Source organism: Lolium rigidum, chromosome 5 (genome assembly GCF_022539505.1).
Source record: "Lolium rigidum isolate FL_2022 chromosome 5, APGP_CSIRO_Lrig_0.1, whole genome shotgun sequence".
Taxonomy (NCBI): domain Eukaryota; kingdom Viridiplantae; phylum Streptophyta; class Magnoliopsida; order Poales; family Poaceae; genus Lolium; species Lolium rigidum.
In genome coordinates, this window is record NC_061512.1 from 176,534,907 (window position 1) to 176,659,253 (window position 124,347).

At 46.1% G+C, this 124,347-nt stretch overlaps 3 protein-coding genes across 3 annotated transcripts; 1 reads left to right on the forward strand and 2 right to left on the reverse strand.

The window, feature by feature from the left end:
- The first annotated feature begins 38,629 nt into the window (after window positions 1-38,629).
- On the forward strand, window positions 38,630-42,174 carry LOC124654301 (glutathione S-transferase T3-like). Its single transcript, XM_047193316.1, has 4 exons — window positions 38,630-38,771; window positions 39,302-39,485; window positions 39,562-40,349; window positions 42,116-42,174. Exons 1-3 carry the CDS (start codon window positions 38,650-38,652, stop codon window positions 39,937-39,939), a joined length of 684 nt encoding a protein of 227 aa, XP_047049272.1. The 5' UTR covers window positions 38,630-38,649; the 3' UTR covers window positions 39,940-40,349; window positions 42,116-42,174.
- An 838-nt stretch (window positions 42,175-43,012) lies between these two features.
- LOC124656747 (probable leucine-rich repeat receptor-like protein kinase At2g28990) lies at window positions 43,013-49,864 on the reverse strand. Its single transcript, XM_047195437.1, has 12 exons — window positions 49,795-49,864; window positions 49,145-49,682; window positions 47,742-48,205; window positions 46,104-46,242; window positions 45,949-46,020; window positions 45,528-45,605; window positions 45,210-45,367; window positions 44,863-45,125; window positions 44,620-44,746; window positions 44,132-44,200; window positions 43,846-44,035; window positions 43,013-43,406 (listed from the first exon to the last, which is right to left on the reverse strand). The coding sequence occupies exons 1-12, from the start codon at window positions 49,862-49,864 to the stop codon at window positions 43,013-43,015; spliced, it is 2,562 nt and encodes an 853-aa protein (XP_047051393.1).
- Window positions 49,865-77,505: 27,641 nt separating this feature from the next.
- On the reverse strand, window positions 77,506-97,101 carry LOC124656748 (LRR receptor-like serine/threonine-protein kinase IOS1). The gene is made up of 12 exons (XM_047195438.1): window positions 97,032-97,101; window positions 96,327-96,870; window positions 88,708-89,183; window positions 82,794-82,932; window positions 82,633-82,704; window positions 82,178-82,255; window positions 81,873-82,030; window positions 81,504-81,766; window positions 81,258-81,384; window positions 78,361-78,426; window positions 78,070-78,259; window positions 77,506-77,902 (listed from the first exon to the last, which is right to left on the reverse strand). Exons 1-12 carry the CDS (start codon window positions 97,099-97,101, stop codon window positions 77,506-77,508), a joined length of 2,580 nt encoding a protein of 859 aa, XP_047051394.1.
- Window positions 97,102-124,347: the final 27,246 nt, after the last annotated feature.

Below are 124,347 nucleotides of genomic sequence, written 5' to 3' on the forward strand. Positions count from 1 at the left end.
AATCCATGTTTTAAATCAGGAAACAGAAATAGAAGCTCATTCTTGTCCATTATGCCAAACTAGTGTAAACAAGAAACAAAAAGATGCAATTGCAGGATCTAAAGGAAATAGCTTTGAGTACTTACAACAGCGAAAATAGCTTAGTAGCCGGGATCCGTAGTGTGAGTACCTTTTACCTTTCCTCCCCGGCAACGGCGCCAGAAAATAGTAACGTGCCCAACTTTTGCTGGTTAACTGCCGATGGCAAAACAACGTCACCCTACACAGAATCAAGTCCCCGGGGTACTATCTTCGGCAGACCCATTGGGGATGCCTATGTCACCAGGCGTGATCCTGGAGTGCAAAAAAGTTTTATCGGGTGCACATCCAGCGCTCCCGATGGGAGTAGCCCCCGAGTCTGGACACGGGCGCTTGCAACTGGGTGCAGACTCAAGCTGAGCATTCCATCCTTTTCTTCAAACGTTTCTTCTCTGTAATATCTTCGAATCTTCATTTTATCGGGTGCGCGTCCAGCGCTCCCGATGGGAGTAGCCCCCGAGTCTGGACACGGGACCATCCGATGTTTCTTCATTTTTCTTCGACTGCTCACGATAGTCTTTATGACGTCACGTACTGTTGACGTATTGCTACTGTGGTTTGACTGACAAGACTTGACCTGACGGGCCCACCCTAGTTCTGCGCGGGTAGTTTTTAGGAAGTGACCAGTGCACGCGCACCGACCGAGGTGTCTCCTCGATTTTCGCACGTCGTGGGAATAATGGGCCGCCGGTTCCGTTCTTCTCTTAGATGCCACGTGTACAACCAGATCTGATCCACCTCCCACGATGCCTGTGAAGTTATGGCCACGATCTTGCATAAATTTTTACGGCATAAATAGAGGGCCTCCTTGCTTTTACTTTTCACGCCTCCCACTGCTCATCTTCTCGCCCAGCCTTTCCTGTCACCTCTGTTCTTCCTCCAAGAGCTTCACGTGCCATGGGCAAGAAGAAGAGCACCAGCGCCTCGGACGCGGCCAAAGTCAGCCGCGACTGGAGCGCCTCCGCCATTTCCAATCGCGATGTGAACAGGCTGCCAGCCCTCAGCCTCATCTCCTCATCTGACGATGACATTCGTCTTCCAGGTGCCGTTTCTCGCCCAAGGCCTCCGAAGGGCTTCACCGTTATGTTTGCTGCTTTCTTATTCCGTGGTCTCTCTCTTCCTGCCCACGAGTTTCTCCGTTCCCTTCTTTTCTTCTACGGGATTCAGCTCTGGCAGCTGACCCCAAACTCCATTCTCCACCTTTCTATCTTCATCACTGTCTGCGAAGCTTTCCGACCCCCACTGGGGTCTTTGGAGGAAGATCTTCTATGTGAAGCGTCATAACGACAGCAATGGCCCCCCGTCGTCGGTGGCGTTGGCTTTGTTGCCAGGAAGGAGGTCGACTATTTAGACTACCCAATGAAGGAATCCGTCCAGGGCTGGCGCAACAAATGGTTTTATCTGCGAGACCCCTCGGTGCCTGGGCGGCGCTCGAATCTCCCTCCTTTTGAAGATGTCCTGATAGCTCATCCGAAGAAGTCCTGGCGAAACGCCCTTTCTCCCGAAGAGAGGGTGATAACTGACAGGCTGTTCGACCAGGTCGTCGTCCTGAAGAATACGGGAGGCTTGACGATGTGCGGCACTGAGGTAGTTTCAGTGTTCTTACAACGTCGAGTGCAGCCACTAATGTCTCGACCCCACCAATTATGGCTTTATACTGGCAAGGACGACAAGTCAAGGGTCAGCTCTGCCGACCTGTCGGCTGATGAACTCCGAGATGAAGTTCGTCGCTTGACGTGCCTCAGTATGAAGGACAATATTGTCTTGACATCGGCTCGTCCCCCTTATGTTCTAAACCATCTTCCGACTGAGGTAATTCTTGCTGCTTCTTGCTTGCTATTATTGTTTCTTTCTTCGTTGTGCTCTTTCAAACTTTCTTTTCTTGATAGGCCTCCACCGTTGCTCAATGCTATCCTCCTACGCCGGAAAGCAGTGTGGAACTAGAGGATGACGATGATGACTCCGAGGAGACCGAGGACGTCCAACAGGCCCTTGAGGACAGCGATGTCCAAGAGGACAAAGCTGCCGAGGATGATGCCTTCATCAGGAGCAGGCGACATAAGCAGATAGACGAAGATTTTATTACAATGGCTGAATCAAGTCCTAGCGGACGAGATAATGATGCCGTTGGAACTTCTCCGCCTTCCCCCGCTAAAAAAGGTCCGACAGGATTTTTCGCTGCCGAAGATGACCTGGACCTGTGAGCATCTTTATCCCTTTGTGACTTATCCTTCGTTGTTTTGTATGCTAACCATCTACTCTTCTTAAGAAGCTCTGATGTAATGTTCCTCTCGCAAAGAGGGCCAAATTATCCTTTGAAAGAGCGTCATCAGCTAAGGAGCCGAATCCTTCTCCCGCCAAATCGACGCCGCCCCTGCGAACGTCTGTAGAGAAAATTCCGATGTCGAAGGTTATTCCTCCTGGCGATGCTCCCACTTCGTCGACTGCTCACGACCACGTAAGTGTTTTATTTGTCTTGATTTCTTTCTTTCTTCGCTGAGCTTTTTTTATTTCACTGAATCTTCTTGGTTTTCTTCATTGCAGCCAATTTACGCCACAGTCGATGCTGTGGTAGACTTCGCCGAGTAGTTCACCCGACTGGAATCTGAAAACGCTCAGCTTCGGAAGACCGTCAAAACTTCGGCTGATCAGGTGCTGGAGGCCACCAGGCTTGCCACCGATGCAAAAAATGAAAATGTCTTGTTGAAGGAGGAATTGAAGAAGCTGAAGTGGCAGATGAAGGATGAACAAGACGCCAGGCGCGAGGCTGCGGCTACAGCCGATAAGAAGGAAGGCGTCCTCCGTGAATCCATCAAGGATTTATTGGGTAAGGTTCATGGCACATGGCTTCTCTCTTGGTATTTCCTTTCTGGTTGCTGATATGTCCTTTTCCAGAGGTTGCCGATATAACCATCACTCGAGCTCATCAGCTTCGGGAGGACTCTACATTTGATGCCCTCTCGCTCACCGTTGAGTCCAATGTCCAAGTTCTTGGACTTCTGCAGAAGACTAAAGGAGCGTTGTCGAGGCTATACTCGATGATCTTCCCAAAGATGAAGCAGGACAAGACTCTTGGCGAGATGGCAGATGCTTTCCTTATCGACTCTTCCGAGCCTGTAGAGGTATTGAAACACCGCTCCCGCTTGTTTGGGGCGGTTCTTACTTTCCAGCTGCTGATGGGCTATGGGATGGGGTCTGACTTAGAGAAGTTGTCTAAGGCATTGCCTATGGACGACGACAATCATTTAGTCGACCTTGAACCCTTCAAACGATCAGTAGTGACATGTGCTAATCAGCTCCTGAAATTGGTTGATGAAGCAAATACCAAGTCTACTCCTGAAGCTGCCCCTGGCTCATCATCGGCACTTCCTTGAACACTTACTCCATTAATTGTAAATAAGACCTGACGCAATTTGACTTGGCCCTGTTTTATTTCGGCTCTGTTGCCAGTTTGAACAATCTTTTGAATGTAACATACATACTCAGCACTCCCGATGGGAGATTTATGTTAATGTTGTTCTGAACCAAAAGTTGTACTGCAGATTCCTTCATCTTCTTCCCATGCCGAGCTTTTTCCGAATTCTTCAACTAGCGATGAATCTGGCCTTGTTCGTCGTTTACGTGACCAAGTGTCTCATTTGAATAAAGATATCACCTCCCTTCACGCGATGACATCGTTGGTGAAGAAAAAGAGTGAAATAGCAACTGCCATTGAACAACATGCTCTCGATCGTCTTTATATCGCTACCGAAAGTTTGGGCTATAAGTGTTAACCCATATTTTGATTCCTGACGTAGCTTGGATGTTCCTTTAACTGATACTCGTTCCTTTACAGTCGTATCTTCAGATAAATCTGAAGAGAACAGGAAGATCCATGAAAAGGTCGAGGCGATGACTGACGTTGCTCACCCGAAACACGATTTATGGTTGCATCGTCCAAAGGCTGTTATCGTGGCGAAGTTCGAGCATCGGGCAGAGAAGGTGCACTACTACTTTGATAAATTCCACGCTCATCTCACGATGGTTTGGAAGACTTTGTTCCCTCTGGATCAAGCACCCGAAACTTTGTCTACTTTGTTTACCCGATTTAAGTCTCCTGAGAGGATTCGACTGCTGGTGCGGAAAGAACTCCTGGCTGTTGCTGAACTTGCCTTTGCTTCAGTATTGGCATGTCATCCATCTTTAGACTTGAAAGCCATAGCAAACACCGAGATAAGTTTAGACCAATATTATGATATCGCTAGAGGTCCTGCATATACCATCATCTCACGGATGGAGACAGGTATCGAGAGAGATCTGAGGGCCCAAGGGAACCAAGGAGCCTGATACGTCTCCGACGTATCGATAATTTCTTATGTTCCATACCACATTATTGATGTTATCTACATGTTTTATGCACACTTTATGTCATATTCGTGCATTTTCTGGAACTAACCTATTAACAAGATGCCGAAGTGCCGATTCTGTTGTTCTCGCTGTTTTTGGTTTCAGAAATCCTAGTAACGAAATATTCTCGGAATTGGACGAAATCAACGCCCAGGGTCCTATTTTGCCACGAAGCTTCCAGAAGTCCGAAGAGGAGACGAAGTGGGGCCACGAGGCGCCCAAACTACAGGGCGGCGCGGCCTAGGGCTTGGCCGCGCGGCCCTGTCATCTGGGGCCCTCGTGTGGCCCCCTGACCTGCCCTTCCGCCTACAAATAGCCTCCGTGACGAAACCCCCAGTACCGAGAGCCACGATACGGAAAACCTTCCAGAGACGCCGCCGCCGCCGATCCCATCTCGGGGGATCCAGGAGATCGCCTCCGGCACCCTGCCGGAGAGGGGAATCATCTCCCGGAGGACTCTACGCCGCCATGGTCGCCTCCGGTGTGATGTGTGAGTAGTCTACCCCTCGGACTATGGGTCCATAGCAGTAGCTAGATGGTTGTCTTCTCCCCATTGTGCTATCATTGTCGGATCTTGTGAGCTGCCTAACATGATCAAGATCATCTATCCGTAATTCTATATGTTGCGTTTGTTGGGATCCGATGAATAGAGAATACTTGTTATGTTGATTATCAAAGTTATATCTATGTGTTGTTTATGATCTTGCATGCTCTCCGTTACTAGTAGATGCTCTGGCCAAGTAGATGCTTGTAACTCCAAGAGGGAGTATTTATGCTCGATAGTGGGTTCATGCCTGCATTGACACCGGGACGGTGACGAGAAAGTTCTAAGGTTGTGTTGTGCTTGTTGCCACTAGGGATAAAACATTGATGCTATGTCTAAGGATGTAGTTGTTGATTACATTACGCACCATACTTAATGCAATTGTCCGTTGCTTTGCAACTTAATACCGGAGGGGTTCGGATGATAACCTCGAAGGTGGACTTTTAGGCATAGATGCGAGTTGGATGGCGGTCTATGTACTTTGTCGTAATGCCCAATTAAATCTCACTATACTCATCATGATATGTATGTGCATGGTCATGCCCTCTTTATTTGTCAATTGCCCAACTGTAATTTGTTCACCCAACATGCTGTTTATCTTATGGGAGAGACACCTCTAGTGAACTGTGGACCCCGGTCCAATTCTCTTTACTTGAAATACAATCTATCGCAATACTTGTTCTACTGTTTTCTCGCAAACAATCATATTCCACACAATACGGTTAATCCTTTGTTACAGCAAGCCGGTGAGATTGACAACCTCACTCGTTTCGTTGGGGCAAAGTACTTTGGTTGTGTTGTGCGGGTTCCACGTTGGCGCCGGAATCTCTGGTGTTGCGCCGCACTACATCCCGCCGCCATCAACCTTCAACGTGCTTCTTGACTCCTACTGGTTCGATTAAACCTTGGTTTCATACTGAGGGAAACTTGCCGCTGTACGCATCACACCTTCCTCTTGGGGTTCCCAACGGACGCGTGTCGAACGAAAAGACAATATGTCAACAACGCGTATCAAGCAGCTTTTTCTGGCGCCGTTGCCGGGGAGATCAAGACACGCTGCAAGGGGAGTCTCCACTTCTCAATCTCTTTACTTTGTTTTTGTCTTGCTTAGTTTTATTTACTACTTTGTTTGCTGCACTAAATCAAAATACAAAAAAATTAGTTGCTAGTTTTACTTTATTTGCTATCTTGTTTGCTATACCAAAAACACAAAAAAATTAGTTACTTGCATTTACTTTATCTAGGTTGCTTTATTTACTGTTGCTAAAATGGCCAACCCTGAAAATACTAAGTTGTGTGACTTCACAACCACAAATAATAATGATTTCTTATGCACACCTATTGCTCCACCTGCTACTACAGCAGAATTCTTTGAAATTAAACCTGCTTTACTAAATCTTGTTATGCGAGAGCAATTTTCTGGTGTTAGTTTTGATGATGCTGCTGCCCATCTTAATAATTTTGTTGAACTATGTGAAATGCAAAAATATAAAGATGTAGATGGTGATATTATTAAATTAAAATTGTTCCCTTTCTCATTAAGAGGAAGAGCTAAAGATTGGTTGCTATCTACTGCCTAAGAATAGTATTGATTCATGGACTAAATGCAAGGATGCTTTTATTGGTAGATATTATCCCCCTGCTAAAATTATATCTTTGAGGAGTAGCATAATGAATTTTAAACAATTAGATACTGAACATGTTGCACAAGCATGGGAAAGAATGAAATCTCTGGTTAAAAATTGCCCAACCCATGGACTGACTACTTGGATGATCATCCAAACCTTCTATGCAGGACTAAATTTTTCTTCACGGAATTTATTGGATTCAGCTGCTGGAGGTACCATTATGTCCATCACTCTTGGTGAAGCAACAAAGCTTCTTGATAATATGATGATCAACTACTCTGAATGGCACACGGAAAGAGCTCCACAAGGTAAGAAGGTAAATTCTGTCGAAGAAACCTCTTCCTTGAGTGATAAGATTGATGCTATTATGTCTATGCTTGTGAATGATAGGACTAATATTGATCCTAATAATGTTCCATTAGCTTCATTGGTTGCACAAGAAGAACATGTTGATGTAAACTTCATTAAAAACAATAATTTCAACAACAATGCTTACCGGAACAATTCTAGTAACAACTATAGGCCATATCCTTATAATAATGGCAACGGCTATGGTAATTCTTATGGGAATTCTTACAACAATAATAGGAATTCACCCCTGGACTTGAAGCCATGCTTAAAGAATTTATTAGTACACAAACTGCTTTTAACAAATCTGTTGAAGAAAAGCTTGGGAAAATTGATATACTTGCTTCTAAAGTCGATAGTCTTGCTGCTGATGTTGATCTTTTGAAATCAAAAGTGTTGCCTAATGAGAATCATCATAATAAAATTGTTACTACAGCAAATGCCATTCAAGTTAGAATTAATGAGAATATAAGATTAATGGCTGAACTGCGTGCTAGGTGGGATAGAGAAGAAAATGAAAAACTAGCTAAAGAGAAGAATGTAGCTAAAGTTTGGACCATTACCACCACTAATAATGCTAATGCTACACATGTTGCTGCACCTCCTACTAATAATAATAAAAGAATTGGTGTTAGCAATGTTTCCACTTCTAATGCAAAGCGCGAGAAATTGCCTGAAATTGCTAAAACTGCTGAAACTGCTTGTGATAAAGCTGCTGAAATTTTTTCCAACATTGGGGATGATGATCCCATTGCTTTAGATTATAATGGTTTGAATTTTGATGATTGCCACATCTCTGAAGTTATAAAGTTCTTGCAAAAACTTGCTAAAAGTCCTAATGCTAGTGCTATAAATTTGGCTTTCACGCAACATATTACAAATGCTCTCATAAAAGCTAGAGAAGAGAAACTAGAGCGCGAAGCCTCTATTCCTAAAAAGCTAGAGGATGGTTGGGAGCCCATCATTAAGATGAAGGTTAAAGATTTTGATTGTAATGCTTTATGTGATCTTGGTGCAAGTATTTCTGTTATGCCTAAGAAAATTTATAATATGCTTGACTTGCCACCGCTGAAAAATTGTTATTTGGATATTAATCTTGCTGATCATTCTACAAAGAAACCTTTGGGGAAAGTTTATAATGTTCGCATTACCGTTAACAATAACCTTGTCCCCGTTGATTTTGTTGTCTTGGATATTGAATGCAATGCATCTTGTCCCATTATATTGGGAAGACCTTTTCTTCGAACTGTTGGTGCTACTATTGATATGAAGGAAGGTAATATTAAATATCAATTTCCTCTCAAGAAAGGTATGGAACACTTCCCTAGAAAGAGAATGAAGTTACCTTTTGATTCCATTATGAGAACAAATTATGATGTTGACACTTCGTCTCTTGATAATACTTGATACACACTTTCTGCGCCTAGCTGAAAGGCGTTAAAGAAAAGCGCTTATGGGAGACAACCCATGTTTTTACCTACAGTAATTTGTTTTTATTTTGTGTCTTGGAAGTTGTGTACTACTGTAGCAACCTCTCCTTATCTTAGTTTTGTGTTTTGTTGTGCCAAGTTAAGCCGTTGATAGAAAAGTTCATACTAGATTTGGATTACTGCGCAGAAACAGATTTCTTTGCTGTCACGAATCTGGGCTGTTTTCCCGTGTAGCTAACTCAGAAAATTATTCCAATTTACGTGAGTGATCCTCAGATATGTACGCAACTTTCATTCAATTTGAGCATTTTCATTTGAGCAAGTCTGGTGCCATTTTAAAATTCGTCAATACGAACTGTTCTGTTTTGACAGATTCTGCCTTTTATTTTACATTGCCTCTTTTGCTATGTTGGATGAATTTCTTTGATCCATTAATGTCCAGTAGCTTTATGCAATGTCCAGAAGTGTTAAAAATGATTGTGTCACCTCTGAATATGTTAATTTTTATTGTGCACTAACCCTCTAATGAGTTGTTCTAAGTTTGGTGTGGAGGAAGTTTTCAAGGATCAAGAGAGGAGTATGATGCAACATGATCAAGGAGAGTGAAAGCTCTAAGCTTGGGGATGCCCCGGTGGTTCACCCCTGCATATATCAAGAAGACTCAAGCGTCTAAGCTTGGGGATGCCCAAGGCATCCCCTTCTTCATCGACAACATTATCAGGTTCCTCCCCTGAAACTATATTTTTATTCCATCACATCTTATGTGCTTTTCTTGGAGCGTCGGTTTGCTTTTGTTTTTGTTTTGTTTGAATAAAATGGATCCTAGCATTCACTTTATGGGAGAGAGACACGCTCCGCTGTACCATATGGACAAGTATGTCCTTGGTTTCTACTCATAGTATTCATGGCGAAGTTTCTTCTTCGTTAAATTGTTATATGGTTGGAATTGGAAAATGATACATGTAGTAATTGCTATTAATGTCTTGGGTAATGTGATACTTGGCAATTGTTGTGCTCATGATTAATCTCTTGCATCATATGCTTTGCACCCATTAATGAAGAAATACATAGAGCATGCTAAAATTTGGTTTGCATATTTTATTTCTCTAAGGTCTAGATAATTTCTAGTATTGAGTTTGAACAACAAGGAAGACGGTGTAGAGTCTTATAATGTTTTCAATATGTCTTTTATGTGAGTTTTTCTGCACCGGTTCATCCTTGTGTTTGTTTCCAATAAGCCTTGCTAGCCTAAACCTTGTATCGAGAGGGAATACTTCTCATGCATCCAAAATACTTGAGCCAACTACTATGCCATTTGTGTCCACCATACCTACCTACTACATGGTATTTTCCGCCATTCCAAAGTAAATTGCTTGAGTGCTACCTTTAAAATTCCATCATTCACCTTTGCAATATATAGCTCATGGGACAAATAGCTTAAAAACTATTGTGGTATTGAATATGTAATTATGCACTTTATCTCTTATTAAGTTGCTTGTTGTGCGATAACCATGTTCATCGGGGACGCCATCAACTACTCTTTGTTGAATTTCATGTGAGTTGCTATGCATGTCCGTCTTGTCCGAAGTAAGAGCGATCTACCACCTTATGGTTAAGCATGCATATTGTTAGAGAAGAACATTGGGCCGCTAACTAAAGCCATGATCCATGGTGGAAGTTTCAGTTTTGGACATATATCCTCAATCTCAAATGAGAAAATTATTAATTGTTGCTACATGCTTATGCATAAAAGAGGAGTCCATTATCTGTTGTCTATGTTGTCCCGGTATGGATGTCTAAGTTGAAGAATAATCAATAGCGAGAAATCCAATGCGAGCTTTCTCCTTAGACCTTTGTACAGACGGCATAGAGGTACCCCTTTGTGACACTTGGTTAAAACATGTGCATTGTGATGATCCGGTAGTCCAAGCTAATTAGGACAAGGTGCGGGCACTATTAGTATACTATGCATGAGGCTTGCAACTTGTAAGATATAATTTACATGATACATATGCTTTATTACTACCGTTGACAAAATTGTTTCATGCTTTCAAAATCAAAGCTCTAGCACAAATATAGCAATCGATATTTTTCCTCTATGGAGGACAATTCTTTTACTTTCAATGTTGAGTCAGTTCACCTATTTCTCTCCACCTCAAGAAGCAAACACTTGTGTGAACTGTGCATTGATTCCTACATATTTGCTTATTGCATTTGTTATATTACTCTATGTTGACAATTATCCATGAGATATACATGTTACAAGTTGAAAGCAACCACTGAAACTTAATCTTCCTTTGTGTTGCTTCAATACCTTTACTTTGAATTATTGCTTTATGAGTTAACTCTTATGCAAGACTTATTGATGCTTGTCTTGAAGTGCTATTCATGAAAAGTCTTTGCTATATGATTCACTTGTTTACTCATGTCATATACATTGTTTTGATCGCTGCATTCACTACATATGCTTTACAAATAGTATGATCAAGGTTATGATGGCATGTCACTCCAGAAATTATCTGTGTTATCATTTTACCTGCTTAGGACGAGCAGAACTAAGCTTGGGGATGCTGATACGTCTCCGACGTATCGATAATTTCTTATGTTCCATGCCACATTATTGATGTTATCTACATGTTTTATGCACACTTTATGTCATATTCGTGCATTTTCCGGAACTAACCTATTAACAAGATGCCGAAGTGCCGGTTGTCTGTTTTCTCGCTGTTTTTGGTTTCGAAATCCTAGTAACGAAATATTCTCGGAATTGGACGAAATCAACGCCCGGGGTCCTATTTTGCCACGAAGCTTCCGAAGTCCGAAGAGGAGACGAAGTGGGGCCACGAGGCGCCCGGACTACAGGGCGGCGCGGCCTAGGGCTTGGCCGCGCGGCCCTGTCATCTGGGGCCCTCGTGTGGCCCCCTGACTTGCCCTTCCGCCTACAAATAGCCTCCGTGACGAAACCCCCAGTACCGAGAGCCACGATACGGAAAACCTTCCAGAGACGCCGCCGCCGCCGATCCCATCTCGGGCGATCCAGGAGATCGCCTCCGGCACCCTGCCGGAGAGGGGAATCATCTCCCGGAGGACTCTACGCCACCATGGTCGCCTCCGGTGTGATGTGTGAGTAGTCTACCCCTGGACTATGGGTCCATAGCAGTAGCTAGATGGTTGTCTTCTCCCCATTGTGCTATCATTGTCGGATCTTGTGAGCTGCCTAACATGATCAAGATCATCTATCCGTAATTCTATATGTTGCGTTTGTTGGGATCCGATGAATAGAGAATACTTGTTATGTTGATTATCAAAGTTATATCTATGTGTTGTTTATGATCTTGCATGCTCTCCGTTACTAGTAGATGCTCCGGCCAAGTAGATGCTTGTAACTCCAAGAGGGAGTATTTATGCTCGATAGTGGGTTCATGCCCGCATTGACACTCGGGACAGAGTGACGAAAGTTCTAAGGTTGTGTTGTGCTGTTGCCACTAGGGATAAAACATTGATGCTATGTCTAAGGATGTAGTTGTTGATTACATTACGCACCATACTTAATGCAATTGTACTGTTGCTTTGCAACTTAATATCGGAGGGGTTCGGATGATAACTCTGAAGGTGGACTTTTTAGGCATAGATGCGGTTGGATGGCGGTCTATGTACTTTGTCGTAATGCCCAATTAAATCTCACTATACTCATCATGATATGTATGTGCATGGTCATGCCCTCTTTATTTGTCAATTGCCCAACCGTAATTTGTTCACCCAACATGCTGTTTATCTTATGGGAGAGACACCTCTAGTGAACTGTGGACCCCGGTCCAATTCTCTTTACTTGAAATACAATCTACTTGCAATACTTGTTCTACTCGTTTTCTGCAAACAATTATCTTCCACACAATACGGTTAATCCTTTGTTACAGCAAGCCGGTGAGATTGACAACCTCCATCGTTTCGTTGGGGCAAAGTACTTTGGTTGTGTTGTGCAGGTTCCACGTTGGCGCCGGAATCTCTGGTGTTGCGCCGCACTACATCCCGCCGCCATCAACCTTCAACGTGCTTCTTGACTCCTACTGGTTCGATTAAACCTTGGTTTCATACTGAGGGAAACTTGCCGCTGTACGCATCACACCTTCCTCTTGGGGTTCCCAACGGACGCGTGTCGAACGAAAAGACAATACGTCAACAACGCGTATCAGAGCCCAGTCGTGAATGTAATAACCTTGTACCTGCATAAGACTGTTTTGTGTAAATTCAACGTGTGCTTTGCACATCATGTAGTTCCGGCGAATTTGTTAATTCGATTGATAATTTATTGTCGAGGCGGCTGAGTGATCAATTCAACCTGCTCTCCCGACGACTTCGTTGTAATTTGCAAATTTATTGCGAAGTCGATATGTAAGTTTTGTAGGAGCGATACCCGTCGACTTAATCGAGGGAATTAAACGCTTGGCTTCATCACGAGGTGCACCGGTTTGAGCCTTATTTTGTGATAGTATAACCATCGACTGTAGCACTCGCGTATTTTCTCGAGGCTTGGATTGGTTGTTTTTGTGTGTCATTAATCTTAGCTCCCGTTGAGAGTATTTAATTAATGACACTGTGCAAGCGTATTTTTAGGCCAGCGCTCCCGATGGGAGTAAGAGCCAATGGCAGGGGCCCCGAACGATTTGTTCGATGATGAGGCCTGGATCAAGAAAAAAGGTAGAAAACCTGATTAGAATTTTATTCATAATGCAAAAGCAACCTTAAGGGCTGTCGAGTAATAAAAAACAATTGTATCCTATGTATAGAACCGTCGCAACTGTGCGATGTTCCATGGATTCTCAACGTCTTTTCCCGAAGATGGGTTTTTGAGCCGATATGCTCCTCCTGGTATCACTTCAGTGATGATGTATGGCCCTTCCCATGGAGATTCGAGTTTCAAGGGTCTATCTTGCTTCAGTCGCAGTACCATATCTCCAACATTAAAACTTCGACTGCGTATTCGTCGGCTGTGATAATTTCTCAACGCCTGCTGGTATACTGTCATTCTTGCTAAAGCAATATCTCGAGCTTTGTCAAGGAGGTCCACAGCATCCTGCAGCGCGATGTTGGAAGAAGGTTCTGTGTATGCTATCACCCGAGGAGCTTCGAACCGAACGTCGGCTGGTAGAACTGCTTCGGCTCCATGTACCAAGAAGAACGGGGTGTATTGGGTCGACCTGTTAGGTGTAGTACGCAAACTCCAGAGTACAGATGGTAATTCCTCGACCCAGGCTCCAGCCGCACCCGTAAGGCGTTTCTTGAGCTCATCCCCTATTAGACCATTGATCCTTTCCACCTGACCGTTGGTCTGTGGGTGGGCCACTGATGCACATTTCAGTTTGATTCCTCCGCCATCACAAAATTTTCGAAACTCTTTGGAGTCAAAGTTAGATCCGTTGTCTGTGACGATACTGTGAGGCATACCAAATCGACAGGTTATTCCATTGAAGAACTGAACTGCTGTTTCGGCTTTATGGTTTCGAACAGTTACTGCCTCGATCCACTTGGTGAACTTGTCGACTGCGACCAGTAAGTATGTGTGTCCTCCAGGCGACGACCTCGGCAGTGGTCCACCTTGGTCGAGTCCCCATTGAGCAAAGGGCCATGCCAGAGGTATTGTCATCAGATCTGTCGCAGGGGCGTGCGGTTTTGGTGAAAAACGTTGGCAGGGGTCACATTTCATGACCAGATCTCGAGCATCCGATGCCGCTGTTGGCCAGTAAAATCCCGCCCTAAAGGCTTTCGCCACAAGGGCCCTGCTTCCTGCGTGGTGTCCGCAAGTTCCTTCGTGTATCTCGCGTAGCAGCGCTTTTCCATCGTCAATGGCAATACATCTTTGAAAGATACCCGAGATGCTGCGCTTGTAGAGTTCACCATTTACCACAGTGAAGGCTTTTGATCGTATGACGATTCGTCTTGCTTCTACTGCATCCTCCGGCAGCTCCTACTTCGTCAGGTACGCTAGGAATGGTTTGGTCCATAGTGGCTCGAGGAGGAGGACCTGTTCCACTGATGAAGGTGAAGATTCTTCGGCAGTTTGTTGCGGGCTTGCATCCGGTTCGTCGCCCGATGGCTTTTGGGGTGCCGACGCTTTCTCTTTTATCGATCGTTGAGTGATGACTTCGTAGAACACTCCGTCTGGAATGGGGGAGCACATGGACCCGATATTCGCCAGGGTGTCGGCTTCCTCGTTGCTGGCTCTGCCGATATGTTTAAGCTCACATCCTTCGAATTTGGCTTCCATATTTTGGTACAACTGTCGGTAGGCGATCATGTTGACACTGACCGCATCACATAGGTTCATTGACTGCTGTACCACCAAGTTTGAGTGTCCGTAAATTTCCAGGCGAGTTGCCCCACATGCATTTGCCATCTTCATCCCGTGCAGCAGTGCTTCGTATTCTGCTTCGTTATTTGTCGGCAGGGAGAAATTCATGCGTAGTATGTACTTCATCTTGTCTCCCTGTGGAGATATCAGTATCACCCCTGCTCCTGCGCATGTGCTCCATTTTGACCCGTCGAAGTACATCGTCCATGACCCCGACATGTCGGGTGCTGCTGGCGTCTGTGACTGGATCCAATCTACCACGAAATCTGGGAGAATTTGGGATTTTATCGCCATTCGATTGACGTAAGTTATGTCGTGTGGCGCTATTTCAATGGCCCATTGGGACACTCGACCCGTGGCTTCTGGGTTAGTCATTATGTTCTTCAATGGTGCTTCGCTTACGACTTAATCGGGTGCTCCGTGAAATAATGCCGCAACTTGCGAGCTGACCTCCATACTGCGTATGCCAGCTTCTGATGATGAGGGCACCTCTGCTTTGTGGGTGTGAGTACTTCACTGAGGTAGTAAACGGGCCTCTGCACACCGTGAACTCTCCCTGCTTCTTCTCGTTCGACGATCAAAACGCTGCTGAAGACTTGCGCTGTTGCGGCTATGTACATGAGCAGTGTTTCTTTCTCACGTGGGGTTACGAGGACTGGGGATGTCGACAAGATTTTCTTCAGATTGTAAAATGACTCCTGCGCCTCCTTCGTCCACTCGAATTTTTCTGACTTTTTCATCAAGTTATAGAAGGGCAGAGCTTTTTCTCCCAGCTTGGCGATGAATCTGCTAAGCGCTGCCAATCGTCCTGCCAATTGCTGCACTTGGTGCAGATTCTTTGGCGGCTCCATGTCGAGAATAGCTTTGATCTTCAAAGGATTGGCTTCTATTCCTCTAGCTGAGATGAAGTACCCGAGTACTTGTCCCCCTGGCACTCCAAAGAAGCATTTCTTTGGATTCAACTTGATTTTGTATTTGTCTAGGTTGTCGAAGGTTTCCCGCAAATCGTCGATGAGAGTGGCGGCGTGCTTCGTCTTTACCACGATATCGTCGATGTAAACTTCGATGTTCCTCCCAATCTGTTCTCCGAGGCAAGCTTGCATGCACCGTTGGTAAGTTGCCCCTGCATTTTTCAGCCCGAAGGTCATGACGTTGTAACAGAAAACGCCGTGTGGGGTGATGAACGCAGTTAGCTCCTGGTCTTCTTTCTTCAGCTTGATCTGATTATGCCCGGAGTATGCATCGAGGAAGGAGAGGCGATCGCATCCTGCTGTGGAGTCGACTATCTGGTCAATACGAGGCAATGGAAAGTGATCTTTCGGGCAGTGCTTATTAAGACTGGTGTGTAATCGATACACATGCGAAGGGCGGTTGTGTCTTTTTTTGGCACCATGACAGGATTAGCCACCCACTCAGCTTCCTTGAGCTCCCGAATGAATCCTGCCTTGCGGAGTCGACTAACTTCTTCGCCAATTGCTCTTCTCTTCGGTTCGGAAAATCGGCGCATCGACTGTTGTACTGGTTTGGCTGTTGGGTCAACATTAAGGGCGTGCTCAGCGAGTTCCCTGGGGATACCTGGCATGTCGGATGGTTCCCATGCAAATATCTCCTAGCGCTCACAGAGGAACTCGATGAGCGCGGCTTCCTATGCGTCAGTAAGGTCAGCCGACGTATTGGCTGTCTTCTTCGGGTCAGTGGGGTGCACCTGCAGCTTCTTGGCTTCCTTCGCAGTGTCAAACTCGTCGGATCTTACGTTTCGATTGTCGGCTGGTGGCTGCGTGTGATCTGTAACGGCGTCGACTGCGTTGAGTTCTTCCTTGGCTCCGAACTTTGAGGCGATCTTTTGGAAGTCCCTGTTGACGTGGGCATTACCCTTTGAGTAACCGACGTTACCCTATCCTGTATTGACCAATTGGAGGCCCATGAAGACACCCCACTGACCCGAAGAAGACGGCCAATACGTCCGCAGCGTTCTTACTCGAGTCACCGACGCCAGCAAAGTCAAGAGATCCGATCCGCTGCGGATCCTTCGAATTCGTGCCGCGCCGCGAAGAGCTTCACCCGAACTCTATGGCATCGTCTCGCAACACGGAAGCTGTTTTCGGTGGCGTCCATTTCGTCGTCGACTTCGGAGGTTTTCTTCGCCTCCCCGGGGCCGGCGCGTACCACTCAAAGGCCGTGCCTCAGGAGGGTGGCCCTTCGGCAGCAACCCTAAAGGCTTCGCCCAGAAGCATACGAGAGAGCAACCGGGAAAATCTCGACGCCGCAGCTGGGCAAAGAAAGAGACGAAGGAGTTCGCACCGTGAAGAGGAAGGCAGAACAGTAGTCCACTCTCGATGCTATGACATGTCATCAATCAGAGGACGCACCCGTTCTCCACACCTCTCAGCTACAGAGCAACTTGAGGCGCCATGTTATCTCCACTCTTATTTCGATCCTAAGGATGGTCGGGAGAAGTCCAGCCATTCGATAAGGAACCGCCGACACTTCCTAGAGATTCGGCAGTTCCGCGACGATCTTAGAGCTGAAGCCACATCAAGAGTTCGCATAATGGAAGAGAAAGCAAGATCCTATGGTCATCAGCCAGAGCCATATGTACCAGAACCATACGAGCCAATGGAAAAAGACGAATATGAACCAGTCGAGGCATTCCCAGCACTGCGTGGACAGATCAACATGATCCACAAAACCAGCTTTTCGAAAAGAGAAATAAAAAAGTTCTCCCGAGAAGTAAAATACGCAGAAGTTGCCATGGTTGATACGCCGGATTTTATCGATTGGTCAGATCAGAGCATCACCTTCAGTAGGGCGGATCACCCGAAGGCCGTCCCAAGGCCCGGTCACGCGGCCCTTGTCCTGGAAGCACGGATTGGAGGATACAATATGGGCAAAGTATTTATGGACGGTGGAAGCGGCTTGAACCTCGTTATTCGCCAGCGACAATGAGGGCAATGGGTTTAACGATCGACATGCTAAAAGAATCCGACACAGGGTTCCACGGCATTATACCGACTCGACCCGCCTACTCGCTGGGTAAAACATCGTTGGACGTAGTCTTCGGCACGCCCAGTAATTTCAGGAAAGAAAGGGTTGAGTTTGAGGTAGTCGACTGGGAATCTCAGTACCACGCCATCCTCGGCAGACCTGCGTTTGCCAAATTCATGGCCGTGCCTCATTATGCATACCTGAAACTAAAGATGCCAGGCAACAACGGGACCCCAATAACCGTTCACGCCATCTTCGCTCGGTCAGACAACTGCGACAGGGAATTTCAGAAGATCGCCTCGAAGTTTGGAGCCAAGGAAGAACTCAACGCGATCGACGCCATTACAGATCACACACAGCCACCAGCCGACAATCGAAACGCAAGATCCGATGAGTTCGATATCGCGAAGGAAACCAAGAAACCGCAGGTGCACCCTACCGATCCGAAGAAAACTCGTCAACACCTCGGCTGACCTAGCCGTCGCATAGGAAAGCGCGCTCATCGAGTTCCTCCGTGAGCACTCGGGAGATATTTGCATGGGAGCCATCCGACATGCCAGGTATCCCTGTGGAACTCGCTGAGCACGCCCTAAATGTTGACCCGACGGCCAAGCCAGTGCAGCAGTCGATGCGGCGATTCTCCGAACCTAAAAGAAGAGCAATCGGCGAAGAAGTTAATCGACTCCGCAAGGCGGGATTTATCCGAGAGCTTAAGGAATCTGAATGGGTGGCTAATCCAGTCATGGTGCCGAAGAAGGACACAACCGCCCTCCGCATGTGCATCGATTACACTAGCCTTAACAAGCACTGCCCGAAAGATCATTTCCCACTGCCTCGAATAGATCAGATAGTCGATTCTACAGCCGGGTGCGATCGTCTCTCTTTCCTCGATGCGTACTCCGGGTACAACCAGATCAAACTGAAGAAGGAGGACCAGGAGCTAACCGCATTCATCACTCCACACGGCGTTTTATGTTACAACGTCATGACCTTCGGGTTAAAAAATGCAGGAGCTACCTACCAACGCTGCATGCAAGCCTGCCTTGCGGAGCAGATTGGAAGGAACATTGAAGTCTACATCGACGATATCGTGGTGAAAACAAAGCACGCAGCCACACTCATCGATGACTTGCGGGAGACCTTTGACAATCTAGACAGATACAAAATTAAGCTGAATCCGAAGAAATGTTTCTTCGGGGTGCCAGGAGGACAAGTACTCGGGTACTTCATATCAGCCAGAGGAATCGAGGCTAACCCCTTGAAGATCAAAGCTATTCTCGACATGGAGCCGCCAAAGAATCTGCACCAAGTGCAGCAGTTGGCAGGACGATTAGCAGCGCTTAGCAGGTTCATCGCAAAGCTAGGGGAGAAAGCTTTGCCCTTGTACAACCTGATGAAAAAGTCAGAAAAGTTCGAGTGGACAAAGGAGGCACAAGATTCCTTCGACAACTTGAAGAAAATCCTATCGACTTCCCCGGTGCTCGTGACCCCGCGCGAAAAGGAGACACTGCTGGTGTACATAGCCGCCATAGCTCAAGTCTTCAGCATCGTTTTGGTTGTCGAGCGAGAAGAAGCAGGGAGAGTTCATGGCGTGCAGAGACCCGTTTACTACCTCAGTGAAGTACTCACCCCCGCGAGGCAGAGGTATCCTCATCACTAGAAGTTGGCATATGCAGTGTGGAGGTCGGCTCGCAAGCTGAGGCTCTACTTCACGGAGCACCCGATTAAAGTTGTGAGCGAAGCACCCCTGAAGAGCATAATGACCAATCCGGAAGCCACGGGTCGAGTGTCTCAATGGGCCATCGAGTTAGCACCACACGACATAACCTACGTCAACCGAACGGCAGTAAAATCCCAAATTCTCCCAGATTTTGTGGCAGATTGGATCCAGTCACAAACACCAGCAACACCCGACATGTCGGGGTCATGGGTGATGTACTTTGATGGGTCAAAATGGAGTACAGGCGCGGGGTAGGAGTGGTACTGATATCACCACAGGGAGATAAGATGAGGTATATACTACGCATGAACTTCTCCCTGCCGACAAACAACGAAGCAGAATACGAAGCACTGCTACACGGAATGAAAATGGCGAAAGCGTGTGGTGCTACGCGCCTAGAAATCTACGGAGACTCAAACCTGGTGGTCCAGCAGTCGATGAACCTGTGCGATGCAGTCAGTGACAACATGGTTGCTTATCGGCAGCTGTATCAGAATATGGAGGCTAAATTCGAAGGATGTGAGCTTAAGCATATCGGCAGAGCCAGTAACGAGGAAGCCGACACTCTGGCGAACATCGGATCCACATGCTCCCCTATTCCAGATGGAGTTTTTTACGAAGTGATCGCTCAAAGATCAATCAAAGAAAAGCTGTCTGCAAAACCTTCGGTTGAAGAGTTGGAGAAAAGCTCATTACAAAAACTTTCGACTGAAGAATCTCCAGGCCTCCCTGCCGAACAAGTTCTCCTCCTCGAGCCACTATGGACCAAACCATTCCTAGCCTACCTGTCGAAGCAAGAGCTGCCGGAAGACCCTGTGGAAGCTAAACGAATCGTCAGATGATCAAAGGCTTTTACGGTGATAAATGGCGAGCTTTACAAGCGTAGCATCTCAGGGATCTTCCAAAGGTGCATCGCCATTGACGATGGAAAAGCACTGTTACGAGAGATACATGAAGGAACCTGTGGGCATCATGCAGGAAGCAGAGCCCTTGTGGCGAAAGCCTTTAGGGCAGGATTTTACTGGCCAACGGCAGCATCGGATGCCAGGGATCTAGTCATGAAGTGCGATGTGTGCCAACGTTTCTCGTCGAAACCACACGCTCCTGCAACGGATTTAATGACAATACCCTTGGCATGGCCGTTCGCTCAATGGGGACTCGATCAAGTTGGACCGCTGCCAAGATCGTCACCCGGAGGACACACGTACTTACTGGTTGCAGTCGACAAATTCACTAAGTGGATCGAGGCAGTACCAGTGCGAAATCAAAAGGCTGAAACGGCGGTTCAATTCTTCAAAGGAATAACTCGTCGATTTGGTATGCCCCACAGCATCGTCACAGACAACGGTTCCAATTTTGATTCCGAGGAATTCAGGAAATTTTGTGACGATGGGGGAATCAAATTGAAATTCGCATCAGTCTCTCACCCCCAGACCAATGGCCAGGTGGAAAGGATCAATGGTTTAATAGGGGATGGGTTAAAGAAACACCTTAAAGGTGCAGCCGGAGCCTGGGTTGAAGAGTTACCATCTGTGCTATGGAGTTTACGTACCACCCCCAACAGGTCGACTCAATACACTCCATTCTTCTTGGTGTACGGAGCCGAAGCAGTTCTACCAGTCGATGTCCAATTTGAAGCACCTCGAGTAACGGCGTATACAGAGTCCTCCTCCAATATCGCGCTACAAGATGCTGTCGATCTCCTTGACGAAGCACGAGATATCGCCTTGGCAAGAACAACGGTCTACCAACAAGTACTGAGAAATTATCACAGTCGACGGATACGCAGTCGAAGTTTCAGTGTTGGAGATATGGTACTTCGGTTGAAGCAAAAAAGACCTTTGAAGCTAGAATCTCCATGGGAAGGACCATACATCATCACCGAAGTGATACCAGGAGGAGCTTATCGGCTCAAAAATCCAGCCTCGGGAAAAGATGTCGAGAATCCATGGAACATCGCGCAATTGCGACGGTTTTATACATAGGATACGATTGTTTTCATTTAACGGCCTACAAGGTTGCCTTACATTATGAATAAAGATCTAATCAGATTTCTGTTACCCTTTTTCTTGCTTCAGGCTTTGGCACCCGAACGTAATGTTTGGAACCTTTTTCCATCGGCTCTAACTCCCATCGGGAGCACTGGCCCACACGATGACATTAATCAAATACTCTCAGCGAGAGCTAAGATTAATGACACACAAAAACAACCAATCCAAGCCTCGAAAAATACGCGAGTGCTGCAGTCGATGGTTACATTAAGATAAGGCTCAAACCGGTGCACCGTGTGACGAAGCCGAACTTTTGCATAAATTACATATCGACTTCGCAATAACATTGCATAAAATACAACGAAGTCGTCGAGTAAGCAAGTTGAACTGATCACTCAGCCGCACTCGACAACAAATCAATCAAAATAACATAAGCGTATAGCGTACGCAGTAAACAATCTTATGCGAATACAAAGTTATTCCATTTATAATCGGGATCCCCGGTCCCAATGGGCCTTCAGTTCCTTTTCGAGGCATGATTCCATCCGAGAAACAATGGTGTGAGCAGGACCTCGAGCAACATCATAGTATTGGCCTAAATCCCTTTCAGTGTTTGCCACGGCTCTTAAATCCAAAGATGGATGACATGCCAATATTGAAGCAAAGGCAAGCTCAGCACCAGCTAGAAGCTCTTTCCGCACCAGCAACCGAATACTCTCGGGAGACTTGAATCGGGTGAACAAACCAGACAAAGTTTCGGGTGCCTGATCCAGAGGAAACAAGGTGTGCCAAACCATCGTGAGAAGGGCATAGTATTTATCAAAATAGTAATGCGCCTTCATCACCCGGTACTTAAACTTCACCATGATGACGGCCTTCGGACGATGTAGCCACAAACCATGAGTTGGGTGCGCAACGTCGGTCATCGCCTCAACCTCTTCATGAATCTTCTTATCCTCTTCAGCTGCATCCAAAGCTACGACTGGAAAAGGAACGAATGTTAGAACATTCAAGCTATACCCGGAACTAGAAGATAGACTAAACACTCACAGCCTAGGCTTTCGGAAGCAACATGAAGACCATCGAGAGCGTATTGTTCGACGGCAGTCGCTATTTCTCCCTTCTTCTTCACCAAGGCAGCCATTGCACGAAGGGAAGTAATGTCTTTATTCAGACTAGACACCTGGTCACGTAACTGACGAACAAGGCCTGACTCGTCATTTCCCGAAGAATTCGAAAAAAGTTCGGCACGGGAAGAAGATGAAGGAATCTGCAGTACGTCTTCAATTCAGACCAAGCATTAATATATTTCGTGCCCTCGGGTCCTTAGTTGTACTCAGTTTTCCCCAGCTCCTTAGTTTTTCCTCAGTTTTCCCCAAGCCCTTGTCTGAACCCGCAGAAGGAGCTCGGACGGAAGGAATCCGTTAAGTTGACCGTTCCGTGCTGACGAGTGGGGTCGTGTCGTTTGTGGGGTCGCGTCGTGTGGGACCGCGTCGTGTGGGACCGCGTCGTGTGGGGCTGGTAGGAAGGGACCGCGTGGGACAGGACGAGACCATGTTTGTGGGGCCGTAGCGTGTGGAGCCGTGTGGGTCTGGGACGGGAGCACGAGTGGTTTCTGTCTCTTTCGCCCAGATTAGCAGTTTTCAATGTACCTTTTTCCTCTCTCTCGCTCGATTTCATTCATATTTGATAGCCCAAATTGGTAGCAAATCTAGAGCAACTTGTCCTTCTGTTTTTTAACGCCATTCATTTCTTTATGCCTTCGTTTTTACCCAATCAGGTAGGAAATCTAGGGCACAAATCCAGAGAGAAAATATAGGATAAGCTGCATACGGCAACCAACATAGCATAGATATATTCAGGACAGATCCAAAAGTAGTACCGATAGATCCAACATAAGCTACATTTTACATGAATTTAAGCTGCTCTACGGATAGAGCGAGTCACATACGAAGAGTGCGGTAGGCACGTTCAACGCCTCCAAGTAGCGCGTGTGACTCGCTTGGAGGTTGCGCGAGTGAATCCCAAGTGCTTTGTGTTTGGCCATGTACGCATGCACGTTCATGGTCCTTCCAACTCTAGCGCCACATCTGCCAATGGATTCAGCATGGTTCACCGGGGAGTTGAAGTCGGTGGCGCGGAGCTTCTGTTGCGAAGGGGCACTTGTAAATGCCTCGAGCAAAGGGGCCATCGTAATGGCCGGAATGCAGCCTCCGAGGACGTGACGAGTCTTGGTGTGGAAGGACTCGTCGTCGCTCGTCGACGTCGCTGCTCGCACTCTGGCACGTAGCACCAAAGATCGTGCAAAAAAAACGGAGTCAATTGCAACGATGATGGAACAGAGAGTGAACAAAAAATCATGCATGATAATATGGGCTCGAAAAAAGAGGTAGCCTCGGTTACATTGGACACACTTATATCCGGGATTTGAGTCGGCAAACCAAAGATCATGCACAACAAATTTGTACACACCAATTGTTTACCGACCAAACCACTGAATCAATTTATGCCCAAATATTCATCATCATCGGCACAAATCTTAAACAAAAGCAAATCACAAACACTAATAACGCAAGATCTAACACAAAAGGATTGAACTAGGAACAGACGAACGAGTAATAACGCAAGATCTAACACAAAAGGATTGAACTAGGAACAGACGAACCGTAATAACGCTAGATCTAACACAAAATGATTGAAATGAGATAAGAACAAGGGAACAAAGGGTTACCTCCGGCTCGTTGTCGACGATGCTGGTGTCGTAGGGGTTCTCCGGCGCGTCGTATTGCACTGGTTCGTACGGGTCCCAAGCGACGGGGGACTGGACGGTGGCGGCGGCCGATGCGCCGGCTGCTACGTTGGAAGCAGCGACAGGGGCCTGGATGGGGGCGGCGGCCGATCCGCCGGCTGCTACGTTGGAAGCAGGGACGGGGGCCCGGACGGGGGCGGCGGCCGATCCGCCGGCTGCTACGTTGGAAGCGAGCGACGGGGGCCTGGACGGGGCGGCGGCCGATGCGCCGGCTGCTACGTTGGAAGCGGCGACGGGGGCCCGGACGGGGCGGCGGCTGATGTGCCGACAATGGGCATCTCATTCTTCTCCATCGCCGGCGGTTTTCTTCGGGGTTTTTTCTTCGGTTGTGGAGAAGATGATGGGACGGAGAGGCGGTTGCGGTGAGCCGGTGCGAACGTGCGTCGAGGGAGAGAAAGAGGGGCTCTATAAAGACGAAGGTGGCGTGTACCGCAACACGCGTCCGCTATGCACGGCTGCGGCGTGCACCGCTACACGAGTCTAACCCTGGGACGTTTGGTGTACTCGGTTATAACCTCGGGCCTTATACAGAAATTTTATTTGTACTCGGTTTTCCCCTCGAGGACTTAGACCGGCAAGTGCAATATACTCGGTTTTACCCTCAAGTAGGCTGGTCAACGGAGAGTCAACAAATGAGATTAACATAGCTAATTGAGTCATTTCATGCGCAAAAAAATCCAAAAAAATAAAAACATAGTGGCAACTACTCATGGAGTCTTCCTACGCAACTTGCCACCTAGAAAACCTTAACAAACATATATAAATCAAGTTTTACCACAAATTGCCACTTCTCGGAATCACTAGTGTAGCTATGAAGATGATTGGTTTTCCACCCAAACCCCTTTGCAAAACATCTTTCCCAAAACATAGTTTGTCTAAATGATGCCATAATTGTCACACTCATGTATATTTGAATTGCAAATAATTTGATGTAGCCCAATATGAATTATATTGTACAAAACACACATTTTTCATTTTATAATTCTTTTGTTTGAATCCCTTAGTCTATTTACTATTTATGTGCCCTTGGATTCTTAGTACTACTCGAGCTTTTGCCCACAAATGCTCACGAGAAGCCCAAACTTATCCTGATTGGTTGAGCCGTTGTCACACGGATCGACTCCACGAACCGTTGATCCACTGATCTAACGGGCAGTATACCCCTATCCGTCTCTTCGTGGCAACCTCTCTCTCTCTCTCTCTCTCTCTCTCTCTCTCTCTCTCTCTTCGTGGCCACCCCTCTCTCTCTCTGTCGGTGGAGAATGCCCACCCCTCTATTTATGTGCAATAACGAGTTTGCCACTTAATATAGTTTGGGATATAGTATTGGTATAAACATGAGGCATACATATTTGCGGATTTCGGTGATTGCATTATTTGTCACCCCTCTAACAATTATAAACTATCTTTAGCTGTCCTTTTCTTTTAGGGAATATAGTTTGGGATATAGTATTGGTATTTTGAAACGGCCTAAAAGTGGTATAATTTTGTTATAAACATGAGGCATACATATTTGCGGATTTCGGTGATTGCTATCAACTATCTTTAGTCTGTCCTTTTCTTTTAGGGAATATAGTTTGGGATATAGTATTGGTATTTTGAAACGGCCTAAAAGTGGTATAATTTTGTTATAAACATGAGGCATACATATTTGCGGATTTCGGTGATTGCATTATTTGTCACCCCTCTAACAATTATCAACTATCTTTAGCTGTCCTTTTCTTTTAGGGAATATAGTTTGGGATATTGTATTGGTATTTTGAAGGGACCCTATTTTGAAAGGGATCCCATTTTGAAACGGCCTAAAAGTGGTATAATTTTGTTATAAACATGAGGCATACATATTTGCGGATTTCGGTGATTGCATTATTTGTCACCCCTCTAACAATTATCAACTATCTTTAGCTGTCCTTTTCTTTTAGGGAATATAGTTTGGGATATGGTATTGGTATTTTGAAACGGCCTAAAAGTGGTATAATTTTGGTATAAACACGAGGCATACATATTTGCGGATTTCGGTGATTGCATTATTTGTCACCCCTCTAACAATTATCAACTATCTTTAGCTTTCCTTTTCTTTTAGGGAATATAGTTGGTAATTTCGGTGAATGCACACACTAACTTTGAAAACAACTACAAGTACATGTAATCGAATAATGGATTTGTAAGGTATCCCTTGTAACAACTTCTAGCGCCCGGTGAGCAATGATAAGAATCCGATCGTAATTATACAACAAAAAAAAACCAGCCATCGGGTTAGCTTGCTTCTTCAACTCGATCGGTCTGCCTTAATCGCTTGTTCATTTTCTTCAGTTCTCCCTTCACTTCCACCAGTTCGCATTGGGAGCATTAGGCATAATCGGAACGGCTCCTCTCTCCGCCGCATTCTCTACGACAAGTCCCCCCTCCCAAATTGCGCCCCCAATAGCGCCAATTGATTCCTGCAACCGAAGCCTCCGAACGTACACATCGATCCACTCGAAATGCCTGCATTTCTTCAAGATCTGAAAACAACAACGTGAACCCTAAATCCCAAATTCGAGGGAATAACAAGAAAATCGAGAGAAAACAGAGAAATTGGAGCGAGATCTAACCTTATCCCCCTCTCTATATGGCAAGCTCTCGCATGCAATGAACTCACGTCCACGGTTGCCGTTCTCGTCCGTCTTACAGATCGACCGCTTCAGAGGCTCCTAGCGTGGGCGGTCGAGGGCATCTTGTCAAAGGCACGGGTCCATATCTGCGGCCATGAAGAACGGGAGGTCGAAGAGAAACTAGACATCACCCGCCTACCGGAGAAGGGCTGCCGCCGGCGGAGAAGAAGAACAATGGGGCGCGGAGAAAGAAAGGGGAAGCAATGGCACGGGCACGGGCGCGGGGCTGGCTCGGGCTCCCATTTTGCAACGGTCACCTGGGTAAGGCTGTGGGTCCGGCACGCTAACGTGGACAAGTTGTGGGTCCCACGATGATCTGGATAAGTGGAGACGTGTCCACTTGCGGGGCACCAACGGCGGCCCCACTTGCCAGCACCAACCAACATCAACTAAACGGGATTCCTTCCGTCCGAGCTCTTTCTGCGGGTTACAGACAAGGGCTTGGGGAAAACTGAGGAAAAACTAAGGAGCTGGGGAAAACTGAGTACAACTAAGGACCCGAGGGCACGAAAATAGAAATCCCTATAAAAAAAAACTCCCATCGGGAGTATTGAGTGCACATCATACAGGCAAAAGGATGTTTGGCAACAGAGCCGAATTTGAAAGAGTTACGATAATCTTATGTAGAACAAATCAAATAACGGTTCAAGGATTCGCCGACGATGAACCAGGGGCTGACTCAGGGACAGGCTCGGCTTGTGCTTCATCCACCAACTTCAGAAGCCGGTTGGCGCAAGTTATTGCCGATCTCTTGAAAGGCTCAAGGTTGACTAGATGATTTTCATCATCAACAGGCAGCGCCTTAGAGAACTCTTCCAATTCCGATCCCATCCCGTGGCCCATAAGCAACTGGAAAGTAAGAACTGCACCCATCAAGCGGCTGCGACGTTTCAGTACCTCTACAGGCTCGGAAGGATCGACAAGGAAAGCTTCCGCCATCTCGTCGAGAGTTTTGTCCAGCTTCGCCTTTGGGAAGATCATCGAGTATAACTTCGACAGAGCTCCCTTGGACTTCTGCAGTAACCTAAGAACCTGGACATTTGACTCAGCAGCAAGTGACAAGGCGTCGGCTGTGGAATCCTCCCGAAGCTGATGGCGTCGGCTGACAGTTAAGTTGGCGGCCTCTGAAAAAGAGATGTATCAGTAATCAATGGAAAAAGCATTAAGAAAGGAGCGGAACACCATAAGGATTTTTACCCAGTAAATCCTTGATGGATTCACGGAGGACACCCTCTTTCTCGTCAATTGCAGCCGCCGCTGCACGCCTGGCATCTTGATCATCCTTCATCTGACGCTTCAGCCTCTTTACCTCCTCCTTCAACAAGGCGTTCTCACTCTTGGCATCGGCAGCGATCCTGTTGGCTTCGACCGCTTGATCAGCCGAAGACTTGACGGCCTTCCGAAGTTGGGCGTTTTCGGCCTCTAGGCAAGTAAATTGTTCAGCAAAATCCGCTACAACATCGACTATAGCGTAAATTGGCTGCAGCCAGGAAAAATCAAGAGGAGTCAGATGATGGAAATTCGACAAAGCCAGACAGATTAAGTACTTACGTGATCGCGGCCAGCCGGCGGGGTGGGAGCATCATCAGGAGGAATAACTCTCGATAATGGGACCTTCTCTACACCCGTTCGGGATGGAGGTGTCGACTTGGCAGGAGAAGGGTTCGATTCCTTAGCCGATGCTGCTCTCTCAGAAGCTAGTTTAGCCCTCTTTGCGAGAGGAACATCGTCATCGTCATCGACAGAGCTGTTTAAGTACAGCGTGCAGTTAGCATACAAGGTGACAAGAAATAAAAGTAACAAGAGTATAAATGCTCACAGGTCCAGATCATCTTCGTCCACGAAGAAACTTGTTGAACCCTTCTTAGCAGGAGGAGGCGAAGCAGCTTCGTCGGCATCATTATCTCCTCCTTTAGGACTTGATTCAGCCGAAGTGATAAGATCATCATGTACCTGCTTGCGACGTCTGCTCTTGAGAAAGGCGTCATCTTCAGCAGTTTCCTCCTCTTGGACATCGTTGTCCTCAAGGGCGTGCTGAGCATCCTCGGTTCCCTCAGAATCCTCATCATCATCCTCTAATACCACTCCGCTCTCGGGTGAGGGAGGATAACATTGGGCGACAGCAGGAACCTGCAGAAGGATAGAAAATGTGTAAGGCACAAACAGAAAGAAGAAGTAATGACAATAAACGAAGAACGATAAGGTTACCTCAGACGGAAGATGCTTGAAATCATAAGGAGGGCGCGCCGATGTCAAGACAATGGTGTCCTTAGTGCTGAGGCATGTTAGGCGACGAACTTCGTTCTGGAGCTCATCTGCCGATAGGTCGGCAGAATTGACCCTCGACTTGTCGTTTTTGCCAGTGAAAAGCCACAGCTGGTGAGGGCGAGACATCAGCGGCTGCACTCGACGTTGTAGGAACACTAAAACTACTTCAGTACCGCACATCGTCATGCCTCCTGAATTCTTAAAAGTGACAATTTGCTTGAATAGCTCATCGGCTGTCGCCTTTTCTTCGGGAGAAAGGGCGTTGTTCCAAGACTTCTTCTTGTGAGCTACCAAGACATCGTCAAAAAGAGGGAGATTCGAACGCCGCCCAGGAACAGCAGGGTCCCGAAGGTAGAACCACTTGTTGCGCCAGCCCTGGACGGATTCCTTCATCTAATAGTCGAAGTATTCGACCTCCTTCCTGACAACGAAGCCGAGGCCGCCGACAACGGGGGGGGGGGGTGTTGCTATCATTATGACGCTTCACATAGAAGATCTTCCTCCAAAGGCCCCAGTGAGGCTCAATGCCGAGGAAGGCTTCACAGACAGTGATAAAAATGGAAAGGTGGAGGATGGAATTTGGGTTCAGCTGCCAGAGCTGAATCCCGTAGAAGAAAAGGAGGGAACGAAGGAACTCATGCGCCGGAAGAGAGAGGCCACGGAACAGAAACGCGACAAACAAGACGGTGAAGCCCTTTGGGGGACTTGGGCGAGAAACCAAACCTGGGAGACGAATGTCATCCTCAGATGCGGAGATGAAGCCAAGGGCGCGAAGTTTGTTGATGTCGCGGTTGGTAATGGCAGAGGCGTTCCAGTCGCGGCTAACTTTAGCCGCCTCCGATGCGCTGCCACTCTTCTTTTTGCCCATGGTGAACGGAGCTTCTGATGGAGAGGCGGAAGAACAGGAGGCTTGAAGGAGAAGATGAGCAGTGAACGGGGTAAAAGGTAAAAAAGAAAGGGGGCCTCTTATTTATCCCATAAGAATTTGAGCTCAGACGTGGCCATAACTCCACAATACATCGTGGGGGGAGGAGCAGATCTGACTGCACACGTGGCGCTTGAAGGAGTGGAACCGGCGGCCCATTATTCCCACGTCGCGCGAAAATTGAGGAGACGCCTCGATCGCCGCGCGTGCACTAGTCAGGCCCTAAAAACTGCCTGCGCAGAACTAGGGTGGGCCCGTCAGGTCAAGTCCTATCAATTGGCCCACAGCAGTTACACGTCAAGTCAAATCCCGTCAATCGGTCCACAACTGTGATGTCATAAAAAAAACTAGAAGCACTCGAAGGAAACATGAAAAGTTATTGGGTAAAAGACTTGAGTCTACGCACGGATTACAAGCATCCGTACCTAGACTCGGGGGCTACTCCCATCGGGAGCACTAACGCGCACCCGATAAAAGGAAGACTCGGCAGAATGAGCAGTCGAAAGAAAAAGGGTATGCACTCGGTTACAAGCGATTGCACCCAAACACTCCCCATCGGGAGTGCATGATGCACACCCAACGAAAGTTCTTTGCACTCCAGGATCATGCCCGGGGTCTTGATTCTGTGTAGGGTAACGTTGTTTTGCCATCGGCAGTTAACCAACAAAAGTTGGGCACGTTATTCATTATCCTTTGAGTAAAGAAAATGTATCGGATGACCCATGAAGACCTGCGAGAAAACTCGGCAGAGGAAAGTATTCGAGTAGTACAACTTGAGTCTACGCACGGATTGCAAGCATCCGTACCTAGACTCGGGGGCTACTCCCATCGGGAGCGCTGACGCGCACCCGATAAAAAGAAGATGAAGCAGAATCAAGATGAACAAGAACAATGAATGAAAAGAATATCATGAGAAGACATGTATTAGTCTCTACCCGAATTATCTTCGGCTAGACACTCGGAGGCTACTGACGTGGGCATTACCCTTCGAGTAACCGACGTTACCCTATCCTGTATTGACCAATTGGAGGCCCATGAAGACACCCGAAGGCTAGATGGGCCACCTGGACAGCGCACCGGAAGAAACCTTGGCGGGCAAGACAAAGAAGCAGTCAACAAGGAAAGATTAGATCTAAAAAGTACTGTAAACCTAGTCGTACTCGGTTAGGACCCTTGAAACCTGGCCTCCTATATAAAGGCCATGAGAGGGGCTGCCGAAGACTACGAACAATCTTAGCAATCTTAGCCCGGAAAAGCTTAGAGCTAGGTAACCCTAGCAATAGCAATCTCGACTAGATCTCAGCCGAAGTATTCGGCACCCCATTGTAACCCATTATCATCATAATCAAAGAACGGACAGGCGAGACGTAAGGGTTTTACCTCATCGAGGGCCCCGAACCTGGGTAAATCGCTCTCCCCGCTTGTCTGTGAACCGATGTCTCGTGTCAGCCTACATGATTCCATCAACCCTAAGCCCCTATCGGAGGGCATTGGCGAGGAGTACCCTCGACACCTGTCGCAGTTGTCTGATCGGGTAAAGCTTCCATGAACGGTTATTGGTGTCCCGTTGTTGCCTGTTATCTTCAGTTTTAGATATGCATAATGGAGTACGGCCATAAATTTGGCAAACGCAGGCCTGCCGAGGATGGCGTGGTACTGAGATTCCCAGTCAACTACTTCAAACTCGATCTTCTCCTTCTTGAAATTGTTAGGCGTGCCGAAGACCACATCCAGTGATGTTTTACCAAGAGAATAAGCGGGTCGAATCGGTATAATGCCATGGAATCCTGTGACGGACTCTCTTAGCATGTCGACTGTTAAACCCATTGCTCTCATTGTGCTGGCAAATAACAGGTTCAAGCCACTTCCTCCATCCATGAATACTTTGCTCATACTGTATCCTCCGATCTGTGCTTCAAGAACGAGGGCTGCGTGACCAGGCCTTCGGACGGCCTTCGGGTGATCTGCCCTACTGAAGGAGATACTCTGATCTGACCAGTCGATGAATTCGGGTGTATCGACCATGGCAACTTCCGCATACTTTACTTCTCGGGAGAATTTTTTGATTTCTCTCTTTGAAAAGCTGGTTTTATGGATCATGTTGACTTGCCCGCATGGTTCCGGAAACACCTCAGTTGGTACATGCTTGTCTCCTCCTGCTGGCACGTATGGCTCCGGTACGTATGGTTCTGGCGGATAACTGTAGGATCCTGCCCTTCTCTCCATTGTGTGAACTCTTGACATGGCCTCGGCTCTGAGGTCGTCGTAGAACTGCCGAATTTCCAAAAAATGTCGACAGTTCCTTAACAGGTGGCTGGATTTCTCTCGATCATCCTTCGGATCGATGTAAGAGTGAAGATAACACGGTGCCTCGAGCTGCTCCGTAGCCGATAGATACGGTGAGCGAGTGTGACCCTTGATCGATAGCGTGTCATGGCATCCTCGTTCGAACTGATGAAGGTGAGTTGATATTCGTTCTTCCTCTTCGCGGTGCGAGTCCCTTCGTCTTTTCCTTCGCCATGTCGCGACGTCGAAACTCCCTCGGTTGCTCTCTTGCATGTTCCTGGATGGAATTTCTAGGGTTGTCATTGGAGTGACACCTTCCGAAACTGAGGTCTTCGGGCTAGATGCGCTGGTCCTAGGGAGGCGAAGGAAGCCCCCGGAGTAAGGATGGCAATTTTACCCACGGGTACGGTACCCGCGGGTACCGTACCCGCATGGGCAAGGTATGGGTACACTTTTATGCCCATGGGTAGTACCCATACCCTGCCCATTAAGTCATGGGCAGGGCACGAATATAGCCTCGTACCCGCGGGTATACCCATACCCTGCCCATTTATTGTTAAATTCTTACGTCACATGTCTACTTCTATTGATTTATGAGTTAGAATATGAGAATGTGATTTTTGTATTATGTCAGTTGTTATGTACTCAACTACATGTTACTGAGTTGAGATAATTAATTTTTTAATCAAAATTGTTATCGATAAATTTAAAATTGTGATTGCCTTGTGTACATTTAACCTACTCACCGGGTACCCAATGGGTACGGGTACCCGCCGGGTATGGGTATGGGTAAAGTTTTATACCCATGGGTATGGGTATGGGTAGAAGTTTGTATCCATTGACTATACGGGTATGGGTATGGTATTGCTCTACCCTTCCCATACCCTGCCCATTGCCATCCTTACCCCGGAGTCGCTGATGAAGTGGACACCGCCGAAAGTAGTATTCATGTCGCCAGACGACCCCACAGGGATCAGGTGCGGCGCTTCGGAGTGTGGCACGAACTTGAAGGACCCGCATCGGATTGAATCTCTTGGATCTGATGGCGTTGGTGACTCGAGTAAGAACGCCGCAGATGTGACTGGTACTGCCGATGAATTGCCTGGTGCCGACATGCTTCCCACAGACGGCGCCAATTGTCGAGGGTACTCCTCGGCAATGCCCTTCGATTGGGGCTTAGGGTTGATGGAATCCTGTAGGCTGACATGAGATATCGGTTCACAGACAAGCGGGGAGAGCGATTTACCCAGGTTCGGGGCCCTCGATGAGGTAAAACCCTTACGTCCTGCCTGTCTGATCTTGATTATGAAAATATTGGGTTACAATGGGGTGCCGAAGGGTTCGGTTGAGATCTCGTCGAGAGGCTAAGTGTTGCGGCGACCTAGCTCTAGACTTTTGGTGGCTAAGATTGCTAAGATTGATCGTGTCCCTCGGCAGCCCCTCTCCTGGCTTTTATATAGGAGGCCAGGTTTCAAGAGGTCTAACCGAGTACGACTAGTGTTTACAGTAGTTCTAGATCTAGATTTTCCTTGTTCGGCTCCCTCCTTGTCTTGTCCGCCAAGGAATCTTCTGCTGCGCCATCCAAGTGGCCCACCTGGCCATCGAGTACCTTCATGGGCCTCCAGCTAGATCGCATAGGGTAGGGCAATGTCGGTTACCCGAAGGGTAATGCCCACGTCAGAGGAGGATGAGGATGAGAGGATAAGGAGTAGGTCGGAGGTGGAGGTGGAGGTGGAGGAGGAGTGGGCCGGAGGTGGATGTGGACGTGGAGGAGGAGGAGTTGGCCGGAGGTGGAGGTTGAGGAGGAGAAGTTGGCCGGAGGTGGAGGTTGAGGAGGAGGAGTTGGCCGGAGGTGGAGGTTGAGGAGGAGGAGGAGTTGGCCGGAGGTGGAGGTTGAGGAGGAGGAGCTCACGCCGGAGGAGGAGGCCCGAGGTGGAGGAGGGATGTCACCGGAGGAGGAGGAGGCCGTCGGTGAGTATTGCAAGGAGAAGAGGAGGAGGGAAAGAGGAGAAGGGGGAGAAGTGAGGAAGGAGAAGAGGGAGGAGGGCCGGCTTGAATATATAGTACTGGTTACCGCCGCACACCTAGTATGGTGGTGCGCGAGGGGTAATTTTTTCTTTTTTTCACCCAAATCTTAAACCTGAAAAAAGTCATGTTTCTGTTTTCCAATTGACGAATCCATTTTTTGTCCAAACGACCGTAGGTTGTTGACCAGAACTTACTACCGGCGCACTAGGCAGCGCCGGGGATAACTCGTCTTACCGCCGACGAACTAGCTGGTGCGCCGGCAGTACCTAGTTATCACCGGCCCGTTCCCACCGGCGGGCGCTGGTGCGCCGGCAGTAGGCAAATTTGGTGCGCCGGCAATAAGCGTTTTCCTAGTAGTGGAACACCCTTCCTTACTATCTCAACTAGCTGATCAAATCTGCGATTAAGATCTTCACGGAGCGCTTGTATTTGTTGATCTACAACATCCACTCTTTTTCCCAATTCCTCCATTGCTTGGTGCAGCTCTCAATGAGGAAACCAATAGCTGAATCGGATCAGCGGGGCTCTGATACCACCTGAAGCAGCACAAGGTTGTGGAGGAACAACTCCACCGTGTTGCTACAACATGGACATCACAATTGTTGAAGGAACCACTTCAACGTGCTGCGCTAGATGTCGCTCTAGAGGCATAGGCTAGATATCGCTCTAGGGGCGGGGCTGTGAAGAGTTTTTTTCAATCCAAAACTCTCAACACACAAGATCTAGTCCAGGATCTTAAGACACAACACAAGGTTCCATTTATTTGATAGGTTGGGGGTACATAGTCCGGTTACATAGGTAGAGATGTGGTATAGGCTGCATGAGCCTTTAATACTTAGCTCCACCCACAACTAGAGTGTTCTAGAGAACACTACATAAGCTATAAAAAGAGATACAAATATTCTAGTTACAACTTATAGCTAGAACATGCTAGAAACTACTACAACACATGTGACTAAGGGCATCTCCAACGGGGCGACGCATTTCGGACGCTCAAATTATCCGCGGGCGTCCGTTTGTGTCGCATGGCGGACACGAAAACGACCGCGAAGCACGAAAAGTCCGTTTGCGTCAGGGGCCACCCCCAGCGGTCCGACGCATTTTTGACATGCAACTGTTTTGTTTTCCTGCTCCTTGTTTTCATTTTTGTTGAAGGACTACCCAATTTGTATGAATGAGAAAGTTTAAATGCGAAAACAACTAGTACTGAATGATATCCTGTTGCTGCCATAAACAGTTCACCGGATAGATTACTCGAATCGAAGAAGTTCAAACATATTTAACATACAAACAAGAACAAATTTAAAAACAATAAACTATAAACTAATTCTTGGCCTTCTTGTTAGAAGGTCCTGCCTCGTCGTCCTCACTCCTGCGCCTCTTGCTTGTCACCTCCTCGTCGGAAGATGAACTGGCGGACGACGCGTTCGTGGAGGATTTGGAGTCGGACGAAGTGTCGTCTTCGTCCTCGTCGTCGGTGAACGGACGACGACGATGATGCGCCGCCCGCGCCTGCGCCCTTGCCCGGGCCCTAGCCTCCTTCCTTGCCACCGCCTTGTCGTCCGCCGCCTCCTGCGCCCCCAGCCGGTTGAACCTGGCGTCGGAGCCCTCCTCCTCGTCCTCGCCGTCGCTGCCAGCGGCGCCTCCGTCTTCCTCCTGGCCATCGCTGACATCGGCGCCTCTGTCCTCCTCCTCCTCCTCACTCGGCGTGGAGGCAGGGTCGCTGGGCGTGGAGCCCGGATCGCTTGGCGTCGCAGGGCTTTCCCACCAATGCATCCATCCCGGCGACTTGCCCTCGCTCTCCGAGTCCGATGGCAGGGTATAGTCGCTCATGGCGTCTGGCTAGCCGGTGTTGGAGAAGAAGAAAAAGAAGAAGCAGGCGGTTCGACGTGAAATACAGTACACGCAGGGGTTATATTCTGCGGGGATTAACGATAGCGCGTATAACGAATAGGCCTGTGGTTGCTCTTCCGCGGCGGTTCGGCGCTCCATTCCGGCGGTTGGCGGGTTGATCGGCGTGGTTGCCACTCCGGCGGTTGACATTGGCGCACTTGATGTGCTTTAATTTGAGGCCGATCGAACCAGAGTCGCTGCCAGGTGGACCCATGGGGGAAGCGAGCGGACGCTAGGCGCGACCGCGCATCGTCCGCGGAGACGCAAACGTGCCGCATATTTGCGCCACGTTTGCGTCACGGCGGACGCACCGGACACGATGCGTCGCCCCGCTGGAGCAGGGTGCAGATGCATTTTCGGGTCCGCGCGAACGCAAACGGTCGCACAACGACCGTTTGCGTCGCCCCGTTGGAGATGCCCTAAAGGATTCTATTTCCTAGAATATGGTAGAAGTGTGTAGAAGCTAGTACTGGACCTTACTTCTATTTTATTTTTAATTTATTTTCTCTACTATCCCTCATCAGGTATAGGAGCTACCTTAAAATAGGTTTACCAGTGAACCAGACAACACTTGCTGACAGAAATTCGGACTTTGTTTTATTATAACATTTGCGGATGGAGTGAACATTGTAAATACATGTACAGAGGATAATCGCGTCATCTAACTAACTAAACTAGTATGTATATCTTGTCCAAGAAAGTGAATAGCAACAACGTGAGCTACATGCCCTACGTGAAAAGATTTTACCGTTGTGATGACTTAGTACATGTGAACGTGCATTTGTTGTTCGCTTACAGTCGGGTGTGCTATGGCATTGTAAGCAAGGCATGCGGCAGCGTCAACAGTTGCCATAATGAGCTAGTAGAGAGCCGGAGAACGAGCGAACTTTGCACCACTGGATGCCATGGCGGCGAGATGCGCCCTGCATAGCAAATCAGCGGCATGAAAGCACGGAGGAGCACCATGTAGAACGAGGCGTGAAGTGCGGCCGCCGCCATGGCCATGATGTGGTTTCGGACTGGCACCGTCGACTGCCACGGTTTGGTGCTTGTTTAGTGGTGGCTTAAGGAAGAGGAGGACAACAAGAACCCACATATATCATCGAGAGGAGCACTTCGGCGAGTACCACATAAGCAACAATGGCCTAGCCGGAGGATGATCTGGAATGCTGATCTACCCGATTGGTCACCCGCGTCCGTAATATAAGTGACCCTAAAACCGCCATAACAACTGGAAATAGTATAGGGCGTTTGGCATATACAGATTTAGGCTAAGGTGCGAATAAAAATATAACGTATGTTTGCAATTCACAAATAGTTGTGTGGTGTAGTGGTATAGTACTAGTATAAAGTAGAGCGATAGGTTTTGTGTTCAGAACTCACCGACAACGCCACTAATTTAATTATTTCTATTACCACTGACAGGTGGGGACCGCATGGAGGAAAGTACCAAGGTGACAACCAGGGAAAAATGTACAAGGTTGGTTTTGCAAAAATTACGACGCCACGTCTCAACTTCAGAGTGATTTTGGATCTATATGCTCTCTCGGTACAAGTTGTCGTACCTAGGGTGCTCGTTTTATAAGTTGTGGTACTTAACTGCACATCTCATGCAAGTTGCTAAAAGTGATATAACTATAACATATAAATGAAAGAAATACAAAGCTCATCCACTAAGAGCAGGTACAACAATGCCTAAGAGCAGGTACAACAATGCCTAATCAGCAGGCTATATCAATTGCCATGTCATCAAAGTCCTACGTGGGGAAGAGAGAAAGGAGGAGAGAGAGCGACGTGAGCGCTTCGTCAATCGCCCGGCTACAGCGCACGAATCAAGGGAAAATAGCTCGCTTGCAGCCCGCGTGCTAGCGCTAGGCCGGCGCCTCGTTCTTCCTCTCGATCCCCTGCATCCCATATGTTTCGCGCCAAATCAATTTCCTCCCGCCCTGAATCAACCTCTTCCACGCCAAATCTCTCTTGCTGCCCTACAAATCAATTCTCCCGCACCCAAATCAACTCTCAGTTCACCAAAATTGTCCCAAAATACTCACTCAAGAACCCTAGACGCCAAGCCCGCCGCCGCCGGCGCCGCCGCCCGCTGCGAGATGGCCGGGAAGTCCAAGAGGACTACTGCACCGGCGCCTCTGAAGTTCCCATGGCCGACGGCTCAGCCCATCCCGCCGCCAGGGGCTCAGCTCGTCCTTCCGCCAACAGATCAGTCCGTCCCGCTGTCGGCCATCCCTTCCATGTTTGGAACTGGCTCATGGCTACCGCCACGACCACCACAGTCCATGGGGGCAACCTCCCCACCGTGTTGGCTCGCTGGGATGACCCAATCTACAGATTTGTCGGCGCAAGGCCCTTGGTGGACACCGCCCGCTGGAATTGGAGGCTCAGCGCAACCTATACCCACGGCTGGGAATCTTGAGGCCTACAATCTGCAAACTTGGTATGTGATATTGCCTCCAATCATGATTAGTTGATCTTGAGTACTGCTTTGCTGCCAGCTTACTGAACCTAATACACACGAGTTGTAGAGAACTTCAGACATGAGTAAGAGTGTCGGGTCTTTTTGTGCTGTTTGCAACATGATGCTTGATTGTTTCCGTGTTGGGCATGCATGAACTGGGTATAGAATTGTATTCTCTGAAATAGCCAGTATTTACATGTATAGAATCGTACTTCTGTACTGTGTGATAGACTGCAGAACGGTGGACCATATCCATATATGATATTCTTCCCTAGAACGAGTAGACAATTGAAGTTTTGGACAGTAGTTAGTGGTTGGTTGCAAGGTGTATTGCCCAAAGGATTGTCGTACTGATGCAAGAATAAAGTGCAGTTAGTGGTTGGTTTAATTATATAATCTGCCCTCTTATAATCTTTTAAGCATATTATACTGATCGTACAAATTATCTGCAGTAGCCAGTAAAACGAATGATATAAAGTTAATGGTTTGATCATCTAATGCTTGAGCAGGGGATTGGATTCTCACCCGCCTGGTGATTTCCTTGGTTTCTATACGAACACATCAAGCAACAAACAAGCTGTGGAAAATGGGACTTCATCACAACCAATCAAAGTTGGTGATGACACCAACACTAATGATTGTGCAAGGACTGAAAAACGTTTGCTATGGACAAAAGAGGAGGACCTTAGATTGGTAAGAGTTTTTTGCATGCTTTCTCTGTGTGTTACATTACTAGCACAATAATAAACCTATTCTGATAATATTGTAGGTCAGTGCTTGGTTGAATAATTCAAACGAACCAATCCAATCAAATTATAGGAAGAACAAGCAATATTGGAAACAGGTTGCTGCTGTCTACAACAGTACCACACCAAAAAACAGGGCAAGGCTAGTCAAGCATGTGAAGGATCGCTTCGCGAAAATTAAGAAAAAAGTTGCATGGTTTTGTGCAAGTTGGAAGGAGGCTAATGCTTTGTATGCTAGTGACGAATCTGATGTAGATTTAAAGAAGAGAGCAATGCAAACTTATGAGGCAGATCACAAAGAAGATGGCCCATTTATGTTTGAGCACTGTTGGGAGGAACTCAAAGAGCAACCAAAATGGGACGCATATTTGGAACGCCTAGAAGATCTGGAGCCAGTGTAGAGAAAATTTAGTGTTGATGATGAAGTGGGGAACCATTTCAGTCTTGATGATGCTCGAGATGAACGACCACCAGGTGGCAAGCAAGTTAAAGAGCAGCGGAAACAAAAAAGAAAGAGTGAAAGTTGTATAATAGATCTTGAAGGTGAGCTTAGCAAGTTTGTAGATGCCCAGAATGCAGCAAATGAAGGCCGCAAAGAGATGTTAGAGACACAAAAGCGTGTGTAGTGAAAATCTGGAAGCTCGGAAGCTTGCGTGTGTTGCAGCAAAAGATCACAAGGAGTCAGTCATACTAGAGACTTATCGATCGTTGATGATGCAAGACACAACTAGAATGCCCGAAGATGTGAGAGCTGAGCACGTGTTGGCATTAAAATGCTTCAGGGAGAGGTTATTTGGTAACACTAACTAAGGTATTTCCTGTTGTCCAGTATCTTTGTTTAAATTTATAAATGCAGTCAATGGTCCATATTGTTCTTTGTGCTGAAATACCATATTGTTCTTTGTGCTGAAATACCACATTGTTCTTTGTGCTAATTATTCTTAAGTTGTAGTCAACAGTCCACACAGTCCAGATAACCATGCAGGAAGTCCAAAAACAAATGCAGTCAATTGTCCAAATAAACGTAACTACAATGCAGTCCAGATAACCATGCGGAATAATTACACACCAAAAAATATGCTACTTCTATATAATGCTATATCTTCTCTTTAGACTCATCCTTTCAAACCCACCTTCGTACTCAGCCTACCAGCCCATCGTTCTCACCCATCATGTCTGACTCATCCGATGAGCTAGCCCCATCCAAAATCATGGAAACCTATGTTGCTGAGCAGAGCGTACTAGACTCCTTCGCTAGGAGGCTAATGGTGAAAATCAAGGCTAGGCTTGGAGTGGGATTATCTCACCGACGACGTGGTCGAAGGAAGCGCATCCGGAGGGATCATGCAGGTGCTCATCAGCATTTGGTGGAGGACTACTTCGCTGAACAACCACTTTATCCCGATAGTATGTTTTGTACAAGATTTCGTATGAATAGGGATCTCTTTGTACGCATTGTGAATGCCCTTGGTCAGTGGTCTCCCTATTTCACTTATAGGGCAGACTGTTCTGGTCGAATAGGGCTCTCACCATTGCAAAAGTGTACAGCTGCCATGCGCATGCTAGCATACGGTACCCCTGCAGATGCTCTTGATGAGTACTTGAAAATTGGGAAGTCCACTACGTTAGCGTGCTTGGACAAGTTTGCACGAGGGGTGATTCAACTGTTTGGTGGGCACTACTTGCGACGCCCCACACAGGAGGATGTCGAGCGTCTACTTCAGGTTAACGAGTCTCGTGGGTTCCCTGGAATGCTAGGAAGTATTGATTGCATGCACTGGCGATGGGAAAAGTGTCCTCTAGCATGGAGGGGGCAATTCACCCGTGGGGATTATGGAGTTCCAACAATGGTCCTAGAAGCCGTTGCTTCCCAGGACCTTCATATTTGGCATGCTTTCTTTGGAGTTTCTGGGTCAAACAACAACTTTAATGTGCTCAACCAGTGCCCGTTGTTTTTCGATGCATTGAAAGGAGAAGCCCCTCAAGTTCAGTTTCTGTAAATGGGAATGAGTATACCACGGGTTACTACCTTGCTGATGGTATATATATAGAGTGGGCTGCCTTCATGAAGACTATACCACTTCCCCAAATAGAGGAGCACAAGTTGTTTGCCCAGTTCCAAGAAGCAGCGAGGAAAGATGTGGAGCGTGCTTTCGGGGTATTGCAGTCCCGTTTTACCGTTGTTCGGCGGCCTGCACGTCTATGGAAGAGAAAGAGTGTTGGAAGGATCATGCTAGCTTGTGTTATTCTCCACAATATGATGGCCGAAGATGAGAAAGAGCAGGCTGCCATTCATATTGATTTGAATGAGAATCTAGGAGCATCAATTGCTCTATCCTGAAGTTAATGTTGGTGGTAATGTATGTTTCGCTGATGTGCTGCGTAGAAAAGCCAAAATCCGTGCTCGTCCACAACATACCCAGCTTAAAAATGATTTGATTGAGCATATTTGGCATAAGTTTCGAAATAACCATCATAATTAGTCATGGTGGGATATACTAATATATGCATGTTGCTATTCTTTTTTCCCTGTAACACTAGTGATCATCATGATATCTTACATGTTATTTATTTCAGGACTATGCCAGGATGTGGTGATTGCTGCAGGTTCTACCCTAGAGGTGCATTCTCTAATCTGGACTTGCTTTGTTCATTATTGATATTTATTTCTCCCATTGAACAATTATGCTAGATTAGTACTACATACCTTATTTCAGCAATCTGGTCAACAAATTCTACTCTACTGTTTCAATATATACACTTGTTCATATTTTCTTTTTTCCATACAGTGGCTGAAGGTTGTTGCTGTTGCTGTTTCTTTCTACCGATGCTCCAACTATGGCTTTGTGGCTTTATCATTTTCAAGATCAAATTGATGTCTTGTTTGCTGGACACCGTATCTGTTATTTTGTTTGGTTCATGCTTTCTTCTAAAGAGTCATGTACTGTTTAATTCTCAATGTCATGGTGCTAAGTATTATGTTTGGATCTAGTCAATGCTGAAGAGTTGGTATGGTCTATGAAACATATGTTTGTTGTTTCTTATGAATCAGTTTGCCTTATTATATATTCATGGTGTGGCTGGCATATATGTATGTTGTTTGAATTGCTACAAAGATGCACGCCACACTGGATCACAACAAGTGATATGCTATTTTTTTATTAAATACAACTTACCAGCCAACCTCATAGTCAGCCTATTGTATGAGTTAGGCTCTAAGATGGCTTTTGCTGACATGGCATGGCTATATAGCCAGCAGCTTACTACTCTATTGCCATTGCTCTAAGGCACCCCTTTTTGTTTGCACACGGAAAGCAATCAATGCAACACATACATACATGTATTAAACAACAACCATCACAATGCGCTCCTACATGCACACAAGTTTACTGTGACATACATATTATTCACAACAACCTGTTACAATAGAGAACCATCATGGATACCATGAAAAAGTCCATGAAAGTTGCAACTTCATCTTGCTGATGGACCAAATGTTGAAACCGGGCCTCCAGTAGTACTCGTGAAGCTACCCTGGATGCTATTATCCTCGCGAGATTCCTCCAACGCAAGGCTCTCTTTCAGCTGTGCCATCACGACAGCCATTGTTGGCCTTCGGATAGAAGCATCAGCTGTGCAAGCCATGGCAGTGTCGACAAGTTTCCACATGGAGTTGACATCATAGGCACCTCTCAACTTAGCGTCAGCCACCATGCTGATGTTACCAGTAGCAATCTTTTGTTTCACACGTTGAACGATGTGACCATGGCCTGGTAATATTGGAGGCTCACCGGTGGCTACCTCAAGTAGAACAACACCAAAGCTATAAACATCACTGCTCTCGGTTAGCCATCCAGTGTGGTAGTACCTAAGAACAACAGTTCATAACATAGTAACTTGTTAGACCTCTTTCTTTATATCAAGGGAAATTGGCACCATAGCATAGTAACCGTTAGAGCATAGCTGCATTAGCAACTTTACATGGCAAAGTTCATCCATTCATGCAAAAATTATTCCAATTCCATTGCATTCTCTTGTAGTCTTATGAGTTGGAAATTCATTAGATTAGGTAAAATAAATTTGTTAATTTTTCTAAATCGCCAACAACATATACAAGCCACATCTTACCAAACCTAATATTTTGATTAAGCTCTCAATGCAATGTTATTTTTAGTAACCCTCTTTTTGAACTTGCATAGTGGACTGGTTAAAAAGGAACACTAAATTGCATGTGCTTTACTTCATAATCAATTATTAGCTTTATAAGAAAGAAGGAAAATTTTCATATAGTATAGAAAGTCACATACTCAGGATCCATGTAACCCGCTGATCCAGCTGCATTAGTTGATATGTGAGTCTGCATTTCACTGAGATAGGTTTTGCAAAGTCCAAAATCAGCTATCTTCGCTCGAAGATTTTGACCTAAGAGAATGTTGTTGGTTTTCACATCTCGATGAATTATTGGTAAGCTGCATCCCTTGTGCAGATAGTCCAGACCTACACATATTGCATCAAGTCCATTAGTGGAAGAAAGAGAATCTGATCTATACCATATTCTCTTAGTCCTAAAGATATCTTCACACTACACCATACCTTGTGCTGATTCAAGAACAATTTGTACGCGTGTGGTCCAACCCAAGGTTTTGCCAACACCAGTTTTTCCTTGATATACAAGAATAATAACAAATAGAGCATAACTCCGTTTAGAACTTCACATGTCAAATACTAAAATTTCATACATGCATGCACTATTTCCATGTTTGCAATTATGTTACATTCTCTTACGATCTTCCTGGTTGGAATTTATTAAATTAGATGAAATAAGATAGTTACTTTCAGCACACGGTTAGGATATCCCAAAAAAATGGGCAAGAAGCAATATGCAGCCATGAATAGTTGTTACTTGAGGCACTTCAAAAGATACTTATGTTGACATTCTCAACCTATTTCTGTTTAAATTTCTCAAGCCACTCAAGATAGCCACTTAAGTTCAAACAATGGTAGGAAATTCGTATGGGATTTTAAGGCAGCCACAAAGTCTGTTATCACTTAGCCATTACTTATGTTTTTAATGGACAAACCTCTCAACTGATCAGTAAGACTTCCTTCAGACATGTACTCATAAACGAGTGCTAAATGATCCTTCTCCCAGCAGTAACCAACCAAAGAAACTAGATTTCTGTGGTGCACCTTTGTCAAGCTATTGACCTGTGTAACGAAAAAGAACACAAATAAAAATTTCTGAATTTCCATGCAGGCTTGCTATGATGATAGCAACTTTATTCTTTTGAAATTGCATTTTTTTTCAATCAGGGAGAAAGTACCTCTGCTAAAAACTCATCAAGACCATGCGATGAATGTTCAGATCGCATCTTGACAGCAACTTCAGTGTCATCTTCTAAACGACCATAGTACACGAGCCCAAACCCTCCTTGCCCAATGGAACGTTCAAATTTATTTGTTAACTTCTCCAACTCCTTGTATGTGAATTGGCGATTTTCAGAATTGTGCAAGTGATCCCCTTTACTTGTTATACTTACTGGAGCAGTATGAGGTTTTGCCGGCCTTGGAGCATCATATGTAGAGACTGATTGCACAAATGTCAGATATATCATGTAAACACTAAATGTAGTAAATCTTAATAGTCACTGAAAGAGAATAACATATGCACCTTTGGGCTTTCTTTTCCTTCTCCAGATTAAACAAGAAAGAACAAGTCCAACCACTACCACCATGAAAACCACTACCGAAATAGATATTATAGTTGTTCTATTTTTTGAGCGAGACGGACTTTTTGTTTTGTTGCACATGTTTTTGTCAGATTCATACCTGAAATAGAGAAAATATATATCAATAAGTTCAGGGTTACTCTGGTGCAAAAAAGAATTATTCAATAGTCATCTGCGTAAAGATCACAGAAAGAGAAGCATCCGAGTATAATTAGAATGCAAATTCGTAGAAAAGGAAACACTCACAAGGAAAAGCAAACCTGAAATTGAGAGGACCTGTAGACCTTTTACAGAGGGGGTCTGGAACTGGGCCATTCATATTGTTGCCAGACAAATCCCTGTAGAAAGTGGCATGTAGTTTAGAAACGTGGGACGTTCTTACTATTGTAACACTGACAACAAAATATATCTGAACATAAGTCCTCTGAAGTAGGTCTTATTGGTGTTATCCACTCATATCTACAGGTAGAAGAGGCTCCCCATTCATGTCAAATAGAAAAGTCATATATTATAGATACTTGCATATATCTACAAAAGCAAGTATTGTGCACTTTATACCCTTGCTCACCATCTGCTAATCATTCATGTGTCAAGAAACATGTTGGGCATGAAGAAGTATCAAGGTTTCTTTAACATTATTCTATATACCATGGTTAATTATCTTCATTATCCAATACTTACAGGAATTGGAGTTCTGTGAGCAATGTGAAGTTATCAGATATTGATCCATTCAAGTTACTATTGGAAAGATCCCTGCATGGAAATTCATATTCCGACATAAGGAAACGCAACATATTTGGATGATCAACATGAGACACCATCAAAACAATACTCACAGAGATGTTATCCTCGTAGTGTTCTTAGTTATATTGCTACATTTCACGCCATTCCATGCAAATTTCACTGGAAAGCATGGATCGCCCATCCAGTTTCTCTTTACTCCATACTCAAGTTTGATAGCCATCATTGCATCGACTACCATATCAAAATCAAAAGAAGTGCTCAGAGGGCAAATGTTTAATCATCCTCATGAAAAACATGATTGATCACAGAATGCAAATATGCAGTTTGTTGGGAAAAGTCACAAAGCTAAGACTTCAGTAATGTTTTTTGAACCCCCGCTCCTCGACTAGCATGTGCGAAATTTAATATAACCTGATAAAGAGGGGTTAAATTTTAACTGGGACAACCGGTTTTCGTAATTTAATGAAGCACGTTTCAAAGCACGGGGGCAGTGGTGAGGGACATGTATTTTACGTCTAGTTGGCATATGTTGTATATGCTCAGTCGGCAGCCGCTGGCCACTGTTTGTACACCTCAAACCCTTTTTATTTGCAAAACACAGTACAGACGTAGACGGTCACATATACGCACACACACTTACCCCTATGAACGCATGCACACCCTACCCATATGAGCACCTCCGAGAGACTGCGTCCAAGAAAATTTCACCCGACGGGTCTTGAGATTGACGAAGTCACCACAAGCATCTCGCTATCGACAGGAACGTCACCTCCCACTGAAGAATATTCCGCCTTTTAATGAGACACCAAAGTGTCAAACCCGAATTTTGAACTCTGCTGGGCTGGGGGTGCCACTGCCCTCCTAACCACCCAACCACAGTTTGGTTCCCTACGCTTCAAGCCCTCATCGCTGCTGTGGGCGCCTAAATTGGCAACATGTGGCGAAGGGGAGGGACACATTGTGTCTGAGCTTAGAGGCCTAGATGTACCTAACGAAAATTATTATTTTTATTATGTTTTAAAATATTTTAAAAAATTACGGATGTATATATATGGGCATTACATGTTCGCACACACAATTTTTTATAGAGAAAAGGCAATTTAGAGGCATGTGTAAAGTAGACAAAATAAAGTTTCGTATTAGGCTATTTTGGAGCACCGTAAAACTGTCTTTTTACACCGGCCACAACAATATATATTTTAGCGAAACTTTGTGTACGTACATAGAATATATGGCCGGATGTACATCGACATACTTTATGGTTTTCGGATAATGGGTACATCCAAGTAGATTTTCTGAAAGGATAGCACCACCTTGAGGTAAATAAAAAATATTTTTTTTAGTATTTTTGGACATTTTGTCATTTTTGTTTAGGCCACATACAATTGTACTTTATGAAAAACTGCAGAGTAAGTACCAAGGTATTAAGCACATGCATTTTTTTTAAGTTCAAGTTTTTTTTGTCCACCTAGATACTAGCTATTTTCGCTGTAAGTGTGCAGCTCCATTCCCAGATTTATTAATTTCTCGATATCTGGTTGTTATTATAAGACCATATATAAAACCTATAGTGTATATTGGGAATGTTATAAACATTAAAGGAAAATTTTCATATGGAATCAAGGTAAAAGTAATTGACATGCTATATGTTTCGTTTAAGAAATAAACCAACATTGCATACTACAGTGAATATAAATGAGTGGGGGTAGCTAGGATCGGAGATATCTCACAGTCTTTGGAGAACGTGCTCGGGGTGTCGTGGGGGATGCGGTTGTAGATCTCGTATGCGTTCATCATCGGAGGGAGCATGGATTTGTTGGTGGCTTGAATAGTGATATTGTAGTTGCCGTCTGTACTCCTATACCAATCAGTATTGTACAGGTATCCAGCGGACAGGTAAGGAGGGCTGTAGTTCTGGTGCACCATGCCGTTGAAGTGGACATCAAACAGCCGGACTTGCCTGTTTTGTATGTCGGCAAAGTGTAGGATCATCTTAACCCCCAACGAGCTCTGGTACGTGTCCCATATGTAGCTCATCGCCGTGCCATTATTGACAGGAGCGAGACCTGTCTGAAGAACGGGGATGGGAACTTGGAACAAGTCATCCTGCTGGATGGTCTGTTCGGTGGAAATGTTCGCCAATGACGAGCTGGTGCTCCATTCCCAAATGCGGTCATATGGATCGTCCGGATACCTTAAAAAATGACAATCCATCAGTTACAAAATAAATGAACGTAATTATTTTTATTATTCTACATCGAAAAATCCTTTATTTATATTTTATTTAACAAAGATTTGACAAAAGCATACATCCAAATAACCCAAAGTCACTAAATAACCCATTGTCATTGATGTGTTTGATTTAATTCAATAAACTTGTGCGATAAATAGTTTAATACTTATTTATGTTGAATAGTTGAATAGGTAGTAGCTCGAACCATGTTTGAGTCCTAGTTTCCCCATTTTAGGAAGATACAACCAAAATTGTAAATAGCCGGCTTATGAGAACATCCCTCGCTATGAGTTGTAACTAAAATTTACTCCGTTTTGATTTTTTTGGAAAAAAACCCACTAGATGGATTAGTCCGCTACAGCTGCATTATAGCTTTCTTAGCTATAGAAAATGTAACCGCCAAATGGACGAAGATTTGGTGCACATGAGCACCATTGCTTTGAGTTTTTTTGAAATATTTAAAAACTGTATGTTATGTTTCAAAACGTTATAAAAATTAATCCATGAATACATACATATGTCATGAATACTTGTGCGAAGTTTCGGTAAAAAATATGTTGTATTTTTAGCTACAGAAAAAAACAAATTTATCGCTGTGTATTGGGACAATTTTTGTCAGAAATTTTTGAAGCTGTGTATTGGGACAATTTTTGTCAGAAATTTATCTTTTGGGACAACATATTTTCTTCCGAAATTTTTACAAAGATTTCTATGTATGTGCAGATTTAAGCTTAATTTTTTCGTAATCTCAGAAATATGTTTTTTAAAAACTAGGAGCACTGGTGCTCATGTGCCAAAGTTATTTTTCGCCGCTAAATGCAATATCCCTCTATATTATATATGTTTAGAAAAAACAAGAGAAACAAAGAACCAGGCACCGGAAAACTTCAAACGACGTACCGTATATTATGGTCTGCGCCCAGATTTGTCCTTTCATGCGTGGATATGTACTCGTCGACGGTGGCGTCAGGGTAAAGGGAGGAATTCAGTGGCCTCAGTTCCACCGTGCTGACAAACGGCGTGCCGCCGCCGGTGTTCACCACGCACACCGGCACCCAGCTCGCCCATGCGACGAAGATCGCCTCGGACCACCAGTAATCCCTGTTGAGGAACGTGTCCCAGTAGTTGTTGCCCAGGTGGATGTCGAACGACGGGCTGTGCGCCTTGCCATCGTAATTCCCGTAGTTGAACACCATCCGCACCAGATACTTCGTACCCTCCTCGGTTGGGAGCGTGTAACAGCTCCGTACTCCGGACGGGAAGCTCCTCAGAGTTTTCAGGGACTCGTCGTTAGCACTTTGATTGGAGGCAATCCTGTGGTTCTCGCCGCCGTCGACGTACAGACCGTCGGAGACGTATTCGATGCCTGTGCGGGTGTCCCTGCGGTCGCCGACTGGGCCGACACCGCAGTCGATGCTCAGAAAACCTGATTGATGACCTATTTACACAAGCAGATGAAAATTGAGAGCCAGGACTTGAAACTGCTGCTGATTTGCGACCAAGCAGTATCAACGATCGATGTACGTAGTTGAGGTGAAAAAACAACGTACCTGGCTGACCGGAGTCATGATCTGCTGTGGCTACTAACACGAGTGCAGCAAGGAAAACAAACAACGCCATTGAAACCATCGATCACTGCGCAATGGTACGGGCAAAATGAGCAATGCCTTTGCATGTATATATATTTCGCGCTGCGCCAACTTGATATGGGAGTTGTTTGCTTGCATCGACAATTTGCTTAATAATTATAGCTAGGTAGGCCGGGTACGTACGCCTTCTCATTAAAATAACTGACGTGCTGCTCTCAGCAATTTGGTCTTGTTTGGTTTTCAGTTAGGGCAAGTGACGAGCTTTTTTGGCTGGATTTGGCTCAAGACGAACCAAGAGTATTTTGACCTCGCATCCTTGTCTATTGGCTATAAACAATCAGGCATACTAGCATCTATCGTGGTTTAAAATTTCAGTTAAAATTTGAAACACAGCTCAAAATTTTAAAAAGGGCATATCTCTCTATGAATATTAATTAGCGAATACAAATTGGGCTACGAATTCAGGCCATTAGCACCATCAGTACTATATTTACTTTTACTTTTATCCAACTGTGTTCTGAAAGTATAGTTTAAATTTCTAGAGTATTGCATACATGTGTTGTATCTATGCACTTTATTTTGAAAAACTCTATTCTATAACCGCTGCCGCGTCAGCCTGTCCACGTCAAAAGATGAAGACTTGACCGCGTCCCGCTCCACATGCATGTACATGCCCCGTACTCGCACGTGTTCCTGCTAGCTAGCACGCCACCGTTTCCGCCCGCGTGCTGCACATGGCCGAGCAGCAGGTAGAAGCATGTAGAAATACGCACCAGCATCTAGGTTCAACGAAACCCGTTTTACTATACGAGCACAGTACTTTCGGACTTCAAAAAGTTCTAAATAGAAATTTTATATCTAGAGAATGCATGTAAGTAACCGTGTGCTATTTTTTATACCTAAATTTAAAAATATGTAGCTTAAATAAAAATAATAAATTTCAGACGAACGGTCTAAAGAAAAACTCTTTCCAATAATTTTGTAACTTAGTGATAAAAAACTATATAACCTAATGAAAGAGCAAGTCCTAACCATGTAGCTTGCTTAGCTAGCTAGTTGAGTCTGCTAATCTATATCTATACCTAATAATAAAACTAATAATAAAAGTAAAACAATTTTTTGTTGGTATATTTTTTCTTACCCTCAATTGTATTTCAAATTATAGCATTGCCACCACCAAGTCAATCAGAAGAAAACGCTTCGCCAATTGTGTTCGTCCGTAGGAGGCCTTCTCCCTGTGACGCCCGTTCGTCCGATCCGCTCGTGTTCGTAAGGATACCTATCGGTGCTATCCATGATTCCCTATATATACCGCTGTGATGAGAAGCGTCGCAAGGACACACGGATAGGCCGATATCGATCCACGACAAGGTCTTCTCTCGTCCTGACGCCCGGGCGAACGATCGACGCCCACGCAGCCAACCGGTGCCGCCCGCGCTTGCTGCCGTGGCCCCCCGAGCTCTCACTAGTGGAGAAGAGGCCTTTGGTCCCAAGCTTTAGTCCCAGTGCTGAACCAAACCGGGACCAATGGGGGGCATTGGTCCCGGTTCGATTTTGCCCAGGGCGACCCCACAAGCTGGCGCATGTCCTGTAGTGGCCTTTGGACCCGGTTTGTATTACAAACCGGGACTAAAGGGTCCACGGCAGGGCGCGGCAGGCCGTGTCAGGCGTGAGGAACCTTTAGTCCCGGTTTGTATTACAAGCCGGGTCCAAAGGCCCCGTCTCTGGCTATATAACCTTGCCCCTGCCCAAGTGTGAGCCACACTTGGCCATTTTTTCACTTTCTTCACAAGAGGGGTGTATTGCTCTCCTCTCTTCTTCACATGCACAAGAGGTGTTCGATGAAATGCTTAAGAGGATTTGCCACTTGAGTTTACACAAATCAAGCCACACTTAACTTGCTTTTTTCTTCTTCATCGAGGTTAACAACTTTATCCTTTTCATCTGCAATTGATAAAATGCATGTGTATATATACATCGTGATGTTCCGTAATGGTTTTGATCAGCTTAATTATATCATGCAGATGAATCGGCAATGGATGTACATTGACCGACGGTTTGACGAGTTCACTTTGGGCCTGGATAATTTTATGGCCGTGGCGGAGGCAAACAAACATGGTGGCTTCATGTATTGTCCATGTGTGGACTGCAAGAATACCGTAAATTACGCTCACTCGAGTCTCATTCACAGCCACCTTCTGCGATCCGGTTTCATGCCCGAGTTACTATTGTTGGACCAAGCACGGAGAAAGAGGGGTTATGATGGAAGACAATGAAGAAGAGGAAGAGGATGATGACGGTTATCCCAATTTTCCTGAATACGATGATACTGCAGGCAATGAAGACAATGAACTAGAAGATCAAGAGGCACCGGATGAGCCCGTCGATGATGATCTTGGCCGGGCCATTGCCGATGCAAGGAGAGAATGTGAAACCGAAAAGGAAAGGTTGGCCTTCGACAAGATGATAGAAGATCACAACAAATTGTTATACCCAACTTGCGAAGATGGCCATAAAAAGCTAGGCAGACACCTGGAATTGTTGCAATGGAAGGCGGAGAACGGTGTCACCGACTCGGGATTTGGAAAGTTGCCGACAATAATTAAGAGGAAGCTTCCAAGGGGTAACGAATTGCCCGCCGGTACGTACGAAGCGAAGAAGATTGTCCGCCCTCTAGGACTAGATGTGCAAAAGATACATGCATGCATTAATGACCGCATCCTCTACCGCGATGAGTACGAGAATTTGGATGCATGTCCGGTGTGCACCGCATTGCGGTATAAGATCGGACGAGATGACCCTGGTGATGTTGAGGGCGAGCGCCCCAGGAAGAGGGTTCCTGCCAAGGTTATGTGGTATGCTCCTATAATACCACGGCTGAAACGCTTGTTCGGAAATAAAGAGCATGCTAGGTTGTTGCGATGGCACAAAGAAGACCGTAAGAAAGACGTGATGTTGAGGCACCTGCCGATGGCTCCCAATGGAGAAAAATCGATAGAGAGTTCCCAAACTTTGCACGGGATGCAAGGAACTTACGGTTTGGTCTAAGTACGGATGGCATAAATCCTTTTGGAGAGCGGAGCTGCAGCCATAGCACTCGGCTCCGTGACTCTTTGTATATATAACCTTCCTCCTTGGTTGTGCATGAAGCGGAAGTTCATTATGATGCCGGTGCTCATACAAGGCCCGAAGCAACCCGGGAACGACATTGATGTGTACCGAAGCCATTAGTTGAAGAACTTCTACAGCTGTGGTCCCTAGCAGGTGTACGTGTGTGGGACGAGCACAAGCGGGAGGAATTTGACCTAAGAGCGCTGCTTTTCGTAACCATCAATGACTGGCCTGCTCTTGGTAACATTTCGGGACGATCAAACAAGGGATACAATGCATGCACGCACTGTTTACATGAGCTCGAAGGTGATTATTTGGAAAAATGTAAGAAGGTCGTGTACACGGGGCATCGTCGATTTCTTAGGCTTACCCATCCCGTAAGAAAGAAAGTCAAGCATTACAACGGTGAGGCTGATCACCGGAGGAAGCCTCCCCATCGTGATGGTGTTGATATATTTGGTATGGTCAAGGATCTAGATGTAATATTTGGAAAGGGTCCTGGCGGACGGTCTGTTCCGAATGACGATGCCGGACACGAGCTCATGTGGAAGAAGAAATCTATATTTTGGGATCTACCCTATTGGGAAGTCTTAGAGGTCCGCTCTTCAATCGATGTGATGCACGTGACGAAGAATCTTTGCGTGAACCTGCTAGGCTTTCTGGGCGTGTACGGGAAGACAAAAGATACACCGTAAGCACAGGGAGGACCAGACAACGTAGGAAAGACCACAAAAAACTTCATGAGAGAGTTAAAGGACGTCATTACTCCAGCCTACGCTCTTACAAAAGCGAGAGAAGGAAATATTTTTTGAATGTCCGAGCAGTATCAAGGTCCCGTCCGGCTTCTCCTCCAATATAAAGGGAATAATAAATATGGAGAAGAAAACATTCCGAACCCGAAGTCTCATGACTGTCACGTGATAATGACACAATTGCTTCCGATTGCATTGAGGGGGCTTCTACCGAGAAAATGTTCGATCGCCCATTGTGAAGCTATGTGCATTCCTCAATGCAATTTCTCGAAGGTAATAAATCCAGAAATTCTACCGAGGTTGCGGAATGATGTGGTCCAATGTCTCATTAGTTTTGAGCTGGTGTTCCCACCATCCTTCTTCAATATTATGACACATCTCCTCGTTCACTCGGTCGATGAGATTTCCATTCTCGGTCCCGTGTTTCTACACAATATGTTCCCCTTCGAGAGGTTCATGGGAGTCTTAAAGAAATATGTTCATAACCGTGCTAGGCCAGAAGGAAGCATCTCCAAGGACTATGGAACAAAGGAGGTCATTGAATTCTGTGTTGACTTTATTCCTGACCTTAAGCCGATTGGTGTTCCTGAATCGTGGCATGAAGGGAGACTAAGTGGAAAAGGCACGCTAGGAAGGAAATCAATGATATGTAGGGACGGGATTTCTTTGACTCAAGCACACTACACAGTTCTACAAAGTTCCACCTTGGTGGCTCCGTATATCGGTGACCACAAGAACTTTCTACACTCCCAGAACCCGGGGCAGTCGAACGATTGGATTAGACGTGAACACATGTCGACTTTCGGCGGTTGGTTGCAAAAACATCTCCTGAATAACAAAGATATTGAAGATCAGTTGTACTTGCTGGCCCGGACACCATCTTCGATCGTAGTGACTTTCCAAGGGTACGAGATAAATGAGAATACATTTTACACGATCGCCCAAGATAAAAAGAGCACCAACCAAAACAGTGGTGTCCGATTTGATGCAATAATGAATGAAGGCCCAAATGACACATATTATGGTTACATAGAGGATATATGGGAACTTGACTATGGACCTTCTTTTAAGGTCCCTTTGTTTAGGTGCAAATGGGTCAACAAAACAGGAGGCGAGGTTCAGGTAGACAAGTTGTATGGAATGACAATAGTGGATCTCAACAATCTTGGGTATAGAGACGAACCATTCGTCCTAGCCAAGGATGTGGCCCAGATTTTCTATGTGAAGGATATGTCTACCAAACCAAGAAAAAGGAAACATAAGGAAACAAAATACATCAAACGATGAGCCAAAGCGCCACATAGTTCTTTCTAGAAGAAGAAACATCGTGGGAGTGGAGGACAAGATAGACATGTCAGAAGATTATAATCAGTTTGATGAAATTCCACCCTTCAGAGTGAACATTGATCCAAGCATCAAGTTAAATGATGAAGATGCTCCATGGTTACGGCCGAAGAAGATTAAATGATGAAGATGCTCCATCATCAAGTTAATTGAAGAATGTTCATGGCACAAATGAGTATCTCAACATGGCAATCAATTTCCCATTTATTTTTGTGTAATCATGTAACTATATGTAAGATATTAAAAGTGGAGATGCGCCACGGGAGATTTTCCAACCCTTTCCCCAACACTGTTAGATGAGATGTAGTCGTTCAGGGGCTTGCAGGAAAAAATTCCAAGGCGCAGTTTCTGAAGATGCCGTAGGGCGTGTGCACCAACGACATCTTCGAGAAACTGTGCCACGGGAGATTTGCCAACCCTTTTCCCAACACAGTTAGATGAGATGTAGTCGTTTAGGGGCTTGCAGGGAAAAATTCCGAGGAGCAGCTTCCGAAGATGCCGTAGGGCATGTGCACCAACGACATCTTCGAGAAGCTGTGCCACGGGAGATTTCCCAACCCTTTCCCCAACACTGTTAGATGAGATGTGTAGTCGTTTAGGGGCTTGCAGGGAAAAATTCCGAGGAGCAGCTTCCGAAGATGCCGTAGGGCATGTGCACCAACGACATCTTCGAGAAGCTACGGCACGGGAGATTTCCCAACCCTTCCCTTCATCCATGGGAATGAAACTCTGCTTGGCTTGTTGATCTGCTTGGCAAGGCGTATCGATGCTCCTTTTATAGGCACGACACCTCTTCTACTTTGTCTTGTTCCTTTGACAGGGCGTCGTGCGCTACATGCTTTATCTCATCGAGCAGTGCGTCCACCCATGCGTTCTTATCTTGCCGACATCTTTAGTCCCGGTTGTACCCACCAACCGGGACTAAAGGTTACCCACACGTCCTTATCCCAACGACAGTTTTGTTAGATGACACAAAAAAGGATCTTTAGTCCCGGTTGTACCCACCAACCGGGACTAAAGGTTACCCACACGTACTTTAATTCCACATGTAATCTGGCGGAAAACTTTTCTCATCATCAGCGTCTGCCACAACGACTTTATTGAAAATACAATTAAAATAGATAAACAACTAGTCTAGTCGATCTACTCGTCGTCGGAGGTTGTCTCGGTCCAAATGTCGTCCCACCGAGGGTCGTTGTCGGCCCAAGTTGTATTCGGGTTGTCCAGCTCGAACACGGCGACGACCCGACGGTGGCGCCTGTTGGACCTGCGTTGTGCCCGGAGGTCAGCGAAGAACGCGGCGGTGTTGTCGACGTCGTTGGGAACTGCGCCCTCCACTGGCGCATCAACTCCTCGTCGTGCTCGGCGATTGCGATCCGGCGCTGCACCTGGCGGTGGCGGCGACGGTCCTCGTCGTCGACGAGGCACGGCGTCGGCGCGAGGAACTCCGCCTCCTCTAGCGATTCGACGTCTGGGAAGTTCATGTCGCACCGTGGCCGCCGAAATCGCCATGCGGCCGCATCGTAAGCGCGCGCCGCCAGCTCCGGGGTGTTGTACGTGCCGAGGGTGAGCCGGAAGCCATCGGCGCGCATCTCGGCGTAGAACCTACCATTCGGACGCGCTCGGACGCCACGGAAGCCGGACGAGCCGCGACGGCTGATACGTCTCCGACATATCGATAATTTCTTATGTTCCATGCCACATTATTGATGATATCTACATGTCTTATGCATACTTTATGTCATATTTATGCATTTTCTGGAACTAACCTATTAACAAGATGCCGAAGAGCCGATTCTTTGTTTCTCGCTGTTTTTGGTTTCAGAAATCCTAGTAAGAAAATATTCTCGGAATTGGACGAAATCAACGCCCGGGGCCTATTTTCACATGAAGCTTCCGAGAAGACCGAAGAGTCAACGAAGTGGGGCCACGAGGTGGCCAGGAGGTAGGGCGGCGCGGCCCAGGTCTTGGCCGCGCCGACCTGTCTCCTGGGCCCCTCGTGACGCCCCCTTGACCTGCCCTTCCGCCTACAAATAGCCTTCGTCGCGAAACCCCCACACCGAGAGCCACGATACGGAAAACCTTCCGGAGACGCTGCCGCCGCCAATCCCATCTCGGGGATTCAGGAGATCGCCTCCGGCACCCCGCCGGAGAGGGGATTCATCTCCCGGAGGACTCTACACCGCCATGGTCGCTCCGGAGTGATGAGTGAGTAGTTCACCCCTGGACTATGGGTCCATAGCAGTAGCTAGATGGTTGTCTTCTCCTCATTATGCTTCATTGTCGGATCTTGTGAGCTGCCTAACATGATCAAGATCATCTATCCGTAATGCTATATGTTGTGTTTGTTGGGATCCGATGAATAGAGAATACCATGTTATGTTGATTATCAATTTATATCTATGTGTTGTTTATGATCTTGCATGCTCTCCGTTATTAGTAGAGGCTCCGGCCAAGTTTTTGCTAGTAACTCCAAGAGGGAGTATTTATGCTCGATAGTGGGTTCATGTCTCCAGTGAATGCGGGGAGTGACGGAAACCTCTAAGGTTATGGATGTACTTGTTGCCACTAGGGATAAAACATTGATGCTATGTCCGAGGATGTAGTTATTGATTACATTACGCACCATACTTAATGCAATTGTCCGTTGTTTGCAACTTAATACTCGGAAGGGGTTCGGATGATAACTCTGAAGGTGGACTTTTTAGGCATAGATGCATGCTGGATAGCGGTCTATGTACTTTGTCGTAATGCCCAATTAAATCTCACAATACTCATCATATCATGTATGTGCATGGTCATGCCCTCTCTATTTGTCAATTGTCCAACTGTAATTTGTTCACCCAACATGCTATTTATCTTATGGGAGAGACACCACTAGTGAACTGTGGACCCCGGTCCATTCTTTACATCTGAAATACAATCTACTGCAATTGTTCTACTGTTCTCTGCAAACAATCATCATCCACACTATACATCTAATCCTTTGTTACAGCAAGCCGGTGAGATTGACAACCTCATTGTTTCGTTGGGGCAAAGTACTTGGTTTGTGTTGTGCAGGTTCCACGTTGGCGCCGGAATCCCTGGTGTTGCGCCTCACTACATCTCGCCGCCATCAACCTTCAACGTGCTTCTTGGCTCCTACCTGGTTCGGTAAACCTTGGTTTCATACCGAGGGAAAACTTGCCGCTGTACGCATCACACCTTCCTCTTGGGGTTCCCAACGGACGCGTGCTGTACGCGTATCAAGCTCTTTTTCTGGCGCCGTTGCCGGGGAGATCAAGACACGCTGCACGGGGAGTCTCCACATCCCAATTTCTTTACTTTGTTTTTGTCTTGCTTTATTTTATTTACTACTTTGTTTGCTGCATTATATCAAAACACAAAAAAATTAGTTGCTAGTTTTACTTTATTTACTGTCTTGTTTGCATTCTCCATATTAAAAACACAAAAAATAGTTACTTGCATTTGCTTTACTTATTTCAACATGTTTCCTTTTAATTTCACTGTAAAAGATATACCTGTGGGACAAGGGTCTATAATTGGAAGAGATAATGTAGAAGAATTTTTCACCCACGTTAGTATGCATGAAGATCTTAAAGATATACCTCTTTCAAAAGCTGTCCCTACTTATCAAGATGCCTCTGTTTGTTTGGTACGCATGATGGAAGCTAGATTTATTAGTCTCAACCCCATGATACAACACATGTTCCTTACACTTTCTGATATGGAGAGGGGAGAGAAGAGAGATTTTGTTCTAAAAGTCCTAGTGCGAGAATTTGAGGATATAGCCAAAGAAGCGAGAAAAGTTTTTAGTAAGCATGATAGGCTTGGTATGATCACCGATTTTAAAAGAACACTTGAAAAGATGGATATGGATAGAATTAAGTATACTAATAATGTTAATAATGGTGGGGAGATTAAAGCACCAATACCATGTAAGCTCCTAGCAATGCATGAGGCACTAGAAAATAACTATGCTTGGCTTGTTCCTGAAAATTTGTTTGATGAGAGTAGCAAGCCCAAGACTAATGAAAAGGGAGCCGCTGAAACTTATGTATCCAAAATACTATGCATGGTTGAGAAAACTCCACACCCCGCTGTAGATGCACCATCTTTTGATAATACTTGATATACACTTTCCGCGCCTAGCTGAAAGGCGTTAAAGAAAAGCGCTTATGGGAGACAACCCATGTTTTTACTACAGTATTTTGTTTTTATTTTGTGTCTTGGAAGTTGTTTACTACTGTAGCAACCTCTCCTTATCTTAGTTTTGTGCTTTGTTGTGCCAAGTAAAGTCGTTGATAGTAAGGTTCATACTAGATTTGGATTACTGCGCAGAAATAGATTTCTTTGCTGTCACGAATCTGGGCAAAATTCTCTGTAGGTAACTCAGAAAATTATGCCAATTTACGTGAGTGATCCTCAGATATGTACGCAACTTTCTTTCAATTTGAGAATTTTCATTTGAGCAAGTCTGGTGCATAAATAAAATTCGTATTTACGAACTATTCTGTTTTGACAGATTCTGCCTTTTATTTCGCATTGCCTGTTTTGATATGTTCGATGGATTTTTCGATTCCATTGACTTTCAGTAGCTTTGTGCAATGTCCAGAAGTGTTAAGAATGATTATGTTACCTCTGAACATGTATATTTTGATTGTGCACTAACTCTCTAATGAGTTGTTTTGAGTTTGGTGTGGAGGAAGTTTTCAAGGATCAAGAGAGGGAGATGATACAACATGATCAAGGAGAGTGAAAACTCTAGGCTTGGGGATGCCCCGGTGGTTCACCCCTGCATATATCAAGAAGACTCAAACGTCTAAGCTTGGGGATGCCCAAGGCATCCCCTTCTTCATCGACAACATTATCAGGTTCCTCTAGTGAAACTATATTTTTATTCCATCACATCTTATGTGCTTTGCTTGGAGCGTCGGTTTGTTTTTGTTTTTGTTTTGTTTGAATAAAATGGATCCTAGCATTCTTTGTGTGGGATAGAGACACGCTCCGCTGTTGCATATGGACAAATATGTCCTTAGGCTTTACCCATAGTATTCATGGCGAAGTTTCTTCTTCGTTAAATTGTTATATGGTTGGAATTGGAAAATGATACATGTAGTAATTGCTATAATGTCTTGGATAATGTGATACTTGGCAATTGTTGTGCTCATGTTTAAGCTCTTGCATCATATACTTTGCACCTATTAATGAAGAAATACATAGAGCATGCTAAAATTTGGTTTGCATATTTGGTCTCTCTAAGGTCTAGATAATTTCTAGTATTGAGTTTGAACAACAAGGAAGATGGTGTAGAGTCTTATAATGTTTACAATATGTCTTTTATGTGAGTTTTGCTGCACCGCTTCATCCTTGTGTTTGTTTCAAATAGCCTTGCTAGCCTAAAACCTTGTATCGAGAGGGAATACTTCTCATGCATCCAAATCCTTGAGCCAACCACTATGCCATTTGTGTCCACCATACCTACCTACTACATGGTATTTCTCCGCCATTCCAAAGTAAATTGCTTGAGTGCTACCTTTAAACAATTCAAAATTTATTACCTTTGATTTGTGTCAATGTTTTATAGCTCATGAGGAAGTATGTGGTGTTTATCTTTCAATCTTGTTGGGCAACTTTCACCAATGGACTAGTGGCTTCATCCGCTTATCCAATAATTTTGCAAAAAGAGCTGGCAATGGGATTCCCGAGTCCCAAATTAATTAACAAAAATAGACACTCCTCCATGGTATGTGATTGTTGGATGGCACCCGAAGGATTCGGTTAGCCATGGCTTGAGAAAGCAAAGGTGGGGAGGAGTGTCATCATAATAAAACTAAAATAAAAAGGCACTCCTTCATGGTATGAGATTGTTGGCAGGCACCCGAAGGATTCGGTTAGCCATGGTTTGTGAAAGAAAGGTTGGAAGGAGTGCCACACAAAAATAAAAAAATGGGAGCCGCTCTTTGAAGGTTTGTCTGGCAAGGGGGTTAGAGTGCCCACTACCATTCGTTGACAACAACAAACACCTCTCAAAATTTTACTTTTATTGCTCTCCATATGTTTTCAAAATCAAAGCTCTAGCACAAATATAGCAATCGATGCTTTCCTCTTTGAAGGACCTTTCTTTTACTTTTATGTTGAGTCAGTTCACCTATTTCTCTCCACCTCAAGAAGCAAACACTTGTGTGAACTGTGCATTGATTCCTACATACTTGCATATTGCACTTGTTATATTACTTTACATTGACAATATCCATGAGATATACATGTTATAAGTTGAAAGCAACCGCTGAAACTTCATCTTCCTTTGTGTTGCTTCAATACCTTTACTTTGAATTATTGCTTTATGAGTTAACTCTTATGCAAGACTTATTGATGCTTGTCTTGAAGTACTATTCATGAAAAGTCTTTGCTATATGATTCGGTTGTTTACTCATGTCATTTACATTGTTTGGATCGCTGCATTCATTACATATGCTTACAATAGTATGATCAAGGTTATGATGGCATGTCACTCCGAAATTATGTTTTTTATCGTTTACTCGCTCGGGACGAGCAGAAACTAAGCTTGGGGATGCTGATACGTCTCCGACGTATCGATAATTTCTTATGTTCCATGCCACATTATTGATGATATCTACATGTTTTATGCATACTTTATGTCATATTTATGCATTTTCTGGAACTAACCTATCAACAAGATGCCGAAGAGCCAGTTGCTGTTTTCTGCTATTTTTGGTTTCAGAAATCCTAGTAAGGAAATATTCTCGGAATTGGACGAAATCAACACCCAGGGACCTATTTTCACACGAAGCTTCCAGAAGACCGAAGAGTCAACGAAGTGGGGCCACGAGGTGGCCAGGAGGTAGGGCGGCGCGGCCCAGGTCTTGGCCGCGCCGGCCTGTCTCCTGGGCCCCTCGTGACGCCCCTTGACCTGCCCTTCCGCCTACAAATAGCCTTCGTCGCGAAACCCCCACACCGAGAGCCACGATACGTAAAACCTTCCAGAGACGCCGCCGCCGCCAATCCCATCTCGGGGGATTCAGGAGATCGCCTCCGGCACCCTGCCGGAGAGGGGATTCATCTCCCGGAGGACTCTACACCGCCATGGTCGCCTCCGGAGTGATGAGTGAGTAGTTCACCCCCGGACTATGGGTCCATAGCAGTAGCTAGATGGTTGTCTTCTCCTCATTATGCTTCATTGTCGGATCTTGTGAGCTGCCTAACATGATCAAGATCATCTATCTGTAATGCTATATGTTGTGTTTGTTGGGATCCGATGAATAGAGAATACCATGTTATGTTGATTATCAATTTATATCTATGTGTTGTTTATGATCTTGCATGCTCTCCGTTATTAGTAGAGGCTCTGGCCAAGTTTTTGCTAGTAACTCCAAGAGGGAGTATTTATGCTCGATAGTGGGTTCATGTCTCCGTGAATCTGGGGGAGTGACACAAACCTCTAAGGTTATGGATGTACTGTTGCCACTAGGGATAAAACATTGATGCTATATCCGAGGATGTAGTTATTGATTACATTACGCACCATACTTAATGCAATTGTCTGTTGTTTGCAACTTAATACTGGAAGGGGTTCGGATGATAACCTGAAGGTGGACTTTTTAGGCATAGATGCATGCTGGATAGCGTTCTATGTACTTTGTCGTAATGCCCAATTAAATCTCACAATACTCATCATATCATGTATGTGCATGGTCATGCCCTCTCTATTTGTCAATTGCCCAACTGTAATTTGTTCACCCAACATGCTATTTATCTTATGGGAGGGACACCACTAGTGAACTGTGGACCCCGGTCCATTCTTTACATCTGAAATACAATCTACTGCAATTGTTCTACTGTTCTCTGCAAACAATCATCATCCACACTATACATCTAATCCTTTGTTACAGCAAGCCGGTGAGATTGACAACCTCACTGTTTCGTTGGGGCAAAGTACTTGGTTTGTGTTGTGCAGGTTCCACGTTGGCGCCGGAATCCCTGGTGTTGCGCCGCACTACATCTCGCCGCCATCAACCTTCAACGTGCTTCTTGGCTCCTACTGGTTCGATAAACCTTGGTTTCATAATGAGGGAAAACTTGCCGCTGTACGCATCACACCTTCCTCTTGGGGTTCCCAACGGACGCGTGCTGTACGCGTATCAACGGCGCGGCGGCATCCCGGCGACGAATGAACGGAGGCGACGACGACGTGTGGTTCCGCGCGCACGCGGCGCTTTATAGCACAGCGACGCGGCAAGTTTGGCGACAGGTGGCGCGGGGAAGCGGCGGGGCGTGGCACGTGGAAGCGGCGGCGACAGGTGGCGTGGGGAAGCGGCGTGGCGTGGCACGTGGAAGCGGGATCTACACGTCGCACGGCGGTGGCGGCGGGGCGAGGCACGTGGAAGCGGCGGCAACACGTGGCACGGGGAAGGGACACGTGGCACGGGGAAGGGACACGTGTGGCGGTGGCGGTGGTGGCCAGTACATGGCGGTGGCGGTGGTGGGCAGTACACGGCGGTGGCCCGTACATGGCGGTGACGGTGGTGGCCAGGCGGTGGCGGTGGCGACGGTGGCCTGTACATGGCGGTGGCGGTTGCGGCGGTGGCCAGTACACGGCGGTGGCGACGGTGGCCTGTACATGGTGGTGGCGGTGGTGGCCAGTACATGGCGGTGACGGTGGTGGCCAGGCGGTGGCGGTGGCGACGGTGGCCTGTACATGGCGGTGGCCAGTACACGGCGGTGGCGACGGTGGCCTGTACATGGCGGTGGCGGCGGTGGCCAGTACACGGCGGTGGCGATGGTGGCCTGTACATGGCGGTGGCGGTTGCGGCGGTGGCCAGTACACGGCGGTGGCGACGGTGGCCTGTACATGGCGGTGGCGGTGGTGGCCAGTACATGGCGGTGACGGTGGTGGCCAGGCGGTGGCGGTGGCGACAGTGGCCTGTACATGGCGCTGGCCAGTACACGGCGGTGGCGACGGTGGCCTGTACATGGCAGTGGCGGCGGTGGCCAGTACACGGCGGTGGCGATGGTGGCCTGTACATGGCGGTGACGGTGGTGGCCATGGCCAGTACACGGCGGTGGCGACGGTGGCCTGTACATGCATGGCGGTGGCGGTGGCGGCGGTGGACACGTGTGGCAGTGCGGTGGCTTTTTTTTTCATTTGAAATAAGGCGGGAATGAAACTTTTTTAAAAAAGTGGCCTTTGGACCCGGTTTGTATTCAAACCGGGACTAAAGGCCTTTTTTGCGCGCGTAGCGAAAATCGCAGCAAAAAAGACCTTTAGTCCCGGTTTGCAAACCGGGACCAAAGGGGGGCCTTTGATCCCGGTTTGTAACACGAACCGGGACCAAAGGGGGGGCACTATAACTGCAACCCCTTCGTATCCGCGGAGATCAATCCCGCGGAGACGAAGGCAACGACGCCGCCAGGCTGCCCGAATCCCGCGCGCCATCGCCGCCGCCACCGCGCGCCATCGCCGCCGCCCTCCCACGCGCCACCGCCTCCGCCACCGCCTGCCCGCCTCCGTCTCCGCCACCGCGCGCCCGCCGTCGTCGTCGCGCCGTCCACCGCCTCCGTCTCCGCCACCGCGCGCCCGCCGTCGTCGTCGCGCCCGCTCCCGCGCCCGCCCACCGCCTGCCGCCCCCGCGACCGCCTCCTCGCCGTCCGCCGCGCCCCCGGCCGCCACCTCCGCCGGTAAGCACCCCGCCGGCGCCGCCCCTTCTCCTCTTTTTTTTTTCTTTGCATGTTAGATTAGTTAGTTTGTTAGATAATATTAGTGAAAAAGTTAGTGTTAGATAAAAAGTTAAAACAATAGTTAGAAAATAGTTAGATAAATAGTTAGATAAATAGTTAGAAAAATTTGTTAAAACAATAGTTAGATAAATAGTTAGAAAAATTAGTTAAAACAATAGTTAGAAAATTAGTTAGTAAAATAGTGTTAGTGTTAGTGAAAAATTAGTTAGTTAGTGTTAGTGTTAGTGTTAGTGAAAAATTAGTTAGTTAGTGTTAGTGTTAGTGTTAGAAAAGAGTATGCAACAGACTAAGTATGTAGTGCCACCGCGCCCCCGGCCCAAAATAAAGTATGTAGCCGGCGCCCCCCAAACGGTAGTGCCGGCGCCGACTAAGTAGTGAATTTATTTTTTAATTTATGTTAACGTTGGTACATATATATATATGATTTGTTTTCGTAGCTACGATGCCGCGACAGCCGCCGCGCCGTGGTCTGACTCTTCTAGAGGAGATGGAGCAGATGGGGGAGGTCCGGGACTGTGCTCCGCTGGGGTGGCACTTGGAGGTCTTAGCTTCTGGGTCGCGCACCTTGGTGCGGAATCCGGGTCCCGTCGTCGACCCGGATATTCTTTGGTGGAGGTCTTATGGGTCACGGTCGTTTCAGAGGGAGCCGGCCCCGCCGGAGGAGGTAGCTCAGCGCATTGAAGCGGAGGACACGCACGTTCGCCGTTACATGTACGCGTTAGACAACATGTATAGGACCGGATGGAGCGTTATGCGGGGATCTCATGTTAGCTATGCTCCCGTTGTTGTTCCGTGGCTTTGGGGGTACACCCAGCGCGGCTCAGGACCCGGTCGGCGCCCTCTAGGACCCGGTCTGCGCGGTTGAGTGGTTGTAGTAGTGATTGAGGTATTAGGGTTAAATAAACATGAACCCGATCTATGTATGCATGTAACTGCACTATCTGCTTTCAGCACTATATTATCGATCCTTAGTTAAGAACTACATATGTAACTCCATTTTCAGTTTTCTCGCATTATCCTTAATTTGATCATATGATGGTTCCTATGTATAGCTTGCGGGTCGTTGTAGAAAGCATGGACGAGAGATGAAATTCAAGAAAATTTCATGGAGAACCTCATAGCCCACGGTACTACTGGATGATCGCGACGACGACGTTATTCCGGATGATGGCGGTGACGATGTCACCGCAACTTATTTGAATGACTCCGGTGAGGGAGCGGAGAATATTGAGGAAGAAGATCCTAGTGGCGCCGGTGAGGAACAAGATCATCATAATGGCTCCCGAACTGTAGTTATCACCGAGGTATATAAATTAATTAAGCCGCTATTGATCGACTAGATGCATTAACTAATTAAATTGTACTGACTATGAATTATTTCTTTTTTAGCCCTCCGGATCGAGCACTTCTTCTGTAAAGTCGAGGAAGCGAGGCCCGGCCAAAAAGTTGGATGACGGTGTTAGGCACGACATCACCCACATCGCTAAGGATGGTAAACCGATTGCTCCGGAGAAAGGTGCAAAGGCATTTATAGCTCAATGCGGAGTGCTTGTTAGGGACCACGTCCCGATCACCGTTCGAGAATGGCACAAGCCGAAGGGACTAGTGCTGTCTACAGAGGAAGAAGCTCAAGGTCTTTATATCGATGATGTAGCCAAAAACAGCATTCTGACCAAGCTCATGTCACATTTCAACATAGTACCCGAAGAGGGGGATGACGCTGAAAAGGCCAAGATGGAGCAGGCCCTCCACGAGTTTGGCAAGAAGAAGATGGCCGAACTATTCAAGAACCACAAGAAAAGATTGCACGGCCTTATCAAGAAAAAGAAGACTCCGGACAGTGAGAAGGTAAAAAATCACTGGGATGAATTCGTGAAGTACAACACGGAGTCAGAAGAATTTATGAAAAGGTCGGAAACAAAGAAGGCAAATGCTGCGTTGAAGCTATATCACCAAATTCTTGGTCCAGGTGGATACAGGGCTAACCGTCCTAAGTGGGAGGCAGCTGAGGCGGAACTGACCAGGAAAGGGATCAGATTAGGGACACACGGTTGGATCGAACGGTGCAAGGAGTGGTTCTACGGGATTGGGGGAAAGCTGCATCCAGAAACAGGGAAGTGCATCTATACGAAAGCTCATCTGAAGGTTCCCATTGATGCCCTGGAAAAAGCACATAGGGACGTGGAGGAGGGGAGGTTCCAGCCCGAAAGAGAGAACGATGAGCTGACACGCGCCCTTGGGAACAAAGAACACGGCGGACGAACACGAGGCACGAAGGCTCCGTTCCGTGGAAGTATGGCTTCCTGCGGAAAGGAAGAGATTTCCTGATAAAAGCCATGAGAGGAGAAAGGTAAGGGAAACAGACCGCCTAGCTAACTTAGAGGAGGGTATGAGCACCATGAAAGCCCAATTAACCATGGTAACCCAAGTACTTACATCTCAGATGGCTCGAGGGCAGGCTGTAGATCCTGCATTGCTCAATGCCCTCGCCCCGCTGCAATCTCAACCACACCGGAAAAGCAGCGTGGCTTCCTCTCAGCAGGTGGATAATGATGATGACCAGGTGGTCGAGCCTCCTCGCTACCCCCGTGGATGATCTCACCGAGAGCCGTCCTTGTGAGCTGCATGTTAAAGTTTTCAACCTATCCTTCAAGGCGGCGGTCGGCATCCTCTTACCTACAAGGTCTTACCATTGTCGTCCGGTCCAAGACGACTTTGTCTGTTGTGATGGTGGATGAAGTGTTGAGAGATTATGAGGGGTTGGTGCTTGAGCACCCTGCAGGTGAAGATGGGGAAATCAAAGAACCGGGAGAAGCCCGTAGAACCACCGTGCAATGGCGGAAGGAGAACATTGTGTTTCCAGGTGAGAAGCCAACAAGCAGGCCACCTCGTCCGCCTCCTCCGCCACCTGCGCAGTCTCCTCCGCGTGACGATTCTCCTCTGCGCGATGATGATTCCCCTGTGCATGAGCAGTCTCCTCCGCGTGAAAATACTCCGCCGCCTCCTCCTCCTCGTCAGGAGACTCCGCCGCCTCCACCTAAGCAAAAGAGGAAGCGGTCCGCGGCACCTCCTACAGCTCCGAAGAGATCATCAACTCCGATGAGGGCACAGACTCCAGAGTTGTTACCACATGAGCAGACTGAAGAGCAAAAGGCGTTTCTTGCGCCGAGGAAGATGTTTATTCCACCGCAGACAGTGAAGCACTTTGCCGAGACGAGAATGAAGAGACCTGAGCCGAGAGCTGATTATGACCGCTCTCTTGGACAGTCCTCTAGAGCGAGCAAAGAAGCAAAAAAAAGTCACCCGGCTTGGACAGCGGGACATTCGAGGCCGTACCCCACTTCGTCGTGGAGCCCTATCATGATCCAGAGACGGCATCGATGATCGAACGGGCGGCTAGAGCTCAGGGAGCATCAGTTGAGTACGAAGATTACTATCCAATGGCTCAAGTGGTAAACAAGTATAGATACGGATCTGATCTCGTCAAACCTGGCGAGCTCGCGCGTCTAGGGACTCAGATGCGAAGGTTGCATGAATGGTACCTGAAAGCCTGTCGAAGAGGTGATGCCTACCTCACGGTGTATCTTAGAGATGAGCATTACTTCCGGGGGAAAGACGAGATAAACCTTGAGTTAGAAGAACTGTTTCAGTTATTCAATCAAGACGCCCTCGACAAAGCTGTCATCAGTTGCTACTGCCTGTAAGTGATTTATTTATGTAATTAAGTCTGTAGCTCATTCATTTGCACTAACAATTATCCTCATTATATTCTTTGTGTACGCTATACATTTAATTATGCAGAATGAAGAAGCTGGAATACAAAAGAGGCAAGCTCCTACCGCTGGGGTTCATAGACCCAAACACAGTTCATGAAGTTACGGTTCGAGACTTCGCCAAGGACACGAAGGACAACATCGTAATGTTTTTAGAGAAGCAAGCGAGACAAAGAGGATATATTCTTTCCCTACAACTTCAAGTGAGTGTTATATATAACATACATTATGCTTGTGCACCTTCCACTTTATTCTCGTAATCATTGAGCTATGGTTGTGCAGATTCCACTTTATTCTCCTAATCATTGATCTTCGCCTTGGAGTCGTAAAAGTCATGGACTCGAAACGTAAAGAATATGCGGAATGGGCGGACATGGCTGCCATCCTCCAGAGGTAGTTTCAATCAATTTCGTATTGGCATCTTCATCTGTTCTAATTCGAAGATATCATCAACTAATCAATTACTCATTATTTTTTTCCGGGCAGGGCTTAGAAACGGTTCATCAATATTGTTCCGGGTAAATGGAAACCGGAGCTTACATTTGAAGATTACCCTGTAAGTAGTACTATATATATAGCTATGTCCGTGAAACTCTATATATGATATTTACTTTCAATACGATGCTTGATTATTAGTTTGATCGAACTATTTTTTCGTAAAGTGTATGAGGCAGGAACCCGGGAATAACTTATGTGGATACTACGTCTGCACCTTCATTCGTGACATGGCCTGTCCCAAGGGTGGGGATGGCCGTATACGCCATACTCGTGTACGATAACAAATTTTCACAATTAATCTTAATTAGTACCATCTATTGTATTGAGTTCCATTCATATATTGATCTCCTTTTTTAAATATAGATGATACGCCTGCGGGACACTCTCATAACGGAGGATCAAATAAAAGCAATTCAAGAGGAAATCGTGGGATTCTTTATTACCGAGGCCCTTACCCCAGGTGGAGAGCACTATCGGCAGATCGTGACGATGGAGGATCTTCGTAGCGGCGTAGATATCGATATTTAGTAAAGAGATCCGACTAGCTTTTATATTGTAAATATGCATGCATTACGTGTACTGTCGACGATGTCTATATATATTCACGACGATTTTTTGTGGTTTCTTGAATGATATATATGCATTGCTGAAACTCTGTCGTGGCAGCCGCGGCAGAGAAACCTAGGCCCGGTTCGTACCACGAACCGGGACCAAAGGCCATCCACCGCGAGCTCCCTAGCCGCACCACGTGTCGAGGCCTTTAGGCCCGGTTAAACTTTGAACCGGGACTAAAGGGTACCCTCTTTAATCCCGCCTAATTGGTCCCGGTTTGGGAACCGGGACTGAAGGCCCAAATGGACCAGGCCTATAGCCCCGTTTTCCACTAGTGTCTTCTCTCGCTGGTATCCTGGCCTCCACCCGGCGCCACCGTGAGGCGACGCGGCGGATGATGACAACCTGGAAAAGGAGGAGTGGAGGACTTGACGGTCAGCATGATCGATACGATACTACCGCTGCCACACCGTACGGTGCACAGCTGGGAGTAGCGATGGGGCAGAGAGGACGGCATCCGCGAGGCCTCGTGGAGAGACGGTCCAGACAAATAGCTCGGCGTCGGTCAGTTTGCAGCTTTGCACGTACAACGGCTGCGTAGAACGGTGCGAGGGGTGTAGTCGATGATGACAACGCGTAATTAAGTGTATCTTCAGCGGGGCGATGCAAACGGATTTACGTCCGCCGTAATCGAAAATAAGCTTGGGTCCTGTGGCGACACAAGTGACTGGTCTGTTCACGGCGCTGCATACCTAGCCCAAATATACGCCAGGTTTGCGTCTTCACGGACGTTGTGCAGACGCGCCTAGTGTCCGTGGTGGTTGCATCCGGGCCCGGTCGGCAGTGACTAGCTAACCATAATATTTGTTCATTACTATTGGTTGGCCAAAAGGTCTTTACAAAGATGCTTAGTCGAGTTAACCTAAAACTACGACGACCGTACCTACTCGCCGTCGCGCGGCCTACCACGACCTAGGTTACTCGCAGTCGCGCGGCCTACTACTGGCCGCCAGAGGGGCCGGCGCCGTCGTCGAAACGCGAGCGCTTGGCGCACTCCGCGCGCCGCTCACGCCGCACATTGGACACCTCGTCCCGCCACCTGCGGCGTTCGAGGGTCTCGGCCAGAGAGGAGTCCCACAGGACTCTCCTGGCCATAGAGTTGGCCTTCGCCATCTCTGCCTCCGCCTTCTCTGCCTCCGCCTCCGCTTGGGCCGCCTCCGCGCCTGCCGCCTCCAACGCTGCCAGCTAGGCATGGTAGTGGGCCCTGTCCCTAGCCGCTTCCGCCACCGCAACGTCCCTGGCGGCGATGGCGCCCTCCAGCTCCCGGTTCTCCTGCTCGACCCGCGCGGGAGAAGGGCCCCTCCGCTGGAGCGAATCCAGGTCGGAGCACATGTACCCCCGAGCCATGGTGACCCCCATAGCTATGGGCTTCCTCCTCCGCTGCCCAAGCCTGACGACGCTGGGCGTCCCCAGCTAGGGTCTCGAAGGAAGCGACCAGAATCCGCTGGTCGCCGGCGCACTCGAAGCGGCAGGGTACGTCGGCAGCGGCGGCGGCGATGCTGTGGATGACGGCGTCCGCGGGTGGGGCCGCCGGAGGGGCCGCCATCGCCGCCCGTGCCTCCACGAGCGTCGTCCTGGCCTCGACGAGCTCAGCCCAGGTGTCGGCGATTTCCGCCCTGGCCCCCGCGAGGCGCCCATGCGCTTGCGCCACGCTCTTCCGCCTCCGCCTCCGCAACCTTCGCTGCCTCCAGGCCCAGCTGGTCGGCCTGAAAAGCATCGCGGCGACTAGCTGCTCATCCTCCGGGTGGGCCTGGCGACACATGTCAACAACCTAATCCCAGCTAAGGTTGTGCTCGGCCATGGATGGATGGTAGGGTTTAGCTTGAGGTGTGTCCGTCATCCCCGCCGGTGTCCACCATATATAGCCACGGCGGGACGGGAAATGGCGTTGGCGCGCAGGCCGTTTCCCGCACGCGCGACACGCCAGCGAAACTTGCCAATGTATTGGGCAAGCGCGGGAACAACCATCGTCGAGCGGGAACCGGTAATGGCCGGCGGCAGGCCTCGACGGGATGTTAAACCGCCATTAACGACTTTGATGTCGTCTGCGCTAAAAAAAGTGCGTCCGCACCGCTGGAGATACCCCAGACGCAAACGATCGCCCTAGGGCCGCATGACGTCCGTGGACCGACGCAAACGAACACAACCGGACATTTCGTACATCCAAAATGCGTGGTACGTTGGAGATTCCCTAAGATAGCGTGCTAGCGGTAGCAATGTTGTAGCTTCGGGGCAGCGTAGAAGCCAACAATGTGGCCACACATCAGCAATTCAGCAGGCTCCTCCATGTGTGAATCATGTCTGTGTTCACGAAGCCTGCAGGCAGGCGTAGTTGACGCTGCGGACAGTGTGCTTCACACCAACTGGAGCTCTTTCATTATCCATCTTCACAGCTCAAGATCCAGCTCGAAAAGGATTTACGCAACGACCACTCTGGTAATCGATTTATCCATCGTTATTGGTCCCGCAGCAGGAATCAAGTCGACGAATTGATTTAGGATAACAAGCAAGGTGGTGCTGCTACTAACCAAGAAAAATACTGTACAGTAGTGGGAGAGGTATGGTTGTTGTTGCTTGCTATGTCAGTACAGTATACATTTAATATTTATTTCATCATGGTCTGTTGATCTATGTTACTTAGTGCCTATACTTTTATCCCCTGATATCAAAAGATGATATGGAAGAGTATTGCAGACAATTCCTTCGTATGTTCAGCAAGAGATGGATCATGCAGGTTGTTCCAGGCCAGGTGTTTGAAAAAATGATTTTCGCATCAGGTGCCGTTGTATTGTTTGAAATTCTCAGAACCTAGGTGCGTTAACTGATTTTGAAGTGCATAAATAATACTAAGATAAGATAGAGCTGACAAAGCAAATGATGCACTATTTTTCTTTCACGAATGGAGGTTACATCGTAAGTAAATGATGCACTATGGATCGCCAGTCACCGTCGGTAGATTGAACATGAGAAACCGCAGCTGATTGTGCATCATTAGCGTTGGTCAGGGATAGAGGGAATGATGCGCTACTGCTGCACTTTTTCTGCAACATTGGGCTTACCTGATTGCTAGAGAGACATAGAAAATTAGATTCGGTGGTATTGCTAGAGATTTATGAGAGACTAGAGGATGCTCATACTGATCAATGCAGACAGTAGTGAATTGTTTGATAGTTGTGTATGCATTTAGTTGTCAATTTGATTAAAGTTACATAGTAATGTTGGATCGTCATCTATCGTCCATTGGTACTCCCGCACAATCGTTTTGTTTGCGGGCAATATATCTGCCAATGATGACTCTCTTTGAATTGAAGTGGATCCACACTAATGATTCTCTTTTAATCCAAGTCAATACAAAACAAAGTTTATGTTTACAGATGGATCTTCTAATTTTCCAAAATTGGTAGTATGTATATGATGAATATAAAAATAAATTTTATATATACCGATGGATCTTTTTTAAATCTAAAAACCGTAGCAAAGCACAAGCAACTTTACTAGTTAATTTAAAGTCGAGCATTCCCATGCCTTTTATCTAAAAAAGGAGGAGGAGCACGACGAAAACGAGCGAAAAACAAATGAGGCGGAACACGGAACCTCATCATCTTTTGTAGTAGAGATTATGCCTTATGTTATTTGGTGGGAGGGGAAAATGGTCTTATTTAAAAAAGTGTTGGACGAAACCAGCGATCGGAGGAAAAAAAAATGGAAGTTCGTCCTTTTTTAAGTTGCAGAGAAGCGTGGAAGTCGGCCGATAATTATGAAAAATTGTAATATTTTTTCCAAAAAGAGGACTTAGACCTGGACCTGTATCATTCAATGCACACAACCTTATTTATCAAAAATTTACACCTGATCTTCACTTTGACTTATTATCCAATGTTTTGCACTAAGGAATATGTATTATTATTTACCTCCACCACTACATTTGCAATGGATACATATCCCCAATCCGGCAGTCTCATGTTTGCAAGAATTTACTTCAGATATTCAACTTAGAGTGGTACAACAATCAAAGGAAAAGCAACAGGAAGTCACATAAACATGGAACCAACAAATGCTTCATACTATACCACATTCTCATCAAACCAGAGTAGTCAAGTTGTAGCTAGGTTCGTACACATAAACATGGAAAGTAGCTCTGTACATGAAGAAGCTAGCTATAATGTCACCATCACTTAGAAAAAGAAAAGGTAAACACTACTAATCGCAGTCCGATGGGAAACAATTCGTCGGACCAGTCGGAAGTCGTCCATCTCGCCTCCATCAAACGGCCCACGCTGGCTCTCTTCTCACCTTTCCCTGATTTCCCTGAAAAAACCTTTTCCCTGCGCAGGTTATGCCCAAAATTTCGCCCGTCAGATCGCCGCCATGCTCCTCATCGCCCTGCTCCCCAGATTGATCTGCTCCTTCTCGCCGTGCTCTCCGCCGCAGAACCGTGATCCTCCTCTCGAGACGGCGCCACACCCTCCCAGCCAAGCCGAGACCTACACCTCCACTTGGTTAGACTTCTGTGCCGATAAATAGTAGCTCCGTCGCGGGGAATCGTCGGCGTGCATCATTGACCGCCGGCGGCCGGCGCAGTAGGTGCCAGAGGTGGCTCGTCCAGGCCATCAAGCCTACACTCAGGCTGAAGCAACGAGCTGTAGCATGCTTCGACGGATGATCCCTTCAACGACCACGATTTGGGAGAAGGTAAACAAATCCCTATATTCCTGTACGTATATCTGATATTTTTGAGATGGGTATATGTGAATTTTTGGTGTTTCTACTATGCTTCCTATGGTTAATTCATTGCTTAAAACACTACTCACTGATTCTATACAAATATAGGAATTACAACCCGTTGCTTCCTATGGTTAATTTAAAAGTTCATAGCATTCGATGCAAATCAGGATAAGTTTATTGAAAGTGAACTATGCCACAACCTGTCGGAGGGGAGGCTCACCAGCCGCGGTAAGAGGTTGCTGTTCCTCGTTGCTTCGTTGTCGGATCCATTTCTCATATGACAACAGCTTCCTGGCTGTACGAAAATGATGTGTGTTGCCCGCCACTGCCTTGGATACAATTTATCTAAATTCTTTACAATTTCAAAGTGAATTTATGTACACTGCAGGAAATTGATACTCTTGTGTTTACCTATCATGCAATGTGCATATGTTGACAAGACAAACAAATTACTTCGGATCAAATTGGCTTGTACATCAGAGGAAGATGCATCCACATAGCCGATTTTAATTTGAAATTTATATGTTTGCGCCACGTATGAGTTATACTGAGGTACCAGTGTAGCACTACTTGTGTGCTTCAAAATTTCTATGCTTCCAATTGGTTATATTAAGATATAACTAATTCCTTGCCTTGAAATATCAGTGCTTCCAGTTTCAAATGCTTCATGTGCAGATAAGCTATACTAAGGTAGCACTAATTGTGTGATTCAAAAACATCTATGCTTCCAATACAGATTGGTTATATCAAGATAGAATTAATTCCTTGCTTAGAAATAACTGTGCTTCCAGTTTCAAATGCTTCACATACATATGATTTATACCAACATAGCACTAATCTACTTTTGGGGCAAAAACTTGCTTTTTTGTGTCTCAAAACTTCCACGGTTCCTGTAAGTCTGATATATGTTGTGACAGTCACAAAGTATTTCCTCTGAAAAATCATGCTTCCATTTAGTATCATAGATGCTGTTATACTACATAGTTTTGCTTCTAAAAATCCATGCTTCCTAAGTTTCATATATGTTGTCATGAGAACATAGTTTTCATTCAGAGCACATCCGTGCTTCACATGTCACTTATATGCATCCATTTGTTTCTACCAGGAGATGATTGCAGGTTGCTGACGTGCCCACATTGTTCTTCATCAACACCATTCGTCGCTCTTTGCGGATGTTGCTATGATCTTGTTGAAGCTCATTCTTTAAAAAAAATATACACCTCGGTGTAAAGTTCAAGCGTGTGTCGTCCTAGCGGGCATGCTTTTATACTCTCGGGGCGTGTAGCATGACTTTCCAATGTCCCATTATTGTACATCGGAGCAAATTCTGATATTAGTATATGCAAATACTATTTCCTTTAGATGAAAATACTATTCTTTTTTAAGCAAAGATGATAGAATCATGTATTGTTTCGTTGAAAGTAAACACTATTTTTTGGCAAGCAATATTGATGGAATTGAATATTTGTTAGTATATTGGAAGCAAACACTACACCAAAGCAATTATTTGGTTTGAAGGACATTTTTTTAAAGCTAGAAATAAAACTGTATGGAAACAATCAAAACAAAGCAATCTCGTTGAATCATAAGGAAGCAACCTTGTCAGAATGAAGCAAAATATCTCGGTGGATATCTGTCGTGGTATCGTCACGGCATATGCCATAGGATGGCTAAAGAAGGTGGTTCCTAGATGGTCTCACGGTGGTATCCGAATGCGGGTATGGGGACGAGTGACACGGCAACGTACCCAGGTTCGAGACCCTCCTGTGGAGGTAACACCTCTACTCCTGCTATGAGTGTATATGGTGATCACACAGTACAATGGTGCTCCTAGAGCTGTATCCGGCTTGCCCTGGGAGGCTAAGGAAGACGAAGGTCTCTCTCACAGGGCAGCGCTGAGACTAGAATGAAGTAAGAAGTGATCGATCGTCTCCCGTACGAGGGGGTAGTGCAGCTTATATAGGCGCTGGCACTTTACATAGAAGTCCCTATGACCTATTGGCCGGCTTGGCCGGCTTCGGATTCCGCTCCTTCCCGAGGAGTTGACGTCAGGAGCCGTTGAGGCCTCGTGGCCTGTCCCATCCGCCTGCCCGAGTCAGCGGTATGGAGAGGAAGAGTCTCTGTCGCCATCATGCCCTGTAGCCGGTACGGACCGACGTACGCCATGATGGCCTGTCCGGCGCGTGGCACTATTGCTCCACAGTGCCCCTTACTTTACGGGAGATGAGGTCAGCGTGGACCGTTGAATCCGGACCACCTACCCAGTTCCTTCTCATGCAAGACTCGCCAGCCTCGAGTCGGTCTGGAGTGTAAGAACCCAGTCGGATATGGCTTGTAGAAGCCGGCCCAGCCACAGCGCATACGGCCGTTGCCAGGACGACTAGAACTTAGAGCCAGCCGGCTTCCGAGGCAGCCGGCCACGGCTCCAGCCGGCTGCTCCTCAGCCGGCCTTTGCCGCGAGCCAGCCAACCTCAAGCCGGCTGCTCCGCATCCATTGCCCTACCCGGGGTCTTCCCCCGACAATATCAACATTTGACTCACTGGAAACAAAGTTCACTCCAACAAAACATTTTTTTATTCATGTGGAAGCAATATTGAGATCTTTGGAAACATAATCTGATTTATAAGGAAGCGTGTGTGGCATCTGATTCTTCTTGCATATTTGTTTCCATATAACCATGGTATCAAATTTCAGTTAATTAGCGTGAGAAATTAACTCAGACATGATTTAAGGGACCAGTTTTTTTTACGTGATTTAAGGCCGGGAGTAGGTTTAGCAAGCAGCAAAGCAGGCAACCCACGCGGATGGTCTACAGGCCCTTAATCACACGGTTCAAACTAAAAGATCATACGGCGCTGGGATAGTCCGATGGGAAGCCAGGATCGGCGTCCGATTCCTAGCGCTGCCCGAAAGAAAAACCAATGCAACACAGTTTGTATACAAAAAACACACACTAGTTTTCCTTAACGCGAGGATAATTTAGAGAGACAGAACAATATACCGTCGTAATACATACCCATCCTGTTTCTGCCAGGAAATATAATCATTACAGAACCATCAACGATGGCATAAAACCTGTCCAGTTATAGTCCTAGCTTCATCTAGCCGAGGGACCAAATGTGGACATCAAGGCTGTAGAACTATCACTTGCGGGGCTTACCCTGACGCCACTATCCTCGCGAGCTTCCTCCAATGCCAGGCTGTCCTTCAACTGTGCCACCACGGTGGCCATTGTTGGCCTACGATCAGAAGTATCTGCTGTACATGCCATGGCGGTGTCGATTACTTTCCACATGGAGGTAACCTCGTAGTTATTACTGAGCCGCTCATCAGCAACCGAGCTGATGTTACCAGTGGTGATCTTCTGTTTCACGCGCTGAACAATGTGTCCATGCCCTGGCATCATCGGAGCCTCGCCAGTAACTATCTCCAGTAGAACAACACCAAAGCTGTAAACGTCGCTGCTCTCAGTGAGCCTGCCTGTGTGGAAGTACCTAAAAAAAGTAGATGAGTCACATAGAAAAACTAAATCTGGATGAAGCGATTAAGACAATACCATCAATTTATCAGTTCTCTTTTTTACCCTGGTAAATTGAACTGGTTTACTTCTCATTATATGCTAAGAGTGCACAAACGTTATAATACGCATGAAGAGACTTACTCTGGGTCGAAGTAACCTGGTGTTCCAGCCGCATTAGTTGATACGTGAGTCTGTATTTCACTGATATAGGTTTTGCAAAGTCCAAAATCAGCTACTTTCGCCCGCAGATTTTGACCTAATAGGATATTGCCGGTCTTCACATCCCTATGAATGATTGGAAAGCTGCATCCCTTGTGCAGGTAATCTAGGCCTACGCATATCACAACAAGTCCGAGAAAACTAGTGAGAATAAAAAAAAAAGAGCTATAACATATATGCTTAAGGAAACAATAACTTTTCATTACATCATACCTTGCGCAGCTTCAAGCACAACCCGTACGCGTGTTGCCCAGTCCAAGGTTTCATCTCCATTTATCCCTTCATATATGATCATAGTAACGGTTAGAACAGTACCGACAAATTTATATGTGCTACAACTTATCAAGTCCCCATTGGCCAATGGTTTCGGTTCATGTATGTTTTCTCACATTAATAGTGCAATGACCAGTGACGCACATCTTTTAGCTAAATTGTGCACTGAGTTCTCTGATCGCTCTGTGTGGTGAAATGTTTTCCCGGATGGTATTCGGAATTTATTTGTAATGACATTATAATTATGTGATCAATAAAGTGCACACATTCTGTAAAAGAATGATATGTCAATGTTTGCGCATCTGTGCAATAATTGTTTGTTTGCAATTCAATTACTCTCTTTTGCGTTAGAAATTGAATAGCTTAGTTGAAATAAGGGTGTTACTTTATCAACCAACGAGAAATATGAACTTTATTTTGGGTGAGAAGCAATATGCAACTAAGAGTAGCTGTTACCAAGAGAATGCACCTCTAGCATGCACGGGAGATAACGTACACGCAGACACCATCCATTGATAGAATACGTATCCGATCCTCCTCTCCCGCCGCCGCCACGAGACCGCGTCATGGACACCGCGCTAGCCGCCTCGGTGACCACCACCGGCGCGCTCACCGTCTCCACCATGCCTGCAACGGTGACCACGACTGTTGGCGCCGGCAGCTCCGCGGCCTCGCCCATCATCTCCCTGGCGCCGGCACTCACCATCAAACTCACCGGAGAGAACTATCTCTTTTGGAGAGCCCAGGTTGCTCCCCTGCTCCGGAGTCATCTTCTCATGGGCTTCGTCGACGGCACGACGCCATGCCCTGCTACTCACCTCACCGTGCCTGATGGCGATCGCACGGTGCAGCAGCCAAATCCCACGTACCAGCAGTGGGTACAGCAGGATCAATCCATCCTGTCAGCCTTCGTGTCTTCCATGACCGAGGGAGTCATCGGGATGATCCTCTTCGCCTCCACCGCGCGTGAAGCCTGGGAGACGCTCAGCGGCGCCTTCGCCTTCGTCTCCATCGCGCTCTCATCTGGGATCCGTCAGCAGATGGATGATCTCAAGAAGAACCAGTTGTTCGTCAACGTGTACTTTCACCAGATGAAGTCATTGGCGGACTCTCTCACCAGCATCGGGCAACCTCTGCGAGACGAGGAGTTCGTCTCCTACCTCCTCGCCGGTCTTGACAAAGACTACGATGCCCTCTATCATGTGGTTAATTCACGTACTACATGTATTCCGATTCGTGATCTTTTCTCTCAGCTCCTCGCCACGGAAATCTACCCTAATATGTGTCCCCTATACATATATGATATGGAGAGGCCGGCCGGTTGAGCTGTGCAATCCACCCAAATCAATCTACCCTAAACTTCTTTATCCATTCCATTTGAGATTATGTCCTAGCACACTCTATCCTATTGTGTGCTCAACATTAATTAATTTTTATGGTGTGACCGCAAACCGCATGCAAAAATCTTCATGTTCATTCTGCCACTGCGTAGCACTATCTCTCCACTCACCGCCCCCACCCCCCCATATGTTTTTTATTGGATTCTAAAGCTTATCTATATCTTATCTTTTAAATTAGTAGTCTAATTCATGTTCTAACTGCATATTTGTGTTCCAAATGACCAGGACTTTGAAACAAGAACAATTTTGAATATATTCTGACAAGTTTTAAAATGTGAATTGTTAAACATGATGAAACTCTCTGAAACTTGGTGAAACTCCATGTATAAATGAAAAATAAAGTTCTGCGATAAACTACATTAAATTTTAAATATATTCAATATAACTAGATTTATATGTATGTCACATTGCTTCCTTACTTTTTCCATGGTTTCATAAAATTCTATCAAGTTTCACTAAGTTCCAACCATCAAAATTTAAAATTTATCTAAATATACTCAATATAACTAGATTTATATAGTTTTCCAATAACACAACAAAACTCATTTATACGGTCTCTTTGGATACAGTTTGTAGCATTGTTACAAATTCGTGTACACCTGTATGAAACTGTTTGAACCATACTGACTCATGTCTGTAGCATACTGACACACAATGATTCACTTTGAAACACTACTAAGTTGGATCTGAAATTATCAAACATTTAAGAATATCATATGAATATATCAAACAATATACTCACAAAACTTGTCGGAGGACAATGGACCTCGATAAAATAAAAACACTTAATCCTAGTGACACACTATTTTGAACTTATTATTCAAAAAGATGAATCCAAATAAACTGTTTTGAAACTTTTGTAGTATATTATAATACAACGATGCACATTATCCCACAATGTAACATTATGACACACTATAGTACACGCACATACAATAAACTCTCTTGTGCATGCAAAATAAAATATGTGACCACAAAACACAACAAGCTTAAGAAAATCTTGTTTCATAAAGTTTCATCAAGTGTCACATTTAGAAATTTATGATTTGTCAAAATATCTCCACTGTCTGTCTTATTTCGAAGCTCTCATTACTAGTAACTCGAATGTTCAAACGGATCATAAGTTGGATTTCATATTCAAAAGCTATGGAGGTTTCCAAGTTCAGAAACGGATTAATATGAATTCATATGTGGAGATGAATGGGCACTCTACACCCATGCACACGGTATAACCCTTGCATGGTAGAAACGCCACTCTCTTGTTACTGAGAACTGTAGGCATTTCAAAGGAATCAAATGTAGATAGCCTACTGAAATATCTTAAAACCACTCAAGATAGCATCTCAAGTTCAATATGTACAGTTTGTATTGGAGTTTAAAGAAAGCTACAAAGTTTGTTATAAAATAACCAATACTTTAGGTTTCTAATGGACAAACCTCTCAGATGATCCCAAAGATTGCCTTGAGACATGTACTCATAAACCAGCGCTAAGTGATCTTTTTCCCAGCAGCAACCAACCAAAGAAACTAGATTCCTGTGATGCACCTTTGTCAAGCTATTAACCTATGTAATTTAGTGAGACAAAGGACAAAAGGAAAATTTATTAATATGCATGTAAACTCATAACGACTCACCAAACTTACTTTTCAAACTACAATTTTATTAAACAGTGGAGAAAGTACCTCGGCTAAGAACTCATCAAGCCCATGCGACGATGATTCAGAACGCATCTTGACGGCAACCTCACTATCGTCTTCCAATCGACCGTAATACACGAGCCCAAAACCTCCTTTTCCAAGGAACCGTTCAAACTTATTAGTAAACTTTTCCAGCTCCTTGTATGTGAATTGACGATTCTCAGTATTTTGGAGGTGATTCCCATGACCTTTTGTACTTAATGGAGCACTCTGAAGCTCGAACTCTATATGAGGATCTTGCACAGAGACTGTTGAACAAATGTCAGTTATATACAGAAGCAACAGATATATAGAGTAAAGCTTAATAACCAATGGATGTAATTACAAGTTATTAAAAGAGAGGAGCGTACTCACTTTTGGGCTTTCTCTTTCCTCTCCAGATCAAACATGAAAGAACAAGTACAACCACTACAACCAGGGGAACCACAACTGAAATAGACACGATAATTTTTCTATTTTTTGATGGAGGCGGACTCATTGTTATATTGCACATATCTTCGCCAGATTCAGATCTGAAATAGTGAAGTTACATCAAACAATTTTCTACAAAAAATAATCTTAAACAACCAGGTGCCTAAAAATGATATAGGAAAAAATCATTAAAGTACAATTCTAATGCATGTTTATAAATAAAGAAACCTGATGAAGAAGACCCAAACCTGAAAACGAGTGGTCCACCATTCTTTTTACAGAGGGTATACGGAATTGGGCCATTCAAACTATTGCCAGACAAATCGCTGCAGAAAGTGACATGCAGTTTTAGACACGCAGCAATAATTTATAGCATTATAACAAATGCAGCAAAATCTATTCAGATAGAAGCAAACTCAAGTGGATCATATTGGTGTACTTAACTAATGACTACAGCCTACATGTAAGAGGGATACCCCAGTCATGTCAAATGTAAATCTCAGATATTGTGGATAATCGAGAAATAACATGGAAGACATGTATGATGCCCTTTATGCACCACCCCACATTCCACTAATCATCTAGCAAGATAAAGTGCTATGGAGTGGAAACATGTGTGTATGAAAAGGTCTTTTAACTTTTTTTGTCTCAGTTTTGTATATGTACCATAAACATAGGCATCCTCATTATCTGATATACTTACAGTAATTGGAGTTCCGTGAGCAACGCGAAACTATTAGATATTGATCCAGTCAAGTTACTATTTGACAGATCCCTGCACACGACAGTTAACATCCAAAATAAGACGAGTACATATTTGGACATGCAACATGAAAGACCATCAACATAGTACTCAGTACTCACAGAGATATTATCCTTGTAGGGTTGTCAGCTGAGTTGCTACATTTCACGCCATTCCATGCATAGTTGCCTAGAAAACATGGATCACCATTCCAGTTTTTCTTTACTCCATACTCGTATTTGATGGCCATCATTGCGTCGACTACCATGAAAAAGTGAAAAGGAGGGAGTTGTGAGAAAAAAAAACTATTTGGCCGTACTCGAGAGAAAGAACTGTTGGACCATAGAATGTAAATATGTAGTTTCAAGAGGTTCGTCAGGCCAACTGCATCCACACAAAATGACCACAAAACTCTGACACTTTAACACGCATTACAAAACTTAAGCTCACCACCATACCATAGTTAAACTCTGTGCGCAATTCAACCTTAAGTGACGTGGTGGTATCAACTTTGTATTGAGACAACCCTATAGCGCCATTTCATCAAACACCTTGACAGCATGGGGAGCAGTGGCAAGGCCCCAATGTATTTTGCGTCCGCAGGTTTGCCTATGCGCGCATGTGGGAGGTGCCCTCGCCGCTGGCGCTGCGATTAGCGCCTACAATGGTAGCACAAATGTGGTGGGCCTATTTTGCTCTTCCTGTTTGCCTACACCGTGCGGGCCAATGCATTCCGCATCAACGCCTCACCGGCAGGCCACCGCAACAGCTGTGCATATTTTATGAGAGGATGCACTGCCTAAGGCCAAACGGAGGACGGAACCTCAGGGGTGAAGCACACGAAATTATCCTCATGACGAGACAAACAGAACAGACAGTTCTTTTTCGCTGTCCAGATTCACCGGGAGCAAAGGTTGAGTCGTACAGAGAAGGAGGAAAACATGGCTAAATGCACGGTGAATATGGAATGGCAAATCATCTGACCATTTGTAGCTAATCCAACGGCTTGGATGGAAATTTGCTGATTTGCAGAACTAGCACATTTTCACGTGATACGTTCCCCACCAGGCCACCATCAGCCCCTTTCATATTTTCTACTCTTTCTACCTTTGTCTTTGCTCCACACAAGAATAGTTTGTGCTTACTGCTTCCTACTATACTGCGATCCGGACGTTCTAGTTGGCGAGTATCTCCTTCCACTTGACGTCATACTTGTCATTTCTCCCGGCGGCGTGCACCCTCGCGTCGACCCAGCACTTGTTGAAGAACGCCTACAACCTTTCGGCGGGATGGTCCGTCTTCTTCAGTTCTTTCAGCTTCTTTTGGACGAGCTCGGGGCGGCCTGCCGGCGCGGCAGGGGATGGAGAGTGGGTTGTACTGCTTGTCCTTGTTCCTCGCGAGGTTCCGACACACGTCCGCCCACTTCTCGCAATTCTCGATGAAGGAGAAGATATTGAGGTACTTGAACGTCAGGCCGGTGTCGTCGCGGTACATGCCAAAAGCACGACGCATATGCAAGACAGGCCGGCGAAAAAATATTAAACCTCAGCGATCCATGATCGAGGGAGGGCACGGCGAGTCAGCTCACCTTTTGCTCGAAGTCGGCGCCACTATCTGAGCGAGCGTCCATCTCCTTCTGTATGCCATGCCACTTGTTGCACACTATCTGGATGATCTCCCAATGGGTGCTCATCGCCTTGTCGCCGTGCACCATCACCGTCTTGTTCAAGTAGGGATCGACGATCTTAAGTTCGTCGAACGCCAACTTGACCCGCTGCCAATACGTCTCATAATTTTGATTGGCGCCGGTAATACCATTCATGGAGACGGTCTTCCAAGCTTCGGCGAGGCACTCCTCTTCTTTGCTCGTCCATTTTATCCGCGGATCGATCGACGGCGAGTTCTTCTTCCTTTTCTTCTTCCCCTTCCCCATCGTCGTAGGATCAGGCATGTCCTCCTCCTCGCTAGCGGCCTTTCTTCTTCTTCTTCTTCATCGACGTCTTGGGTGCCGTCTCTGAACTCCCCGTTCTGATCATCGACGGAACCCCGCGACGCGATGGCTTCCGTCGCTCTGGCGTCCTCTTGCATGAAGAAAACCAGGCTCGACGCGGCGGCCATGGAGCCCGACGTGATCATCTCGTGCATCACACCGTCGTTTCGCGGCGGCATCCCTCCCAACGATGTGCCCACGCCGTTCCCGTGGTTGGAGAAGGAGAGCGGCCCTCGGCGCAGGGCAGGCGAGATGCCCTCGTATGCGCCCAGGTGGTCGCCGTCGTAGTCCGGTGGCGAAGGCGTAAACCTCTACAGAGGTGTGGACTGGGCGTAGCTGTGGTGGAACACGGCGGGTGACGCCGGTGAGAAGGTCGAAGGGGAGCCAATTGTACCTTGGATTGTCCAGGAACCGGGGAATAGGCCGAGGCGCGGCTGCCCCATGCTCCTAGCCATGGAGACTTGCCTCGCTTGTTCATCCGCCGCCGCCGTAGCCCTCTCTGCCCTGCCGCGAGTTTCGGTCTAGCACCGCTCCACGTCCGCCACCCACCTTGCGTTTGTCCAACCAGGCGGCCTCTCTTTTGGCGCTCGTGGCTTCCTCGCCTTCGGCACACCGTTGTCGGTGATCTTCTTCGGCGGCATGGTGGTGGAAGGGAAGAGGAGGAGCTGCACCTGTGGGAAATGGCGGTAGCTTTTCCGAAATTCGGCGGCAAAAATGGTGATATGCAGCACATTTTGGAGGGAGAACGAAAAAAATTGAGGGAACTAGCCTTTCTGTGGCCGACACCTCGGGCCCGCTCGACGTTTCGCGCGTATTTGTTTCGTCCGGACTCCCCGAGCATGCCTTGGAAGGCCGGGGATGGCCTGGACTCTCCGGATGGATTTTGGCCCTTTTCCGGGGAGGGAAAGAGGAACCCGGGGCGCGGCTAGGCCGAATAACGTCATCTGGATGAAGAAAAAAAAAGGGGGAGGGGGGTGCCGGGGGGCCTCGTCCGGAAGACAGCTGGAGATGCTCTTATATCTCTTCCAGATCAGTGGTGACTAACAACAGATGCATACCATTGTGTTATTATTCAGTAGTATGTCATGTACGAGCTACTTGGTATAGGAGGGGCTGAGCTCTTGGTGCGTTTTGATCAGGGAAGAGATGAATTGCTGCTACTCGAGTAGAGAGATGTTATATACAGTGGCTTGGCTCAGCTGATTTGAGAAAGAAGAGAGAGCCGAAATGAGATTCATTGGTATTCATAATTAACGGACAGGAAGAGATGAATTGCTGCTACTCGCAAAAAAAACGGATAGGGAGTTAAAAGATTAATTAACGGTGCTTTGATACTGATTACTATTACTATTACTATTTCTGCTACGTTTTGCTGCTGCCAGTATGTTCAACCGACTATCATTGTTGTATAAAGGAGCAGCAAGGTGTGGTCACCGGCTTTTTTTTTTTTTTTTTTTTTTGAACAAGAGGTCACCTGCTTCAACTGACCGTGGCGTTTGCAGCTTGAATTTTGGAACGAAGCTGGCCAGTGTTTATGAAGGGTTAGCAAAAGAGATCAATCGTCAACTTTTAATCTCTCCAGGTTGCAAGTTACAACCACACTGCATTAGCATATTTTCCTCCTTTAAGTTAGTGGATCAGTCTCACCATTGCTGATGCAAGTGTTTTTTTTTTGAAACCGAGGCAAAAGCTTTGCCTTATTCATTAATTAAGTAGAAGGTGCTCAGTTTTTAGGAGAAAACCAGGCAAAAACCATCAATAACCGGGCCAAAGCCACACACAAGCACACACACTCTGCCACAAGGGGCACAACTGCCACAAGGGGCACAACTAGACACCCTGGCTACCCACAAAAGCCAGACAAAGGCGAAGCTCAAGTCGACCTATGCCAAACAGATGACTCCTCGAGGATAGACCGGTAGCTTCCATTCTGAAGACGAGCCCCGGAGAGGAGATGCGCAAGACCTGCGCCGAGTAGGACCTTCACCGAACCGCCCCATGAAGGTCATCGTACACCGCCCAAAGGCAGCTTCGACTTCACAGCAAGAGGAGACCAACACGAAGACACTCGAACACGCCGGAACGGAGCCGACTAACAAGATCTTGCCGCTACCAAACCTTGGTCACCACCATCGTCGTTGCCTCACAAGCCTCCACTCGGAACCCCGCATCTCCGGTCGACCTCCTGCCAACTTAGATGTCGTGTGCGTCCAGCCCGCCGGGGCGCGCGAAGAGGATCACCGGCTTCAAGACGACGCCCTCAAGAGGGGAGACGACGATGAAACGACGTTGTCGTCCAATCCCGCAAAGCGGGATCAAGTCTTTCACCCAGAGCCGTGAACCCGAGGGTAGCAAAGGTCGGACTGCTCCACGACCGCCCCCCAAGGAGGACGACGACATCCACGGACGCCGCGCGGTCAAGCTTTCGCCCGGAGCAAACGAGCCTCTACATCCCCACGCGGCCGGACAGCAAGACGGAGACCGAAGCGCCGCCAGCCCGCACGCCACGGACGCACACCTCTTGTGCGGCAACAGCGCCACCGCCACACGAGAGCCACCGCCGCCAAACCAGACCGAGGAGCTCGGCGAGCTCCGCCGCCACCGACCGCACCACGCGGGGTTGATGCCGAGCGGCACCACCGCCGTCGGCCGAGCTCACCGGCGCAGAGCGCCGCGGGCGCCGCCAACCGCCACGGAGAGGGGCTTCGACGAACGCCAACATGGAGATCCAAAATGTAGAGCCAGCGGCCGCAGAAATGCGAGCACCCCGACCAGATTGGCGGCCCCTCGAAACCACCCAGAGCCGCGCCACCGCGGGAGCCCTACACTCTGGCCACTGCCGTAGAATGCCACCACCAGAGCCTGGAGGGAGGGCCGCCACCCCACCACACCAAGCCGGACGAGCCGTCGGGGAAGCCCGTGCCTACTCGTCTTCACGCTGCACCGAGCAGCCATGGTAGCTGAAGCCGCCAGATGCCCGAGCAGCTCTGCCTTGGCCTTGGGCCACCGCGCCGCGCTGCTGAAGGAGCCCGAGCCTCACCCTCCGCCACCGACGGCCGCATAGGCCCTGCCGCCCACACGGCCAGGACGCTGCCACCAACCACCTGCAACGGCCACCACGACTAGGGCCGCCTGCCGACAGGACGGAATCAGGGGCCGCCTCCCCTGCGTGCCCGCGCCAAGGAAAGGAGCTCCTCCGCTCAGGAGCTCACACCACCACGCCACCTTTGGGGCGGGCCCCGCCGCCGCCATGGCCATAGCCAACGACGACGGCGGTGAGGAGGTCAAGAGCGGGAGAGCGGCGCGACGCGAAGTGGGGACGCCCCGGTGCGGCCCTGACGAGCCACACGGGGGCGGAGGCGAAGTTGAAGCCGGTAGAGGATGAGCTTGGAGGTGATGAGCCGACCGCTCGCTCGAAGCCTGGGCGTATCAGCTGGTGCAGAGGAGAGAGGGGACGGAGGGGGTTCCGGATCTGGTCTCGCCGGCCGCTGGGGTGGTGGGAGCAGGGAGATCGGACGGGCGCCAGCGGCGTGCTCTCCGTCAAGCAGCGAGGCAGATCTAGTACTGATGCAAGTGTGAAAGAGGTGTGCCGCCGCCAATTCTCATACCCAGTATGTTAAATTCATGATGAAGCCGTGATCATCTTGATCTGATACCTATCTATTATTTAAAATAATATCGACACTGTACATGTGTATTTCTAACTTGATTATCTGTTGTACAGAAGGTGAGCCAGTTATGGTGGCCTCAAACAACATAAAAGAATACATGAAGTGACTTTTTGCGACACGCCCCAGATTTATCTTATGATTAATTACTTTATAAGTTTTATTATAAAATAGAATTTTTTCACCCGGTGTAACGCATGGGCAAATGTCCTAGTATATGTTTATATAAAACCGTGAGGTGACCGAGCTTAATACTATATCTGTAAAATTATTTTTTTGAGCTCCCAAGTTACCAATATGTGCGCAGATAAAGTATTTACCTCCAGAACAGAATAGAGAAACTAACTATGAGGTATAGAGAAAGGGGAGACAACTCACAATCGTTGGAGAACGTTCTTGGAGTGATGATAGGAATGAGTTTGTATAACTCGAATGCACTGATCATGGGGGGCAGCACGGAGACATTGGTGGCAGCAAGAGTGATATTAAAGTTGCCATCGGTGGTGTTGGACCAGCCAGGATTCTGCACACTAGAAGCAGCCATGTATTTGGGGCTATAGTTCTCGAGCTTTCCATTATTGATGTAGACGTCGAATTGCCGCAACTGGCTCTTTTGGAAGTCGGTGAAGTGGAGGAACAATCTGAACATCAACGACGGGTTGTACCCTTTCTGCAGGAAAACATTTAGCACCGTGCCATTGCCGGCAGTAGTAATGGCTGTCTGAAGAATGCGGCTGGGTACCGCGAAGCTTCCCTGATCCTTCTGGGCAATGGTATCTTGGGTGGAAAGGTTTTTCCACGAAGGGTTGGGGCTCAACGGTATCCAATATCGGTCGTATGGATCATCGGGAAACCTTCATGAAAAAGGGCAGCCCATCATTGAGAATAAACAGAAGTAGGTCTAACACTATCCCGACAACACCACCACAAAATTTAGTGGGTGAGTGTTTAATTAATATATATGTTTCTCCAAGATATATGTGCAAACATTCCATTAAAGGGTCACACATAAGTTCCACGCACATGTTCCAGAGAGATTTCAGCATTTGGGTTCCTACACATTTCAAGTTTCACAAAGTTTGTCGACACGGGAAATTTTAACTTTTGAGAAAGGAAAACTCTATTGATCAACCGACTAAAGCATCAGCTGGTTCCACACGGCATTGTTTCTGTCCCGCGTCGCACTTAGATGGACATGCCTACTCGCATCAAACCGCCGGCCCACGGTCCACTCACCCAGCGGGCCCTTCCCTTGTCTCTAGTGCTACCTGATTGATCCAAAACATATACTCCATATTTAACAATCGTACGTGTGGTCCCAGGTGTTTGCTCCGTGTAGCACTCATTGCGGTGGAAGTAGCTAGCTAATGTATGTAGCGATCTCTCTCTATCTCTATCGCTACGTACATTAGCTATCTATGAACATTTTTTTGCTACGCTAGGGTGTTCAAATTGTTACAATATTTTTTTGCTATACTTCTTAAGTTTTTTGCAGCTTTCATAGAAAACTAAGATTTCGTTGGTTACACTTAACCTTTTTTACATGTACATGTTAAAAATGTTGTACTACTATTTTGAATGGTTTTGACAAAATAGGGAAGAAAATTAAAATTTGTTGGATAAACAAAAAAAAATTGTTATGCGGGGATGTTTAAATGTTTTAAAACTATTTTGAATGATTTTGACATGACCGTGGAGAAAATATAATTTGTTGGACAGGTATACATTTTTTGTGACAAGGGAGTGTTAAAAATGTGTAAGATTATTTTGAATGATTTTGACAGGATCATATTGATTGGGTTTTACGTGTCATTCTCATCTTATTGAGTAAGCAAGATTCAACTTGGACGACTTACCATCACCTAATAAGCACCAACATGCAATGCTTACAGGCATGCATATGGCCCACCTGCCCTGCGCTTGCGAATATGTCATGTGATCGATACCAACACGTGAGCCTCTTTTGATTTGACTTGCACTAGCCCAGACAATGAATCTCCATTCTTCTCTCTCCAAAAAAGAATAGCACAGGTTTGGAAAAGCAACGTGGGGTAGCATAGCATGTCTACCGTAGCGTCCGAAAGAATGACTCCGCATAATGGATTCCAAAAGCGACATCTCGCGTTGGACCGAACACGCTTCAGGTCAACTGTCAAACCGACTGATGCATCAGCTAGCTGACGCCTAGCGCGCATCTCAAAAAATATTTTAAAGATTTACATACATGTGGACTGAATACAAATTCCATAGTTCAAAGTTTGAATAAAATTTGGAGTAGTTCAAAAAATATTATAGAATTCTACCTACTGATGAATAGAGAGTGAACAGAGCACCGTAGTTTAGAAAGCCAATCACCAAGTTTGTCGTTGCAATCCTACCTAAATGTCCGCCCTAATCATGTGATATGTTTCCCTTTGTAACATGATCTAGGGTAGAGCTAGGGCTTAAGATGTTTAGAACTCTATCAAAAGTAGCTGGAAAGAATCAATCACCAAGTTTGTCGTTGCAATCCTACCTAAATGTCCGCCCTAATCATGTGATATGTTTCCCTTTGTAACATGATCTAGGGTTGAGCTAGGGCTTAAGATGTTTAGAACTCTATCAAAAGTAGCTGGAAAGAATCAAGGCACTTTCATGAAAGGAAGGGACATCCATGACAGTTTCAAACTAGGAAAATAATCAATTAAATTCCTAAGGATAGCATGATCCTAAAGCTATACATATCTAAGACCGTGGCAGTTTCTTCTAGAAATCCTGCAGCATAAGGGTTTCGGTCGTTGATGGATCAATTGGATGGTCATGCTTCTGTCATCTGCATCCACAAGAATCTTGCTCAACGGAATTCCAGGCACCAAAATCTGGCACGCAAGGGGTTTAAGACAGGGAGACGCTTTTATGTTATATGCTATTTATTTTTGTAATGGTGGCTCTCACTCTTCTATTCACCAAGGCCGGAGAAAACAGAGTGCTTACTCCCTTCCCGAGGGTGCAAGACGCCCCACAAAGGCTTTAAGTTTATGCGGACGATGTGATCATGTTCCTCAAAACCTCGGGTGTGGACGCAACTGCTGTAATATCCTTGTTGGATATATTTGGTGAAGCATTAGGCTTGAAATGCAATCTAGGCAAAAGCTCGATATCCCCGATATATTGTGAAGAGGGAGTGATCAAGATAATCAGCGAGGTTCTGAATTGTCAAATCACTAACATGCCCATAACATACCTTGGGCTTCCTCTCCATTTTAGAAAAGCAAGAAAAGAAGATTTTCAAGCCCTTCTAGATAAGATCAGAAGCATATTGGCTATGTGGAGAACACACATGCTCACTCAAAGTGGGTGATTAATTTTAGTGTAATCCGTGTTGAGCGCCATGGTCATATTTCAATTGATGTCTTTGGATCCGCCCCTGTGGGTTCTGAAGGCAATCGAAAAAATCCGAACAACCTTCCTATGGAAGGGCACGAACACATTTAAAGGTCGACATTGTCTAGTTAACTGGAAGGTTGTATGCCACCCAAAATCCAATGGTGGGTTGCGCATTTTAAACCTTGAACACATGAGTATGACCATGCGGGTGCGCTGGGCGTGGAACACGCGTGTTGGAGATTTCAAATCCTGGTGGTCTGTGGCCACTCCAATGAAAGAAGATGACAGAAACCTCGTTAATGCTGTTACACACATGGTTGTAGGAAATAGCAAAAGGTGCTTATTCTGGACATATAATTGGATAAATGGCAAAACCATTGAGGACATTGCGCCTGATATATATATCATTTGATAAACCCCCTAACCAAGGCGAGAAGGACAGTTGCGGAAGCGGTTGCTAACGGAGTATGGATTGATGACATTAAGAAACCTATTAATATTCAGAGCTTTCTTCAGGTAGTTGACATTTGGGAAGGACTGGCCGAGATTCAACTAAACCAAAACTTGGAAGACGCGTGGACCTGGACATGGGATGCAAAAGGATATTTCGCATCCAAATCAGTTTACATGGCACACTATGCTTCTGCAACTCAGTGCGGCTTAGCCAAAAAAAATCTGGAGGTCTTGGGCGCCACTTCACTGCAACTCGGCTTGGCTTTTCATCAGAGAGAGAGTTTGGATTGCAAACAGACTGGCAAAAAGAGGACTTCCTCACAATGATAAATGTGTTTTCTGCAACACTACCGAAGAAGATCCACAACACCTTTTCGTTGGATGTGCCGTGATCAATATCATTTGGAATTCGATCCTAAAACGGGCTGGATTTACCCAAGCTGTACCAATCACCAATCTAGGTCTCAGATCTTGGTGGGTCAGCCCACCTTCAAAATACCGTCAAGAATAAATTCAACACCATAGTCATGCTTGTATCCTAGTCAATATGGCGGGAAAGAAACGGCCAGGTTTTCGAAAATGATTACAAACCTTTGGCCCAGATCTTGGTTCAAATCCAATCAGAAGCTAGGTTATGGGCGACAGCTAGCAAGGGTCGCTTTACTCTGTAGTTCTTTTAGGCAAAACAAGTCGTACACTACAATGGAGTTTGATAGGGACGTCCGTCTCATCTTGGATCAGGTATGCTATTGGTTTTTTCATGGTATTTTATCAACCACTACAAACACATCCAGGCAATGGTAGTTGCAATTTTCTAGCTTATAGAAACAGCTCGTGGTGGAAGTCGTTCGTTTGTGTTATTTTTTTTTTGCGGTTCCTTTTGCTTTTGTTTGTCTATTTTTGGGCTAGGTAGTCTTAGTAGAGGTCGTTTAATCCTTTCGTACTTTTCGTGTACTTTGCCATCTTGATGGCTTTTCCTTCTTAATATGCACATGCAGCTCTTCTGCATGGTTCGAAAAAAAGTACGTGTGTGTACGTATGCTGCAATGTGAAGGATATAATTGCGTTGCCCAACTCTCTTGTTCCCTCCTTCATGGTACCAGTTGTCTTTCAATCTTAAATCTGTCTACACACTTTTCGCCCTCTCTACTCCCATGGAGTCAGCCCCTTCTCCCCTCCCCCCCGCCCCAAATTGGAGGCGCCCATATGCTCCCCACATCCAACCATGTACAAGTCATACTCGATATCAAGGACTCCACATACGCTACATGGCATACGCAATTCATGGTGATATTTCGCAAGATAGGAATCCTCAAGCACAACGACGAATCCTTGAACATGGAGATCATGGCGACCGACATCCCCCTGAACTCAGATCGACCAGTGCATCTTCTCCTGGCTCTATACTACTGTTTCCAGGATGTACTCAACATCATCAGGCAGCCCACCAACACCGCATATCACGTTTGGAGCTCCATAAAGGATCTCTACATCGACAACTGCCTCTAGCATATCGTCTACGCCAAGTAGGAGTTTCATAATCTCATCCATGGAGAGATGTCGATCACGTTCTGCACCCACCTGAACTGCCTCTCTGACACCCTCTGTGATTTCAGCTCTGCAGTGAATTTTATGATGAATTTTTTGATAAAGAAGACTTTTTTGGTCCATCTTATGATAAATGGATATATATAATTATTGGTATCGATACTATCTTGGATGATGGTTTTCTTTTATATTCTACAAATTACTTGTTATAAAAAAATGTGAATTTTAAAACAAAAAACCTCCTATGAAATTACAATATTTTTAGGACCAACTTTTAGAATAATAACGAGTCTTATGTTGGTGATAAACCTATAATGTTTGCTACACTATTTATGTTAATCTTTCTTTAAATATAACGGGAATTTGGATTAAGTTGCTAATCATATGAATAATTATATATTTGATGCAATTTCCTCTATTAACGATGTGTGATTTGCCACTATTACTAGTGATGATGGTCATGATCTAGAATCCAATTATGAAATTTTAACCCTCCTAGTCCCACTTGATAGGAGAAAGTATATATCTTGAGAACAATCTTACTTTTATTCCTAAGTTTGCCTTACATGATATCTGGAGTATTGAATCCTATGGGACTAGCAATTATCAGAAGGGATGTATATACGTTTTTGTTAATACTTTATATTTTCCTTTCCATATATTGTTAATTTCTAAGTGCCAATTAACTATCTATTTGACTTCTTCTAGCTATCCTATTTTCTAAAAAAATATTTTTGCTTACAAGAGGCATATGCTTTGGAAGAGGTTTGAATTAAATGAAATTCATGTTTTGCGGTGTTCTCTGTTTAATGTTTCAAAGTGTTAACATTCATGGTTGATCCATATGAGCAACACTAAAATAAAAATCCTACCTATATGGCTATAAAGAAAGTGATCACTAGAGCTTCTTTTTTAACTCACCCATGTTTTATAATTGTATAGGATTGTTTCTTCTATGTATTATTTGATTGAAGTACCAAAAATATGCATGATAACTAATAGAATCTTGTTTTGTACAGCTTTGTTGTATTTCTGGAATTTCTTTGACTCACTAGAGTCGTGGTAGTATATGATTGTTATACAAAACATGCATCATTATGTCCTTTGTATGGGCAAACGTTTTCGTAGTTTTTCACGAAGTTTAAGTACTCTGATAAAATCAATCTTACCTCTATAGTGAGCTTTTTTTTTCTTATAGTAAGTTGTTAAGGAGTTGTTAGAATGTAGATTAAGGTGATTTCTCTTGGATATACAGTTTCGTCAGATCTAATATCAACACAAGGACGATGATAAGAAAATGAAGAATGATGAAAACCTTAATCGTGGGATTTACCCCAATATTCCCCTTCTTTCTCATATTATTGTGGGTTTGATCACTTTAAACCAATTTTTTATGTACCTCCATGTACATGCAATTCTTGAAGCTTATGGATTTTTTTTATTATAATATATATGGTCAGAATAAAAAGAGAGACAAATGTATTTTGTTATATATCGAATAAAATGAGCTTCAATTGTCAAAATCCTTCAACGTCTAGCTCACCACACCATGCAACGCAACGTGTGTGCATCACGCTTCGTGAACCAATTTAGCTCATATTTTGATGATAGAGAACTTCTTTGGCTCGTACAATAAATCAGTGTGTACGCTGTGAATGCGTATATGCAGGCTTGCCCGTTTGCCGTGATGTTTTCATACTTCCCCAGTTCCCCATCCCGATTACCACATGCTAGCCATTTTGGGGAGCAGACTTACGAAACCCTGTACCAGATATTGTAGCCAAAGATGTCCGATAAGATTGATTGGGTGACTGCTCACTTTTGTTTGATTATATGGACACTGCCTGGCCTGTTTCACAGTCCTATACCCCGGCTCGTCACCACGTCCCTGTCACCAGACAACGACAATGCTCCGGTGGTGGCTTTCATGATTAGTCTGAATTTCAAGTGTTGTTTTGGTGGTTGTTGTATTGTTGTTGCTAGGACTGTAATATTGTAGCGCTATCTTTATTTTTTAGTTTATTTTTCTATTGTTTAGTTGTGTGTATTCGTAATGCTATTAGGGTATTGCGTTGTTGTAGAGGTTGGATGTATTTGAAATTTCCTCTGATATTAACATATTCCTTTTATCAAAAAAAGGTCTGGCTGCTGGATAAAATGACATAGAAGGCCTTCTCTCTCTCTATTCATTTTAGAGACAGAAATAGGAAAATATATGTAATATTTAAATTTGTGATACAAATTTGGCATTAGAGCATGGAAGTGCTCAAGTTTCCTATTTTTCTCGATTTGGATCTACCCTCACAATTGAGCATTAATTCTCTATAAACTGAGAATTAACCCAATTTCCAGTTAGATGATATTATTAAATTTCAGTTGTAACACGTGTTGCAGCTAGCTCATGACTAGCAAAAATACAAAGTAATCCTATGGTTTATATCATTTTCTTGTTGCAAGCAATCTAACGGCATGGGAGCATATTTTTGGTTGCAAACGGTGCCCATGCAGTAAAATTTCAGTTGCAGCCTCATATGCATAAATATCACAACGCAATGAGATTCAGCTAAGAATTAACAAAACCGAAGAAATAAATATCACAATTCAGCAGTATCATAAAACTTTAAACATACCGGCTAAATGTGTCCGCCCCCAAATTTGTCCTGTCATACGTGGACATGGACGCGTTGATTGTGACGCTCGGGTAAAGCGAGGCTCCCAGTGGCCGGAGCTCCACCGTGGTGACAAACGGTGTACCGGTGGCTTTGTTCACCAGACACACAGGCACCCAGCTAGCCCACGCGACGAAGACCGCCTCGGTGTAGTAGTTGACCGTCGACGTCTGGATCATGACTGTGTCCCAGTGGTTGGTTCCCAGGTGCAGGTCGAACCGCACCGACGGCTCAGCGTCGTAGTTCCCGTGGAAGAACTCCATCCGGACCAGGTATTTGTCACCGCTCTTGGTGGGGAGCGTGTAGCAGTTCCGCAACCCGGAAGGGAAGCTCCTAAGCGTTCGTCGAGAGACCTCAAGGCCAGTGCTGCTCACTAGATCGTTGGCAATCCCGTGGTTCTCCCCGCCGTCGACGTAGGGACCGTCGGAGACATAGGTGATCTTTGTGTTCGAGTCCAGGCGGCCGCTGAGTGCGGCGTCCAACCCGCAGTCGATGCTCAGAAAACCTGATTGTCGACACAACCAGGATGAAAAGATCAGTTAGAATATATCGATCAAAAGCCGGCTATTTCAGTCCGTGATGAAAACATCAACATGTGTTGCAGACTTTCAGTGTTGTAGTATACTTGTATGTATGCACTTCGGGTTAAGAGTCTATACTCTATACCTTCCTGACCGGCGGCATGAACTCCCGTGGCTGCTAACACGAATGTACCAAACAAAACAATCAACGCCATTGAAACAACAACTCTACGCTGAATGCGCTACGACACCTGCAAATTGAGCAATGAGTTGCGTGTATATATTGCGCGCTAACTTGAGATGAGACTTGGATGGTCGCGTACGTCAACATGGCTTAATAATAATAAAGGACAATAATTGTAGGTACTTCTCGCTTAATCAACTCACATTTTTTTACATAAATAACTGACATACCTGCTCTCATCCACTGGCCATTTGGTTTTCAGTTATCTCAATTGACGATTTTTTTTGGCTGTGAAGTCCAACTAATTTTTTTTTTACCAAGATGTATATATTTGAGTACCTACTATGATGAGAACATATTCGGCTGCATGCTCGTGGCGCATCCGAGACCACGTTTCAACATCATTTTTGGAAAGAAAAATACATACCTCCTCTCGGCCACTTGGCATTTTATTTTGTTTTCCGTTGGGCCAATTGACCAATTATTTGTTTGCCTGAAGTGAGACTAAATCACATTGACCAAGATGCATATATTTCAGCACATGCTAATTCTATGATAAGAACATATTCGGTCGCAAGCTTAACGAGATGTGTGCCTTCACACTGTGGTCATCATGGGTGCTGTGGGATAAAAGGGGTGCATGTCCCGTATACCGTAGGGATATAGTCTGACCCCACTTATATCCAACAAGTGTTGGATTTTTTCCTAATATAGTTCCAACTCATTTAATTTAGGTCACAATATCTAAAAATCCTAAAGGTTGAGTACCTACTATGATGAGAACATATTCGGCTGCATGCTTATGACGCATCCAGAGACCGGGATTTCAACATCATTTTCAGGAAGAAAAATAAGTACCTCCTCTCACTACAGGAATTGCCGGAGACGTCGACGGCCGGGAGCCCTCGGCGTAGCCACGCCTGGCCCTCGGCGTCTGGGTCCCTCAGCATAGGTAGGTGCGCCGTCGGCGTAGGGCTGGCCCTCGGCGTACGCGTCCTACGCCGACGGCCAGGCGAGCCCCTCAGCGTAGCATCCACGACGGGCCGTTAACGGCGGGCATCATACGCCGAGGGCTATACCGTCGGTGTAGCGCGCTACGTGGCTACGCCGAGGGATATTCGGTTACCCGGTGCAACGCACGGGCACTTTCTTAGTAATAATAAAGGACAATAATTGTAGGTACTTCTCGCTTAATTAACTCACATTTTTTTACATAATTAACTGACATACCTGCTCTCATCCACTGGCCATTTAGTTTTCAGTTATCTCAATTGACGATTTTTTTTGGCTGTGAAGTCCAACTAATTTTTTTTTGACCAAGATGTATATATTTGAGTACCTACTATGATGAGAACATATTCGGCTGCATGCTCGTGCGCATCCGAGACCACGTTTCAACATCATTTTTGGAAAGAAAAATACATACCTCCTCTCGGCCACTTGGCATTTTATTTTGTTTTCCGTTAGGCCAATTGACCAATTATTTGTTTGCCTGAAGTGAGACTAAATCACATTGACCAAGATGCATATATTTCAGCGCATGCTAATTCTATGATAAGAACATATTCGGTCGCAAGTTTAACGAGATGTGTGCCTTCACACCGTGGTCATCATGGGTGCCGTGGGATGAAAGGGGTGCATGTCCCCTATACCGTAGGGATATAGTCTGACCCCACTTATATCCAACAAGTGTTGGATTTTTCCTAATATAGTTCCAACTCATTTAATTTAGGTCACAATATCTAAAAATTCTAAAGGTTGAGTACCTACTATGATGAGAACATATTCGGCTGCATGCTTATGACGCATCCAGAGACCGGGGTTTCAATATCATTTTCAGGAAGAAAAATACGTACCTCCTCTCACTACAGGAATTGCCGGAGACGCCGACGGCCGGCAGCCCTCGGCGTAGCCACGCCTGGCCCTCGGCGTCTGGGTCCCTCGGCATAGGTAGGTGCGCCATAGGCATAGGGCTGGCCCTCGGCGTACGCGTCCTACGCCGACGGCCAGGCGAGCCCCTCGGCGTAGACGCCCTCGGCGTAGCATCCACGGCGGGCCGCGCCGTTAACGGCGGGCATCATACGCCGAGGGCTATACCGTCGGCGTAGCGCGCGACGTGGCGCGATGAGGGGAGCCCGAACCATGCAGACGCCGACGGCCACCATGCGAGACGTGGCGTCCGTGCGCGCGCCCGTGCTGCTGTGCTTGCGCCGCACGCCAGGGTCTACGCCGAGGGGGCATTGCCCTCGGCGTAGGCTTGCGCAATTTTTTTTCGCCAGCAGTTCACAATTCACAGTTTACCAGTTCAGTTATGACAGTACAGCCCAGTTCATACATCCAAATTCATCGAAATTCATCGAAATTCACCATAATTCACCATAATTCACCAAAATACACATAGTAGCATACAAGAGGAGAGTGCCATGTCATCCAAATACATAGTAGTAGGTAGCACATGATAGGAATAGTAGTAGTAGCAAGCAAGAAGCCCGATGCCGACTAGCGCATGAAGGACCCAGGCGGGGTGTATCCGCCCTCATCGTTGGCGAAACGAGAAGCCCTATCCCGAGGTTGCGCTCCAGTAGAAGCTGTAGAAGAACCAGCTGGAGAGTCACCGGGAGTACGCCCAGGAGAAGTCGACGGAGAGGCACCGGGAGTATGCCTAGGAGAAGTCGACGGAGAGGCACTGGGAGTACGCCCAGGAGAAGTCGACGGAGTACGCTCAGGAGACGGAGAGGCACCTCCCGGTGTGACCTCGCGCCCACCCCGCGAGGCCTGATTCCCGGAGCATCCCGTTCCCTACATGTTCCCTACATGTTAGCAACTTGCGAGGCAAAGGAAAGTGGTAACTACGGGTTTGGCAAAGAACTTACCGGTGTGGATCCGTAGTAAGTCATAGCGAAAGTTGCCCTCGATGGCATGATAGGCATGTCCCCCGCCATGGGAACTTGAGCCGGTGGCGGTGTACCAGTAGACAAAGAAGTCATCAGTGCCTGTAAGATAGGTTACAAGTCAGGATTTGCAGAAATAAAGCATCAAACTGAGATTTGTCATCTACTTGCGAGAAGAAAGATTCAAACTTACTCCTATATACGCCATGTAGGCCGTATTCTGCTTATTCCACTGCGCAGCGGCCTGCGGATACGCTTCATTACAGGCTTCGAAGGCCGCCGCGAACTCAGGCTACAATTTCAGAAACAATGAATCTCATCAACACTTAGCCATGTAGGAAGGAAAACCGGAAAGAGGATGAAAATGAGGAAAACTTACATCGTAGGCGGGTGGACGAGCAGGCCGGGGACGAGGCTGGGGGCTGTCGGCGGTGAGGGTATGCTTGAGACGCGTGTAGCTCGTGCCTGGGGTAGGCTTGACCGCCTTATTCAGAAAGGGGTAACGTCCATGCGGACGCCCGCGCCCCGACAGGACCAAAGACTCCTCGTCGGTCGGGATGCTCAAGGGGTCATCCACCTCCGGGTGACGAGACAACACCATGTCGCAGTAGTCATACTTGGCGGCCTTGGCATTGCCGTAGTACTGTGGTTGAGGCAATGCGAGATTGGGCTTCTGCTTCGTCCGCATCATGTCATATATCTGGGGATCATGAAGCACCACCCCAGGTGGTGCCTCGGCCAACTGCATTGCGAAAAGAAAGGTTATGCGTATCGCAAATGTAACATGACGGGAAATGAAAGAAGTTCGTTCCATGTATATACATACCATCTTTCCCTTGTAGCGGGTGTAGTCGCGGTTTCCCGCACAGTGTGTGCCACCGGTGCCTCGGTTCTCCATGTTACGCCTCGACACGGCTGCGAACTCCTCGTCCTCCCTGAGCCACCTCGCCCTAATCATCTCCTCCCATGCCTTCTTATGCTGCTCGGACCACTCGGGACAAACCTGAAAACGAAATACTCAACTCAAGATAATCCAATGAAAACATAACAGCAATGTAGAATCTCATTGACATTTTACTCACTGACATGTACTCATCAATGGTCATTGCCCATTCTTCCGTAGGCTCGTTACCGAAAATGTACTCCTTCTTGACCCTCTTACCCTTGTTAGCCCAGAAGGCACTAGCGCAGGTGACATTTTGGTTGTACCATGATGACCCACAAGTATAGGGGGTGTATCGTAGTATTTTCGATAAGTAAGAATGTCGATCCCAACGAGGAGCAGAAGGTGTTGACAAGCAGTTTCGATGAAGGATTCCCTATAAATGCTCACGTGACAAGTATTCGGGGGTTTTGATGTAACGATTGAATAAAGTACGAGTAAGTAAAGTGCGAGAGTAACAATTGCAGCGAGTGGCCCAATCCTTTTTAGCACAAAGGACAAGCCGGTTTGTTTACTTATAATGACCAAACGTTCTCGAGGACACACGGGATTTTAGTCTAGCGCTTTCGCTACATACGGCTGATTAATCTTCATTGTTTTGATAAGTGTTGTGTGGGTGAACCTATGCTAATGTACCGCCCTTCCTAGGACTAATACATACTTGTGATTATACCCCTTGCAAGCATCCGCAACTACAAGAAAGTAATTAAGAATAAATCTAACCACAGCCTTAAACTCGAGATCCTCGCTATCCCTCCCCGCATCGATATACCAACGGGGGTTTAGGTTTCTGTCACTCCGGCAACCCCGCAATCGGCAAACGAGTACAAGATGCATTCCCCTAGGCCCATAAAGGTGAAGTGTCATGTAGTCGACGTTCACATGACACCACTAGAAGAATGACACCACAACTTAAATATCATAACATTGAATATTACTCAACCATAATTCACTACTAGCATTTAGACTTCACCCATGTCCTCAAGAACTAAACGAACTACTCACGAGACATCATATGGAACATGATCAGAGGTGATATGATGATGAATAACAATCTGAACATAAACTTTGGTTCAATGGTTTCACTCAATAGCATCAACAACAAGTAGAAATCGATACCGGGAGAGTTTCCCCTATCAAACAATCAAGATCAAACCCAAATTGCTACGGCGGTGACGGTGTCCAGCGGTGGAGACGGCGGTTATGATGGTGGAGATGATGATGATGGTGATGGAGATGATGTCCAGCTCGATGACGGTGACAATGGCGTCGATTTCCCCCTCCGGGAGGGAATTTCCCCGGCGGATTCCTGCCCGCCGGAGAGCTCTTTTCTCTCTCGGTGTTCTCCGCCCCGCGAGGCGGCCGTGGCTCTTCGCGAGGTACCCTCTCGTAGCTTAGGTTTTCGGGACGAAGGGTTTCGCGAAGAAAAGGAGGCGAAAGGGGCTGTGGGGCCCCCACACCACAAGGTGGCGCGGCCGGGCCATGGGCCGCGCCGGCCTGTGGTCCGGCCCCACCTTGGGCCTTCTCGGCTCCTCCTTCCGGCTTCCTTCGTCATCTTGAAAAATAGGATTTTTGGTATAATTTCCTTCCACAGTTGATCTTCCGAAATATTGCGTTCGACGGTGCTTTTTCCAGCGAGTAATCCCGGCTTCGGTGCTTGATCCTCCAATAATGATGAAACATGCAAAATAGATGAAATAACATAAGTATTGTGTCCCAATATGAAATATATCAATGAATAACAGCAAATTATGATATAAAATAGTGATACAAATTGGACGTATCAACTCCCCCCAAGCTTAGACTTCGCTTGTCCCCAAGCGAAACTAAACTCAGTAAACAGGACCACATGTTTATGGAGTGAAGAGTCGATAAATAAAATACGGACAAGAAGCATCATATTCATTCACACAAGAGATTCTAGTAAACAACTTCCTCATATAATTCAACTTGAAACAAGTATAAGGTAATCACAAATAAAGGTGCATAAGAAATCATAGTTGGTGATGGCAAACTTCGTTCTTGGTCGTAGAACAATTAACAGAGTTATATTTATCTATTGAGCAGCGCTCTCATGTTAAAGTTTATATTGCACAACTTGCATACTCAATCATAATAGTCTCCTCATGATCATTGATAACTTGCAAAGCTATATTCATTCAGTATAAAACTTGTACTAAACAAGGAAGAATAAAAGACATGATGAAGCAAATCACAATATAATGGTTTGATCACAACTACTCAAATGCTTGCTTGAGATGGAGGGAAATAGGTTTACTGACTCAACATAAAGTAAAAGACAGGCCCTTCGCAGAGGAAAGCAGTGATTAAATCATGTGCTAGAGCTTTTTCAGTTTTGAAATCATATAGAGATAGTCAAAGTAACATTTTGAGAGGTGTTTGTTGTTGTCAACGACTGGTAGCGGGTACTCTAACCCCCTTGCCAGACAACCTTCAAAGAGCGGCTCCCATTTTATTTTTATTTTGTGTGGCACTCCTTCCAACCTTTCTTTCACAAACCATGGCTAACCGAATCCTCGGGTGCCCGCCAACAATCTCATACCATGAAGGAGTGCCTTTTTATTTTAATTTTATTATGATGACACTCCCCCCCAACCTTTGCTTACACAAGCCATGGCTAACCGAATCCTTCGGGTGCCGTCCATCAATCACATAACATGGAGGAGTGTCTAATTAGTTTAATTAGTTTGGGACTGGGAATCCCATTGCCGGCTCTTTTTGCAAAATTATTGGATAAGCGGATGAAGCCACTAGTCCATTGGTGAAAGTTGCCCAACAAGATTGAAAGATAAAACACCACATACTTCCTCATGAGCTATAAAACATTGACACAAACAAGAGATACTAAGTTTTGAATTGTTTAAAGGTAGCACATGAAGTATTTACTTGGAATGGCAGAAAATACCATGTAGTAGGTAGGTATGGTGGACACAAATGACATAGGTTTGGGCTAAGGTTTGGACGCACGAGAAGTATTCCCTCTCAGTACAAGTCTTTGGCTAGCAAGGCTAATTAGCAAGCATAAGAGTTGAAGGAAACAAACAAATATACATGTGATAGAAACAATCATGCATCTCCCTTGTAAGCACAAACAATTTTAACTTCAGAATAATAAGCTATGAGCTAACAAGAAAGAAAGACAATGAAATAACTACATGTATTTCTCTTTTCTACTTAAACCTCAAAGTGTTGTTGCTATTGACCAATGCTAAGTTTGCCAAAACCAAATAGATTTATTCAATGCTCCCAAAGTGATACCAATACTAACAACAAGGTAAATCATATAATAGAGATTGCAAACTAAAATAAGATGTGCAATATGTAAATGATAAGACTTCTCATTAATATTCCATAACGATAACTCACACCAAGGGATACATAGATAACCAACTAAAGGAGAGATACTTCCAAACCGCAACCCATCTTATATGATAACTTCCCTACTCATGATATGACACTACTTGACAGTAAAAAGTAAAAGGTAGTGATGATGTGATACCGCGGCACTCCCCCAAGCTTGGAACAAACCAAGGGGATGCCAATACCGATGATGAATTACTCCTTCTGTGATGGTGGTGACGAATTCCTGACAAGCTTCTCAATAAGCTCCTGAAGCTCATCAATCTTGTATGTGAGATTGCGAATCATCTCCGAATTGTGCTCGACGCGGTTAAGAAGTCTGTCCGACGGCGAGTCCCAACTCTTGGAGTTATTTCCCCACTCTTCACCCTCAGGCTTCCTCTTTCCTGCAGTGTTAGAGCGATCTATATCCCAATTGCTAGGCAATGCTGCCTTGGGAGTCCCTTCAATTTGATTATTGAAAATTAGATTGTGGAAGGGATGGTGAATGCCTGATAAAGATGTTTTCGGAGCTAGGTAATGACGTGGAACCGCTCCTCCAGTGCGAATTCTTGCGCTCTTGTTTGCACTAAAAGGGTTGTCCACCACCTTGATGCTTGCGATGGTAGCACGCGGGTGTGCGCGCGAATCTTCCTCCACCTCTTCTTCATCCTCTTCCTTGACGTCCTTGTCCTCCTCTTTCCACCCAAGATCTCGATTATCTTCATCCGGAAACTCCTTGCCCTTGTTCTTGGAGACCATGGTGCTTCTAAACTGAAAACAGATCCTGGCAGAAACAGCTCGAAACAAAACACGTCGAGAAAACGATATACGGACCTCCAGGGGTCCGGGGGATTATATAGCAAAAAATTTCACGACAAAAGGAAAGTACCAGATCAAACCAGAGTCGGAAAGGGGCGACGAGGCGGCCAGACCATAGGGCGGCGCGGGCCCAGGCCAGGCCGCGCCGGCCTATGGTGGCACGCCCTCGTGCGTCTTTTCCACTCCGTTTCGAACTCGTAATTTTTCATATTTTCCAAAAACAGCAAAAATATTGTTCGGAAAGTAAATTGCGAACTTTTCATTACCAAGATCGTTACCTATTCAAAGTCGAGTTCTGGCGGACTGTCAACTTGTCCTTTGATGAAAGCCTCCGGCGTTTCCACTCGAATAATATCAACATCAACATTATAGGAATCACCTGAGATATAATGCTTGAGTCTTTGTACATTCACCACTTGCGTGGCATTGCCTTGGAGAGAGCTAATTTTGATTGCTCCTGAACGATACACCTCCTCAACAACATATGGTCCTTCCCATTTCGAGAGTAATTTCCCTGCAAAGAATCTGAGACGAGACCGATACAATAGGACTTTATCCCCAATATTAAATTCTCTTTTGATAATCCTCCTATCATGCCTTTTTTTAACTTTCTCTTTAAAGAGTTTAGCATTTTCATAAGCTTCACTTCTCCATTCATCTAGAGAACTCAATTGCAACAACCTCTTATTACCGAGCAAGTTTAGGATCTTTATTTAATTCTCTAACAGCCCAATAAGCTTTGTGCTCTAGTTCTAAAGGTAAATGACAAGCTTTCCCATAAACCATTTTATAAGGTGACATTCCCATGGGATTTTTATAAGCAGTTCTATAAGCCCATAGTGCATCCTTCAATTTACTAGCCCAATTCTTTCTAGTTTTGTTAACAGTCTTTTGCAAGATAGATTTAATCTCTCTATTTGATAATTCTACTTGCCCACTAGTTTGAGGATGATAAGCGGAAGCAATTCTATGATTGATACCATATCTAGCAAGAGTCTTTCTAAAACCACCATGAATAAAATGAGAACCTCCATCAGTTATAATATATCTAGGAACTCCAAATCTAGGAAAAATAATATCTAAAAGCATTCTTAAAGAGGTCTCACCATCAGCACTTTTTGTAGGTATGGCTTCCACCCATTTAGTAACATAATCAACAAGCAACAAGTATATGAGTGTTACCTTCTGAAGAGGGAAAAGGTCCCATGAAGTCAAATCCCCAACAATCAAACGGTTCAATAACAAGAGTATAATTCATCGGCATTTCATTGCGTCTAGAGATATTACCAACCCTTTGGCATTCATCACAAGATAAAATAAACTTCCTTGCATCTTTGAAAAGAGTTGGCCAATAAAAACCTTATTGTAGAACCTTTTGCGCGGTTCTTTCTCCGGCGTGATGTCGTCCATAAGCACTACCATGGCATTTACTCAATATCTCCTGTTGTTCATATTCGGGAACACATCTTCGCATAATACCATCCACTCCTTCTTTATATAAGTGTGGGTCATCCCGTAAATAATGCCTCAAGTCATAAAAGAATTTCCTCCTTTGCTGAGCTGAAAAGGTTGGAGGCAAGTACTTGGAAACAATAAAGTTAGCATAATCAAGCATACCAAGGACTGTCTCGCGAGCTCACCTTTATTACAGCCAATTGTTCATTTGGAAAACTATCATTAACAGGAACAAGATCATAAGCAATATTTTCCAATCTAGACAAATTATCAAGCAACAGGATTATCAAGCACCTTTCCTATCTAAAATATGTAAATCAAATTCTTGCAACAGAAGTACCCATATAATAAGCCTCGGCTTAGCATCTTTCTTTGTCATAAGGTATCTAATTGAAGCATGATCAGTATGACTCGTAACTTTTGAATCAACAATATAAGATCTAAATTTATCACAAGCAAAGACTACAGACTAATAATTCTTTTTCAGTTGTAGCATAATTTCTTTGAGCAAGCATCAAGAGTTTTACTAGCATAATGAATAACATTCAGTTTTTTATCTACTCGCTGTCCAAGAACAACGCCTACAAGCAAAATCACTAGCATCACACATAATTTCAAAAGGCAAATTCCAATCAGGAGGTTCAACTACAGGAGTAGTTGTTAAGGCTTTCTTTAGAGTTTCAAAAGCTTCCTTACAATCATCATCAAAAACAAAAGGTACGTCTTTTTGAAGAAGATTAGTAAGAGGCTTTGAAATCTTGGAGAAATCTTTAATAAATCTCCTATAAAACCCAAGCATGACCAAGAACACTACGAATACCTTTAACATCCCTCGGATAGGGCATCTTCTCAATTGCTTCAACTTTAGCTCTATCAACTTCAATACCTCTCTTAGAAATTTTATGTCCCAATACAATTCCTTGATTAACCATAAAGTGGCATTTCTCCCAATTAAGAACAAGGTTAGTTTCTTCACATCTCTGCAAAACTTTATCAAGGTTTCGCAAGCAACTATCAAAAGAATTCCCATAGACGGAAAAATCATCCATGAATACTTCCACAATACTCTCACAAAAGCCATGAAAAATAGCAGACATGCATCTTTGAAAAGTAGCAGGAGCATTACATAAACCAAAAGGCATACGCCTATAAGCATAAGTTCCATAGGGACAAGTAAAAGTGGGTTTCTCTTGATCTTTAGTTTTAACAGCAATTTGTGAAAACCCAGAATAACCATCAAGAAAGCAAAAATGAGTATTTTTAGACAATCTTTCTAGCATTTGATCAATAAATGGTAAAGGGTAATGATCTTTCTTAGTAACTTTATTAACTTTTCGAAAATCAATGCACATTCTATACCCTACAACTACTCTTTGAGGGATGAGCTCATCATTATCATTAGGCACAACAAGTCATTCCTCCTTTCTTGGGAACGCAATGCACAGACTAACCCATCTACTATCAGCAATAGGATATATAATACCAGCTTCAAGAAGTTTTAATACCTCATTCCTTACCACCTCCTTCATCTTCGGAATTAGACGACGCTGATGTTCAACAACGAGCTTTGCATCATCTTCCATATTAATAGCATGTTGGCAAATAGAAGGAGAAATCCCCTTCAAATCATCAAGAGTGTAGCCAATAGCTCCTCGGTGTTTCTTCAATATTTCCAATAACCTTTCTTCCTCAATCTCTCGAAAGCTTAGAACTAATAATAACAGGATATATTTTCTTATCATCAATATGAGCATATTTAAGATTATCAGGTAAAGGCTTTAAATCAAAAACAGGATCTTCCTTTGGTGGTGGTGTTGTACCCAAATCTTCCACCGGTAAATCATGCTTGAGAATAGGTTGGCGAAGAAAAATTTCCTCAAGCTCATCTCTTTCTTTCCTAAAAACTTCACTCTCGCTATTCTCCAAATGTTGCTGCAAAGGATTATTAGGAACAAGAACAATAGATGCACACTCGCTCCATTTTAAAATCATCACTAGGCAAATCAGCTTTATAAGGAGTTTTGGTAAATTTAGAGAAGTTAAACTCATAAGATTCACCAGCAAATTTAGTCAAAATTTTCTCTTTCTTGCAATCTATAATAGCTCCACAAGTATTTAGAAAAGGTCTACCAAAAATGATAGGACAATAATCACTAGCAAGCAGAACCAAGTACCAAAAAGTCAGCAGGATATTTAATCTTACCACATAGAACTTCTACATCTCGAACAATACCAATTGGAGAAATAGTTTCTCTATTAGCCAGCTGAATAACCACATCAATATCTTCAAGTTCACAAGAATCAATTTCGTGCATAATCTCCGTGTAAAGCTCATAAGGAATAGCACTAACACTTGCACCAATATCACATAAACCATAATAGCAATGATCACCAATTCTAACGAGATAGCATAGGAACACTAACTTGTTTGGGTTTATTAGGATGTGAAACAATATTAGAAGCATCTTCACGAGAAAATAATATGACCATCCTCCACATTTTCAGTCACAAGATCTTTAACTATTGCAACAGAGAGGTTCAACTTTTATTTGTTCTTCGGGTTCTACGAGTTTCTTTTCACTTTTATGAACCGCACTATTTATAACGTAGTACTCCTTCATTTTAGCAGGGAAAGGAGTTTTTTCAATATAAGCTTCAGTGAATAACATGATCAGCTAGCTTCAACTACAACGCATTTATTAATAGATGAATCAATTTTATCTTTATACGGTTCATGATACTTATCAAAATTCTTCTTAGGCAATTCATAATGAGAGGCAAAAGCTTTATAAAGATTTGCAGCAACTTGAGAATCAAGACCATATGTAGCACTCATATTACGAAATTTATCGGTATCCATAAAAGCTTCAATGCATTTATAATCATAAATTATACCCGATTCTCTATCCTTGTCGTTCTCCCAACCTTCAGTATTTTCTTGGATCCGATCAAGAAGGTCCCTTTTAAACTCTTCTTTGTTGCGTGTAAATGATCCAGAACAAGAAGTATCCAGCAAGGTCTTGTCTTGAAAAGAAAGTCTTGCATAGAAATTATCAATAATAACATTATCGGAAGCTCATGAATGGGGCATTTGAGCATTAAAGACTTCAATCTCCCCCAAGCTTGGGCAATACTCTCTCCATCATGAGGCCAAAAATTATATATGCGATTCCGATCCTTGTGAATTTCACTTGGAGGATAGAACTTAGAATAAAACCAGGGCACAATATCATTCCATTCAAGAGAATCCCCATTATTCAATAATTTATACCAATGCGCCGCCTTACCGGACAGACGATATAGAGAATAGTTTCTTCCTCACTTCATCCATAGCAATACCTGCACACTTGAATAAACCGCATAATTCATGCAAGAACAATAAATGATCTCCAGTGGTGGACAGCTCCATCCCCTTCATAGCGGTTATCCATAACACGTTCAATAATTTTCATAGGTATTTTATATGGTATCACTTCCTCACCTGGCGCCTCATCCACTACCGTTGCAGTAGTAGTAGATTTCCCAAATAGAAATTGAAGAGAAGATCTCTCCATAATGACTTATAGCAGCGAGACAGTAAATAAAATCAGCACAAACAAGAAAGGTTTTCCTTACCAATTCCACTTACCAATAGCGCTTCACTCCCGGCAACGGCGCCGTGAAAATAGTCTTGATGACCCACAAGTATAGGGGGTGTATCGTAGTATTTTTGATAAGTAAGAATGTCGATCCCAACGAGGAGCAGAAGGTGTTGACAAGCAGTTTCGATGAAGGATTCCCTGTAAATGCTCACAGACAAGTATTCAGGGAGTTTTGATGTAACAGTTGAATAAAGTACGAGTAAGTAAAGTGCGAGAGTAACAATTGCAGCGAGTGGCCCAATCCTTTTTAGCACAAAGGACAAGCCGGTTTGTTTACTTATAATGACCAAACGTTCTCGAGGACACGCGGGATTTTAGTCTAGCGCTTTCGCTACATACGGCTGATTAATCTTCATTGTTTTGATAAGTGTTGTGTGGGTGAACCTATGCTAATGTACCGCCCTTCCTAGGACTAATACATACTTGTGATTATACCCCTTGCAAGCATCCGCAACTACAAGAAAGTAATTAAGAATAAATCTAACCACAGCCTTAAACTCGAGATCCTCGCTTATCCCTCCCTGCATCGATATACCAACGGGGTTTAGGTTTCGTCACTCCAGGCAACCCCGCAATCGGCAAACGAGTACAAGATGCATTCCCCTAGGCCCATAAAGGTGAAGTGTCATGTAGTCGACGTTCACATGACACCACTAGAAGAATGACACCACAACTTAAATATCATAACATTGAATATTACTCAACCATAATTCACTACTAGCATTTAGACTTCACCCATGTCCTCAAGAACTAAACGAACTACTCACGAGACATCATATGGAACATGATCAGAGGTGATATGATGATGAATAACAATCTGAACATAAACTTTGGTTCAATGGTTTCACTCAATAGCATCAACAACAAGTAGAAATCGATACCGGGAGAGTTTCCCCTATCAAACAATCAAGATCAAACCCAAATTGCTACGGCGGTGACGGTGTCCAGCGGTGGAGACGGCGGTGATGATGGTGGAGATGATGATGATGGTGATGGAGATGATGTCCAGCTCGATGACGGTGACGATGGCGTCGATTTCCCCCTCCGGGAGGGAATTTCCCCGGCGGATTCCTGCCCGCCGGAGAGCTCTTTTCTCTCTGGTGTTCTCCACCCCGCAGAGGCGGCTGTGGCTCTTCGCGAGGTACCCTCTGTAGCTTAGGTTTTCGGGACGAAGGGTTTCGCGAAGAAAAGGAGGCGAAAGGGGCTGTGGGGCCCCCACACCACAAGGTGGCGCGGCCAGGCCATGGGCCGCGCCGGCCTGTGGTCTGGCCCCACCTTGGGCCTTCTCAGCTCCTCCTTCTGGCTTCCTTCATCATCTTGAAAAATAGGATTTTTGGTATAATTTCCTTCCACAGTTGATCTTCCGAAATATTGCGTTCTGACGGTGCTTTTTCCAGCAGAATCCTGGCTCCGGTGCTTGATCCTCCAATAATGATGAAACATGCAAAATAGATGAAATAACATAAGTATTGTGTCCCAATATGAAATATATCAATGAATAACAGCAAATTATGATATAAAATAGTGATACAAATTGGACGTATCATACCACTGCTGCGGTGTCAACCTCTCACAAGCGCCAGGCAAAGTGAGAAGCGCCTGCCTATGAAGCTCCGGGTCCACACGATAGAAGTACTTCAATCATGCATAAATCAGTTGTGAAAGTCATAAGTTAGCACATTAGGGTCATCAACTATGAACGGTGATCGAGAAATATATGTCTTACCCAAAACTTGGTGGTCACAGCCTCAGCAGCTGTCGCGAAGCCTACGGCAGGGGCATCCTCATAGTCCGCCCAAGTAGTGGCTAGCTTCGTCTCGCCACCGGGGGGACCGTGCTAAGGGGAGTCTATCAGCCCGGCCAGAAATTCTTAATCAGAGCCCCAAACAAGCTGTTAGGCTGGCGGGGGGGGGGGGTTGACCTCCCATGTCCAGTTGCTGCAAATAAATCACACATTAGTACACATGCCAAATTGTTTATTATGCCCAAGATGAAAATACATGTTCGAAATTTCTGAAGTAGTACACTTACTCATCGCTCGAATGAATGATAAGGGTCTTGTCATCATGGGTCTTAGGCTCCTTCCTCGCCTCGGGGACTCTAGCTTCTCCACTAATCTTCAAGGGCTTCGGCGCACCCGCACCCTCCATCACCTCCAACTCAGCCCTAGAGTCCGACTCGTGTGTAGACTCCGTCTCCATCTCCACCTCCCCACTAGACGGACCCTCTAGGAACAACTCAGGAGCCACGTCGCTAGAAGCGGAGGGTGGCTCATCAAAGTCCATGTGTACCTCGCCGCCAGCTCGTCCTCCACCTCGTCCTCCTTGTCCTCGTCCTCCTCGTCCTCGTCCATTGGTACCATCGGTGTAACGCGGATTGGGCATCGTGGCTCGATCACTCCGTCTAGTGGGTCTAGGAATATTCCTCTTCACCTGCGCCAACGTCCTAAGCAAGCTCGCTGAGTCTTCCTTGCCGCTGCTCATATTGTTCAGTCACCTGCATTGAGAAAAATAAAACAGTTAAGCACAATGCAATTAAGAAGCATGTTGACATAATAAAATGGAGATACTAAAAATAAAAGGCACAATGCAATTAAGAAGCATGTTTACATAATAAAATGAAGATACTAAGAATAAAAGGCACAATGCAATTAGGAAGATACCACTTCCTTCATGTTCATAAACACATATATCATTATACAATCCTTCTCTTCGTTCTGCAATTTATATTTTGTTCCTTTACCAGCCTTGCCGCTGGGGAATTGGAATAGTTGTAGCTTGGGGTCATTCTCGGGCACGTCGACATTGTAACGAGTGACCGGGTTATGCTGAGTGGGAACATCATCGGGATAGTACGTTGTTGCGGCATCTGCCATCTCCCGAAGGCATATTGCCTCAGCTATGCATGCTTCAATCTTGGCCTTGTTTCCAGTTATCTTTCGAATATACTTAAAATCTCTCTCAATACAGAACTGCCAACGAAACTGCACTGGGCCACCCAAGAGTGCCTCGTTGGCAAGGTGCACAATGAGATGTGCCATCGGAATAAAGAAGCCTGGCGGAAATATCATCTCCAAATTGCATAGCAACTCCCGCACTGTATCTTGTAGCTTTGCAATAACCTTGGGACATATCTGCTTATCACAGAGCGTGCGGAAGAAATGGCTCAACTGCGCAAACACTCGCCAGACTTTCTCGGGGATATACCCTCGAAGCATCACCGGCATGAGCCGCTGAATCCATATATGATAGTCGTGACTCTTGAGCCCGGTGACTTTTCCCGTCGAAAAATTAACTCCCTTACTCATATTCGAACAATAACCATCAGGGAACATCACGACGTATTTGAGCCACCTGAATGCCTCCTTATTTTGGATGGAATCAAGGCAGAAGTTGGCATGCGGCTTGAACCAATTATTTTGACGGACAATAGGACGCTTCATGTGAAATTTTTCTCTATCACAGAGGATCTCAACATTGACACTAGCCTTGACATTATCCTTTGACTTCTCGGGAATGTTCAGGCATGTGTGAAAGACGGACTCCGCGACATTCTTTACAGTGTGCATCACATCGATGTTATGGGGAAGTTCGAGGTGCGTGTAATACTCGAGCTTCGTTAAGGCCGCCTCGTGAGTCCAGTTGTGCATTACACCATATCCCTCAAATTGATGGCCAGTTGGCGTCGCTGCCGGCCCGAGAGCCCGTAGCTCGGCTTCAACAAGTGTACCATCAAACTTCGGCACATCTTTTTTTCATGCACAACTTTGCCCTTCTTGAAGTTCTTTTTGTATTCTCTAAACGGATGCCTTCTTTTGAGGAACTTTCGATTCGTGTCAAACGCAACATACTTGCGACCCTTCTGTAGCCAAATGAACTCAAGCTGGTGCCTGCACACTGGGCATGGCCACTTACCAGCTGTACACCATGCGCATGTTAGGGCGTACCCGGGCATGTCATGCATGGTATACTGCAACCAAACTTTCATGTAGAAGTTTGTCTTCTATGTTCGGTCGTACGTCAATGTCCCGTGGTGCCAAGAGTGGTTCAAATCTTCCACAATCGGCTGCATGTGGACACTCAAATTCTTCCCCGGGTAATCAGGGCCATGAATGATCAGCGACAGAAACATGGTCTCCCTGGTCATTAGGACTCTGGGAGGGAGATTGAGCGGAATAACAAACACGGGCCATCAACTGTAATTGGCAGTCGACATACCATATGGATTGAAGCCATCTGTTGCTATCGCAATTCTGACATTCCGAGCCTCAGCTGCCGCAAGGGGGAATTTCCTATCGAAGTTCTTCCATGCTGTACCATTGGATGGATGTCCCATCTTCAACTGCTTGTTTTCGTCCTCGAATCTCTTCCCATACTTGTGCCACGTCATCTGTTTGGTTGTCTCCTCGTGCATGTAAAGCCGCTGGATTCATTTTATGAATGGGAGATATCGAAGAATCGACTTTGCGGTGCTTGACTGCCTCACCTGACCATCCTTTCCCGTTACCTCTTCATACCTAGACTGCTAACAGATGGGACAGTACTTGTCCTCTGCAAACTGTCTCCAAAATAGAACGCAGCCTTTCGGACAACAGTCTACTTTTGATAATCCATGTTGAGGTCCTTCATCATTCTCCTCGTCGCGTGCAGGCTTTTAGGCATACAATGATCTTTGGGCAACATGTTACCAGTTGTTTTCAGACTTGCTTCGAAGCCCTCACGGGTGGTATTGTACCGGGTCTTGTCGGCTAGACATTGGGAGATGACATCGAGCTGAGAAATCACGGCGCCCTCGTACAGAGGCTTCTTAGCCGCGACAATCATACCATAGAAGGCCTTCGCGGTTGGCTCTGGTTCCTCCGGTTCTGGAGGTTCCTCCGGTTCTGTCGGCGCCTCCGGTTCTGGAGGTGGCGAATCTGGGACATCGGCATGGACGAGATCATCTAGAAAGTCTCTAATTCCATTGTACTCATTGCCATTGAGCCGCTACCGCATCACCTCACCTCTGTCATGTTCGCGCTCATCAAAGTTGACTTCCGTGACGTACCCATGCATATACCCATATTACAGAAGGTGTCTATGCATTTCATCCTTTCCACGACGTTGACGCTTCACGCAGCGAACACAGGGGCAAAGTGCCCGAACCAGCCCCTTTGTAACACGTGCTAACTCATTCACTGAAAATGGGTCTTCCTTGTCCACTCAGCTGTTTTCTCAGTTGCACTAACACACTCATTGTACATCCATCCATTATCAGCCATGTTCTGCTTTATTGGGAGCCAAACCACATACATAACATTTATATCAAATAGGAAATTAAATGCATCATATTTTTATTTATTTTACCGGGCGAAACGCATGCATCAACCTACATCTCTACTAGGTAGGCTCTTAGCAGCCACCGGATCCGTAGTTGGCTACGTTCTCCATGCTCTACCCCGGTCCAAGTCAGAATTTCGGCAGCACCTCTCCGCTGCTCTCCCGATACACGTCTCGGCAAAAAGCCGAGAGGATGTGCATCCGGAGAACAACGGGGAGGCGCCGCCGAAATCCTGACTTGGACCGGAGTACAACATGGAAAACGTAGACAACTACGCATCCGCCGACTGTCCCGTAAATGCTGCAAACGTTACGTTTCAAAATATGCTGATCACTAATGCATATTTATCCGCGTAACGCTCGCGGACGGGAAGTGACACCTAGGTTATGCAACTTTGCTTGGAAAATGAATCTAGTGACATAAGAAAATGCGGAGAATAGGAGGTGATGTTTTAGTTCACCCTCGGCGGTAGAGGATGTAGTCGAACAACCGATGGAGAAGTCGGCGACCGGAGAGAATCGCGTCAAGATCCGAGATCGTCACACCGAGGTGCTCATGACGAGGCGGTCACGACATGGCCTATTACAAATTCACATTAATAGAACAAATTCACATTTGCATTTCTATTTCCATTATTAAACAATTTCATTTTTATTTCTATTACACATTTCCATTTCATTTGTATTTCTTTCCAATTTTCAAATCAATTTCAATTACTATTTCTATTTCTTTCAATTCGATTTCAATTACTATTTCTTTCTTTCTATTTCAAATCAATTACACATTTCTATTTCTATTACAACAACTAAATCTAATACACAACTAAAACTAAAACAATTACACATTTCTATTCCTTACTGTGTGTGCTGCAGGGAAGGGCCGGGCAGGGAACTTGGTGGGCGGGGGCGCGAGGAGAAGGCCGGCCAGGGGACGGCGGGCAGGGGCGCGAGGAGGAGGAGGAGGGCGTGGCAGCACCGGTAGGGGAGAGGAGGACGGCGTCACGGCAGGGGAGAAGAGGGCGAGGCAGGGGAGGAGGGCGGCCGGGGGCGGAGGGTGGCGGCGGGCGGCCAGAGGGCAGCACGCGAGGGGAGGAAGGCGGCCGGGGGCGGAGCGTGGTGGCGGGCGGCGGGGAGGGGCAGCGCGTGGCGGCGCGGGCGGGGCAGAGCGTGGCGGCGCGCGCGGGGTAGAGCTTGGGCTCGGGGGCAGAGCGTGGCGGCCCGGGCGTGCGGGTGTGGCTCGGGTTGGTCGTTGGCGTGCCGGTCCGGCTCGACCAAACCTGCCCCTAACCCTAGAGGCTATGTCGAGGGCAAGGGCTATGCCAACGGCAGCCCTCGGCATAGCCCCCCCCCCCCTTTTTTTTTCTTTTTCAATTTATTTTTTATTTTAATTTTCTTAATGTCAATTATATTATAAAATATATTAATATAGGTCCATATAAATTTGTTTTAATCTTCTACATTGCCAAGCTATGCGCATAAATTTTTTACAATCTTAACTTAATATTTTCTCCCGTAGACGAAACCCTAATCCGGTAGCCCCGCAGATCTATCCCTTTGACCGACCTCCGATGACAGCTGACCCATGGACTTTTCTCTTCCTTTGTGTTGTGTTAGGTCATCGGAACATGTAGTATCAATAATTACCCTATCTTACATCAATATTCCCTCCGGTAGAAGAAACCTTAATCTGGGAGCCCCGCAGATCCACCCCTTTCACCGGCCTCCAATGACAGTTGACCCATGGAATTTTCTCTTCCTTTGTGTTGTGTTAGGTAATAAGAATATGTAGTACCAATAATTACCCTATCTTACCTCAAAATTCCCTCCGGTAGAAGAAATCCTAATCTGGGAGCCCCGTAGATCTACCCCTTTCACCGGCCTCTAATGATAGTTGACCCATGGACTTTTCTCTTCCTTTGTGTTGTGTTAGGTCATAGGAACATGTAGTACCAATAATTACCCTATATTACCTCAATATTCCCTCCGGTAGATGAAACCCTAATTTGGAAGCCCCGCGCGACTTTTTGACTTCGTTTACTTTGCCAACTGTGCAAAACGGGGCTGCCGGGACATGCACAAAAGTGATACACTTAAGAACTTAAGACCCAGACACGATACAAAACACTTAAATAACTAGACCCACACACATACCAAAGCGCTTAAAGAACTAGACCCACACACGAACTGAAACACTTAAAGAACTACACCCACACAGGAACCAAAGCGCTTAAAGAACTAGACCCACACAGGAACCAAAACATTTAAAGAACTACACCCACACACGAACCAAAACATTTAAAGAACTACACCCACACACGAACAAAGCACTTAACACTAGGTCGACACATGACCCGCTAGACACACGGACTCGACACACACACATATTAATCAGTTGTCGAAATCTTCGTCCTCGCTGGGGGTGTCCTCTAAAGCGGTACTTGAGAGGTGCCCCAACCACCGTTCATCATCCTCCCCCCATGTCGACGCCTCTCGTTTGGCGTACTCTGCTTCATATTCGCCCCCTCCTGTGCCGCTTTCCCGCCCTCCTCTCTCTCATTTACGTCTGCTTCTCCTTCCAGAATGCGCGCGTGGCTTCGACGTCTCCGGGATGGTATCTGCACCACTGTGCCATGAACTGCTCGTCCGCCTCGGTGGTATCAATCAGCCGCTGGCCAGACCTGTACCGCCGCGCTTCACCCTGTGAGCGAAGTAGCGGTTCAGTAGAGAGACTCTGAGCTTCCGTCAGAGACCTGACCTCTGGGAAGTTCATTTCATGGCGTGGCCAGCCAAACCTCCAAGCCGCAACGTTGTATGCGCGGGCAGCAGCCTCCTTCGTGTAGAAGGTGCCGAGCCACACACGCGCACCACCGGCGGTGATTTCAGCCGCGAAATGTCCCGCATGCCGCAGGCGAACGCCGATGAAGCCCGTGTTGCTACGGCAACGAGGAGCCATCTCAGCGGTAGCTCAGCTCAGAGGATTTTGTGGTGCTGTTGGATGAGAGAAGTGATGAGGGGAGAAATGTTTCTGGTGTTGTTAGTGGAGAAGACATGGCTATATATAGGCCGACGAGGGACTGAAACGGCGGGAAAACTTTGCGGGTGAGAATGGGCGGGAAAGGGTGGGCTGGAAAACTTGGCGGGAAATCATGGCGGGAAAAAAAGGGAGGGAGAGAAGTAGCGGGAAAGGGTGGGTGGGAAAAAAAGGGCGGGAGAGAAGTAGCAGGAAAGGGATGCAGTCTCGGATGGGGTGAATGGCCCCAAAACTTGTGTGTGTCCACATGGCATGCACAAAAGTGATTTGAGATGGTTTTATATCGAAGGCTACCCTAGGTGTGTCCGGCTTCTCGGACAGGGGGTTCTACACTTAGGCAGATTCTGCATGTATAGGGGGAACTCCCTCGGAGGTGAACCGGAGAGAACCTTGGGATCATATGGGATGATCCTTGTTACCACATGTACCTATGACCTAACCAAGCTCAAATGGAGGCATATGCCCACCGGGGGACCCCCGATGGGATGCAGTCAAAGGGGTAGACCGCGCGGTCAACATAACTAGGGTTTCGTCAGAAATCAACCATCGGATGGGGTGAATGGCCCCAAAACTTGTATGTGTACACATGGCATGCACAAAAGTGATTTGAGATGGTTTTATATCCAAGGCTACCCCCCAGGTGTGTCCGGCTTCTCGGACATGGGGTTCCTACACTTAGGCAGATTCTGGATGTATAGGGGGAACTCCCTCGGAGGTGAACCAGAGAGAAACTTGAGATCATATGGGATGATCCTTGTTACCACATGTACCTATGACCTAAACAAGCTCAAATTTGAGGCATATCCCCACCGGGGGACACCCAATGGGATGCAGTCAAAGGGATAGACCGCGCGGTCAATAGAACTAGGGTTTCGTCAGAAATCGAGCATCAGATCTAGGGAATGGCCCCAAAACTTGTGTTTGTTCACATGGCATGCACAAAAGTGATTTCAGATGGTTTTTATAACCAAGGCTACCCCCCAGGTGTGTCCGGCTTCTCAGACATGGGGTTCTACACTTAGGCAGATTCTGCATGTGTAGGGGGGAGCTCCGTCGGAGGTGAACCGGAGAGAACCTTGGGATCATATGGGATGATCCTTGTTACCACATGTACCTATGACCCAACCAAGCTCAAATGGAGGAATAATACCACCGGGGGACCCCCGATGGGATGCGGTCAAAGGGGTAGACCGCACGGTTAACAGAACTAGGGTTTCCTCAGAAATCGAGCATCAGATGGGGTGAATGGCCCAAAACTTGTGTGTGCCCACATGGCATGCACAAAAGTAATTTGAGATGGTTTTATATCCAAGGCTACCCCCAGGTGTGTCCGACTTCTCGGACATCGGGTTCCTACACTTAGGCAGATTCTGGATGTATAGGGGGAACTCCCTCGGAGGTGAACCAGAGAGAAACTTGAGATCATATGGGATGATCCTTGTTACCACATGTACCTATGACCTAACCAAGCTCAAATGGAGGCATATTCCCACCGGGGGACCCCCGATGGGATGCAGTCAAAGGGGTAGACCGCGTGGTCAACAGAACTAGGGTTTCGTCAGAAATCTAGCATCGGATCTAGGGAATGGCCCCAAAACTTGTGTTTGTCCACATGGCATGCACAAAAGTGATTTGAGATGGTTTTATATCCAAGGCTAACCCCCAGGCGTGTCCGGTTTCTCGGACAGGGGGTTCTACACTTAGGCAGATTCTGCATGTATAGGGGGGAACTCCCTCGGAGGTGAACCGAAGAGAACCTTGGGACCATATGGGATGATCCTGGTTACCACATGTACCTATGAACTAACCAAGCTCAAATGGAGGAATATGCCCACCGGGGGAGCCCCGATGGGATGCAGTCAAAGGGGTAGACCGCGCGGTCAAGCGAACTAGGATTTCGTTAGAAATCGAGCATCGGATGGGGTGAATGGCCCCAAAACTTGTCTGTGTCCACATGGAATGAACAAAAGTGATTTGAGATGGTTTTATATCCAAGGCTACCCCCAGGTGTGTCCGGCTTCTCGAACATGGGGTTCCTACACTTAGGCAGATTCTGGATGTATAGGGGGAACTCCCTCGGAGGTGAACCAGAGGGAAACTTGAGATCATATGGGTTGATCCTTGTTACCACATGTACCCAATGTTAAGGAAATCGGTAATCGTTAACAGCTCAGTCGGCTTGGGAGCAGCGATTAATCGGAATTCGGACGATTAACTGATTTAATCGGTCGGCTATTAATCGGTGCAACATACACAAATTAGCACTTAAAAATAGTTTATATAAGAAAAATAATAGTATATGAGCCTCTATATGCCTGGACCTACTTGTCTAGAGCCTAAAATCTCAGAAAACATGTACTCTTCTCCTCCGTGACCTATTCTTCAAGGTCACGAGCGCATCAGGATCCACTAGCCGAGGTCGCGTTCCTTCCTTCCACTTCTTCTCCTCTCACATCTAAAGTTTATCTTCTCCCACCACCTACCTAGGGTACGACCCCTCTTACACCACAACCACCTAACCTATTGAAGGCATCCTCGAGCTCCCGCACGAGCTCCTGTATCTGAGGTCTGGGCAACTGCAAGCAACTGGTCTAGGAGGGCAAGTAACTAGTTAGCGACAGTGGAAATCGAGCTGCTGGAGGCTACAATCAAGCGGGAGCTTCGCAAAACCTACTTTATTGGGGAGGGGTAGCGCCTGTACTAGCAATATGCATTGAAAATTTTGCAACTTTTTTAACCAAGTGTAGTAGTTAATCGGGAACATACCTAGTAATTGGACTTTCAGTATGATTAATCAGGGTAAAGGATTAACACAAGCGATTAATGATAATCGACACGGTCAGACCCCTAGTAGCGATTAATCGGCCTAGTAATCGCTAAATCGGCCTAGTTTTTGAACAATGCATGTACCTATGAACTAACCAAGCTCAAATGGAGGCATATGCCCACTGGGGGACCCCCGATGGGATGCAGTCAAAGGGGTAGACCGCGCGGTCAACAGAACTAGGGTTTCGTCAGAAATCGAGCATCGGATCTAGGAAATGGACACAAAACTTGTGTTTGTCCACATGGCATGCACAAAAGTGATTTGAGATGGTTTTATATCCAAGGCTACCCCCAGGTGTGCCCGGCTTCTCAGACAGGGGGTTCTACACTTAGGCAGATTCTGCATGTATAGGGGGAACTCCCTCGGAGGTGAACCGGAGAGAACCTTCGGATCATATGGGATGATCCTTGTTACCACATGTACCTATGACCTAACCAAGCTCAAATGGAGGCATATGCCCACCGGGGACCCCCGATGGGATGCAGTCAAAGGGGTAGACCACGCGGTCAACAGAACTAGGGTTTCGTCAGAAATTGAGCATCGGATGGGGTGAATGGCCCCAAAACTTGTGTGTGTCCACATGGAATGCACAAAAGTGATTTTAGATGGTTTTATATCCAAGGCTACCCCCAGGTGTGTCCGGCTTCTCGGACATGGGATTCCTACACTTAGGCAGATTCTGGATGTATAGCGGGAACTCCCTCGGAGGTGAACCAGAGAGAAACTTGAGATCATACGGGATCATCCTTGTTACCACATGTACCTATGACCTAACCAAGCTAAAATGGAGGCACATGCCCACCGGGGGACCCCCGATGGGATGCAGTCAAAGGGGTAGACCGCGCGGTCAATAGAACTAGGGTTTCGTCAGAAATCGAGCATCAGATCTAGGGAATGGCCCAAAAACTTGTGTTTGTCCACATGGCATGCACAAAATTGATTTGAGATGGTTTTATATCCAAGGCTACCGCCAGGTGTGTCCGGCTTCTCGGACAGGGGATCTACACTTAGGCAGATTGTGCATGTATAGGGGGGAACTCCCTCGGAGGTGAACCGGAGAGAACCTTGGGACCATATGGGATAATACGTGTTACCACATGTACCTATGACCTAACCAAGCTCAAATGGAGGCATATGCCCACCGGGGGACCCCCGATGGGATGCAGTCAAAGGGGTAGACCGCGCAGTCAACCGAACTAGGGTTTCGTCAGAAATCGAGCATCGGATCTAGGGAATGGCCCCAAAACTTGTGTTTGTCCACATGGCATGCGCAAAAGTGATTTGAGATGGTTTGATATCCAAGGCTACCCCCCAGGTGTGTCCGGCTTCTCGGACAGGGGTTCTACACTTAGGCAGATTATGCATGTATAGGGGGGAACTCCCTCAGAGGTGAACCAGAGACAACCTTGGGATCATATGAGATGATCCTTGTTACCACATGTACCTATGACCTAACCAAGCTCAAATGGAGGCATATTCCCACCAGGGGACCCCCGATGGGATGCAGTCAAAGGGGTAGACCGCGCGGTCAATAGAACTAGGGTTTCGTCAGAAATCGAGCATCAGATCTAGGGAATGGCCCCAAAACTTGTGTTTGTCCACATGGCATGCACAAAAGTGATTTGAGATGGTTTTATATCCAAGGCTAGCCCCCCAGGTGTGTCCGGCTTCTCGGACATGGGTTCCTACACTTAGGCAGATTCTGGATGTATAGGGGGAACTCCCTCGGAGGTGAACCAGAGAGAAACTTGAGATCATATGGGATGATCCTTGTTACCACATGTACCTATGACCTAACCAAGCTCAAATGGAGGCATATGCCCACCAGGGGACCCCCGATGGGATGCAGTCAAAGGGTTAGACCGCGCGCTCAACAGAACTAGGGTTTTGTCAGAAATCGAGCATCGGATCTAGGAAATGGCCACAAAACTTGTGTTTGTCCACATGGCATGCACAAAAGTGATGTGAGATGGTTTTATATCCAAGGCTACCCCCAGGTGTGCCCGGCTTCTCAGACAGGGGGTTCTACACTTAGGCAGATTCTGCATGTATAGGGGGAACTCCCTCGGAGGTGAACCGGAGAGAACCTTCGGATCATATGGGATGATCCTTGTTACCACATGTACCTATGACCTAACCAAGCTCAAATGGAGGCATATGCCCACCGGGGAACCCCCGATGGGATGCAGTCAAAGGGGTAGACCACGCGGTCAACAGAACTAGGGTTTCGTCAGAAATTGAGCATCGGATGGGGTGAATGGCCCCAAAACTTGTGTGTGTCCACATGGAATGCACAAAAGTGATTTTAGATGGTTTTATATCCAAGGCTACCCCCAGGTGTGTCCGGCTTCTCGGACATGGGGTTCCTACACTTAGGCAGATTCTGGATGTAAAGGGGGAACTCCCTCGGAGGTGAACCAGAGAGAAACCTGAGATCATATGGGATGATCCTTGTTACCACATGTACCTATGACCTAACCAAGCTAAAATGGAGGCATATGCCCACCGGGGGACCCCCGATGGGATGCAGTCAAAGGGGTAGACCGCGCGGTCAATAGAACTAGGGTTTCGTCAGAAATCGAGCATCGGATCTAGGGAGTGGCCCCAAAACTTGTGTTTGTCCACATGGCATGCGCAAAAGTGATTTGAGATGGTTTTATATCCAAGGCTACCCCCCAGGTGTGTCCGGCTTCTCGGACAGGGGTTCTACACTTAGGCAGATTATGCATGTATAGGGGGGAACTCCCTCAGAGGTGAACCAGAGAGAACCTTGGGATCATATGAGATGATCCTTGTTACCACATGTACCTATTTGAAAGTGCATGGAGCCCCCATGTGTGGTTTTGGTAATTAATGACAATCCCTATGGACTAATGTTTGCATTGAGTTATATTTGTAGGAGTTGTCCATAGGCAATTCTTGAACCATATGTTGGCTTCAAGGTTGCAATAAGATGAATTTCATGAAGGATATCAAGTGTCAACTATGT

Bases quoted from the DNA above. Each gene is read 5' to 3' on its own strand.
- LOC124654301 (XM_047193316.1), top strand. From the start codon at position 38,650: ATGACCCAATCTACAGATTTGTCGGCGCAAGGCCCTTGGTGGACACCG. The intron at 38,772-39,301 runs GTATGTGATATT...ATGCTTGAGCAG, and splicing joins GCCTACAATCTGCAAACTTG to GGGATTGGATTCTCACCCGC. The intron at 39,486-39,561 runs GTAAGAGTTTTT...ATAATATTGTAG, and splicing joins AAGAGGAGGACCTTAGATTG to GTCAGTGCTTGGTTGAATAA.
- LOC124656747 (XM_047195437.1), bottom strand. From the start codon at position 49,864: ATGGCGTTGTTTGTTTTCCTTGCTGCACTCGTGTTAGTAGCCACAGCA. The intron at 49,683-49,794 runs GTACGTTGTTTT...TTGTGTAAATAG, and splicing joins TCATGACTCCGGTCAGCCAG to GTCATCAATCAGGTTTTCTG. The intron at 45,606-45,948 runs GTAAGTATTGGA...CACTTTCTACAG, and splicing joins CTCACAGAACTCCAATTCCT to GGATTTGTCTGGCAACAATA.
- LOC124656748 (XM_047195438.1), bottom strand. From the start codon at position 97,101: ATGGCGTTGATTGTTTTGTTTGGTACATTCGTGTTAGCAGCCACGGGA. The intron at 78,427-81,257 runs GTTTGTCCATTA...TCATATATGAAG, and splicing joins TCTTTGGGATCATCTGAGAG to GGATAAATGGAGATGAAACC. The intron at 77,903-78,069 runs GTAAGTCTCTTC...TACTTTTTTTAG, and splicing joins CCAGGTTACTTCGACCCAGA to GTACTTCCACACAGGCAGGC.